This window comes from Trachurus japonicus, chromosome 22 (assembly GCF_045865225.1).
Source record: "Trachurus japonicus isolate A0001 chromosome 22, Traja_1.0".
In the NCBI taxonomy this organism is placed as follows: Eukaryota; Metazoa; Chordata; class Actinopteri; order Carangiformes; family Carangidae; genus Trachurus; species Trachurus japonicus.
The window spans coordinates 22,794,951-22,927,813 of NC_140928.1; the positions used below are offsets into that span (position 1 = coordinate 22,794,951).

The window sequence follows — 132,863 nt, forward strand, 5'->3', positions numbered from 1 at the left end:
CTGTGCCCCTGGCTGCCTGGACTTATTCCTAGGGATAAGTTGGAATAATAGTGTTATGTCTGCATGCCTCCAAGACACCAGCTTCAGCCCTGCTCAGGCCCAGGACTGGCTGTCAATCACAGTCCTGACCGGTTAGACAGGACGTCATGCAGCTAACATACTGTAGCTGCTAAGTCCAGCACACCACTGATATACTAACAAAACATATTTTCTTCCACACACAGAAATGGAGGCCATTTGGGCATTCCTCAGCTCCAAAATGAAACCTCTTCTCACTTCGTCAAAATGATCTTCTCTGGTCTGCAACAGCTAGTGTCCATGATCTTAGATACAGACATCGCTTCTCTGTAAAGCGTATGACAGAGAGAGCGACTGCCTCTCCTTATTCATACATTTGACTGCCAGAGCAGCATTGTGCAATGGGCTAAAATAAATGAGAGCACTATGAAAAAAGGTAGCCTTGATACCACGCGACTGGGTGAAAAAGGGAGGCACATTGAAACGGAAGAATTCATCTTTTCTATCAGCCCCTCCGCTCACGAGTTGAACCAGGTATTCAAATGGGTTCAATCTCCGCCGCTCAGATTTGCATAACACAGACAGATGAACTCAAGTGATTGAATTGGGCTAGGTGGAGTGAAAAAAAAGAAAGAAAAGAAAATGAATTTCCAAGTGAATTAGGAAATGATGGAAACGGCAAAGGGTATATTATTTATTTTTCACACTGAAATAATTACAGAATTAACCTTTCTTTTCCGCCGTGACAGCCCTCTAAACCCTCTTTATCACAATGAATTTGATGTACTGGACTCTCTTGGAAAAAACTTGACTTTTTGACGAATAAAGCAGCGTTACATATTATCTTCCACCACGGCTATTTCCTTTCACCGCCATACCTGTGTCTGTTTCACCACTGGCCCGCTGCTCGTCAGCTGATCTGCATTGGCTCGGCTCAGCTCCTGTGTGTTTTGTTGTCTATCAGTGATGTAACACTAATGCCCGTGCACCCTCCACGTGACTGGCAGTGACCACTATAGAGTCACAACACTGCAGGAGGGGAAAAAGCAATTTCATGGTTCACTCTGTGGTTAATGTGCTGCTGTAATCTTTAGAGAGGCCTGTCTTTTTTGTTTAAGTTTCACAGAATAAAGGGTTGGACTATCGTGAGCTCAGGCCAATTAATCACTGGGCTAAAAGGTGGCAGGAAGCCATCCACTGGGAATGGGCCACGGCCAAAGTGTGTGTCTATTTCTGAGTGCATGTGTGTGTGTGTGTGTGTTTGAGTTCCTTCAAAAGGAGTCAGTCTTTCATTTTGTGGGTGCATGTGCTGACATCAGCTGGTGTGTATGCATTTACCTGAGTGTGCGGTATGTGCTTTTTTAAAGGGGGTGGGTTGGGGTGCGGGGGCCCTCTTTGTGTGTGTGTGTTTGCGTGCTGTGCTCACACAGTCAGGTAAGCCTCTCTAATTGCTGCAAGGTGCATTAGCACTCAGCCACCTCTCTCTCTCTCTCTCCCACTCCCACTCTCTCTCTCTCTGTTTCTTTCTCCCTCCGCGTGTCTTTGTTTTTCCTCTCAGTGCCAGACCGCAGGCCAGAAGACAATCAGACCAGAAGGGTCATTTTCTGCAAGAGCTCACCTCCCTCCTCCAAGCCTCGCCGCTGACAGGCTCACGCTCGGCAGGAGCCCTAAATTAACACTTGACGTCTACGAGGCTCAGCCCTGATGAGGCCGCAGAGAGACAAAATGTCAGAAAACAAACACTCCATCATTTTTGCTTCATTTCCTCCACCGTTGGAGAAACACACTCACCTGGAGGGCTAGAGAGGGCTGCGGTGACATTCAGCTCCCACCCCCCCCCCCTCTATCTGCTGCTGTGGATCAGCCCTGTTGCCTATTGGTCAAGGTGAGAGGTTGAGACCAAATAAGAATGGAGGGATGCTGAGCAGGAAGTGGTAATTAGGTAATCGTTATCAAGAAGCAACTGGAGGTAGAACTGATTCGTTTGACACCTGTTTGTATCAATTAGCTGAACTCTTTCTGTATTTCAACACAGAAGCTGATTTATGGCTTATAAATATGCTATGTTCAAAAATGTAAAAGAAATACTTGCATAAGAAATACAGAGGAATAAATTATTTATTTTCCAGCATTGTGTTTGCATTCATCTCTCCGCCATTACAAAGTAAATGATTTGTTTTCCTGAGCACATCAACAACAACCCTCGCTGGGTACGCGCACAACACTAGGACTCAACAGTGTAGAGTAGTATGATACTATTTGAAGCCTACTTCAAATACAGTGCCCCCAGCGAGTTCCGATAGCGCCAGTGTCTATTTTATTATTTGCTTTATCTCTTTGTTGCGTGAGAGTTTATTTGTTTACATGAGAGGGATTGGAGGTTTGGTGATCTGAGCAAATTGCAGCAGAAAGTACTTCAGATGGGAATGACTGTAATTAGCATGCTCTTAAATGTGGAACGCTCTCCTAATGTTTTTGTTTACGTGGGGCAGCTGATCTGTGACTCGGTGCGGGGGCGGCCCACAGGCAGGTTAAAATCACTTGTCATGCCAGAGATCATCATTATGAGCTTACAATTGGTCAGTGTTGAGGAACAATCAATGCGGCGCCAGGTAGACACTCTACAACCAGCCTGTGCTGCGAGATTTGGTGTGTAATTTTGTATTTATAGTTGTGCTTTTCAGAGTGGATAATTTGGAAATACGAGTGTGTTTATGTGCGTTTGTTTGTATGTGGTCAGGCTCATACGGTTACTACCATGTTTTTGTCAGTGCTTACTGAGCTGCCTTTCCTTAATCTCTGCATCTACACCGAAGCATATGCTCTGTGACACTCATTAAGAGTCAATTAAGAATTTGCTGGTGTGCCCAGTTATTCAGTCAGTGATTATATTTCACTGGAGGATAATATCCAGGTAAATTAAGATTTCGATTTAATTCAGCCCCGGTTGTCGCTGCATCTCCATTTCACATCATGGAACAATTGAGATCTTATCATGGATTAAAGTGGGGGATATTACACCTAATTTAAAATATGCACATCTACAACTGCACGCACAAGCTTAAGCAGCCAACATGATATCGTGATTCAAAAAAAAAAAAAAAGAGTGAAACAAGCGCCTTACCCACAAAAACTCAAAAGGCTGTGAGATACAATTCATCAAATTGGCAGAGGAATTCAGGGCGGAAACACTGCCTTAAAGAGTTCTTGAGAAAGATGAAGAGAGGCAGCTGAAGAGAAGGAGACACGAAAGGAGCAAAGAGACAGGAAGTTGGGAAACACTGAAAAAGGGGGTGCCATGGTAGTCAGGTGACAGTGTGACAAAGTTGTGCTTGTTTAAAATGGAAATCTTCCCAGACTTCCTCCCTCTTGCCCTCTCTCCCTCCCTCAACCCCCGTAGAGCCCATTGCGAACGCTAAGCTCCGGCATCTGAAGTGGCAACACTTGAGATGGTTAAAGTGACAACATCTTAACATAAGCTGAGAGGCTAAAGTGAAAGTCAGTGCAAACCCCCCAACCAACCTCTCTTGCACCCACATCCTTCACTCCCGCTCTGTCATCCCCCTCATCACCCTACCACCCCCTCACCCCCCTCATGCCTGGGCCAGTCAGTGACCATGCTGTGGCTGCTTGGACATGAAAAAGTTGCAGGTGTAAAGCAGGGAGCGGGGGAAAACTCCTGATTTAAAAAGTGGAACCAAAAGGTGAAAGGTTGAGAAGAGAGGAGGTATCTCTCTCTCTGTCTCCCCGCTTTCTACGTTTCACTGTCATCGTCCGTCCTCCCATCCACTTCCAGTCACAGGTGCCTCCAAACAGAACTGGAAGCATGTAATCCGCCCAAATCCAGCCTCTTCCGAGGAGTGTAAAACCAGGAATGTTCTGTGGGGGTCACTGGATTAGACAGAATTCATGGTGGTAGCTTGGCTTGAGAGGCGGAATTAGAGGAGTAGGGAAAAAAGGGAGAGGAGACTGAACTGGTTTTGTATTAAAATGAGCTTACCAGGTGGTCTCCCTCCCAAAAGTGGACACAGTGTGTCAAGTAATCTGAAAAGCCCCCGGGTGTTTGTTGCTCATTGGCCAGAGGCCTGGTAAAAAGAGAGAGCGAGGGACTGAGAGAAAGCGAGAGAAAGAAGGGTGGTGGTGGTGGTGGTGGTGGTGTTGGTGGGGGGGGGCTGGCTAGGGAGGTGGCACTGATGTGGCCATTGAGGCCTCAGTGAAATGTCTGTCAGGCTTGGTTTACCACAATCACAGCAGTGATTAGGCCCCTTTTGATGACAGGTTTAGTTTTCTGTCCATTGGCAAGAAAGTGAAAATGGACAAGGGGAGGGGTGGGGGTGTCGGGGTGGGGAGCAGGGTTGGGTTGCAATGGGAGACTTTAGGGGTGGGCGTTTACACACTGTTGCAGGAAAACGGGAGGGGTGGAGAAGGGGTGGGGTGGGGTGGGGGGGCTTGTATATTAATGTCTTGCACCAGGGAGCTCCTACGTAATTTCCCAGCGGGTCGCGGGGTCAGGTTTGTATTTAGTTAGTGGTAATGATCTTGTTAGGGATCTGAATGGACCACCGTCTAAGCCCATTGAGGACAGCGAGTGTGCCTCCCCATCCCCCACCTCTGCCTGCCTTGTGTGGGCTTACACACCCTGTGAACTGTGATTAATGGACTTCCAGGGCTTAATAACTTGCAAAACAGTATTAAACAAGGGAGGCCCCGGGACAATCGGAGAGGCTACCCAGGCGGAGTAGGAGGTGGCTGTAAACAGTGCCCAGCAACAATTGCAATGCATGGAATTAACTGAGATGGGCCACTCACAATGCTACAGCTGGCTAGTGGCAGGGAGCCAGGCCTGGGAGAAAGCTTCACTGGTGCTTCCAGGTGGCCCGGACCAGGCCAGGCCTTTTCAGTTTTGTAAGTGTTAAAAAATAGAAGGGGAGAAAGGCTACATTTGTGATGGGGAGACAGTGAGAGGAAGCCATTGAGCAGAGACAAGAAAGAGATTAAAGAGCACAGAGAGTGATAAGCAGATAATGGAAGGGGGGGACACATTCAATGGAACAAGTAATCCTTGACATGCAAGCGCAAATATGAAGCCTTTTGTCTCTTGTGTCTAATTCAAGACAGAATGCGTAAAGTGGCAAAGCAAGAATAGCGATCCGCACAAACAAGCACACAGAGACAGATAAAACATACTCATCTGTCTTAAGTGTGCACACATACACAAACACACACATTTCATCAGCAACTTCCAGCCTGCACCACCCTCCCCACGTCTCCTGCGCGCCTTCTACTCTTCGTTCCCACCCTTGTGCCCTCTTATCTGGAAACAAATGATCCCAGCATGGAGTCATGAGTACTGATGTGTTCAGACCACCCTCCACTCTGCCATAGATCTTGTCTTTTCTCCCAAGCACTGGTGTGCATTTTATGCCAGTATAATGTATCTCAAATGTGTAAATATAAGCAATGGGGACCACTTGTGCCGAGGGAAAAGCACTTTTTAATGCACACGAGGTCTATTCGGCTCTGTGAGGATGCGTCTGTTGAACGGATGATCACGGGATTAAATTAAAACTTTAAAACTGAAACGTCTCCTTTGTGACCAGCGAGCGTGATACTTTTAACACATCTTTGTAAATACAATTCAGATGTTTAGCTGTGTTCCTGATCTTACCACCCAAAAAAAAAATGATGTGCGAAAGTATGTTTGAAAATGAATACCAGTTAACGGTGATTGCCATTGTTGAGACAACACAATGCCAGCGTGATTTTAGCAACTGCAGAAAACAGATATTGGCATGAAACAGACAAACTGCACAGTGTGTGTTCAATTATAGGTAATTATGAAACAATTTGGAAAGCATTTGATTAAAACACAAACAGGTAGTTTCTCCCATCATGAGGCATGCGAGATAAATATTTTTGTTGAACACAATGTTACTATTGTTTTTTTTTTTCTATCTCTTAATTGCTTAAAGATTTAGTGGCTATATTAAAGTGTAACAACAGCATCATGTTGAAATATTTATATATTTATATGTAATTCAGACATATTTGCTTTCCTCTAATTTGTCTTGCTGCAATAAGAAAAATCAAAATCAATGATCAACCTGGAAAAAAAAAACACAGTTGTGACGTGTTTGTTTTGGGTTATATAAGAGGAAAAAATAAGATGATTGCATGTAAGAAAAAGCAGCACATGGACAGGGCTTATCTGTTGCTGCTGATGTTTGACATTCTCTCCAGTGTGTTTGGTTTTTCTCAACACTGACTCATCTCCAAATGAGTGACACCAGGGTCATCCTAATCTGCTTTTCTTGCAGATCAGAGATGAGTTGGACAAAAGCTCACTTTTCTATTCACTCTGCTATAGAAGTCCAATATGTGCCCAAAATATTTGCCCAAACCCTTTAGTTAATCAGCGCCTGAGAGGTTATTCAGCAACACAGTCTGGTGCTTGTCAAAAACACTTCAGCAGTCCTCTCACTTCGAAGACATGAATTCTGGATGTTATATAAATATAGAACAAATCTGTATTATAAACAGTTTTTATTATGTATCTATAATTAGACAGAATTACGACCTTTAAATGTGTGTGCGTGGGAATAGATACTGTTGCATTATCTCTCTATCTCCCTTTCTCACCTCACAGCTGTCGCCCCGTACTCCCCCACCCCACTCACCCTCTCTTGCATCAGGGTGTGGGTGCAGCGGGTGCAGTGGGGGCACTGGCCCTGACGAGGCCGAGGAGGGATCCACTGCTGTGCTAAGCCTCTGGCTCCCTGCTCCCTCCCCACCTCCTCACATCATGAATAATGGAACAGAGAAATACATTTATCTTTTAATAGCCCCGGCCCCCCTGGCTGCGACCGTTCAGTCTGGCCCAAACCGCCACGGCACAGGGCTGAGGTTTCTGAACACCCCCCCCTCTCCCTCCTTTCCCCTGTGCCACCCCACCCGTGATTGTCTCTCCTCCTTTTGAAGTTGGGCGCTTCTTAGTGTCCTAGAGATGGGTAATCAGGCTTGATTTTGGAAGGGTCAGGCCATCTTTTGAAGGGGCGGTCATCCCCCAAGTTCGACCGAGGGTGGCTGTGCTCATGATCTGTGCAAAAATATTACTGTAATTTCATCAGACATATTCGCTGCTCACCGTTTTTTAATTTAACACACACGAGAAAGCAGATGAAGAGAGAACTTAAGTAAGTATCGCACAAGGATTGTGTAAGCAGAGTGTTAAATGCAAAGCACCAGCTGCGCAGTAATTGTTAGGTATTCAACTTTGATGCTGGAAGAATCCTTCTGTCACTGATTTAACTGTGAAGCCTGAAGAATAAAATAAAATCCAAAACAAAACAAAATAAAAAATATCCAAAATTTAGACAACACAGTGTACTGTGTACCAGATTTAAAATTCCCTATACAAACTCTTGCCTTGCTGATGTCCTTGTATACATTTTCTATAAACTTAGATATTTTAAATTATAACGGGTATATTTTTTTTAACAAAAAAACCCACACAAAAGAGATTGATGTACTTCATATTAACCTAACGCTGTTTACATAGCTGTTACTGATACTAAAACTAGATATTTGCATCAAATAGAGACACACTGTCTCTGTTGTCTCACTGTTTCTAATAAGACACAGTGATTTCAAATCAGCCAGGCCCTTAATGCGCTTCGTATCGGTGCACCATAATGTGGGAATAACACAGTCTCTCTCTGTTTAACTAGGATCAGGAGGATTTCGGTTCAGCCTCCTCGTTCTCATTGCTTACACATCTGTATGTGTGGGCTCTGGGGAAGGAAGGAGTAGCTGGATACCTTAACCCTCTGTTTGTCTACGCTGATTTAAGGCTCAACAGCCCTCGCTGTGACACCTGCAGTAACAAGAAACAGGAGAGGGACTGAATCAGTCTGCACTGGCTTTTCACTGTCACTCACTGCTGAATTTGTTACTTTCACTAGTTAGTTTATAAAACAGTTATTCGCACCAAGTTAATGAGTGTTATTTGTCTCTGCAGAATTGCTTTACAACTTGAAAAAAAATTAATTTTTTTATCCCAGGGAGGCATCTGATCAACAACATTCAACATGTTTTTTTTTTTTCTTTTTGGACATTTCCATAATTAAACATACAACTACATACAACACTTTGTGCAAAGGGTCTAAAAATGTAATTTTTCTGTATTCGTTTTAAACCAAAACAGGATTGTCAGATTTTATTGTGCCAGTTTATTGAATAATTCCTATAATAACCCATACATATTAGTGGAATCTGTTAATAAATAAAAACATTCAGAAACAGTTACAATTTTAAAAGTTTATCCGTATTTCCCCATTGTTTATCAGGTAATGATAACCGTCACATACTTAAAAAAAAGAAAAAAAGTACTTTCAGTGTTTTTTGGTGTAATATATATAAATAGTACTGAAGAATACCAAAGTACAGGTCTGAGAGATTTTTAAAGTCACTAATTTGTGATCTGATTATCACATAAATGAAAAATACAGAGAACAAAACACACTTGAGAAACACTGAAGCTGACATCACTTTTTCAGCCAACAATAACAAGTTCAAGCACACACTTCTTCCCAACATGCCCCCTCCTCCCCCTCTCCCAAACACACACACACAAACACACACACACTCACACAGCCGAACCTAAATCTCTTTTCTCCATATCCACACACACACAACCCATACGCCACCAAAACCCTCTTACCCACCACTCCCCTGCACCCAAAGCCTTCAAGCAGCCCCGGGCTTGTGTAGTCATGCGTCAGTTGCCCGGTGTTGGGGATGAGGCCTTGCTAGCCGTGGCTGTAGCTGGGTCCTAGCCAGCAACTCCTGCTGGCTAGCAGCTCCCTGCTCTGCTCTATGGAAGGCAAAGAAGCTGAAAGCACCATTTATCATCACTTGTGTGGGCAGCATCACCACGGCAACGCTCAGGCTGGCAAATGCCACTGCTGTGAATACTAATGAGGCTCTTGGCAGGCCTGTGTTGGCGTCAAGGGGGCCAGGGTTGTACTCTACGTGTGTGTGTTTGGGTGTGCATGCGCATGAGCGAGTGCTGGGCTCTCGGAGGACTACAGTAGAGGTAAACAGTCCAAAGGAAATCAATTAAGTGTTTCCACAGTGTTTGGCAAGCGCTCTAATCTTCAGCACCACATTTTAAAATAAGGGCGAAATCTGCCTTTAATACCTCCTCTGCCTTCTGCATGACAATAAACAAGCAGGCAACAAGAAACAGCCGAGCTTGACTAAGTCCTCCCAGGCTCTACTTTGACAAAACACAAGTGAAGTCATTATTCCAGAGTTCCTTAGCTTTCTTCCCCGGTGTAGTATGCCTGAACTTTATATCACCATGGTAAATAACAAATATTTCTTCAGCGTTTCTTATCTTATGAACACGATATTTATTAGATATCACAATGACAGCGGTGAAGTGAATCCCTGAGGCTGCAGGGCGTTGGAGCTAATGTGATCAAGTATCAGCAGTGGACTGACATGAACCGGGGAACACCTGCCTTTCTGCTATTGACACTGGCTTTTAGTTTCAGCAGGACCTTCACACCGTCACCTGCCAGCCATGCTCTCTCTTTCCCGCTCGCTGTTTCCCTGTGACTCTTATGTTAGAGTGATGCTGGGAATAAATTGGGTTGGAGCTTGCCTGCTCCGCTCTTTATTGATTCAGACACTTTGATTGAGCAGGGATATAATCAATTCTTCAGTGGTAGTGAGACGCCAGAGTAAAATTATTCTTGGGCAAAACCCTTCAAACGACTTGTCATTAATTTGCCTCTTTACTGGCACTTGTTTGCCGGGAACGAGATGTGTTTTGGGCTTTCTCTGTCTATTAGCGGGGTTGTGCTCCTGGGATTTTCATGGGCTGCTAAGCTTTGGGGGGAAGAGAGAATGTGTGTGTTTGCAGTTTGTGTACAAATCTGTTTATGCCTATGTGAACTGGGGGTGATTGGGCACACTATGCTTGCTCATCCTTACAGAGTGACTTATTAGTGCTAATTGGGAAGGACAGTTCAAACAAGCACAGAGGAGTGGTTGTCACACAAGCGTGACATGAGTGTAGAGAGGCAGGCAGTGCCGGGTGCTCTTCCCAGCTTTAGCCCTCCCTTTTCCCCCCAAACCCTGCCCTCCCCTTTATCTCCTCCTCCTCGGACCCCCACCACCACCACCACCACCCCCCCGTCTCGGTTGTCCCTGGCCCCCGGCCTGGCCCCGCAGAGTGGCCACAGAGTGGGCTCTTTGTCTGGACACGGCCATTAGCAGTCAGCGGACTTCAGAAATGTGAGCGGGACAAGGCAGTGGACAGAGGCGCAGACAGAAACACGGCTGTCTGAGACACTTAGGAAGTCAACAGCTGACGGAAGGGCCAACACAAAGGAGGAGCTGCTGAAGCATGGGGAGCGTGATCTGCATGGAATATAGACCTCCCTCCCTTGGCTTGTGCACCTTTGTGGCAAGCCAGCGCACACACACACACAAACATCTACATAAATACACCCACATAAACACACCTGATATGCCACACACACACACACACAGTGAATGTGCTGCTACATCAGTGCCTCCATTAGCTGGTGCAGAAGATGCACTGACACCCACAATATGATAGGAAAGGTATTCCCTCTGCCCTGAACCCTCTAGTTAATGATGAATCAATCGGTGGTGCATCGACACCGAGACCTCTTCCTGGAAAATGCTCCATACTTCTATTTAGCATGGTTTTTGGCTAAAAGATGCTAATTCCAATGATTATTTAGCACCATAATAGCTGCAATTATATTCTGCACAAACTGATATAAGGTATAAGCACCAATTAGTAAGTGGTCATTATCTTAAGCATTTGGTGCAGGGAGAGTGAAGTAATAGGCAACCATTCAGTAACCCTTGCTCTGAAAAATGACTGCATAGTGCTTCAGTAATTAGTAGAGCTTGTTTGCCTTTAGTCTTGAAAGTGGGTTGTATATTCACTGACCTGCATTACTGCTTATTGCTTGCAGTCACATTTCCCTATTATAGAGAAAGGCCTGCTATTAATGGGCAGCATGAGGACAGTGCCATATTTTAATTATTTTTTATTTGGTTATGACAAGAGGGAGCTCTCACTGAAGTAGTCCTTTATACTTTAATAGTTTGCATTTTCATGTACCTGCGTAGGTAGGTGCTATGTGATGGTTTTTTATTGTTATACCTGACTTCAGGGACGAAATCAAATATTGGCACGAAGACAGCGACAAAGTGTGCCAAAAAAAACACCAGATTTCCATACAAACAGGCGTTTAATACCCAGCTGAAAGTGGTGATATCGTGACAATAATAATGGAAAATTCTGGAATATATAAAAACCACTGTGTTCAAATGGTATATAATGGTGATGGCCTGGGCTCTGTGCTGTGTGTGTGTGTGTGTTCGTGTGTGTGTTTTCTCAAAGCCACACCAGCAAGGATCACAAGAGCTGTATCAAAGCACTCGGCCACCATGCGAAATGTCTTCTCTCAGCAGGGGGTTGTGGGATTGTTGTCAGCATTGCAACTCTCTTTGAATGTCAGCCTCACTAACAGGGCAGTTGGCCTACATGGCACTGCTGACAACACAGCTACACTTTCAACTTTTATTCTTTAATTCACCCCCCCCCCTCTTTTTTTTTTTTTTATACTCAGTACAGCGCCTCTCAGTGGCAGAGGACATGACGAGCACATGGACTATTCCGAGACGGGTTCCTTGTGGACGACAGATCGCTTGCGTAGGTGGACATGTGTTGAGGTGAACGTCGGGTCAGTGTGTATTATTTAAGGCGATGGATGCTATGGGATGTTTTTGTCCACTTTGACACATACAGGACTTGTGGAACATGGAGCCCAATACGCTGCCGAGTACCGGGACAGCTGAGCACAACAGCTTTGCACATAAATCAAGCGCACCCCAACACACTGGGCCTGCCTAATAGATGTTTAACTAAACCCCCTCATTTCAAACAGTTTGACCCCAGTTCGCTAAAACACAATGTGAGAACTCCCCGAGGATTAGGCCCTGACCTCGCAGGGGAACGGAGGGAATGGCCCACACTGGCTATAAAGGAGGCTGCCATTGTGCTGTCCAGGCATGGGGGAGGACAGTGTGAGGGAGATACATGCCAGTGGGTGGAGATAGTGTTGTTGTAACGACATCTTGATGGAGCATCTTTCCCACCCACCGGAGCAGCACCGGCTCAGTATGTATTTTAATGAGGCTTTGTGTCTGCCCACATATAGCCCCTCTACTGACAGGGAACGTGTTAGCAACATGCTCACCCTTTGTCACCGCACCCAATCACATAATCGACTGGTCGCCTAGATTTATTCTCTTGACTCTGTGTGTGTGTGTGTGTGTGTGTGTCCATATGTGCAGGGATGTAAATAGTAAGAGTGACCTTTAACAGACACTGCACTGCATAGTTGGCATGGGTTATAAAGCTGCTGGGGTGAACTACAGAACTCATGGAGCTTTTGTGAGTGCCTTTACAGATCCTCTGTGTGTGTGTGTGTGTGTGTGCGTGCACAGGCCTGGTGGAATCTAAACATAAAACTTCAAACTTTAACAAATCCAGAATTTACAAGGGTCACTGTGATTATAGAAGTACTTTGAAAAATGCTTGTAGTGAAGATGAATTTGCCTTTCATATTGTCAGATCAAAATAATAATTTTTACTTTTGAAGCACAGTCTTTTCATTCCAAAGTGCCCCTATTGAGAACACAGTGAATACGTTCATCATGTTGGGGGGAGGGCGAGAGGGGGGTAATTTTATTTTTCTTAAGCGGGGATATGGTAGGGCTGGAGGATCCAATTGTGTGCCAGGATGCAATTCAGATTTTATTTTCTTAGTTACTGACCTTGATCAGGGGAACTGCAGGGTCAGAGCCTCTCTAGTCTCTATTGTGGGCTCGAATAGAATTTTAATGAAGTGGTACACTGAATATTAAAATGCAGAACTGCTTTCAGCACCTAGTCTGACTAGTGTGGCATGTTGAGTGTTCTGGCGGCCAGACATGCAGAGTTCTCCTTGTTGACTGGAGAAAGGATGGGTAGAGATACCAAAGGCATTCCATCCATTTGTAGCAGGGTGAGTCCTTTCTTCCTCAGAGGAGACTACATCCAAGTCTCATCGACCACGAGAGGGAGGGAATGAATGCACCAAGAAACCGGGCTGGGGGGTGGGTGGGGGGGGGGTGAAGGTAAATGTGTGATTTATGGATAGTGGGTGGGCATGGAGGGGTGTCACTTGGCCCACAATTGGGTGCTGTGTGATCCTGAAGGTTTTTCTGGGAGAGCACAATGGTCCATTTAGGGTGCACCCAATGCACTGGCCCCGGAAGTGCTTCATTTTGTTCAGAAGACAGCTGCACGGCTCTGTTCGTCTTCCCCTGCCTTTTGATTGGCCTGGCATGCTTGAGAGGGGCACGAGTACTGATTGTTTCAAACAGAACCTGGCATGCTATCAGCTGGGAGGATTTTTTATTGGTGGGGGGAGAGGCAGGACAAAGTCAACAAAGAGAGCCCGGAGCCAACAGTGGTTTTTTGGAAACGTCCAGTGACAGTCTTCTAAAGGAACAAGCGCCTATACAACTCTTCCAAACCACTGTAAAATATCACAAATAGCGACAGAAGCTGTAGTCAAGCATTGGTGCCATTGAGCTATAATGGGCTCCATAACATCAGCAACCACTGAAGGATAGGTCACGGATGTAGCTCGTAGCTATTAATTATTACAAAGTTAATCAGTCAGTGATAACTGAGGGCTGCGCGACTGCAGTCACTAGAGGTCATCATGTTGTCAACGCTCTTGAGGCATGTATGTTTACCGTCTTTATTCACGTTTAGATTAGAGAGTCGAATTGAATAGGGGATGAATAGTTGTAAGCTGCAATAAAAGAAAAATTGATGTTTTCTAGTGCTTTATTTATCAAGGACATTTAGCAGTAGTTTTACCCACAAAAGGTAAAGAAGTGAAAAATTCAACATAAGCAAACACAGATAAAAAGAAAGTAGGTTAAGATTGGTGAGCTGGCACATTTCAAAACTAGAAGCACACAAGGAAATGCAACACGGGCCATGATTTGAATAAATGTAATTACTAGTTAACAGCTAGCTGCGACTATATTTATCCACCCATATTTAATGTCACATAGCTTACAAGTTGAACCGAGTTTCACCTTGCATTTGGTATCTAAATGAAAAAAAAGGGGTTATCCTTTCTGAGTTAGGCTGAATAGAACAGATCCCAGAATTCATTTAGCCATGCCTATTTTTCTTTCACGGCCCTGCACTGAGTCCGTCTATACAAGGATGAGTGAGTTGTGGCCTCGTGCTAGCCTCCATCTCCCTGAAAGAGGAAAGGGAGAAAAGGCAGCAAATAAACAAAAACATGTCTTGGAGTTGCTTTTCCTTTCCTCTCCATCCTACTCATTTTGAAGCAGCTGCGCAAAGAATGTCAAAAATTCAGAGTGTCCTCTTTTTATATACCTTTCTGTTAAGTATTTCTTTTTTGCTTCAGGTTCAGATATAGACCAATGTCTGATGACACATCTGAGGTACTCTGAAACGACCTGGAGAAAAAGGGAGAGCAAGAGAAGTAAAAAAAAAAAGGAAAAAAAAGAAAAAGAGGAAGCAAATGGGCGTGTATGTGTTTCCCTCTGTTGCATGTGTGCCTCGTCGTGTGTTTCATGCGTGTGCGCGACTGGTTTTTTTTCTGTGCGCCGGTGTGTGTTTGTTTGCTAACACATACCATCTGAAGATGGTGCAGATGTCCATGCTGTGGCTGTGGTCTCGCACACTGTTCAACATGCCTCAAAAAGAAGGGATTTTCCCTCTTTGTTTCAAATTTCACAGGCCGTCCAAACGGGCACAGACATGCTTCCAAAATAAATAAATAAATGGATGTATCAGTGGCCAACATCTGCAGATTATGATTAGCATTTGGAAATTGCGTCCTTGAATGAGATTTGGATGTCGACTGTCAGTCTTCTTTTATGAGTGCGACTCCTATTCTGGGGAACTAGAGGGTACCGCTTTGTCCCTAAATTGGCTACAATTTGGAGAGAGAAAGAAATCCTCTTCTCTCTCTTCCCCTCTGCCCGTTATGATGTGCCGTCTGAACAAGAAAGAGACACTATTAATTGTGCTGAATATGAATAGCTGTATTTGGTTAACCAGTTTCAAAGGAAATTGGCCCAAAGGAACTTCTTTTCCTCTTCTTCCCCCTACTGCCTGTCCCTGCTTTTTCTTCTCCCTTTATCAAGATTTTTTCTTCCCTCTCTAATTTTACACTGAGAGAGCTGGCTGCTTTAGTGAGGCTGCATTATCTTATGTATTCAGCTTTCAGCTCCTCTCCCTCTCCCGATGAGGCGAAGCTTAATTGGGCTCTGGCTTTAAAGTCTGTAGAGCTCTCCACTTGCTCATAGAAACACATTCAGGGGCTGCTCATTCACTTCGAGTATGTGTTAGATGTACAAATATTATTTACTTTTATACTCCAAATCAAAAGGCACACACTTCCTGCCTCTCTACACACAGTCCGTGCAGGAGAATTCACAGTTCAATTCACTTCAGGGTGTTTTCCTTTTTTCCTCCTTCGTCAACTGCATTACAAGAATGTGCAGCTGCTTCACAACAAAAGTATTATTTAAAAGGGCTGTTTTATTACAATGTAGTGGTATTGTTGATAAGAAAATATTAAAAACCCTTTTAAAGGATAGTAATTATTACACTGCCTTGCTGGAGGCGCAGAAACTAGAGAAGGGAAATAAACTATTTTTACTTCTACTCAGCTGATTTATTGCAATTGCTAGTACAGTAATAGTGAATATTTTAATGACACCTTTGTAAACCATAATTCAGTGCGTGTATTTTTTTTTTCATTTAAATTTCAAATAACATACTATTTTACTGTAAAAGCAAAAGAATCCTTAAAACAACTGACAAATATTAGAGTGAAATCCAATCAATAGCAGAGCATGGTCTTTTATTCTCTATTTTCACACACACACATGCGCACACAATAATAAAAATAGACACAGATGGCAGAAGTGGAAAATTAAGGTTTCACCTCTTGGAGATCAGGCAAAGGGAACAGCTTTCTACACACACTCCTCTGCAACATTCCTCACAACTAAACAATCTGAGCAATTAGCTGCACCATTAGAGCCTGGAGAAGGGAAAAGGAGCTGTTAAGAGAAAGACGCTGGAGAGACGAGGAGAGAGAGAGAGAGAGAGAGAGAGAGAGGGCGAGAGACACAGAGAGGAACTTGGTGGCTCTTGTTCTCCGGCTCAGCCACTGTGCTGTTATGTGGAGTGTCTCGGCGCTGCGCGGTGACAATGCCGAGGCCATTTCAGGCGGGAGCTGATGAACTGCAGATGAACAATTTTGCACTTCCCTTAGACCTGAGCTTACTAACAAACTCCTCCTCATTAGTTTTTGTCACTTGCTTGGGTGCCAGGCACAGGAATAAATGAGACCACTATCAGCTGCTGCCTTGATAAGCTGCCTTATCTCATTAGGTTCCACATCAAAGTTAATCAGAGATGGGAATAGTAATTGGCCGACTAGACAATGCCACAGATCATGGGGCTTTTGTAGTGTATGTCATCTCCAAAACATCAGCAGGCTGGGGCTGCAAGATAGGGTGCATCTGTTGGAGAGAGAAGGAAAGAGGAGAGTGTGCAGGGGAGGGGGGTGGATGGGTGGGTGGGAGTGAGAGCTGGGAGTGAGTGTGCATGATGAAGAGCAGGGGGTGAGAGAGACCCAGAGAGAGAGAGAGAGAGAGGGAGAAAGAGAGGGGATGAGAGGGGAAAGGAGTAATGGCAGAGGCATAACAAGCAAGCTGCTCAGAATTAATGAGCTTACTCAATAAGAAAAGAATAACCAATCAGTGTGTGTTGGGCAAATATAATTTGGGAATAATTGCTTGATTGCTTTTCCATAGTAGGCTGATTTGACCACACACAAGAACTGAGAATTAAGATGTCAAGACAAGAATTAATTTGGCAAGCGAGGGCACACAAATGTTCCTCTCGCTCCCCACTCAGGCGGCTTGGGAGGCACCAGAGCCGTGAGTTGGAGCGCACTAATGATGAAAACACAGTGGTAGATTGCGTATTCATTTCCCTGTCTCTATTTTACATAAAGAGAGCCATGGCTAATGCCACAGATGTTGGGATATCATACAAAAAAAAAAACCTGTGCGTATGCTAACACATTTAATTGGCATTTTTGCATATTCCACTTCATTGTTGATAGCTAGTTGCAGCTGATTGTTCAGTTTGTGTCCTCATTGATTTCAGTGTGTGTGGTTTTTTTTTTTGGAGGGGTAACTGTCTGGGGATAGTAATTGGTGCGTTTTGACGCTTCCCATCCCCAAACAGTGCTCATTTCTGAAGTCTTCTCTCCTCTCTCGATTGCCAATTCGTGAAGGCTTAGAGTGTGCCTTTCATTACTTGCTACCTGCTTTGAGAAATCAGTCTCGACCTCACTCACACACACTTGTGTGAGAAGCAATGAGGAAATGTTTTTGTCCTCTAACAAAGTGCCGGTGGTCAGAGTAACACATTAGAGAATCACCGGCAGGAACACAGTGAGGAGAAGAGCAAAACAACACCCACCCTAGGACTCTAATGGCCAGCTGCACCCTGCTAATGATACACATACATACACATACACATATGTGCACACATACACATACACACACACACAACCCTGATGCTCCATTTCCATTACAGGGCACTGTATATGGTCACCGATGTACACATGGCAGGAGCTTATTAATAGTAATCATGGGGCAAGATGCAGGATAGAATCCAACATTAGTGCTACATTTGGAATGGATTCAGCCAACCCCCATTCAATTTAGATTTGAATAAGAAATATATCCCAACCTGACCACATGCATATGAATCACCACATATATTTGCTCCCACATGTGTCTGGTACTTAGTTCCAATTAGGCTGAAAACACTGCTGCTGTGACGGAGGCTGCTCACACCGTCTCAGTTATCACTTCTCTGCAGGTTCCACGGCTAAGGCTATTCATTTTCAAATGTGTGTGTGTGTGTGTCAGCGTGTCAGGGGTGTGTGTATGTCCGTGCGCATGTGTGCATTGACATTATTTGAGCAGTGAGGTAAGTAAAGGGAATAAATAAGCAGGCGGAGGTCCTGTCATGATGATGTTATTGCCGCCCTGGGTTTGCCTGCAGCATTATGAGGACAGGCACACTGCCATATCCCTCACTGTCACATGCGCGCACACACACACACACAAACACACACACACACACCCTTGCTGCGTGCTAGGGATCTAGGGCACATCCTCTAGGTAAATTTGCTTTGATCCGCATTGCACCTAATTGAGTCACAGGCAATGTCTCTATTCCCACATCAAGGAATTTGAAAATGTTAGATTATTTCGCTTGGGGATTAAACCTAATTTTCGTGTGTTACGCATTAACCTATTAGGCTGGTTCATCTGCATTGCTAATGCCCTGGTGCAGACAGCTGTCACTGCCCTGGAAAAAAAAAAAAAAACATGATCATGCAATCCTTGAATGAGTGATCCCTGCACCGATTAGTGGCAGTGAACTTCGCTGAGCCCAAGTGATAAGGCTGCAAAATTCCCAAGTTGCCAATAGCTCCGAAAATTATCAGACTGTAGGCAAAGGAGAAATTGTGCCTTCCGGCTCAGGGGCTTCAATCCAGGGTTTGCCCAGATTGACATTATTTAAAGCTATGGAAATGGGCTCTGGCTATCTGGAGGATTGCTAAAATAAGAAATTTTCCAACAACATTTATGAATACGCTGACAGGAGAGGATAGGGGCAGTATATATATAAATAAATACGCGCACACACACACATATATATATATAAATACTATGTGCATTCTCGAAAAAGCAATTTTAGGGTAATTTCATGATTTTATGATCTAATCTAGGTAAATAAATAAACAGATATGTGTGGAGGGAAAACCCATACGGCTGTAATATTCTTAAAGGACCTCAGCAATCTTTACTGAGAAGCTACTTTAACAGGAATCACTGTGTACTCTATGTGCAGACCAAGTGCATTGTTTTCTAACCTGATGCAGCAGAAATGGAAACAAAATCCCTTCAATCGCCTCCTGTTGTTTAGCCAGGAACATATTGGCAATGCAACATTTGTGAAATGTCCTCACTGTGGGCCCACATGGAGATTGTATTATATTTGTCGGTCACTAAAAAATGAATCCATGTTCTCACTAGATTCAGCTTTTGTTCGTGTTTTGTAACGTCAACCGCAGCGATGCCTCCACAGTGGACACACGAACACACACTGGTGGCACATGAGCTCTCTTTAGCATGCACAAGCACAAGGGAAAGTGTGTGCACACTGATCGACAAAAGCATTTGCATGTGATATAAGACGGTGTGTGCGTGTGTCCGTGTGCGGGGAGAGACGACGCAACTATTTATCTGCCGTCGAGTGTGTATGTGTCTGTGAATGGATGAGTGCGTTATCGTCACCTATGAAAATGTGGCGTGGTGAACGTGGGGTGTAGCTCGGCCCCTGAGTGCCTATTCAGATGAACACAAACATCAATTGCTGGCCGGCCCCTCTTGTTTTCCAGCCTTGGAGGGTGACGCTGTAGTAGTCACGCACATGCTCCACCCAGGATGCATCTGTGCTGCTTTAATGACAAGCAGAATATTAATCCTATTTATTGTGTTTTATTTTTTTAATTATCTGTTTTCACTTTGGTTTAAACACTATGCAAATGAGGTATATGCATGTGTGTGTACGCGTGAGTCTCAGGGCTGTGTGAATGCGGTACTGGACACTTCAGCCTGCCTAATGGATACAACTTCATTCGATATGGTCATTATCATGGATGTTCAAGAGCGAAGTGACCTCACATTATCACAATAGATCCCCTGCTATTCTCATCCACTGTCTAATTATGTATGGGTGCTGGGCACAGTGCAGTATACCCACAATATCCACCTTGCCAAGGCTGAATTGATTTTTATCATAGGTGGCCGAGATGGTTTTTGTCTGCTTAGTTAAAATCTGTGACTTTGGATAAAACATCACATATTTCAGGGCACGATAAAAGCTAAAATGCATTTAGTGATTCCGAGCTGAAAAGTAGGGGGTGAGCTTAAAATGGAGATTCTTGCCAGTATAAAAGCTAGCGCTAACTTTAGACATTGCCTATTGGTAACCCAGCGGCTGCAGCCTGAATGTAGGGAGTTGCGGAGCACAAAGGCTAATCACTGTCAGGGTGGAAGCGGAGAATCCCTTGGCCCACCCTATTTGACTTAACTGCTCCGTTTGTGCTCCTACTGATCCTGTGGTCTTTGTGTACATTGTAATGAGTGCTGACATAATCCTGCGGATTTTCCTGGAGGCCAAACCTTTGCCACCCCCATCAGGCCCGGGGTCTCTCCTGCGATCAGGAGGGCTGCCAGAGGGGGGAAAGACAGAACCACAATGCCCCCCGACCCCCATGAGATACTTACATTTAGGGATGGTTTGAAGCTCTCTGTGATTGAGCTAGTAACCCATTTTAATCCTATTAACACTCGCCAACAAAAGCTAAATCTGCTGCAGGACAGGCAGGGCTGGGGTAGGGAGGCTGGGCTGAGGATAGAAACTGGGGGGCTGGGACCAGAGGGAGATATATTGTGGAAGTGTAAAAAAAAAAAAATTGTGTGGCAAAGGGAATAAAAAAAAAGATGCTGAATTGAAAAGCTTGCCCTTAAGGGTACTTCTACTTTAGAAAAAGAGATGAGGAAGCAGGAAACAAAGGACAACAAGAAGAACACAGGGAAAAGACAGAGAAATCATGAACAAAAAGCTCCTTTGTGCCAAGTCATCCTCAAAGAGGTGGACCACCAATGGCTACTGTCAAATATACACAAGGTTAACTCATTCAGCAAACATCCATCTTGCAGCTTGAAGGACGTGTTATTGGCAGAACGGGGTAATAAATGTACAGCAAAGTGCGGCACAGGAAGTGAGTCCGGTGCCTTGTGGGTGCTGGTACCTCGAGGTCGAGGAACAAAAACCGGGGAGACTCTCAATGCACTTTTGTTTTGGGCGCATCATGGGCCAGAGGGGCCAAGTATGCTGGTGGTCCTTGCCCTAGCCCCATCAGAGAGGGAAGGGTTTTACACATCTAGTGTGGCAGCTTAAAACCCCCCATTGTAGGAAACAAGAGGGGAGTGACAGGGCCCATACAGACAGAAAGTGTTCTTTAGCCAAACAGGGCAGGATATGACTCTTAAAGGGGCAAGGGAGTGAATGAACAATAACGTGCGTGAAGAATGAAACCTTGTGTAAGGAACACTGATACTGCAATTCCTCACTAGGTGTCTTCAGTCATCCCTCAGCGCTGCTGTGCGCTCCGTGCCTGCACATATTCCCCTGCTCTTGCCCTCCTTCTCCGCTCCACTCCCCGGCTCCTTCTCCCACTTCCGAGTCTCTCTCATCACCGCATCAATTTGTCATAATAGCGGGCCTGGTCTTGGCAGCAAAAGCTACATATATGATTATAATTGTCAGTGTGGGATCTAAGTGATGAGCTTGGATATGTCATTACAGCTGTGCAGGGGTAGTCTTTGACATGGGTCATTAGACACAGGAGCCTTTATACCGGAGATGCGACAGGCCATGAACCAAAAGTCCGAGGGGAATAGCAGCCACCCCTGTCCATGGCTCCAACATCATTATTTAGACACAACAACGTCTAAAAACCCTGCATCTTCGGCCCCTTTCCCCGTGGAGTATCTCCAGTGAGGTCTGGGAAGTGTGCATAATCAGTGAAGTGAGACCCGGGATTGGCTGACTGCGAGAGACACAACAGTCAGCTCCTGTGAACCTCCTGTGAGGTCTGCCCTTCTCTCTTCCCAGGGTGAGGTCCTTTAAGTATCCTGAGATCCTTCTCTGAGACGGGCCACGCTCGCCGTAGCCTTGTATACATTTATGTATGGGTCTGACCTTTCCTATAATGAGTTCACATCATAACCATTGACCTAAAACAAATTCACAAATGTTCTCCACTGCTGTGGTGTGGTCAAAAAAAAAAAAAAAAGAAAGTGTGAGAAATAAATCAGGAGAGAGAGCATGAAAAATCACATCAGTGAGTGTAACAAACATTATTCTGATGTAAAGTCTCATTTTACAGGCGTGTTAGCTGAGGGCCAATTAGATAACAGCCCATCTCTGCTCCGTGATGACGACATGTCAGAGTGATAAAGACCCTGCTTCTCACTTGTAATGTTTACTGTGGAGAAAATAAACAGAGGAATAAAGGCAAGTGGTTTTTGGAAATGTCTTAACTTTTTCTATTTCTGAAGTTTTGTATTATTTTAATATTTGTATTAGTTTTGAAAATCAGAAATATCAAAAATAAAACATTTAAATAAAAAAAAAAAACACTCTTCAATAGAAAAGGTAAAATTATGAATTAGGTCAAAAGGTCATGTTTTGAACAGTAATACACTAAACACTATAAATGTATTGTTTTAATTTTCTATGTATGTGTTTTCAAATATATATCTTTTCCATAACTGGAAAAGACAAAATGTCATTTACAATTTCAGGTGGCAACTTTTTTCTCTTTTTTTTTTTCAATTATTCAAGTCAAATTATCACCTTGTGAGTAGACAGGTTAGATATCAATTTAAATCAACCTTTATAAATGTATATTGAAACAAATCTTGTCTGTGAGGAGAACAATGTGGAACATTTGAATCACTTTTAGGAAAAAAAAACACAAATACTAAACATTACACTATTTATATACATTCAGAATTGTCTATTCTTATCTCCAATATCCAATCTTAAAAGTTTGAGATTTCTAATATAAAGATACCCACATGGCCCACTGTGTTACATCTTGTGTGACATACGAGCAGTGTGATATCAGATTCTAATATCTGAAAATGATTCCAGTATGTGTGTGTGTGTTTGAGAAAGAGGGAGAGGGTGAGGAAGAGAAAGAGAGAGAGAGAGAGAGAGAGAGGGAGGGAGGGAGAGTGAGAAAGAGAGAGAATAAATAGCTTCTGTGGGACAGAGTGAATGTGGGCCTCAGAGAGAATACCTTGACAACCCAGTGTGTGCCCTGTTCACAATAGAAGGGACCACCCCACCAGTTAAGATTGCAAATTCAACCAGGGGAAGTGGGCTTGGAGGAATTGCTTGGCTATATTGGATATGACCTCCTGGCTACAGGTATATGATAAGCACTTATCTGTTTGCACTAACCGGAGCAACATGCATTCAGAGGCTTCCTTCCCTCCTGCTGGAGTATTTCTTTCCATGTACTGTATGTATCAACCGATGGCTCGCACACACACACACACACACACATACGCACACATATGTATACGCACTGGCAAACACAAACAAATGCAGCACAAATGTTTACATCCCAGAAATAATATCTCCATACAATGGAAAGAAAGGCAGCAGAATAAGTAGCTGCCCACCCTGCTCCTCACCCCGGCTCATCCTTCTCATAATTAGCTCTCTTGTGCCGTTGTGCGCCGCACACAGCCGCCACAAAACAAGTGCTTCATGGGAGGAGGTATTTATCAACATTTCCATTTACTGTGTACAAAAAGGACATAAGCAGCACATTCTCCTCAGTTCATGGACAAACTCTTTTAATTCAGCGAGGAAGCGAGCGGGTTTTCAGCACACGCGGCTAGACAAGCGTATCACAAATAGTGCCAGGCAGGCAGATAGGGGCTCATAACAAGAGATCATCAGTAATTTTCAAAAGTACTGAGTTCCGCCACGAACGGCGTTCAGCGGGTCAGAAAGTGTACTTGACAGGAAATATGCATACTGAGTGGATCCTACTCCCCTGCTTTTCATTTGCATTGTGTATTGATTTTTTTGGTCCCATTTAATACAATATTATGTGTGGGTCTACGGCAGCTTTTAGGTGTCTCTGGAGTGGACCGGTTCCATTGGAGGCTTAATGATAATTGCAGCTGGTAGAGGCAAGCTCAGGCAGATTTCATTGCAGGGCCATCAGGGCCCTCTCGCCCACCTCTACTTCCATTCCCATACCCCCTCCTTATGTTCCACACACACACACACGCACGCACACACACTAGAAACGCTGGAGAAAGAAGGAATGCATCAAGAGAGCAAAAGCAATCACCAGCCCCCTTTGACTATTTCTCATCATACATGTCTATGATGACATTTTACCCTTTAGGTTGCTTCTTCTTTTTCCTGCCAGTAACCTTTCCTACAGGATACACAGGGTGTCTACAATGCATACAAATATATTAGCAGAAAACGGTCATCTGCTGCAATGCAAATCACCCTCCTCCTCCTCCTCCTCCTCCTCCTCCCAGGAGACTCTGATTAATGCCATTATTGTAATACAATTGCTCACAACGTGGCTTCCTTTGAGAAAAATAAAGTCAAATATGTAACTCCCTAATAACATGATACTTATCACGGGGGCTGGCTTATAAAACTGTTAAACCGTGACACCAAAATACACAAATCATATTAAGGTCCCGGTCACGCTCCCCCGGCTCCCTCTTACACACACCCACACTGAGGTTAGAGATTATTAAGCTGTCACAGACAGTGGGAGTGATAAGCGGCTATTTGGTCTACAAATTAGGCATAATTAAGGAGACATGTTGCCAAACAGAGCCGCAGATATCTTCATCTGGCCCAAATATGACAGCAGCCCCAATCCCATGCCTGGATTTACAGAGACAAATGGAACAGGGGGTTGAACTCAGGTGTTGGGGAGCAGATAGTAATGCCTGTGTGCTTTAAGTCTTTCAGTCGCTATGTGTCTCGCTGGCTTAAAGGCAGCCGACCAGAGCTGTATATCCAGGGGAGGAGGCCGGTGGCGTCCATGACGGCCGTCTTTTTTTAAGGGCTTAATGCTCATCCCTTGTTTATATCTACAGCCACCCACAGACATGCACAAACATTCATGAGATAAAGAGGAAGCGCTGTGCAATATTTATTAGGCTCGACAAACACTTCTGGGCTTTAGTGTGCTGGGAACGGGGGCTCTCTCCGGGGGCCGGCGTTGGCACAGGCTGCCCAGGCAGGAGAGGCAGATGTCGAGAATTGCCAAGAGGATCTGCCTGCCTGCCTGCCTGCCTGCCACCCTCAAGACTGCTGCTCCACTTCTCCACACAACTTTAAAATACACTTGATGTGTTCCGTGTGCATGTGTGCGCTCGCATCTCCACGCGCGCCCAATAAATCCCCTCCCTCCTCCTCCTCCTCGCTCCTCTTCATTTCCACAAGTTACCGCCTCTCTAATTTTTATTTTCTCTGTGACCGCTCTTATAACTTAAAAATGCAAATGTGTGGATTGTTGTGATCAGTGATGAGGACCTCTTTGTATTGTGTGTTAACCTCCATTAGGCAGGATTACAGGGACAGAGGCACATTGGCATTTGGTCAGTGTCACAGTGACAGCACTTGCTGCTGGAATGCCCGGCTGTCACAGTCGGCTTTATCATTGGGCTTTCTCTCCTCCGAGTGTGGACTAATAAGCCTAGAAATTACAATTGCCTCCCTGCTGAATCCCTGATAGGCGGAAATAATGATATCAGTGCCCTGCTAATCTTCTTGGCTTGCCGCTTGGCATCAGCCTATTGAGGCACCTGTCATACTTACGTCTGATGAGATGAATTTAATCTCTCTGTCCGTAATGACAATAGGGGCCATTTTAATGTTATGGATGATATTTGACAAGGTTCTGTCTTGGTCTTCTTTTTCTCTTCCCCCCCCTCAACCCTTCTGTTTTTCTGGTACGTAGCTTATTTGAGACATTCTGTCAAGGTATCAGGACACTTGGACATTAGCTAAAGCAGACACAGATAGTAAGTCTTTCTTAATTTCCTCATTTCATAAAGAAAAGAAACAAGTTGCAACAGCCGTGCAGTTTCTGAATTTAAATGGATACAACCTCAAATGTTGCTCAGAGTAATAGGATGTTAAAAATACTAACAGAGCTAAGCAGATGCGACCAGACTTCTGTTGAGGAAATACTTTAATATCTCGGCTGTTGGCTATTACCCACTGCTATGGGGTTTTCTTGGTGCTCCACAACGTCCTTCAACTCATTATAATCCAAAAATACATTTGAAAATGTTCAGCATTCTTGCAATAGCAATGCATTTCATTACGAGGGATGTATATCATCATAAAAGCAATGTGTGCTTCCTCTAGCTGTCATTAATTTTCTCTGGGGAAAAGAAATAAGTCATAGGGATGGGGGGTGGAGGGGTGTGTGTGTGTGTTTTTTTTTTTTGGGGGGGGGGCTTTAAGGAACAGATTAATTTACATCAAAATGCTATTCTTTGATACCAGAGGCAACCAAGAGCACCTTTCCAAGAGCACTCCAGTCTATTCTCTGCCTGCTCTCCACAACCCAAACCAGGTAGCCATTGTTATAACGCATCAAGGTCACGAGACAGCCTCAGTGACCTGTTTGGTCCAACTAAACCGTAACAATGAGAATTTAGCTGAATGTTTTAGAGAGTGGAGATATGTCGAACTCCATGAGAAGTGAAGATGCTGTGCAACACATTCTCTCTCCAGCAGAATACACTACTTAACAGAAGGGAATTTTTGCATTGACCTCAGCCATGACTCAAGTGAAAGAAGAAGGGCTAAAATAATAAGCATTGCCCCAAAGGAAAGCTTGAAGACAAGCAAGAAGGAGGATAGTTATAGCGTTACTGAATAAATTCCTTATTTTTTACACTTGAATAGAATGTTACTTTCCCTCAGCGAGACAGTGCTGGATAATCAGCGTTCCCACTCTTTTCTTGAAATCGATTTCCAGGATTTTTCCAGGACATTTTCAGCTGCTACAGACAGACATTATTTTTTAGTAGGTACGCCATACACTAATTCATCCCCCGTCCCATTCATGCTTTGGAAAAGGGTTCTTTTCAACAATGGTACCTTATTTTGTAAATTTAATCAGTCTGTTTCAATGTTTATTCCTCTCCCAGTCTGATTTAAAGGTGTGCAGTCCAGTGCTCTAACTTATGAAATAACCTCTATGACAAATGTATCACAGAACAACGCAAACATGTTGTTTTTGTTTTTAAACCACGCCCACAGCTCTCTACTGCTCCTCTATCTGTCACTCAGAAGAGGAGACTGCAACTGTGGGAGAGAAAACCTTCATGCTCGGGGTCAAATATTGGCAACATTATCAACTCAAAGTCTCTAGTTTTCTCACTAGACACTTCTTTGGAAAAAAAATCCTTAGCGGGGTCTGAAAAAGTCAAATAGAGCTCTGGTAGCTGATAAATAAATAATTTTCCAGGACAATTCAAGCAGGACATTTGACTTTTTTTCTCATTTTCCACGTGTTCTCCATGGCTGGAAAATTAATCAACCATTTTCCAGGTTTTCCAGGTTTTCCAGGACTCGTGGGAACCCTGATAATGGAGTATGTCACAGGATATCAGGTCAAATCCATGACATGCTGCTGTGGTACTGCGGGAAAATAAAAGTGGTTCTGCTGATTTGAGTTTCAGACTGAAGAACGCTGCCATGACAAAGCTGAACATCCCCACAGTTCATCTGTGTTCAACAAACACAGCTAATGGCAAATGTTTGGCACAGCCCCCCCTCCGACCCCCTCCACCACCACCACAACCACAACCATCACTGACTCACACAAAAACACACACACACTCCAGGCTGCGGGAGGATCGATTGTTGTCATAGAAACTCTGTCATTAGATAAATGACTGCTTCCCCGAGCTGTCAGATTAACTTTGACAGAACAATCAACACTATGTTATTTATGCCTGGCTGACAAAGAATCGTTTTGGCTTGGCGAGAACTGAACAATCCCACTGTGTCCCTAGTTGTCCTATTCAGGAAAGTACGCCATGACAAGGGTTGAGTTATGGAACATTGGACTTCCTTTTACTGTCTGTTTATAGGCCAACATTTGAATCGCTCTCCTATGTAATGGAAATTAGGCCTTAGTTATTCATTGGCAACTTGTTGAAATGGACTTCCTGTCAAGCTGTGAGCCCTAACTGTAGTTTTAGACTGGTTAAATTAAAATAAAGTAAAAAAAAAAAAAAAAAAAGCTCTTACATGCCATCGTGTATACAAAAGAGAGACAACACCCACTATGCTGTTCTTGTGTTTCGGGGGCCAATTACTCCAGCAGGAATAAAGCAACAGATGTACAGTTATGTTAATATACAAGACATATACAGAAGATGTTTGATGTGAAGAACAGTGGAGGAACAATAACCATCGTTATGATTTGATGTCCTTGGCATCAACTGCAAGTACATCGTGCAGAAAGTACACGGTTGACATTTGTTGCAGCTAGTTACTGTATATGATAATACCTTCAGGCTGAGTCTTTCATGTGTTAACTGTGATTAAAAATTACAAACGATGCAGAGTTTACACCAATAACCATGGCCAAATGTTTAGTAACTTTAAACCACCGCCGGTGTGCATAAATCCTAGTGTGCGTGGGAACAGAATATCACCACACCGTCTGCTTTGTTTCCATCCTCAGTGTATTTCCAAACTGATTGCCTCTCCGCTTTATGCTCTAATTTGAAATCTGTTTGGCTTTCCTGGAGGAGAGTATTGTTCTTTCCTGCACTGTGCTGTTAATGAGTATGGTTAAGAACATCATTATTTTTTAAGTATCATTTGGGTGTTCACAGTGGGTGATCTCGACAATAATCTGTTTTCTTGTTTCATATCCAGAGTGACAGCAGTGGGTGCCTCTTTAATACCCAGAAAATCATTAGCACGGAGAATCTTTGGTACGCTGGAGAGAGAGAGGGGGAGAGGGAGAGAGAGAGAGAGAGAGAGAGAGAGAGAGAGAGAGAGAGAGAGAGAGAAATTGTAATGAAGACGTATTAACTACGGGTAATTTGGTTGTTCTTCAGCTCGAGTTTCCCTTCGCTCTGCTAGTTGGTTTTATTTGCATTGATGTCTCCTCAGAAGTAGTTTGCTTCTTGAACAAAGGGGCTGGCGTATGTTAAGTGCTTTTGAAATCACAAGCGTTCCAGCCATGAGGGCTGGGCCTGATGAAAGGGTGTGAAATACAATGTGGAAATCGATTTCACTATCTTTTCATTTGGCCTTGCCAAAGCACAGTTTTATGTCAAAGCAGCAGACATGGGGGCTGCTGTGTGCATGTGCGTACATTTAACACACTTCACGCAATGAAGGACTAAGAACAGGGAGCCCCGGCTTTAAGCCTCATAAATTCATGCAAATTCCAGCTATGCTATGGACAGAATACATTAAAGCTGTTTAGTCTAGATATGAGGGCTTAACAATTATGAAAAACTAAAGAGAGAATGGAGGCATGAAAGGATGCTACTGCACCATCAGCCTAAAGGGCCCATGGCTAACACTAAGCCACTTGTAAGATACAAAGGTCAAATACTTGATTTTCATTTCCTCAACAACAGACACAATCGTGTTACAGTTGCACTAATGTGAATGCTGTCATTCAAAAAGAACGATGAATGGAAAAAGGGGCAAGTTCCAGGAAGTCAGGGGGTCCTCGGATCGTGTATGCACATCATTATGCTCATTGCAATTTGTCAGCGCTGAGCCGAGCTCGCATCATCAATTTCTTTCCATCTCCAGAAAAACTGCTTTTTGTTTTTCCAAATAGCTATGTTGTTGCCATGACTCGGGTCATCCATCCATCTGACTATCCATCTATCCCTAGCGTATGTGTCTACTGAATGTAAATGACAGCTCAGTGTCTATACTGTCACAAAAGGGCCACAGAACGTGGGGGCGATGGAACAACAGTGTGAGAGCTGCTCTGTGGAGCGCTGGCAGTACCATCTGTGGGGATGGGTAAACAGGAAACGCACACAATGAAATTATAAGGCTTTCTCTCTCCTCGCTTTTGTGATTAATGGCAGTGATATCCGTCAAGCCGTTTCACCATATTTAACACTGCTACAGCAGTTTGCAGCTGTTGTATTTTTTTTTTTCCCCAAGCACACACACACACACACACACACACAAAGAGCACAAGACAGAGAGAGCATCTCAATCAAAATAGAGAATAATCGCTCCTGACCGTTCTTTCAGCACATTAACTCAGAGCATAATGCATAAAAACAAGCAAGTGCACCCAATCAAGGCCATTTGACACAAAACCAACCAAGTCCGGGCAGATACTAACATTGCATTGCTCGACGCTTCGCCCTGTGAGACAAGGCCTCTTATTGGTTGGGTGGGATCAGTGAAACTCCAGGTCAGGCATTGAGCTAGGGGAGTCAATTAAAGGAGCTCCATCTTAATAGGGCTGTGATGTGGAGCCATAACAGCGTTATCTTGGCTCTCGCTCGAGGTGGCCAGATCTCTTTTGTGACATGAGCCAAGTAAATAAATAGCCAAATGAGGGCACACAAAAGCGCCGGCAATATCCCAGGGCACCTATTATGCAAGGGGCAGGGGAAAATTATGCCCACAACAAATTACTAATGATGAGCCAGTGATGTCTTGTTAAGCGACATTGTTTTCCCTCAGATCCCTTTGTGTCTGTGCCTTGTTCTACATTTAACGAGACACACACACACAAAAAAAAAACGCAGCGAAGCGGCTCTGCGATATTTTCCCTTTCTTCTCTCTCCCTCTTCTCTCTTTCCTCCATTCGCCTTTCCTTTTTCCTCCTCCTCTCCGTCTCTCCTTTGCAGTTAACTTGTGTCTGTGCCTCTGTTTTTCCATCCCCTCACATCCGCTGCCACTCAGAGGGCCTGATTTGGCGCATGAGAACATGCTAGAGTGGGGCTGCTCAGCAGGGAAGGGCCTTTTGATGCAGACCCCCCTGGGATCCATCCACTGAACCAGCAGTACGTATCACAGATGTGACAGCTTTCATCTAACAGTTAACTTTTCCTAATTAAAGTCCCAAGTCTAATTACACACCAGCCTATCTGATATTTCTGAGATGGTCGTAGCAGTTCTGGGGGCAGAGCCCATCAAAGATCCAAGCATTGGTGATTGGGAGGGTGGGTGTGTTTTTTGGAAGGAAATGGAGCCTTGCCTGTGCCCTGTGTGGGCTGTGGGCTCACCTGGGTGTGGGGTGGGGGGGCTGTGAATGCCAAATGGCAAGGCCTCATCTCATTTGCAAAGACGCTGCCCCTGAATGTAGATGTGCAATTATGAATCAGGGAGAGAAAAAAATGGTTAAAAGAAAAAAACATTCCATAATTAGCAAGGCAACTCCAAGCACAAGCAATGGAAATTAGTCCTGGTGTAATAAATTAGCCTGTGCATATATTACATGAGATGAACACCCTTGGGGCCCTGTATTAGCAGTTTTGGCTGTACACTCCTGTGTATTTAAATAAAGCAGTCAGTCCTTCATCGCAGGCCCAGTAACAGACATTTCTCCTCAAAACATCAGATTTTTACAACTCATCCTCACAGTGTCAGCTGGGTGTGGTCTCTTTGTCTCTATGATACCACATGGGCTAATGCATCCTGCAGCCTCAATTCTCTGCACAGACTGCCAGCCTTCATGGGTTCGTAATCATTGGATATTTTGTGTTCTATTTTACATTGATTAGAGTTACCCATTTCTCCCCAGCTATTTTCTCTAGCTCTGATAAACAAATGTGAAATTAGAACCAGTTGAGATGAGCTGGGAGGAAATTTGCATCAAAATAATACAGTGTGCAGCTAACAAACCAAAATCAGATAGCAGCAACAAAAGCTGGCAAATTGCAAATTAAAAGGCATGATGTAAATGGTATTTTGTCATTAAGCTTCAGCAGCCATTTTGAGGGGTGGGGGGAGGTTGGAGGTGGTGATTTTGGGGAGGGAGGGTGGGTGGTGGTGGTGGTGGTGGGGACTCATGCCGCCGGTTGTGATGAGTCTTATCCAGAGCGATTATTCATACTTGTCCTTCTGCTTGAATTAAAGCAAGAGTGCTGGAGCCAGTTAAAGCCAAATACTTGAATGGCTAGTGAACTCTCACCTTCACGCGCATCCATTTAGCTCACAAATGAAAGCCAAGTACAGTCAGTGGAAAGCCATAATGGGTCTTTCTTCTTGCAGAGTGTGGCCATTACATACTAATTTCTTCTGGAGGCTCTTCAGGAATTTAAACACTTGGCTGGAGCCGCTGAGTCTTGTGCTGAGACGAGCGGGCCCAACAATGCCAACACACAAGGTGTTTGTGCTGGTCACACTCGTGTCGACTGACCACAATGGTGCTAAATTGGAGGGCTACAGCATGTTGTTGGATTTGGATAAGGGCCTGTATCTTTTATGCTGTGGAATCTTTTTCTTTTATAATTTTGATTACTTTTTTAAAATATATTTTGTTTTGAATCTGTGCACATGTAGATTTTGGACTCTCATACACTTGTTATACAATATATTGAGAAAAAGTAATTTCAAAGTAATCACACAATTGCACTCAGCCTTTAGTATAAACATAAGTATGTGTCCTATTTCCTTACACACATTTTGGTGTGGAGATTATCTAAGATGAAGCACACTGTACTTTCATGAACTTATGTGAATATATTTTTCAGTGTGAATGACTTCATTCAAATAGCAGCACAAATGCTGGATGGCATTGATAAAACAACATCATATTCTCTATTCAGAAACTCAGCTCCCCAACATTTGCTCCAATGTCACACAGCTCCAATGTAAAAAAAGTGACCACACAGCCTATATTGTTTATTTCATAAAGCAAGTTGTCCTTGGTGAGTTGCTGTGGACCTACCCATCCATTACCATTATCAACCAGCCCACATTGTTGATGAATGGTATTTTTGCGCCAGATTACCCACCGCACATCAGTAGCACCCAGGAGGCAGTGATTTAATTATGCAATTAGTGTGGTGGATGATTAAATGGCTTAATTAATAGAGGCAGATTGGGAATTTGGCTAGAGTTGACAATATTTAGCTAGCTTACTAGTTTTTGTGGATCTTTCAATAATTGGTCTTTAGCTCTTTTGTTCAGTATAATGCATTGTTATGATGAGTGTGATGATGGCAAGACAGCCACTGAAAAGACTTCAACACACAACAGTTGCATTCATTTGGCTATTATGAATTTCAAGTGACGTTCTTTTCAACATGGCTTTCCACTATAATGGCTAATATTTCTGGTAGCGACTTGTTAACTAGCTAATGACTCCACTTAGTTAATCAATAAATATGAATATCTATCATTGCGGCAAATGTCACCAGCATCGCCTCACATGCAGGCTCAGCTGTTCCTCGGGAAGAGTAGGATTTCACACTTCATGCCTGCTTTGGAGTCATTAGATTTCTGTGTTCATAGCTATCCTCCTGTGGTTTGAGACTGGATCTTCAGACTGGATTTTCCTCAGGTCTGGGCTTTTGTTGTATTTACTGGATTAGTTCAGCTCTGAGCTCTCTAACACAGCGTAGTGTACACTTGTCCATTTGATTGACGTCCTGCGGGGACCGAGCGAGCAAGTTATTTACCGCTCGTTTGTTTGCTCTTGCACGGAGAAGATGCGCCCAGATACCAGATTGTGAGGTGAAGTCAATGGTGAGTTACATGGACGTTTGTCAATCACAAATAGTTTTGGCAAAGGCACGGCCATCAGAGCATGTCGTCTCCGGAGTTGCGCGGTGCTTGCTGTGAGTGCATATTGTTTGCAGCACTTGACACCAGAGCATGAGTCTGAGAGAAGCAGCTCACTGGCCCTCAGAAGCATGACGTTTGTCTTGCGCGTGGAGTAAGACGACCTGTCGACTAGGATGCTACTCAACATAATTGCCACCAGTGCATAGCAATTTCTGTTATTTCTTCTTTGACATTGTGGCAAGAATTTCACTAGAGACACAATTTCTTCTTACCCCTGTCTTGAGTGGTGCTTTATGTATTCAAACAATCTCAACAGAAACATTGTGTTGGACAAGAAGAGTTGCCTTTTTAATAGTTTAACCCGTGTTGCACTGTAAAAGCTGTGTGCAGTTTGAACTTTTAGCTTTGCTGGGTACTTCCTTTTCATCGGTCAATTTAGCAAATGGGACTTTCTATTAATTTTACCACAGTATATGGTGTTGTGCCCTGTCACTCAAATTGTCAATACAGTGGCACGTTTGTCAGATATTTCTGTCTTGTTCAGAGCATGAATACAATACAGTAGATATAATTACACTATTTTAATCACACATACTCAGCAGTCATAATCAAATGGACAAATTACTAAGTGTGCAATTTTCCATTTGTCTGTACAGAATTGCACTAATAGAGGCTTTAAAGCTGGATATAATTATTTGCTTTTCATTTTGCATGGTTACATTATCCCTCTCTATTTTGAGCCTTCTCTCAGTTGAATGGGGTTCTACCCATCCACATTCAATTAAATACAGCAGCTCACGTAATAAATATCTAGTTCTTTACTGATGCTCACTCAGGTCATATTGTGGTCACTGCTGTAAATTTAAAAGTCACTGTCTGTTAATTAAAGCCATGGGTGGCAGTATTTGTTGTATAAAGATTTTGATTGAGAATTGAAATAGAATTGCCCCCAATCCATTTTTTAAAATAGTGTTTCTGTCTTTCAGACATATTATTATCATTTAATTCAAACGTGCAATCTTGTGAAACCTGTATTTATGTGTCCATATATAGACCTATACTGTATATACAGACCTGAGGAAAATCCGGTCTGAAGATCCAGTCTCATATAGCTCAAGATCGATGTCAATAAAAAGATAAATTGATTATTATTATTAAATACAATTAAATAGGATTATTTCGAATGGTTCTTGTTTCTTCTGGTATACAAGGTGATGTTGTGTTTGGATCAGAGACGGTATGGAAACTGAGAGCTGAACTGGCAGCAGACTCCTCATGTCGCCACCACTGTCAGCAGCCTGTCTGTCAGTCTGCCATTCTGTGATTGAGACATCAACCTAATCCATGTTTACACTGTCCTGCACGTGTCACGCCTAGCCGTTAACCACACAGAATTAGGCCGTGTTTGACACCTCCTGCAACCCGCCACTTGAACCCACCATCGACTTCAGGCTCAAAAAGCAGCTCCAGTGCTTGGTAAGCAGCTCCTGCATTGTCAAGGGCCGAGAAAACCAAAATAAAGCAGGAGCAAGGGGGGGGTTGTGGATGATGGGGGGGGGGCTGGGGTACGATGGATGGCTATGGGTAAGTGCCACTCCTTGAATATCCTCTCCGGCTCCCTTCCCACTCTGCCTCTCTCTTCCTCTGTCCTTCATTCTCCTCATGTCTCTCCTCCTTCCATCTCTCTCCCTCATTCTCTCTATCGTCCTCTGCTTCCCTCTCTCTGTTGCTTACTCAGAGAAGCTGCCAGTGTTTGCTTCTCCTTATCCAGGTTTCTAATCCGCCGCCAGTGAAAGAGCCCACTAAATAGGTGCCGTCGAAAAGGGGGGAGAGGGACAGGCAGAACCATTAGAGGAGAGTTTATCAGAGTCGCTCAATCTGTTATCACTCCTGTCCCTCTGTCCCTCCCGCCAGCCACCACCTCCCTCCCTTGTCACAGAGCTACTGATTATAGCCCCTTACCAATCCACACACACACCACACCACACACATACACACACAGACCACCTCTGAGTATTTTTGCGCATGTCTGTTCCACAGCTTTGTTGGTGTGCCTTGCCATAAGTGAGCATGTATGTCATTGTGGACTAACTGCCCACCAATTTCTTCACCACCTGAAAATGGCTGTGGCCAAGAATAAATAAAAGCCCCCCTCTTTTCATCAAGGGCGTACTCTCGGTTAACTTCCTGTACCTGTTCACAAAGGGCCCGAGAAATAACATCAAATGTGGAGTATTTCACTAGGAACCGGAGAGGAGACACTGAGTGTCCCTGAGGGCACTTTGAGGTGTGAAGCGGGTGCTCTAAAATATGCCAGCGCCGTTTTGTTGGCACGGGTGCCACTGGGACCGAGAGGGGAGAGCTAGAGTTTACCTAAAGGATAAATGTTAGAGGATCAGCTAAATTAGATCCTGCCTGTATTAAGACATCAACTGCTGCTGAAGTGTGTATAGCGTATGTGTGTGCTCCGTATGTGTGTGTGTGTGTGTGGACCCCTGCTCTCAGCTAGACTGCAGTCCAGGCTAAAATGGAGCTCAACATTGAAGTGGGAGAATAAGCTGTTTCCTAGAGTTCTGTCTAGTGCAGAACAAACCGGTGAAGAGGGATGCTCCTCCTCTCTTATGTCACACTGCGCTGCTCGTTGTCTGTGGCCAAATGAACTGCTGCTTCTAAGAAGAGATAATAACCGTTTTAATGACAGATTTTTTTTTCTACATGAAATCTTCAGTCCATTGACAGTGTAGAAAGAGCCTGCTCGTCATAAATACATTTACACGAGAATTCCGGTCATTTTCTAAGTAATGCTCTACAGCTCTATAGGTCCCCGAGTGCGACCATAAAATGACCATCCAAAATGATTTTGGATGGGAAAAAAGCATCAATATGAATATAACTGCTTTTTCCCATCCAAAATCTTTTTTTCCTCCTAAATCCATGTTTTCCTCGCATTTTTGTCTCTGCTGATGGAAACAGTCCCAAGCTCGACAGTCAAACAGTAAGGTCTACCCCGGAAGCTAAAGTAAACAGAGGTACGTGATAAAAACACACAGTTAGCACTGCTCTCTCATATTAAAGCAGAAGTAAGCGGAATGTTTGTGTTAATATAAGTCTTAAATAGTTATATCTTCCGACAGCAATCACTTATATAGTGTTGGTCTGGAACACGGGTCTGTCAGTCACTCTGCTCTGCTGTAAGCCGAGGAGAAAACTTTCCTTGTATCCTACAACCTTTATCCAATGAGGAGAGAGAACGGCATAAAGGGGCAGTCCTCTCTGTGTGTGCAGCCAAGGGATGCGCGTGAATGTGGTAACGTAGGGATGAGGACCAATAGATCCATGACGAGGGCGGGGACTGCTAACTCCGTCGGCTGACAAGAAGTTAGCCAAAACGACCGGATCGCTTACTTCTGCTTTAACGGAGTTATGCATGCTCAGTGTTGTGTGGTAAGGAACTGGTGGATGTTGCAAAGCATTCATAGTGATATTTTGATCATTATATAGAGGCCAAAGTCACGGTTAGAAGAACTGCCCCATTACTTCGCTGTTTAACTGCAGTGTAGCGCAGCTAGCAGGAGGAGAGCTAGGTCCGGTCTGCACATATTTTTCTCAGATTTATTCCTATGGTCGCACTCGGGGACCTAGAGCTGTAGAGCGTTACTTAGAAAATGACCGGAATTCTCCTTTAATCTACTGATACATAAAAGCAGTTAGCTATAAGACTCTTCACTCCCGTCACAGAAAGTGCATCAGAGCTCCTTGACCACCGTAGCTGCAGGCATCCCAGCCCTATCTTTATTTGTCATTAGGGTTACATAGGAGGACACAGTGTAAGTAGTGCTGTGGCCCGAGTGTGCGAGACGGGGAATATATACCCCGGGCCCTGAGTGCAGTATGTCGGCTATGGTGTGTTAGAGTACTGCTGGTTACACTGCTGCAGGGCTGTGGACGCCTCAACCCTCATCATCACACTTACTGTTCTTACACCCGAGGCTCCCGGGAACATGCTGGCTATCAATTTTATATGAAAATACAGACGGGGAAATGACTGCATTTGGATACAGTTTTTGTGGGTAATTTGCTGTGGAAACATTACCACTGGTTTTTTATTAGAAGCTTTGTTTTTCAAATTTTGATGTCTCCATCTTGGTTTATGGGGGGAGCACAGCTACGGCGTAAAGCAACAACAGGAAAATGGCTGGTTTAGAGTGACATTTCTGCCACTTTGTCCATGTTCCGTCATTTAGAGGTAATGGACGTGACCACTACCTCCATGTTTACATAGCAGTGGGCTCCCAGCACCCAGCCTGTGACAAATTATAAAAGCCGGGCCTCTGTAGCTGGGCTGCATTTCATTAAACTTTAACTTCCCTTATCTGCGGCGACAGAGGACAGAATAATAAAGGCTGACAGGTATCTAAAGATGTATGTTTGGACTAGGGGACAGGAACAGCATGAGAGCCTTAGCCAGCTTTGTCACCAAAGAAGGGACATATGTTGTGGGCTATAAAAACTGAAGGCAGATGTTGCTGTTTTACTGAAGCTGGGAAAGGTTGTAGACGCTTATGGCGCTTCGCACATATGTCCACCATGAATGGCTGTCTGTTTCACAAACAATGCTTCCTGCTGCACGTGACAAGACAGAAGAGAAAAAAAATACAGGTGTTATTTATCATCTGATCCATTTCAGTGAACACATAATATTTACCGTTCACTCTTTCTGCCAAACCCAAATATATCATGATGGGTGAAATGCGTAAATTTTATAGTCATGCACTCATGCAGCACTCATATTTTTGTTGAAAAGTTGAATATACATTAAAGATGAATGATTTAAAGATGTTTCTTTCACTGTGCTGAATGAATGTGTCACAAAAAAATACTTGAGGTATGCTCATTCATTATTAGCAAGAACAATTATGCCTCAGCCTTGCTTGTCTCTCTCTGGTTGTGTTTTCTCCCCGCACCGAGGCCTCTCTGAAATCCACTCTACACAAAAAGACCCCTCAGAAAAGAAACTTGGATCTCAGGCGTAAGTTGGATGAGGTTTATATCTCAAAAGGACAATGTGGCAAGGCCAACATTAAACCATGTTAAGATCTTCTGAGAGAAGCAGTTGATTGATTCCATAGAACCTTGTTCATCAAGGCCACCAGGTCTGAACCAAAGATATTTGGAATGTGAGGAAGAAAGAGGTAGTTACGGCAACAAAAAGCAGCTGAAGCAGCCTTTGTAAGTATCTGAAAGGACCTATCTACAGCTTGCTAGGCTCTCCCGTTGAGCAGACGAAAGACTACCATGTAAATAAAAGCCAAGGGTGAGCTCACAACTTTGCCAGCATGAATAAAAATGGCCACAATAACATTACAGATGCGTACACAAATAAAGCCAGCCTTTCATTTCCTTGTAATACTCAGCAGGCGCTTTCTCTTTATTCAGCGCTGCTAAAGTATATGAATTTCTTGTGCAGTTTAATTCAAAGTACAGAAATAAATTCATGTCCTATGTCGAAATTTTGCTCACTGTGCTCGTCATGCCATTAGAGCTGATTTTGTGAGACCGATGACCGTTTTTCTAACCTTGTAATATCCAGTTTGTGAAGTCTCGGTTGGCTCTGTCTGCGCACTTTTTTATGTGCTGCTGATTTTGTGATTTTTTCCTACACTCTCCACGAAAGGTTGTTTTCTAGCAGTGTGTGTTGATAGACAGCCGCGCACATGCTGAGATAAGGTCAGATATGGCCTTCCCCGTGGGTGGTGGCGGTTGTGGTGGAGGGTATCGGCCAGCCTGAGGAGTGGACTAGGTGGCTGAGATAGCCTCCTCCTGCAGGCGAGTAGGTCTGGAGTGCTGCTGCTGCTCTCTCCCCCCCAGCAGCCATGTCCTGTTGGAGTGAGCCCCTTCACCAAAGCTTTGTCTGAGAAGAGAGTAGCCGAAAGGGCCCTCTGACACACTGGACAAGACCCTTCAATATACAAACGCCACCTCCATGGCCTCATAACCAGCCTCGGCTGCGCACACGCACAAGTGCGCGCGTTCTGCATACGCTCATGTATGGCACCATGCGAGTGCCAATGTTGTTTTGTCGACTGTTTTCTGTGTGATTTCAGAGTTTGAACAGGGTGCTAAGCTCAAATACAAACACTGGGAGCTGGAGGCAAGAGCTGAGCGCCATCTGCCCCGTTCACGGCCTATCAGGCTTTCACCGTCCATTTCCAACGAGAAAAACCTCTGCATTCACCGCAAACCAGGGGAGAGAAAAGAAGCGAGATAGAGTTGTATGCTGCCCGAGTTTTAAATAGTTCTTTATCTACAGTGTTTTTTGACTGCATCTCTGGAAGGAGAAATAGAGATGTAATCAATAATGAACAACCTTGAAAATGGCTGTAAACAGATGGCCTATTGAAAAGAGGAATACTTTCACCTTTTGTACTTTCCCTCAATATTTGTGTTCTCTAATTTCCAATCAAAAAAGTAGTTTCCGCCAATGCTGAGCCTCCGACTGCATCTGTTCCTGAAAAGAGATTGCGAATCTTCCAGTCAATATCAGCGCGCAATTGTCTTTCGTGTTATCATAAATAATAACCCATCTTCGCTTGTCTCTCAGCAGACATTTCCTAAGTCGCAGCAGATAACTCACACCATGTGTCACAAGGTGTGACAAAGCCCACAGTGTGACATATCTAGACCAATGGAGAGAACGCTGAGGCGTCCGGGGGAGGGGGGGTGGGCGCAGAAGAGAAGAGAGTGGGGGTGGTAAAGGAGCGCTAAAGAGGAATGGAGTATAATGTATAGTGGTTTTGTCCAGGTAACTGCTCAAATGCGGCTGTGACACATTTGAAATTGGCCCTGGCCTGCCCACAAAGACGGACAGAGGCGCTGCAAGCACTAGCCAATCCATACTCTCCAGACACCTGGAGAATCCTCAGATATTGACCTTCAATTCAGCTGGCATTCAGAGCTGATGAAAAGAGATAAGCACTCTAATCTGTCCGTCGTCTTCGCGCTCCCATTTATTGACTAACTGACACGGACTTATTTTAGCTCTGGCTGCACGCTGTCGCCACACGCCAATGTGATACATAAACCTAATAGATGCTTATTTGAAAGAGGCTAATATGAAAATTGCCGCTAAAGACACATGAATCAATTTTCAAAAGCAAACATAATTGGATATTCCGGGACACTTATTAAATGTGAATTGGCCCGGGTCTTCTTGTCTGTCAGAGAAGTCTGCCCCCCCCCCCTTTGCTATGTTTCCTTGCGTGACATGTTATTATGCTCCGTTTCCCTCTGTCAGTCGCAGCCATTTAACAGATTGGCTGCCATGGAGAAACTGCTTTAAAATCTCAATGGAGGAGCATGTGTGTAAAATGAATGTGTCTTTACCTAACAATATGCTTTTATGTGCACGTGTCTGCCTGCCGAGATGCATTTACACGTTATGCTCGTGTAGGTCCTTCCCTCAACCCCCTCCCACTGCGGTCCTACATTTTCACATGACAGTTGTAGGCTGGATGTTAGAGGCACTTGACAACGAGTAGGGGAGTAGGAGGAAGTGCTTACTGAGAGCCTCTGTAGAGGACAGCAATGCCTACATGCTGTCTGTGCCACAAGCCGGCCATGAGAGTGACCATGTGGACGCCGGAAACCGCGCGCGTTGGATTCAAACACGTGCCAAACAGGCAGATTATTGAAAAGATTCTCACACACCCAGCCACGCATGGTCACACACCCTGTATCACAGAGCCATCCGGTCATTTTCATATTCATATTTACATGTATATGAGAGCCGGCGCGTCCCAGGAATACAAATCTATTTAAATTCAGACAGAATCCGCGAATACCCACCTCCAGAGAGCCAGAAGAGGAGGAGGAGGAGAGAGAAAGAGGCCAGTATATTTATTTGAGTGACATTGTCTAAATTGAAGTTTGACACTCTTCACCACTCTAACCTTTATGCAAATGTGAAAACATCTATATGTGATGGACAGAATTCAATTAACTGAGATGACAGAAAATAATCTAGTGAACTGAATACATCATGCAGTTGAAAGGTAACATAATCATCCTGGTAGGAAAGGGTTGGGTGGTGGTGAGGGGGTTCGGTGGCAGAGAGACAGAGAGAGAAAAAGAGAAAGAAAAGGAGAGAGAGGAGGAGGAGGAGGGGAATGGGAGGGAGGGCACAGAGGAAGTAGAAGATAGAGCCCATTTCTCCGACGTCTTATCGAATGGCACAAGCTCTATTTCTCCAAAGCGGAGTCTTCAGTCCACTAAACTCTTGATCTCAAATGAGAGACCCTGGAACACTGTTGCTAAGCAATTAGGGGGGCTTATTGAGCAGCTGATTCCTGCTGCTCAGTGTCCATCATTACAATTTTTTCCTCACCTCATAGACTTCCATACTGATGAACAGCAGCCAGCGCCCACTGACCACACACAAGAAAATGGGCTCCTTCCTCCGGCAAGGCTGCAAATAACACACACACACACACACCTCCACCCTTATTTCACCCAGTGCACCATCACTGCCCTAAAACAACTGTTGCTGCGTGGATGCTGAAAGTGTGTGCAGGTGAGAGAGAAAAGGAAAGTGGAAGTCATAAAATTCACGTGCAAAAAAAAAAAAATCTTCTACAACTATTGAGTATTTTATACTTCCACACTATCACATGTCTAAGCTGATTAAAATCACCTCGCAAAATTAACAAACAACGGTATACATAAACGATCTTTATTATCTGACCAGCGGGCTTCCTTACAGGGATCAGTGTAAAGAACGAGTGGTGCAGCCGGAGGAAGCAAAGGAGCAACCCACCAGACCGCCTCACACAATCTGTGAACACATCAGCAAGCTGTTGGCCAGATGGGGGCACCCTTAACCAAGATATGAGAGAGCATGCTACACTAGTGAAGCAGCTTGTCACAATGAAACAAGGACGGATGTGTGTAGGACTGGGGGATGATTGTTGTTATGCTTGAAACTATGTTAAAGTTAACATACTACACTTTGCAGTGCTCACCAACAACACTATAGGCTAGCACTATTAGTTTTTTTTTCTAATCAAAAAAATATTTTCTGAACATTGTCCAAGTTTTGCAGAGATCAACCCAGACTGGATTTTCTTGACAACTGTCATTCAGAAGCCGGTACATTCTCCAACACATTTGTCAGGGTGTCCTCTGCCCATTCACTGACAGCAGTGTAGGATGTGAAGCCACCGGAGGAGTCCATTGTGTGGTATTGTGCGTTGAGTGCTAACACTAGGTGGCTCTGTGCTCTGTTAGTGGTCCTGAAGAGCCACTCAGTCTTGCTGGATTGTTCCAGTGTTTACATACTGTAGATTTTACAAGTCTGTCCTCATTTAACATTGAATCTGAAATGAAATATTTTAAATCATTATTACAGATCATTTCCAGGAATATAATGTGCTATAGGTTGTTGACCTGCACTGTAGTCAAGGAAAGGAAACAGTGTTGATCTATGAAATCTACATTGTTGCTCTGGAAAAAAAACCTCCAAATTTATAGATGTGGTTAAATTGTGTTGGAATGCCGATTTAATCCCAATCATCTACGTGTGACTACAAAACGGTGCCACAGAACTGAAACAGCAGTCGTAATGGACGGTTAAGTGACTCCTCACCAGATCTCTTACATATAATATAAGTTCCATTAGCCCTGAAATGGCTACTGTATGGCATTTAATTAAATATAGCCTTTCAAAGAAACCCACGGCAAGCAATTTAGAGTGTGGTTATATTTGAGGCTTGTGTGAGGTTACTAGTGCTTTTAACTACTGCGCCCACTGCATAGACTGTTAATTAACATATTTAGAATGAAGTAGATTTGCCATGCACTAATCATTCTCTAATTCGCTAAGAACTGCAGCCTTTCTGGACAGTAATCAACATGCCGGGCCTAAACATTACGTAATCTGTAATTATGTTTCGCTGAAGGAAAGGGAGAAATATATAAATAAATATACATAAATTAACAAAAGGCTATTGATGTGATTGGTTAAAGGATGCCTTTTACGCGTTGTGAAGGCTAGGTCTACTTGTCATGTATACGCTGAAACACACTTCATGACCTGCAAATTGACAAGAATGTTGGAGAGGGAGAGTCAGAAGATGAGTGTGTGTCCTCAAGTGCTCTTAATAAGTTTAAATACTGAAAACCAATTTCAAACATTATGTTTCCTGCTCTTTGGAGTTATTTCTCAGCAGCAATCAAAACTCTATCTCAATATGTGCTGACGGTAATTACACACACACACACACACAAAAAAAAGAAAACTACATTCTCCTTCAATGCAGTGGAAGTGAATCCACATGGCCCTGCATGGTGCAAGGGATGGGCCTGTCCCAGAGGCCCCAGTGCACCATGGGTAATGTTTTGACTCCTCAGGTATAATGAGGGAGCTGTGGCTCAGCTGCTGAGAGGGAGAGTGGCAGCACTCCAGCCCTGACCCCCTCCTAATCCTGGGAAACCCATCCTGGGCTGACACCCGCCTCACTCACAGCTTTAGGGTTGAGGAGGGAAAGGAGCGAATGCTGCTGCTGCTCAGTCTCAGATAGGACCAGGAGACTCACTCTACCTGTGCCCATCAGCAGCCTAAACATTGGGCTTGCTCTTAACTCCACTCCTGCTCTCATTCTTCTGGCTCTTCACAGCTCTTATAGGATCACCTTTACACACACTGGGTAAAACGGACTATACTGCGATTTAAGTACTGGAGAATGAGTGAGATCTTTGCTAATACAGTCCATTTTATGGCAGAAATTATACAAGGCATCCTTGTTTCATTGCTTATATGAAAGGCTCATCTTCAATTATAGGAGACAAGAATATACAGCTGGATAAAAATGCAAGGGAATGAAAAAAAGAAAGAATCCTTTCTAATTTTCTGAGCCAATTTTCTCTCTGAAGTCAATGGGAAAATTAACCATGTAAATTAACACTGTTGAATCAGAAAATGTGAAAGTCAAGCTTCATGGAAGGGAGGTAATCACTGGGTGTCTTGCTCGTGACCAGGGGAAAAACTAAAGGTGAGGCGACGAGCAAAAACCTGCTGGGGTTCAACTGTTTTGTACTATGAATTACATCAAAAAAATACTACTTCTTTATCTTTTAGTTTGGTTGCATGACTCTTAGGTGCTGTGGGGTTCAAACACACACATCCTCTGATTGAAAGAGGATGAATAAACAGAGATGGCGCTGGGGGTTTAGATATATATTTCTTAAACATCACATGACTTCCATCCCAGAGGCCTGTGGTTCCGCCACATAAACATTAGCAGAAGATCACACAGCGGGTAGGCGGGCCGCCGCTGTACTGGCTGTTGTCAGGTGACTCTCTGTATGGTTTCAACGGAGGCAGATCCCAGCAGGGGATGTTGCTGATTGCTGACCACAATGTCACAATGACGCCTGTGAACCTACCACTTTAAGGCTGTCGTGGCTTTGATGCAACATCTAATTGGCCGAGATGAACTGTTGCAGTAGCGGCTTGGGGCCTATAGCTCCACTGTACGCCAGTCCACACAGTCGCTGTCTGCATTTAATTAGGTCCCCTTTGCCTTGTTTGTGTGTGTGTGTGTGTGTGTGGGTACTGTATGTGCACAGACACACACAGGATATCAATATGTACATCTGCCTCTGTATTTGCAACCTCTTCTCTGCATCAGTGTGCACTTGTCCTCACGAGTTCATTATGTGTCTAATTAACAATCACATTTTATTTTTGTTATAACAATCACGACTTTGGCTCACGATTGAGCAAAGACAAGGGTGGTTGCGCTTTCTAACCTGTGATCTGATGAGCTGCGCGGTAGAATTAAGATGGAGACGTGTGGGGTTTTATTGCCTGGAGGTTTGTTTTCTCAGTTCTTAACGTAGCTTGAGGCACTAGTGATTGGCTCGGATGATGACAGGGTGCGGTCGAGTAGAAGAAAGAGTGAAGGGTGTCGTAGTGGTTTGTTTTCGCAGGCCCTTCACTTCTCAGCGTTTGGCGATGGGTCTGGAGCCTGTTGTCGTCACGGAGGGGCTGCGTGTGAGTGGCGCTTTGTTTAACTTCCTCTCAGTGCTAGAGAAACCAGCAGGGCCTGGTAATGAGTCTGCAAACAGGACTCACGAGGAGGAGAACCGCGTTCCTCATTACTAATTGCAGTGAGTGATGGCAATGTGTTGCCTAGTATTTTAGCAAGAGGTTCGGTTTAAAGGCATATTGCCATGTAATCTGTTGTTTGCTATTAAAAAATAAACTTCTTCAAATTCTAAATACATAGCTCATATAAAAAAAACAAAACTATAAAGCTTAGCCAATAAATAAATCTTAACAGCTACATGAAACTTGTGCTGGCAGTGCTGACATTTTTATGTTTGAAATAAGGGGCAATTTTAGAAGCTGTACTGCTTTGTTTATTTGCATAAAATTGAAGAAACACCACTAAGTATCATGTGTCTCAGCTTGTGCTGAACTCACCAGTGCACAATGACTGATTATGGCAAATTACTATCCCTGTACGAGCTCCCGAGAATCCGCTCTCCGTGCTGTATGCAGCCCTGAAGCAGGGGAAGAGAAATTGTTCCGCCCAAGTACCATAAAAACAGATTGGAAGCTCTGCACTGTGAATTAGCTGCACAGGAAGCCCCCTAAACCCCCTGTTTTATTCATGAGCATGAAGGCTATCGGAGTCTCAGAAACCCCTGTGGTCTCACCCGCTACATCAAGGTTGCATGCCGCGTCCATGGAAGGTTGCTTTTTTTTTTTTTTTCCAGGCCACACTGATGCCACATTAAAAAGCATCGGAGATTAACTGCTGCTGTCATTTGAAAGTACATAAACAAATTCTTTACCCTAATGCAGAGAGAGAGAGAGAGAGTGAGATCAATCCATCAGCCACGTTGAATGATTTTAATGAGCAAACTGTCATTCAACTCATGGAGTTCTGCTTTAAAATGTCCACAAGTTGCATTTTGGGGTCCAGGGCTTTGTTTGGGAAACCATGGGAAGGGCTGGTATAGGAGGGGAGTGTGTGTGTCGGTGGGGGGGGCTTTGCACAACTGTTGAGGAAATGCATTGTTGTTGATCATGCTTTGGAAATTAAGATAGGGAGAGGTAGTGGCTCCTAAGGGAGAGAGATGCAGTGGACACACACATCGCAGCGCTACACTAGAGTATTGAGAAGTTGGTGTTGGCCACAGGGGGTACAGTGGATTGGGGGCCACGGGAGAGGAAGGTGAAGAGGCCACATCTGCCAAAAATCGCAAAGGAGCGTACTAGAGAAAATGAGCTTGCAATCTGTTTACTGCAGTTTCTACAACAGCTTCTTCACAGTTAAGCATCAGCTGTTATGTCACTACATGAAAACTGCAGCAAATTAATATAATGTTATGCAACACATAAAATATTAAAATGAAACATTCACATGCACAGATGTGCACAAATGTCCTAATTCCTTAAAAAAAAAATTCACCATGGGCTCACTACCCATTTAATAATAAAAAATGTACGGCAATATCCAGAGACCAAAAAATTTCAAATTGTAAGTTGTGACTGAATATGGGGACGGAGGCATAGACATTTTTAGCTGATATTGTAAATTCAGTGTTTATTCTATTGTATATCCCAACTGCTTTCTTCTATAGTAGCACAGCCCAGCTCTGAATACAAACTGTGGGGCACAGAAAGCATGCTTTTAATCTGTGGCATTTCCCTTTAATAAGCATGGAATCAAACATGAACAACTTACTTTACCAATGAGAAGGGAATTAATTGGTCTATTTCCCATTATGCTAATAAAATCGCAATAATAACGAAGTTGCTATTGTGACAAGAATTACCCAGTAGGAGGCCATTTATTGCTTTTCCCTTTTTAACCACCCTTGAAAGCTATCAGATGCATCTCACAATGTCAAGGCACATTATATGTACAATTGTGAGCCATGTGTCCTTGTTTACTTGGTTTGTCTGGGTGCCAGCATTTCCTAATTGTCCTCTCTGAATTTAGCAACTTGGTCTCTCGTCATTACGATGGCACTGAAGTCCTAATGAGTGGAATTGTTATCTGAAAGATGGCCCCCTTTTTTCCCTGCTGCGAAAGCACATTAGATCCAGACAGCTCATTTCCATTCCCCCTGTCATCTCTATAGAAATGACGTGCAGTGCTTGAAACTGTTTATTTCCAAATTCAGACCTCCTCCGCGGCAGCCATCGGCTTCAATTACCAGTTTTTCCTGAGCGGAGCCATCAGGCAGCCTGACACTGAGGTCCAACCTAATTCCCACCTTCTCCAAAGTCAAGAGCATAATGTGCAGATAAAAAAGGTGGAAAATAGCCTGCCGCTCATTAGCATGCAGCGCCTGCCTGTTCATTTGCTTGCTGCGAATGAAAGTTCTGACACTCAGCGCCTTGTGCAATACGAGAATAGTCCTCTTCAGACTGCCTCATGTCCTTACTGCCATGGAAAGGTCATCGGCAGAGGTGTGTACCAACCTGGCTTGCTGCTCTTCAGTGGCCCACCTGGGAGAGGGGTTAGCTGGGGGTATGGATTCAGGGAGAACCTCATTACCTGCTGAATCAACATATTATTGCCATGTTTCACCCAGCCGAATTGTTTACAAGTGTCTTTAGCGCGGGCAAAAGCCTGCTCTGGCGGGCCACGACCGCATTCATTAGTCCCTGACCCTGGTGATTATGTGTTATCTGATACGCTGCTATCTGGCTTGGCTGCATGAGCAGGGCCACTGGCCTGCATTGGCCTGGGCCCATTACAACCCCTCTCTTTCCCTCTCAGTTTTTTCTCCCTCTCTCCCCCTCAATCCCTCTCTCCCTCTGCCCGTGCTCCCTATGAATGTATCCATTAGCCTGCCGATGTGTAAATTGTTTTCACCTGCACTGCGGGCAGATGGGGAGCAGTGTCTCTGTCGTGATTTCCTATGCATGAGCTTTCTAATCAGTCAGAGAGTAACACGATTCCCTTGCTCCTTGCTAGAAAAAGGTGAGCTCGCGCGAGCATGCACACATACATTACATACACACATGCATGCACACATGTTCTCGCACTCACAATCTGCAATCAATATGCACGCGGTGTTGTGGGGATATTGGTGCAGTGGTGGCGGTGACAGGGTTCATTATATGAGCTTGCCTTGCAACGCTGTGATGGCTTAATACATAGGAGAGGGCCAGGGCCCGGGCTGATCCTTGCCTCTGCTGTTCCCAATTTCGGTTCAAATTGAAGGATAATTTGACCTGGAAGACGAAACCCACATAAGAGCAATGACATCCAGTAAAAGTGTCAACCCGAGTGTGACCCGTGGAAGAGACAGGAGAGGATGCCCCTCACGCAAACAAATAAAGCATTCCCTAATGACTTAATGTGGATGTGACATGTGCCCTGTGGGGCTATCCTGGAGGACCGGGTCAAATGGGCCATCCACGACTGGATTGGCTCCTAGGTTGTAGAAAGAGGTGCTGTCTATTCTTAGCCATATGTCAGACAAGTTACAATTACTGGTGGCATACTTTTCTAAAATTAAGACAACATACTATATTGCACTATATATGCAAATGTTTTTTTTTTTACAATCATACTGCAAGGTGCACAGTAAATAAGGCCCATGGCTACTACATTATACATATTGCTGTAACACAATGAAAACTCTGCTACACTAGTTCAACACACAGGATACTTATTTTTTTCTGCTGGTATTTTTATATTTGTCTTATTTGTCCTTTTATGATATAATTTGTTTTTTATTGATTGTATGTGCCAACAAAATGTCATTGTACAATTGTACAATGACAATTAAGTCTTAAGTCTAACAGTGCGACATGGTCAACAGTCACCCAGGCTAACCACTGGTTCAGCTTTAATAGGTTCACCTCAGTGCAAAGACACCTGCTGTGCAATAGGCAATTCACTACCACTGAGCCGGAGCTGGTAAAAGGTGGAGATGAATGAACACCTTCTTAACAAGACCAGGGATCAGTGTAACCGACCAGACCCACCACAGGAGCAAACATCAAGCCCTCGGCTGTCAGACATCTGACCCAGAACAGCCCCGACCCACATGAATCTCATCATCTGACAACCACACATGCTGCCCCTTATTCGCTGCCGTCTGCCAAACCACCCCTGCTATCAGCTGTCAGTCAAACTCCAGACTCCACATACTCTTGTCACACCGAGAGATGATCCTCTCCTTTCTGTCTCTCTCTCACAACACTGACAGGATACGCCAGTGGACCATGAGTCTGTGAAAATGATTGGAAAGAGTCTGGATGACACCGGCTGCAGATGCTCCAAAGAAAAAGAGGAAAAAAAAGCAAGTAAATGGAGAATGCAAAGTACGACATCACAAGGCATGCATGCACTAACAACAGGCCACTGTCATTAGACCTGAGACTCTTTGTTAAAACCACACTGGAGCATTGTGCTCTCAGACAGCACTCGAGACTGCCCTGATGTTTATTCAAATAACCAACAAGTGCAGCATCATGGTGAATCTGATCTCCTCGCTTATCTTTACTGATACGAGAGAAAACATGAGCAGAAAAATAATTCAAGTTTCCAGAAACAACTTTACATCTGATTTTTTTTTTTTTTTTTAACTCAGTGTGTTTTCACACAGCTTAGCACAGCCTCTTGGCGTTCAATTTCTTCTTAAGTCACGACTGAAAAGGCAAGCATTGGAAACCAGCTCCCCTCCATCCCATTCTATTTTGTCAGCTTTCTTTTCCATGAAATTATAAAGGGGATTTGTTGCAGCTTTTCATTCACTTGATAGCACTTAACTAATTGCTGTCCTCTCATAGACAAAAATGTACTCGCAAAACATGGGCATACAAATAAATGGTATGCTGGCATGCGGGCACGTGTGTGCGCACACGCAGACGTATAAGGATTTAACTGTGATATTTTGTATCCTGTTTAAATTTTAATCAGTCCTGGTTTCGCACAGATACTACTAATATCATCATCTGGACACATCTAATCTTTTTAATATAACTTTGTGAAAATCAAACTATACCTGTGCCAACTACAAGTGCCTCCCTTTTGAAACGATTATAAAAGCCCGGTCAAATCTCTTTCGCTAGTGGTATCAGCCAATTATAGAAACAAGTGACCATTGAATTAACACATGGAACTTGAAAGCTTTTGCACTCTGATGTAGAATGCACTCTGGAAAAAATATGTCAGACCTTAATTTGCAATTTCACAGGGAGTCACCTGAGTTCTGGGCAAACAATGGGCTTTGACTGAATGGAGGCACAATGGCATTGTAAATGTTAAAATGTGTTGATAAATGTCACAGTTCTTCTTCAACATTTTCGCAAATGCTATTCAGACAGAACTATGAATGAATAACAAATGTTCAGACCAAGTTCATTTAAAACTTGCCTGACAATAGGCAACTCCTATACCTTTTTTCTTCATAGATGAGAATTGAGGATTTGCATTAACCCCAAACACTGCTTCAGTATCTAAGTGATAGTGAAAGGAGTGAAGGGAGAGCCATGAAAACCAGAGTTGTGGAAGAACAGCCACAAAAGACAGATAAACCCAACACCACAGAGAGGTGCGCCAACTGTTCCAAGTCTCACACAAGGGGAGAAAGAAAAAGGGAGGGGGTGGAGAAGATAATTTAGCATTTGTGTAAGCTGTTTATCAAATTATTAACTGCACAGATGTTTCTGACTAGCTAGGGGCTGAACATGGGCTCTGCCAGGCAGGGGAACAAAGGTCTGAAGGATTCAACGGAGATGTGCACTGAATATCAATTTAATTTACTAGCTGTTAATTCTCATGCAAATTGTGACCTCTGTTAGGGCATATCAATGGCCATACACATTGTGTGACTTCAGAGAAGCAGCGGGAAGAAACAGTGCAGAAACACTGTATAAAACTACAAATAGGAAAAAAAATATATTTTCAGTGCGGCCATTCATGTGGTAAGATTTGAAAAATGTGTGCGGGACACTTTTTTGTTTTTACTGATAAACTCTTGGGAAGACTATACCTACTCTATCATCAAAACAGTTTTTATTTTGCAACATTTGGCCTCTATATGTTTTATTTTCGGAATAGTAAGAAACTGTATTATAGATAAGTCACTGTTATGAATGTCGTTTAAGAGATATATAGATTAAAAAAGGCTAACTATGTGAGGCCCTGTAGTGTTGTTATGCATTTGTCTATGCAAAGTGACTGACATTATGCTCACCAGCTTGTGTTAAGTCACAAGTTCAGTCCAGGCGTTTGACCTCAGCTTGAAGTACGGTATCTCTGCGTTTGATGCAGTCTCACATGGTGCCAGTACATCTTGAGTGATGAGTTTTCTGCCTGAGACACCAAGCAAGAGAGAGCAACACAGGTATATTAAGCAGTGGTTGTGAATATTTTCTGCACTGTGAACAATAATCTGCTGAAAATAATCATGAATGCATGGCATGACACACAACAAAGGTTGATCACTGGCATCAACCTCTGCTGAACTCAGCTGTAACAGCAATGTTGCAAATCTCATTTTCTTCTTCACCTCCGAAGTACTGCCTTTCAGCTCTCCACAGCACAAACAAAAAGCCTGGCAACAATATCAATTATACATGCAGGAGACAAACAAGGGGATTTATTTCACAACAAATAGCCTCATAGGGAGATACTGAATAGGGTAGATTAGCATTAGAAAAGGACAACAAAACTCCCCAGTTCAACAGCTAAAGAGCAATTTGATGGGACTGGAATTGGGGAAATTGCTTGATTAGGGTGTGCTTTTGGAGGGTGATTTATCAGGATCACACCAAGGATAGGTACTGTTGTGCTTTGACAAAATGACGTGGTGCCGCTGTCAAAACATGACATTATAAGAACTGTCAGTGGTGAACTTTGATAATGCAAGACAAGATCAGTTGCCATCGGAGCAAAATGAGACATCAATCTGAATCTGATAGAGAGGGGGAGCTTATCAAATAAAGGGTAGGGAAGCCTTTTGATGACTGGTATTTAGCCCAGTCAGGGTTACAGGCTTAGTTGAGGCTTTTTGTCAGGAAAGGCGGAGGGCTTTTCTCTCCAATGGTGTTCACTATCCTATTTCATTTTGTCTAAAAATGATAATAAAAAACAAAACAAAAAAAAAACAATCACGTAATGAAATTTAAACACCAATTTTTCGGACCTTAAACCTTGCATTTACAACAATTTAAAAGGGTGCGGCTCTGTTTAATGTAAATATTATTAAATATTGGTGTAAATATTTGAAGAAGTTGATGAAAAATAACACTATTTTCCTTACCCCATACTTTTTAGGCATTTAGTAACAGCCAGACCGTTTCTTTTTGTTGTACAGCACCACAGTCTGTGTACCATCATCACAGTCCATGCTGTGCACTGTGGAAAGCATGCTCGCGCGCATACTCGCACCACGTGTCCTCTGTGTTTATGCGCAAGGGCTTCTGGGAAGCGGTGCTCATGGTAACCAACGTAAACAACGACCACCCTTCTCCTCCTCCGCCGCCGCCGCCTCCTCCTTCCAGGCGCTGCAGTAGCGCCAAAGCCGGTGAAAAATGTCTACCATGGCTCACGGCGAGGACCAGTACTATGAAAAGATAACGTCGATTCAGCAAACCATGCACAAAAGGTGAGGCCTCCGTGATTTTCGAAAGCGCGAACACGGCCCGGTAGAAACCGCGGGCTCGAGTTGGGATCTCTGCCGCCATTCAGCCTCCTGTTGCGGCTTGTCACAGTCACAGCGAGTTAGCTTCTTAGCAACACAGGGATGCGATGCAGCTAGCTCGTCCATTAGCCTGTTTACCCGGAGGGCTATCCGCAACCAACAACGGTTATGTTGTGGTTGATTTTACGTGTAAATGAATGGAAAGTTAACGTCACACGACTGTGAAACGACAGCGTACGCGCACACAAGCCATATTTCCTATGGAGCTGTTTTCTTTTCTGTAACGTTATGTGCTCAATCTGCAGAGCGGATTCAACACCAGCACACGCATTACAATTTGCTAATGAGTAAATAGATAATTACCGTACCGCTGATAATTAGCCCAGCAGACCACGGAGATGCTGCAGCAGTGTGTGTGTGTTTGTGTGTTTGTGGGTGATGATAGTTTCCTTCGCTTGTGTTTACAGGGAGAAACGGAGGCTGGAGCTGGAGAGGGAACTGTTTGCTTACTCCAGATCTGATAAAAGAATGTAAGTTGTACAAATTATTGTGTATCAGGGGAGCTTCATCTAAATGTATGCAATTGTAAATAGTGCCCTTACTGTATAATAAGTATTTCATTTTAAATTAGTTTTAGAAATGTATATTATATGTAATCAGCCTGTGTACTTATCCACTGTATACAGCTGTGCTTAGATGCAGCATACTGTAGATTCCAGTGTTTGCATTTGGGGAAAAAAGGTCCAGTTATTTATGTGAATAGGAAATATTTTATTCAACAAAATATCACTGTTTTGATCAAGTGTGTTTTACAGACACAGAGCATCTTTGGATAAGCGGAACAGTCTTGTTTTCTTTGTAAATTGAGTCTTGTAGATATTAACATGCCAGGTCAAAACAGCAAAGTGTAGGATGATATGAGAGCTGAGAATTATTTTAAAATTTAAAACATATTGTGCTTAACCTTTTCTTATGAGAAGTCAAGCTCTTATTTTTTGACAATGCTCTTAGATAATATTTCTGTTGAATAATAGTTCTCCTCTGCCTTCAGCTCACAGATAAAGTATTCCAAACTGCGCAGCTATCTCAAAGAAATCTCTGACAGGGAAGCACGAGCGAAAATGAGAAACCTTGAGCTTCTAAGAGATGTGGAGTGCATAGAAATCAGCATGAAGGAATATCTTCCTGACCATGGACCCCTGCAACAACAAAAGGTATATACACAATTTCATTTGTTCAGTGGAGTAGTTTTTCTCATTATGGATTTATATCGAAAGCAAGCTGAACAAACACTCTACCCACTGAGGCTGATCAATGTTTAGATTTGTATTTGTACATTGTACATTGTATACATTTTAATGATCACTAATTCATGTTTGAATGTGTGTGTTTAGGAAAACAACAACAGGTTACTGCCTACTGACCAGTGATGAGTAACATATCTATTGTATAATATATATAATATGATCGATTTTTCAGAATGAATGTGCGTTTACTGCTGGAGCATGTTCACACACATTTGCCTTAATGCTATGTTGTAATTTTAAAAGAGTAAAAATATTTGCTTGCAGTTGCTTGATGTGACAACAGCAAATACTCAAACTGTGCAATTTATCACGACAAGCAAATGAACGAGGGGGAAAACAATGAGCCAGTCAGATTATCACTTAAAACTCAACGACAGTGCTTGACAGCTTAATATCAAATTAACAAAATTGGCTAATTATGACTCGCTGAGTTAATTGCCCAATATAGAGACTCTGAAGTGCTCCAGAGGTTTAGTCATTCTCTCCCCTCAAGCAGTTGGTTTGTTTCCTCTTGATGCTGTATGAGCTCTACATGTTTGTTGTTATTGTGGTGGTCCTGCTGCCCTTTGTTTGTGGTTTATAGTATTTTATTTTTATTTTACGTATTTATTCTGGGGTTTTACCATGATGTTCTTGATATGATGAAAAGCACAAGTTCTCTGATAGACTGTGAGTAAAGTGAAGTTACACACACACACGCTGCTGATTTTAGTCTATTCTTTTTCAGTATTGGTTGTGCAAGACATTCAGAGCTTTTAGAATTTCTAAAAGCTTTTTCAAAAGGGCTGCTTCCGCAAACTGATATTGTTTTGAAGAAGGGGCGCGGCGTATTTGAGCTAATCCAAGTACCCTTAACAAGATCATTACGTTTTTTTAATTGGAGCAGGGATTAAGGCGGTTAGTCGGGCCGGTCAGATAAAATGTGATGGGAGGTCAGCAGCGACACACAGGACACCCACTTGGGAAAACGTTTTGTGATTGACTGATGCTTGACATTGTCACGTTTGCTGTCATACCCTCTGCTTTTATACCACATACAGATAATATTCAACAGCACTATCACAGCATTATAACAACCAGTGCCTACGGTTGGCATGCAGTGTCAGTTCAACTGTCAAAAATATTATGAATTTCATTTTTCTGCATTTTTACATTATTAATTCAGGATGCACCGCAAGTGATCTGTCTGTCTGTCTACCCTCATATTTCTGTATCATTCTTTCTTTATGTTTCTTGCAGGCTGAGGTTTTGAAAAAGATTTCCAAATGTATGGAAGAAAGGAGGAAAATGGAGAAACATCTTGAAGCAACAGAGGTAATGCGAATGTATGCAACGCAAATTGTATAGTAATATAAAGTATGTATGTATGTATGTATACTATAGTATGTTTGGATTTAGTATAATTGCAAAAAATATATATAAACACTGTATATTACATGCTACATCTTTATGCTTTGTGTGTGGGTGTATTTTAACACATTTTGTTGTATGGTGGAAAAATGGTACTTGTTTTTTTTTCTTTTTCTTGGATTCTTCTTTTTTGAAATGTTTACAAGGTTTATGCAAATCTCAGTTCTATCAAGCTGTGTTTTCAGGTTTAGAATAACAAAGGAAAGTAGACATTATGCCTGGTAAGTCTGTAGAGGAGTCTACATTTAAACTGTGTATCTATAATAGCACAGGTGTCTAATCCTAGCTGGTGCATCTGTACAAGCGATGTAGTTCAAGCCCATAGCTGCTTTCTCCCTTCACTTAAAGCAGTTAAAGCTCTTTTAGATGAAATGTCTAAGACATCTCATAATAACTTGGAGCATGCTGTCTAGAGCAGTCACTTGTAACTGTGTGCAAAACCCCCCTCAGCCTGTCGATATTGTAATGAGCAAAATGGTACCGTCACTCCATTATGCATACAAGCCATTGGCTTGCAGTGTGCATGTCCCTCAGGCTGCAGCATTCATTAAGGGAAGCTTACCGGGCTGAAAGCTGGAGACAGATGATAACGGGATATGATTTTCATATTTAATACATTCCTTGGAAGAGCACACGCGTGCCGCAGATTGATAGAAGAATCAATTGCTACTTTAGTGAAACACTTTCTACTTTGCCCTGCAGCTACCGATGGAATCACTCAGCCAAGAAATTAACTTTTCCTCTTTTTTTACCTACTTTGTGGATCTGCTGGGCAGGCTGCATGGTTTACAGTGAATGTTATTAAGCAGCTAACTGTTTGGTATTTAAGACGCTTATCAGAAAAGAAACAGAAGCCATGCTTTTTGTTATTATGTTTGGAGGGAGGCTTTTTTGCTTCTCTCCCCTCCCCCCCCTGGTGACATTGCAGACATGAATCAAAACTTGTCTAAAGGATTTCTAATAAGATTAAAAGTTAAAACATTGATCCTGAGACATTCTCCTGAAAGATGTTGTGAAAAGAATTCTGACCTTGGCCCAAATACGCCACACTTATCCAAAACTGTGGAGTGGGTAGTTAATGTACTTGAGTTGAATTTCTTTAAAACATAGACTTATTTAAACTGAACATGGAATGAAAGAAGAAAAAAATGAGAGGAAATGTCTGAAAAAAGAATCATTTTTATGAGGTAATGGAAAGTTCAATTGCCAGAAATGAATGATTTTTTTTTTCTTTTTCTTTTTTTTCTCATTTACAGATGAAAGCTGTGCATAGAAAGCAGTGGGGCAGCTCTCTCTCTCATACAGCAAAGAATTTTACACAATCACCAGCAGTCATTTTTATGGACTGCCAGACCTCCAGAGGCTCTGACGTTGAGGCTGGCACCACAAGTGTACACTCACACCAAGCATTACATCGTTCACCCAATCGCAGCATGCAATCCCACGAACGTCTACCAAGTGGCCTTTTGAAGGACTTCAGAGTTGGCGGAGAGGATGCCACCAGCAACCGAGCACATTTATCAGATGACATTTCAGGCTCAAACGATTCCCCTGACGGCAGTAATTTGAGTGACAAACATGAAAGAATGATGGCGGTGCTCCCATCTGTTTGTGCCTTAACAGCCACAGCTGGCAGTGTGCCTTTTGGAAGTGATGATGAACAAGAACCTTCACCTCTGGTGACCTTGACGGCGCCTGAGAAGAATCCGTCTCCCAGCAGCCGAGGCCCCACGAGGGCTGAGAATTCCCCTGCAGAGCACAGTAACTCCCAAGAGGTGGCTCATCAGCCACTTCTAATGGAAGCTGGACAGAGAGGTCTCAGTCATTTGATGCCTGAAGCCACTTCTGGGAAAGAAGCTCAAGATACATCAGGTTTGAAACGTTATTCCTCACTTTCTTATTGTCTTGTACCTATTTATTGTCTCTTCTAAGGTCCACAGTTGAAAGCACTCCCTTTTGACGATTTGAAATAAGCCAAGTGATGCTTTGTTCTGTGTTTACATTCAGATAAATGTGACAGTGTCAGCACGCCAAGTTCTGATGTGCAGTTATCAGAGAGCAGCGCTAGTGACCTGTCCATTTCTCTGACACAATCTGAGTTGGAAGAGGATGATCTACCAGAGGGTGTGCAGCCTGAGAGGGATGCCTCTTCTGGAGGGAGTGAAGATCCCAAACAGCACAGTCAAGATTCATCTCTCCACTCTGGTGGGTCCAAGAACACGTCATCAGCAGTGACCTTGGAAAGGTATAGTATGTATGACTGTACTTTGTTGTCTCAAATTTGCAAGATGACTCAGTAGAGAGAGAAACACTAACATTTTGATCTTGTTCAAATGAGCACAATACACTCTGTCTTTTTTGGGGGTGGGTTTTTTTCCCCACGATTTAAAGCTAAGCAGCCTAAGAAAGGAAAACGTTCCGCTTGGCCACACCGTACCACAGAGGGTTGTTGATGATAGGAGCAGGAGAAAACACCGCACAGCCCCCCCCCCCCCTCGCCACCATCACATCTCAGGCTGACAGAGAGGATTGTGGGAGTCACAGTCTACGCCACCGTGCTCTCTGTAGCTCAGCAGCAGCTGCGGTGGTGGCAGTGATGCATCTTATAGGAAGAGCTCAGGACCTGTCACCAACAATATTGCCATAATCCAAGATAATGCTGTAACAGAGCAATTTTCTGCTTGAGAGACCTCAGGCAGTCCCCAGTGGAGGAGGAAATTTGTGGCACCATAGAGTGTTCTGGAGGGTGGGCATGTGGACAGCACTTACAGCCACAAATCCTTAGCGTGATGATGGCCTCTGAGTTGAAGGATCATTTTGGATGGGGTTAGAGCGACAGAAAATCCCATGTGAATGTTTGCTTCCAGAGCCTCTCCCTACAATATACAGCATTTTATGACCAGGACCTCTTATGCTCTTGAAAAAGAAGAGGAAAACTTTATTTTCTGTAATTTCCGTGCAATTCTTTTGCTATTTTCTTCATTACAACAATGTGGAGTTTAAATTTAGTATTATTTCTGTCCTTGGGTTTGGTACATTGTGGTTGTTACCATTAGATACTTTTTTTTTAATGAAGAGAACTAAGTTGAGCATTTGGTCACAAGACTGTGATTCACACATTATGTTTTATAAGGAATATTATTATATTAGTATTAATAACAAGTTTAAGATGCTTAATATAAAAAAATGTATGAATTTGTATGAACGTATCAGTCGTAGAAATGTATTTCCTCTCACAGAGTGTAGCGTGTTTGTTTGTGCACATCTGTGTGGTCTACTATAACTGTTAATATTATGACCTGAGGAAGAGCTGCAGTTAGCCTGTGCCGGGGAGCCATGGCAGGGGCTCGAGCGCTCATTGTTAACACAGAGGGCTTCTGTGTATGAGCAGAAAACCAGAGGCTTTGATGTAAAGTTCCTCCATCCTCTCCCTCTCGTTCTCTCCCTTTCTCTCTCTCTCCCAAGGTTAGAGTTTATATCACTCCCTCCATTCAGCTCACAGTCAGGAAAAACAAGCCTGGCCAATTCATTAGATTATCCTATTATATTTCTCCTCCAGTGAGGCTGGGTTGAGCTTGCAACTGAAATATCCTTCAGGTCTCTTCTCCGAGACTCATCATAATGCCCTCGCTGTGTCCTGCTCTTTAAATATGTCGTCCCTGAACTGCAGGATGGTTCTGCTCGATTAGGGACGGCATGTCATACAATTAAAGTTGGGATCTTAAAAATCCAATGCAAGTCTTGAAATAGCGGCGCCCAGTGTGTTGGTATTACTTGTGGTCTATTTTTCCCATTCCTTTGTGTGTTATATTTGCTGTCTTTGCCAGCACGGTGAGATTCCCCTGACACCAATCACTCAACGGTGAGGCCATTCCATGTGGTAAATCACCCCGGAGTCGGTACTGTACACTGTAGAGCAATATCGCTGCAGAGAGGCTGACCTCTTCCTCCTAGCTAACAATACTCTCCTGATGATGTCGACACGCGGACAACAGCAGCATCTAAAGTGAGGTTGGAGACCTTGACATGAAAGCTGGCAACAATACAATGAGAGAGAGAGAGAGGTTTGCAGAAAAACACAACTAATTCACTTTCTCCCTCTCTAAAGGTCTCTTTTTGAAGAGCATTGACAAATAAAGTGGAAAGAGAAAGATGACTATTTCAAGGCCCACACTGACGATAAGGGAGAGGGAAAAAAAAGACAGCTTTTGCCTATGCTACTTCAGCCACACTGAAGAGGACTTAGCACAGACGGATTGCACACTACAGAATGTCATGGATATAATTCAAGCTGCTAGCTTAATCAGGATGTTACCAGGAAACAACCTGCAAAAAAGAAGGAGCAATTGTTTGCTGACCCCTAACCCAGGAGCCCATTACAGATTGTCATAAATTCTTTTTGGCCCCTTTTATGTAGGGGGGCTCAGGATCTCTCGGCTTGGGGTTTCTGGGAGAATTCAATGAGGGCCACCCAGAGCTTAATGCTCGAGAAAGAGATGGATTCCCAATATCCACATGCATTAGACGTCCATTTCTCATTTTGCAGCCTCACACAGGACCAGATTAAAGTGTAAATCGCTCACCAAAAAGAAATCATATAAAGGCCCCTCTCATTTCTTACACTTTTGAGTGTGAGACAGTGGCTGTGCTAATGATACGGAGAAATGTGGTTCATAGTAATAACTATAGTTATAATGGCTTTATTTTGTCATTTAACTGTATGTAGCTGATTTGAAAGCCATTGGCAGCTGATTCTACAATCTCTACTAGCATCAACTGCCAGGTTTCTCAGGCTGTCATACAACATGTCATTACATGTGTCACCATTAACAGAGAAGCTTTGAATTGTTCAAGTCCTGTGTAGTGGTGCTAGCATTTTAATGATCAGATTCCTCCAGCAGTCCTTGAATGCGTCAAGGAAATTGCCTGGAAAAATGTATCACTGGGTTTTTTTTATTTTTTTTATACAACTAACAGTCATATTGATCACACAGCCTCCTCCATTTTATTTTCTTTCACCACATTAATGGGCAATGTTTATTCTAGTCTCTCCCAGGAAGGACTCTTTAATCTGCTCGACAGCATCGAAGGACGACTCCATGATGAGCGGACCAATGTGTATGGGGATTCTTCAATTGATGAAAGACAACTCAATAGACTTATCAGGTATACCCTTGCTGTCTTACTCCAGACTTATCTCCCTTATCTTATCTCTCTCTGTTGAAATTAAATGCCATGTATATTTATGTAATGGCCATGGAGCAGTTTGTGCAGATGAGGAAAACATATTATCCTTCTGCTAAGGGCTCTCACTTTAGATGAAGTGTCATCACCGGCATGCACACGTCTTTATTTCTGAGGGGTTTTCAAACACAGGGGATTGTTATAGTAACCACCCTTGTTGAATTGTTATTGGGAGTCAGGGAGATTGTGGATGGCGAATTTGTTTCATTAGACTGGGCTTATTTTTCATAAGCCTTTCATATTTCATAGCATGATTAATTTACCATAATTGGAGTTCTTGTTGTAAAGTGTGGATAAATGTCTCGCAAAAGGAAAGCTTTTTCACTCTTTTTAAACCCAGTATATACTTATCCCCATCTATGCAAACATCCTAGTGCTCCATGGCAATAGATGACTGCTCTCTATATATTGGGCAGCCTTTGTAACGCTGGAGCGGGCTTGAATGACGAGGACCTTGAAGCATGCGGAGCAGTCGTCCTTCATGAGCTTCAGAGGTTGTCATGGAGCACAGCACAGGGCTGTCTGCTACCACAGGACCTAGTGAGCTCTCACCAGTCGAGCCCTGAGCCTAATGAAATAAGGTAAGGCTCCTGGTTTCTCTGGCAATCCAAAGGCTGATTTGATTTTTGTAAATGTGGGTTTGTAAAATGTATCACCATTGCATTGTCAAGTTTCATCATTTATATATGGCGACAGTACTTACGTAACATTGTACATTTGTTTTCATAATGTTTAAGTTTTTAGCACAGTGACTTTTCTGAAATCTTAGGGGGGATAAAAAGGAAAAGAGAATCTATATAATAAAACACTGTTTATGGTATAGAGTTGTGTATAGTAAGTGTTTTATGTGTCACAACGACATTTACGACTCCATAATAACCGGTGCTATAGTCGCACAATTCAGAGCAGAAATATCAATGCACCGACATCTATGGAGTTCAATGGACCTTTCTCTTCTTTTCAGAGTACAGTAAGGTGGATCCCACTTTTCAGACAAAGAGTGGAAGGCTGCCTGTGCATTTTTTTTTTTTTTTTTACTTTTTAAAAATTTTTTATATGACCAGACAGTGGGGGGGGGGCACGCAGTTCAACAGTCGCTGAGATATTGCACGCTACCATTCGATACAGTCTCCCTTGTCCACAAATGTAAAGGTCATCTCTGGTGTCACCTCGTGCGGTAACACTGCATTGGTGAATGTCATGAGTAAATTAAAATGCCCTATCTGTGACTTCCAGTCCTTTGGATAATGAGTAGTTGTACTCTGAGCCAAATCCATGCTCTGCTTCACTACTCTATTGATTTCAATGAGACCTTTCCTGCTATATACTCAGTCCAAAGAAACACATCTAGCAGTGTCACTCTCTTTGCTGTGTGAAATGCCTATTGGTTCTTCAACCTTTTATCCAGTTTTCACCCAGGAGATTCCTCAATATTGCCGTCTGTGCCTATTCATTATTAACTGGAATTCATTAATGATCTGTATCTTCACAAGTGTTTCAAGATGGTGTAGAAAGCAGCCTTTTAGATTGGGTAAAAATTATGCTGAAATGTTTTAATTCTTTCACATAATTGAAGTTGGTAAAACTTATCTTTTTTCCTCGGTTTTCTTGATAATCAAAGAGCATTTGCTGTAAGGAGGTATAATTATGGCTTGTTTTCAGATGTACTACTGTGTATTCAATAAGAAAGCCTCCTCTTTCTCTCCCACCACTCCCACCCCCCCACCCCACCCCTTCGCCACAGCACCAGCCTCCCTCCTGATGCCGCTCGGCTGTGGGATCGCTGGTTCAAGCACGCCCTTCTGCTCAAGGAGCGCCGTGTCCTCAACACTGAGCGCTTGGTCCAGCTGTTCGCGCCGCTGCTGCTGGAGCGCCATGCCACCTACAGCCACCAGGTAGCGTCGGAGGCACATACACTGCCTGCGCCTACACAACGCACGCACGCACGCACACACACAAACGAGAGATCACACACTTGCAATTGAAAGACACGCAGCCCCCAAAAGCAAGCAGGCTTTATCACACACACAGATGACTACAGGAGAAAAATGGCTTCTTTTTTTTCTCCTCCTTTGCAAAAAGCCTATTTTTTTTCTGTTGCTGTTTCTTTGCATGTTTTAAAGGGAGCTGTAGTTGGTACTGAGTGCCCTCTTTGTGTCTGCTGTTTGAAACCAAGCCCTGGCTGCCTACTCATCAGATTGCTCCACACATTGACCTAGACAGAAGGGAAATCCTGACCCATGTGCTAATCGCAAATTACAGCCTCTGCTTGGCTTCTTTCATCTCATGTGGTGTATTCATCGGAGAAACACTTGCTTTTAATTTGGCATTAGCCAAAAGTATAGCCATCAGCTGGGTCCGATTGAATGAGGGAGCCATTTGGACCTTCTCCACAACGGACAGGATTATTTTAAATTTCCCACTCATTGACCTTGTGCAGATCATGCTCAATTAAACAAAGAAAGAAAACTACTCTGAATATTCACACTAAGAGCCCAAAGATGATGTCAAGAGATTTGTCAGGAATCCCACTTTTTTTCAACAGAAAGCACCATTGTGTGTGCAGGAAGGATGATCTATATGCATTTTTTTGCTTTATTAATTTTTTGCCAACTCATCTTGTGGGGGTTTTTGTGGCGTGGAGGTTTTGCTCCAGTGTCCCCGATGCAATGAGAGAGGCAAAGAGGGAGACTGTAGAGGCTCTTGAAAATATGAACTGACAAAAGGAGGAGAGGTACTGCCATCTCCATCATTGTGTCCAAGTGCATCAGGAAAAGCCTGAGTGAAAATCTTTCTCTCCCTTTATCTTCCTCATTCTCACTCCATCTACTCCATCTATTTCTTTCTCCCTCCCTCTATTTCTCCATCTCCCCCTTTCTCTCTCTTTCTCTCTCTCTCACACACACTCTCTCTCCTCTCCGTCCTCTCATACAACAGCTTACTCTCCACACAAGAGAAAACAGAAATTTCCATTCACGTCTTGCCACACAGCCTGGCTACTCTGACAAATGGGAGCATGCAGCTCGCATGCACACACTCAAAGAGGCCCTTTGAATATTCAAGTGCTAACAGTTGCATTCATTGATATTTAAAATGCAGTGGGTCTGCGAGAGCCCTCAACTCCCGGTACATTTGACTAAATCTAAAAAAAGAACAAAGACGAATATCGGGGACAAGGATCAAGACAGTTTTTATTGTGCAGCAGCATCAAATACCAAGTGGCAAGCTCAGATTGGCATGTGTTTGCGTCTCTTCCCCTCTCGGAAAATGAAAGCGTGTGCATTGTCAATCTTCAGTGCGACCCTACTGATAACAACTTACAATGTACTTAAAGTTTGTCACTGTCAAAATCCTCCTGATCATCCCCTCCATATTAGTGCTCATTAAAAGTTGCAAATGGCCATCTGAGGCTGAGAGGCAGTCTTTGATCACCAAAAAGAGATGATGATGGCAGGATTTGATATGGGGGAGGGAAAAAGGGAGAGAAAGGAAATCGGTGTGTGGCATCTCCCTGCTCCTCATCTCCCGGAACAGCTCCTCTTAATTGTGTATCCTCATCTCCCCAGAGATAAAAAATGAGCTGGAGAGGGAGGAAGAGAGCAGTTTGTCTCAATCCTCTCAGCCAAGAGAGGAGATATCTGGAACGTGTTGCACATTAACGCCAGGGTGATTGCATTCTTTAGGCGCCTCTCTAATCTCATGGATGAGAAGAGAGGGAGAGCAAAAAAAAAGGGAAAAAAGTGTGATTGAGAGGGAGAGCAGGAGCGAAAGTGTGCGAAATAATCATTTTTTGGTTAAACGAGTGAGAGAATTTGAAGTTATTTTCTCTTGGCGTTTGAACACACACTACAACTGCACCTCTGTGCGAGCAGCCATGGCCGAGTAAATGACTTGCCTAATCGGCGAGAGTTCAATTTGACACTTCCTTCAGAAAATGGGAACAATTAAGAATGTGGTTTTAATTTGTGCTGCTTGCAGGCCAAAGTGCTGCTGAGGACACTTCTGTCCCGGTCCAGTGAGGAGTGCCCCTCAGCAGAGGACAAGAGTGACTTGTCTTCCTCGTGTGGTCCTTCTTCTCTCCTAGCTGACGGTGATGTGAAGCCTGCCAGGCCTGTACAGAAGCAATGGATTCAAGGTAACCCGAAGATTATCAGTGTGAGGACACTAGGAAAAATGCAATTAGACTACAGTATTTGAATCCTGGGATTTGGTTAAATTAGTTACGGAGGAACGGCTGCATTTTCCAACAATCAAAAACTCTCCTTTCGGCAAGTGGTGTAGTTTCATTACAGTTGCAAGTAGTTTCCTGCAAACCTCCAAAACATTCCACACTGAGTTAAGTCTGTCTTTGCACAGTCATATGCAACAAGGCCATTAATAGGAACAAATGTAGACTACTGCTATTTTTTGTGAACCACCTCTGCAGAGAACTAAAACTTCCCTTTTATGAAAGAAATCAATTTCACCCTAGAGCTTTTTTATGAATCCCTCACAGCCCAGTTTTCATACAGCCGGCTATTCAGAGCTAAAGAAAGACCCCCCATTCCCATTTCTATCCCTAGACTCCCTTCCTCCCTGCTACTGCTTCTCACTATGCGCTTCCCTTTCTTACAGAACTACAAAGTACTGAAGAGGACAGCCAGGACGAAAGCCCTGTGGAAAGTGTTCCTATTAGAGGTAAAAAGGCATCGCTGGTGCCCCAGCATTCACACTGTCCTTATGTTGTGGTTTGTTTTCTTCCCACTGCAGTGAATAATGGGCTCTTTTACGCAATGGCTGAGGCAGGATGATCAAGGTGAATCCAGGGTCAAAGTCCCACCTGAAGAGCTGCGCTAGTTCTCTCTAATTATCTCCGAGAAAACACTAGCCGCGTTTTCAGCCTGGTCTGAGGCATTCTGGCAAAATTGATAATTCGCTGGCCCGGCATAATGCGGCTACTTTAATTGTCAGGACGCCAGGGTGGGAAGCGTGAGAGATCTGTCATCGCTTCTCATTATCTTCTAAACAATGCTCCAGCAAGGCTGGACTTAAAAAATACTAGATGTGAAGGCATTCTGGAAGCAGTTGGTGTGCCCATCCCTCAGCTGCATCTCTGAAATGTAAAGCAATCCTATATTACCCTTGGCTATCAGATTTCCTACTGAGTGTTTCATGTGTCTGCATCCCTAAGGTGCACAGCCAGCAAAATGAGTACAGTTTCCAATCGGTACACTTAATCAAAAGACCCGTAACCGGCAAAAAAAAGAAAAAAGAAAAAGAAAGACATGACTAAAGATTTTGCAAGGGAAGGGTTTTGCTGTGCTGAGCGACATCAATGTCACAATCAAATACCATGACCTTGGAACTGGTAGTAATTGCCAGGACATGTGTGTCTGTGGACCTAGTGGGTTTTTTTTAGACTACATGTAAAAGCAGTGGCTGTGTAAAGTGCTGTGGGTGGAATATCACTGGAGACTGTCATGCACTGTAAACATCATGTTTTTTAGAAAATGATTAAAAGTTGTATTTTGTTCCGAAACCAAGTCAAAAATGTTGGAACTTGGTCACAAGCGATCACAGTTTATCCTCATCCTTTGATTTGCTCTCTATTTTAGCCACATCATTGAGACAACAGCCCATTTATTATGTACTTCTGCTCTGCTGATTTTTGCCAGAACAGTCTCGGTGCTCCTCTCAAATATGATACCTACTTTAGTGTGCTGGAAAGTAATTATGAGTGTTTTTAAAACAGAAAATCAATCATTGCCTTCCTGTTAGGGGATGCCGAGATAATGTGAGATGCTGATTGCTGTCTCATGGAAACTGTTGCTACATACTGTAGGCTTGAATCAACAGCTTAGCTGATTGAGTGCAGTGTTTTCACACACTCTGTACAGCAGTGAGACCAAAAGACTCAGCTACTGAAGCGTGTTGTCTCAACAAACAGAGAAACCTCTGAAAGTTGGAAACCTGGGTTTTAAGCAAATATTTGACAATGACTTTGTGTGTGTGTCCCTGAACAGAGACAAAAGCATATCAGTTACTTAAACAATCAGCCATGCAGGAAAGGCTGCAGAGTTCTGAAGAGGAGGAGGAGGACGCGGAGGAGGAGGAGGAGGAGGAGGATGGCCTCTCAGGTAAGTAGCAAGCAACAGGAACCTAACCATTGGTCAACACTGGCATATGGTCTCACCACACATAAGGCCACCTTAGAAAGACCACATTGGTTGCTTACATAGATGTAAGCCAAATGACAGTTAAAGCCCAAAGCTGTTATCTCTTTTTATTATCTAATTTTATGTAATTAGCTCAAGTTGGTCGCAATCATTTAGGTCTCACAGTCTAATTTTCAGTTTCCCAAATTTCCATTATCCCAGTATAAAAAGTTTTTTGGGCACATCAAGATTGTACGTATGTTCTTGTGCACTGAATAAACTGTGTCTATATATGTCTTATATTTAAATATTATACATAAAGAAGGTATATCTTCCTCCATTGCCACTGAAAAGTCTCCAAGATCAGTCTCCCATTAGCCGTACCATAAGTTACCATACAAATATGTATTGTTGATTGGCTTGTGATGAGATGTCCAAACCAATTGGTTTTATCAGGCCCTGTTTGCTCTTTTAAGGAATAAATCATGGCAATGAAGAGGACCTGGGGAGGGCCAAACGCTCCTCACATCAAGACCCTTACCCCCGGTAAGAACATTGTTATTATTCAACGGGCCACAGGAAATGGGCCACCAGACACCAAAGTGGTTGATGTACATTTGCATGGCTGCTCTCATAATTCCCTGTTCATTTCCATAAGATCAAGGGGGCGCCACCCATTAACTCGCTTACAAAGACAAAAGGCCCCTAAAGCCCCTCTCACTCACTGTTTGCCAGATTGAGCCAGGTTTTAGAAATCAAAAGCAAAACAGCTACCACAAAAAAAATAAATTGGAGTCATAATCTTACTGTCTTCAGCCTTGTTGTCAGAATGCAAACAGATCATGTCAAGAAGAGAATCGGGGACAACTGTTTTGGAAGGAGGGGACTCGAGTGTTGATAAGAACAAATGTCCTTTGATTTTTCACCCTTGAAACACATTTAGGCTGCTCGAATCAGACTCCTGAGTGGGTTGGAAAAGAACATTTAATGATAAATAGCGTGGTGGAAGGTAACACCATCACAGTTACATTTGAATATCAACACGACTTCATCAAATCTGCAATTGCATGTCGGGTCCTCAGAGCACCTCTTCACTGCGAACCCATTTGGGCTGTAGTAATGGCTGGGTAAACGTTATGAGGAATAATCTTCTCTGATTTCATGTGATTACTGGGAACCACGCTGACACAAGGGCTGAAGTCTGTATCTCCCTGGCCTGGCAAGCAGGCACTCCCAGTCTGCCTATTAGCCCAGGGAAGGGCCTAATGGGCTGGCTTTATTGTGGTCCTCATAGCTGCTGATGTCTGCTACTGCCAGCCCCAGTGACCACCCTCTTTAATAAACATGAGCCAATTTCAGGCCCAGACCCTCTCAGATGGTGCCCGTCTCCCCGTCATTAATGTGCATGGGAAGAACATATATGTGATTAAAGGACATTTGGTCCGAGCGGCGATGAGACACAAGTTGTGTACCTAAGTCAAATTGAACAAATGGGTAGTTATGCATGGCTGACACTTTAATCTCAGTCAAGTTCGGACGGAAGTAGCATCTAGTCATCATGACCACCATCTCCACTTTGGCCATACAACAATTTCCCCTGTTCTTTCTCTGCTTCTCTTGGGCGCTTAGATTTAAGCATTCCACTTACCACCATCACTTCTTGCGCTTTATTGCTGCCACAAGTGGTCTGGAAGCCCTGCACTTCAACTCTGCAGCATGCTCTTGCCCTGCTCCTCTCCTTTCTCCCCATGTCTCACTCTCTCGCTTTCTTGCCCTTTCTCCATGTTTTGCCCCCCCCCCCCACCCTCTACCCAACCACCCACCCACCCCCCTTCCTCCTCAGTGCCACATGTTAATTATTTGCTTTATTTTGTCAGTGAGCTGATGAGTGACATCAAAAGGAGGATGGAGCTGGACTCAATACAAAAATGGCTTCTTCTCTGTTGTCTTAGACAATAATTATGATTTGCCAGTTAAGCCTAGACTACAGCAGAGGGATTGTAGTTTAAAGCAGAGGCTTTGGTGCAAAAAATGCATTTATAGCCCTTTGTGAGGCTCCTCATTATGTGTGGGCCCGATTCATTAAGTAATTGGTTTGCAGTTGTTTACATGAGTATTAAGGCCTTCTATTCAGGGCCTTTGAGAGATACATTGTGCAAATGTTGCATGTTATGAATGCAGAATGAGAGGCGGGGGGCCAGTCCTATTGGCCAAACACTGCACTCGGCTGAAAAGCGAGAGAAAAGCACTGGGTGCTGCTTTGCATAGCAATGACTAGGGCCTTAATAAGCTTTACAGATTAAATACATGCAGTCTATACAAGATGCAAAGAGATACTCTTAACACATTTATATGTGCTCATTTCACTATTATGGCGTTGGAGAGAATTGAGGTCTTTCATATTCTTTTTTTTCCCCTCCCTCCCTCTCTTCCTTGCTCTCTCTCACACAGTGTTTTTCAGTCCGATACTTTTATAGAATGTGCTGTTTATTGTATTATAACTCGTGGGGAAGCGACTGATCTGCAACATTTATTAAGGATTTGTCCATTAGAAATCTTTTGCTGTCTTTGTGAGTGGCAAAGTAAAATCACTTTGTGGTTGAGTGGGGATGAAAGGAATAATGCACGAAGGAGTGAGTCTTAATAAGCAGCTGCACTCCATGTAAAGACCACTTGTTCCCCTTTGTATGCGAGTGCATGCCACTGCTTCCTCTCGTGCAAAGCATCATTGTTCTCCTTTCTACTGTAGGCATTTCAGATGCCACTCCTTTCTTATTTTTATTTGGTTTTTTTTATTTGGGGTTTTTTAATACCTTAACCCGCTCGATCCACCATCCCCCATTTTTGATCCTTAAAAAATGCTTGAACACATGTGCGGACGTGAACACATGCACACACACACGTGTACACACAACAAAATCCTCCAGCCATCAGCCGGTGTGATGATTGTTGTGCCTAGTGCCTGCTTGACAAAAACCTTGACTCAACAATTAGTGGTTTACAGCTTTGCCTTGGACAACAGGATGTGCTCAAGCATTCGACCCCAAATCACTCAGAGTGTCAAAATCAGAAGCTCTCTCTCTCTCTCTCTCTGTCTCTCTCCCTCCCTCTCTCCCTCGTGGGGAGGTGATTTGTGTGGATCTCTGACAGCTCACTGGAAGGAGGGATGGAGGGTGAGAGGGACATGAGCTGAGAGAAAGGAGCGGAGTGGAGGGGAGGGGACGTAAAAAGAGAGAGTGGGAGATAGAGAGACAGTAATGGACAAAGGGAGTGAAAGACGGAGCTTTCCTCTTCTTAAATCCAACAGTGAGTCAAGGACAACATAGCTCAACTGACAATATAATACTTAGTGGTGTGATACTTATGATTATGATGGTATAGTTGCACCATCAGGCATGTGACAACACTGAATCTGTACCTCTGTGATTATCTGGTTTAGACAATCTATCATCTCAACAACTTTTTCACTTGACAGTAAATTAGTCCATCTTTTCCTTGAAGACCAGAGAATTAAATGAAATCAGGCCAAAGCAGGTCAAACAAGGCAGTGACTGTAGTGGCAGGCAGCATTTAGAGACTCCAACCAGAGGAGGTCACTGTGCTACACTGGCTGCCTGTATGAACATCTGATCGCTCTATAAAAAAAATGACAATTGCCTTTTGACACTTTCTATGCTTTATTTCTGCTAATTTTAATACAGTCTTAGGATTTATTTATAGGTTGATGTAAAGTCTACACAGCAAATATCACACTTAAAAAATATGTTTTGTATTTGCTGTTTGACAAAGGCAAAAAAAATAAAAAATAGACAAAATATAGGTCAAATATTTAGGTTTTGAATCTATTAGGTTGTAATTTGTAGTGACGTTTTCTTGGCTTACTTTTTTTTTGCCATCTTATTTTCTCCTAATTTTTTCATGTGTTTTGGAGAAGGTAGCAAATGCTTGCTAACATAGGTGAGGATGTTAAAAAAAAAAAAAAATTGGGGGTAACATGAGATGAATGATTTGTCCTTCAGCCATCCCTTGCACTGGCTGTCTCCACTAGACTGCCACCAGTCAGGAGGAGAGCAGGCTGTGTTGAAATCATTGGCCCAGTACCTCTTCCTCTGAGCTGCAGTACTTACTCATTGCCAGCAGAGAGCACTCACATGTTAGCGAGTGCCCACTCACAGTGCACTCACAGTTGCCTCTCACTGTTTGCCCCCACTGAGGGCTATATCCTGCTACCATTCAGGCCTGGTAGAGTACATCTAAACGGAGCCTAAACAATGTTTCTGTGGGGTCATAGCTGGGATGGGAGTAGGAGTTGATGGGAATGATGAGGTGATGGGTCTCCCTTTACCTTTAGACAAGCACCGCTGCGCAAAAGTGCTATTGTGCTATTAGCATTTGTGCGTGGGTGGCAGGAGCTTAAAAAAAGCCAGGGTAAATAAAAGCAGTTTTCTAGCTATCGGTGTGTGCAAGCCAGTATTAAATGCTTGGTAAGCATTATTTCCTTTGATAGTCCTCACATTCCCAAATGTGATTACAGGATTATAAGTGAAAACTGTATTCATTGACTCAAAGAAACGGATCCCAGTCTTACAGTGGCAATTACTGCACTTTGAAGATGTTTATGTGTATGGGCTATTGGATATTTTTGTCATAATAACTACAACACTGGAAACCGTCTTCTAATATAAACAGCACAGTTCAGATGTGTGATTGCAGCCTTTCTTTTCCTGTGCTGTTTTCATTGTGGTACATGGACATATTTAATGCAGCTTGTTGTTTTAGCTGCACAGTTAATACAATAATCTCACCCTCACGGTTGCATCTCTCAGAAATGTGCAGCAGTAGTGGTAGTGGTTGAATGGTGCAGTAGAAATACCTAAAGATACAACTATCAGTTAAACAGAACCAGAGTCTTGGGGGCAATCAAAGGTAAATGTTGCAAATAGCAAAAATGAAACATTGTTGACTGTAGAGAATAGTCTCAAAGGGACCTTCACTGTATATCAGAGTGGATTTCAGCAAGCCCAGTAATGGTTATGTTGTTTCTTTTCTAGTCCTCACTATTGGTAGCGATATCACCCTCATAGTCTGCCTCAGATATTTAGTCACATGATTGTCCCACATTTGATCATTTGAATTTGTTTTGTGCCCATTGTGTATCCTGGTGTTAGCTGCCAGCACATCTTGTATTGATTGAAAACATGTAACAACAAACCTGATTTGAAAATGATTTCAAAATATGTAAATTTAGCAGCTTTACCAGAAATACATTATTTTCCTCAAAGGCCCAGTTGTGTAACATGCATGAAACTCATCCTACAATTTTAAAGGTCATTGTGGATTGCAGCAGACACAAAAACTGTTAAAACATGGGATAAACAACAATATGAAACAATTGCAAAGGCCAGAGAATGAGAATGAGCGAGGCATTGGAAAAAGGAGGACATTACAATAGCTGTAATTTGCATCATTTTACACATTACATTCACCTCTGTCTACCAGAGCTTGTAAAACACTGGCCAGCCCAGTCTTACATATTCAGATCATTGCCTCAATTAAGGGAAACTCAGCAGAAGATGAACTGGCATAATGTTTATGGAAACTGAATATTAGATTGGTGGGGTCAGATCCACACTGGGCTCTCTATGGTAATAGCCCTGTCTTGAAATCAGCCCTGTCCCTCGCTGAAGTGGAACAGCTGATAGACCATTCCCATTCTGGGATGAAGTTCGAGAAAAGAAAAGCCCAATTTACTCTCCGTAACAGCTATTATTGTGGCAAAGGAGAGGAAGTAATCGTATAGATTATTGCTGTATTTTTGGCGCTGCAGGGTCTGGTCAAGATCTGTTGCCTAACAGTTGTAAATGGATGCACTAGTTCCTGCGTTTTTTTGTGCTTCAGCGTTCGTTTATACTTTATCTCTCAGTCAGTTTAAAAAGCTGAATGTGGATAGCACTGTTAACATGTCATGATTTTTGAACTATACAAAAACTCTTACTGCCATCTCTGAATAACAACTAAACATTAAAACTGATATTTATTTTCTGTCATTTGAAATATTTTGCACATGACCATATGTCATGTCTTGTATGGCCAGTAGCAAGCTAAAAAGATCACATTTGCTGTTTGTAAGCATAATGTAGTCCAGGTGAAAGCCAAAAACACAATCTACAGTAATGTTTGACTCCAAATTAGCCAGAAAAATGTTGGACAGAAATACATTTACTGCCCGTGTAATGTGTGTTTATCACACAATGTGATTGATTATACATAAACTAAAATACACATTTCAACCTTAGTTTCAACAAAACACAATACCATTATATGACAGACAGAAAGGTGTCTTGAATATCTTTTCTTTATAAGTCAGCATCAGATTTGTTTGCTAGCACTTTAAGAATCAGTGTGAATCAGTGTGGTGTCTGAATAGATGCAAGAATCATCCAGACATCCTAAGACATCCTATATCAGCATATTAATATAAACATTGTAAAGGTTAGAGTCTAATGATTGTACCGCCTCTGTTATATATTGCTCATAGCACAAAGCAATCTGCTTGCAGTTTGGAATGGGAGGTGCATCTCTTTTTCCTTCATTCTGCCTTGAGTGGTACAAAGAAGCAATATATAGTTTAGAAAATGGCAATTGGAACACAGCCAGAGTAATTTGGTCCTTATCCTCAATGTACAGTCACATGTGCCAAGACTTAGCTGAGGGAGAGATGAGGAGATGAGGGTGATTGAGAGGATGACAATCAGAGAGGTCATGGGTTTGAATTGATGCAGATGGAGGAACACACCACATGGCTGCTTTTTTTTTTTTTTTTTGCTTGAGCTCATCTGTTAAAAACTGTATGTGCATCTTTCCTCCCTTCCAAGAAGAGCGTCAGTGCAGCCTCCGATATAGAAGGTCCAAACAAATAAGCCATATGGATATGTATGCTAACCTGGGAGATGATGAGGATATATTGTGGCGTTTTCAATAGGCTCTGTGATGATGTAAATTAAAGAGGAGGCCTTTAAAAGTGGAACGGGGGGCCTTATTGCATATGCATTGAGGTAGATCAAAGCCTTTTCGGAGGGCACACATTTACATAGCGATATCACCAGAGCTATGGGAACCTGGCAACCCTGTCTCTGGACTATTTTTTGAATAAAGAGGGCCTTGTGGAAGTCCTCTGGCACAATTAGAACAGGAGTCAAGGAAGTTCCCTCTGCTGTACTGTCTGGGTCTTAGCCAGCTTAGAACCCCCCCCCCCCCCCCCCCCAAACCAACACCACCACCCTCCATTTTTGTCACAGCATTGTTGTATGTGTGCACAGTAGATTGGTCATGTTAGATTCTCTTTTGTATCGTTTCTATTGTTACTTTTGTGTATTGCATTTACTGATTTTCAGTGAATGATTTGTAAAGTAGTTAATTACATATGTAGTATATGGTGTTAGATCTACGCACAACGATAAGCTGCCTTTTTCCTTTTTTAAAGCTTTTTTTTTTTTTTTTGCTGTAAAGTAGTGGGTTATTTTCAAAGAAAGCAGAGGGTAGTAACTTTACAAGGCTATTAACTGTCTCTGTGTTTCCAGGAGAGAGAAGACTCACTCAAAGACTCATTCTGCTATACGGTCAGAGGGTGAGTATAGACAAAGTCATTTTGAATTGCGTGTTAAGGCACTGTCAAAAAAAGGTTAATTACATCAAACAAATCACAGTAAAGAGGGTTCAACCGTTAACAAGTGCGAAATTATTGTAAATTTAGAGTTTCACAAGTACGTCAACTGTTAAATGAAACTTCCCCTGTAAATGCAGCAGTGCCTTTTGAACGTGTGTAAATGAAAAAACTGACCTTGAAGCCAAATGCTGAAAGCTTAGATTTATGTTGTCAGCAAGCACTACCTAATCCACTGATGAATATCTAAAATAATGTGTGCTCTGCCATCACCAATCAACCCTGAAACAAAAGCCCAAGGATCGTTTGGGAAAAGTATGAACTGCTTTAGATATTTCTCTAAAACAGCCTCGCTCGTTAAAATGAAAAGTCTTGCAGCTGAAAATTGGTATCTGAAGTAAGTAACAACTTGTGCTGCAGTGCCCTCGGTGTGAGAGTGGACATATTTGTCACTTCTATGTCTTTCTGAGCTGCTGCACTTAAAAAATAAATAATTCTGAATTTGGGTTGCTCAATTGGAAACCTTTAGGGGCGTTAGACTTGCACATGCATTTACATTTATACACCTGTGATCAGATGACCCAAGATGTAATTCATCATTATGAGTGAAGAAGACCTAGATTAAGTACATCTCAGACTGTATGAATGGTAGACTGATTTTCTTTGTGAAACCAAACTCAAGGTAAGATTTCACTTTAGTGCATTCACGTCCTTCCTGGAATAGTCATAAAGACAGTGTAGAACTGGCCAGATAATGAAATTATGTAGAAGATGTAAAAGGTTACACTTCATTTAAAGCAGAGTGGTATAGTGCTTAAATAATGTGATCTTTTATGTTTTTCTCTCTTTATCTTTTTGCATAGCTTACTGGGACGAATCAGATGACAGCAACGCCGAGATCGAAGCGGCCTTACGTCCTCAACCTTTCAACGCAAACAACGATGACACTGATGGCTTCTATGACTGATGTTTCCCCCAGGGATACTTTTTAAATGCACTACATTATATCGCTGCAAAATTCCAGGCAGTTTGGATCACGGTAATTCACCCCCTGACCATTATTTTAGTGGTCTGCATTGTAAATCATATGCACACTGTATCGTAAAAACAAATAATAAAGTTGACAGCTCTCACGCTGGGTAAAGTATGTGAAGAGTTGTCCAACACTCTGATGTTAACCCTGCTTCAGTCTCTTTATCTGAACAACTCTCCCAGCTCATAATAACAGCTCGAAATAGATTAAACTGATCTTTTAAAGCGATTTGTTTGCACTAGGCTGAAAATCATGCATTTTGAATGCTGCAAGCATCTCCGAGTGCTCTACCTCCAGCATGCTCGAGTGTAGTGATGTGAGTCACCTGTGAAATGACAAAGCACAATGGCCACTCCGCACGCTGCTGCGCGACCTGTGAACCTGCTGAAGAGGCCCATCTCCCAGGGCACAAAGTGTTACAGCGCTAACAAACTCAGAATATTTAGTCCCTTCAGCAAAACGCGCTACACGTATTTTCACAGCTGCTTCTTAAATAATTGCACTGATGTTAAAGAAATACAAAGATATACGCCTTGACTCCTCTAAGCTATTGTGCAAATTAGTCAGGAGTGGCAGGATTGTGCCTGAAAACCACATGAAAGACTCTACCGCAATTTATCATTTTTGCAGCACTGAACGTTCTGTGTCTATTAATAACTCGCAGCTACTGTGTGGGCGGCTACATTCCCAAGTTTACATTTATAGTTCATTATGTCTGTGGTGTAAATTTCCAAAACTGCCATTCTGGGATGTGGTAAAAGCCCCTGGCATTCAGTGTCAGCAGGATTCCATTAGTTAGCTTTAGGTGACTTTACATGCCTGAACCTTTTAAAGTAGGACTCCACATTCATTACCAATAATGGCTTCAGACAGCCCTGACCCACCACAGAAAAGGGACTGTGGCAGAATAATTTGGAGTTTGCTAAAAGGCTCCCCTAACATAATATCCATGTTAAGGAGCATGTCAACAGATACTTGTGTGCGACAGATAGCTCACGGTGGAAGTGGAGTTATATTGTACTAATGTGTACTAACACAATAACATTTTTTAAAAGAACTTTTCTGATTCCATGCCAGACAGACGACGTCAATGATTATATTCAGCTCATTCTTTTTTAGAGCGCGTGTAGTCAAACTGTCACAGGAGGATGTGTAAGGTTTTATTTTGCAGTTAAGGGGTATTATCTACGCGGTGACTGACTCAATTACACTGTCAGCTCTGCCACATTACTTGATCTATCATGTTCAGGTTGACATTAGCTCCACTCTTAAAAGCACTAGTGTAGTAAAGATGATACATGTTTATGTTGATTGAACAGATGGATGTGGCCTCAAGAGTGAAGGATGCTGACAAATATGTTTTGATGACAGTCCTGCAGACCTCTTGCATTTTCTCTTTTCATTTTGCTCTAGAGCTGTGGTTGTACTGAAAATAATTAATAGGTCCAAATTAGAAGTGATTTTCTTAATAGTGGCAAATGTTGATACTGCTGACTCTGATGAAAATTGCTCCCGAAAATTAGCAGGAAAATGTTTTTGGGGTTCATTTGATGCTTGTTTTCACATACAAAAAATAAATAGCACGCAATCATATTCCACAAAGTCAATGTCTCGTTTTTGCGGTCGTCTGTGTGCTTTCATATTCATACTGAAGAGAGGTTATATGGCTTTTTTATGTCTGCATTGCAAACATGTCTACTATAAAAGCTGTACAGAAACGGCCGTTTGTCCTGTTTGTCGCGCCGAGTTGTCACGAGCTGCAACACGAGTTTTCCCGAGTAAGGAAAACGAATTTGATTGGTCGTTATCGAGCGGGCGGGATATTCAAAGCTTGGGGCGAGACTGAGCTCCGTGTGTGTGTGCGTGTGTCAGACGTTTGAATGACGGATTAGGATCCAATATCAGTGGCTGGTGAATCGTGTACAGGCTGACGTATAATCCGTGCGCCTGCATTATCCAATGCGAAAAAAAAACTACACTAAAATACACACTTTCATCCCGGATTTACTCAAAAATAGAATTTTGCACAAAGTTTGGCCTACATCGTCTGATAGATGAGTTATTACACTAATTATATGACCCAGAGTGGGCTTAAATTCAATTTTCTTTTCTGTACACCTTTAATGTTTTAATAGTATGATTGTATCACAGATTGTCGACCTGACTGACATTGGAATTGGTGGAGAAATATACGGGTGGGTGTGGATGCGGTTCCTTGTGTGTTTCTATAAAATGAGAAACTCAAGGCTTGTCTATCAAATGTGAAGGTATCACAAATCCAGACCCAACTGTCCTTGATCACTATAATGTGTCAGCTAAAGTGTAATATTCAAATTATTCCCAGTGGTTCAATGTGAAACCAAAGGGCAAAGAGATTGCTTGACTGCAAAGAAATTTCTTTTCAGATGAAAATAAAAAGTACAATTGTTACAACAAGGAAACCTAAACGGAACATCAGCGAGGAGCAATGTCAGACTTTACACAATGTTTCAATTCAAATTCTCTTTCCTTGGGGGATGGTGTGAAATTTACAGCCTATTAGCGACCACACTGGCTCAGGAAAACGACCTCCTCCTCATCATTGGCTTAAAATTGAGTCAGCAACTAATTAGACTGAATTTGGATCCATAATAACTCGCTGCTGAGGCAGTATGTCTAGCTGTTAATATTCTATTTAGCACGATTGTCTGTAAATCTTTCACAAGCAGTTGGAAAATCTATTCAAAGTAGTCAGCATAGCAACGACAACCATAACTTACAAGACAACCGTCTCTGTTTGTAACATTGAGTGATAGAGCTCATATTTGCACTAAATACTATGACTCATTTGTTATGTGCCCATAGAGCTCTGCATCTGTAACAATGACCAAGGTCTGACACCGCCAGATTTGCTTTGATGCAGAAATACAATGTAAGAGTCACCTCCCGTTGTGTGTGACAACATGGCAGACAGCATTTCATTGCTGATATAACAGGAAAACACAAACGCATACTAGCCAACAACCAGACAGCAATGCAATGGATACAATAATATGGTATTTATGTAACCTAAACTAGTCATCTGAGAGAAATCTGAACTAGATTTTTTTATGTCTTTTATTTTCCCTTGTCTAAGACTGCACAAATGGCCCAACATGTCAGTTCATACTCCATTTACATCAGATTGGTGATCTCAGTTTTAGACTGTTTTACACTACAGTACCTCCATAGCCCCTTTAATTATATATTTTCTCAATTTCATAAATCTTTTTGATTTTCACACTTTAACAGTTTGTGTTGGCCTGTTTCTAGTGTTCAACACAACACATCTTGTGGTTGCATCCTAATGATTTATGATAACAATCTACTGAATTTGAACTGGTCTTGCGAGAAAACAAGACATCTGAAGCCACATCTTGGCAACCATTCAATTTATTGATAAATGAAAAACATTGGTTGTTATTGGTTACAGTGATATCTCAAATCTCCTCAGCATTTCTGTACAATCAGAGTACACTGCAGCTGAGCAGCACATACCAACATAACGTATCATCCAAGGTCTGTTTTACTAAAGTTTGGCTGCCAGGGTCGTTTTTGTGTCAAAGTTGTGAACAGATCCTGGATCAAAGATGTAAAATCAGATGAGGTGATTTAACACACAAAATAAAAACTATATTATATGGAAGCTTGTCCCTTTCAGTCAGGCATGCCATCAAGTGCTGAGTTTAAACTCATTCATCTTCAGTCCACATCAGTCCAGCCTTTTCTTTTTCTTGATCCATGAGTGTCTGGAAAGTTGAGAGGAGGGTCTTGCCCCCTCACAAGCCAGACTGACCTGCTTTTTGTCCACACAACCTCTGGTAAGAAGGGTCGCTGTTCTCTCATTGCTATCTGAGATTTTAGTCTCACGCATGTGTGTGAATTGTTCATTCAAGACACTCGTTGTACTAGTTTGAGAAATCGCGGATTTGTCCTCCCATTCCAGTGGATTTTACACGTACCATTTGCAAACATCATCAGTTTGGAACAATAGTTTCCCCTTGAGAAGTCTCTCCCTTTATGTGCTTTTGAAGTGACAACCATGAATTTTGGATTTCTGTTCAAAGAAGAATATACTGTAATGTACAGTAAGTGCTGGAGTATATGAAAGCAAGTGGTTAAAAGTTAAATACATTCATCAACAATGCTATGGCTTTGCTCTCTCATATGTTTGTGTAATATATTCCTGCTTGCTGGACAGCCCAGGGCTCTCGAGTGTGCGCCTTCCATTCTCCCCTTCTCTACTTTTATTTTTGTCAGTGAATAATCATTTAAAGCAAGGTCATTTTGATCTTCTGCCTCAATAGGCCTCAATTAAATATTCATTGATTCTGATGTGGCCTCTTCAGCAGCTTCTTTGGTATGTGTGTTAAACAGACAAAAGGCTGTGCTTTTGATTACACAAGCTTGGGCTTTTTCAAAGAGATCAGGCACCATTATATAGAGTTAAACACTCTTTTCCACCAATCAAGGGAGTTGTTGGTAAAATGTTTACTTTGTCTAGGATTAGTGGTTTTGTCCTTGAATATTGAAACAAAAACAATTTATTCAGTTTGCAAAGCTTAATCAAGCTGTGTCTCCAAGGCTTCCATGTTATGTTTCATGCTATAGCCTACCGCTACATCTTCAACTCCAGTAATTTATCTAAGCTCCATTTGTTTGGCTGTTGCCAAGAATTTCACTGTGTTTATTCAATCTAATGTTTTAACATAAAAGTAAGGTGCCGCAAGATAAGGCACAATATTATAATATAGTTAGCATTAGCCACATTAGCATGGTGATTGTAAGTGTAGCCTATGTCAATCTGGCCCTCTGCGTTGTGTTTTTCTCGGTAGGCCCTACGGGGGTCATCCCTATGTTCCCACAGCCCTATGTTCCCTCAGCCCTATGTTCCCTCATTTCTAACTTTTGTCGTCACTGAAAATTAGGCCCTATGTTCCCTCAGCCCTATGTTCCCTCATTTCTAACTTTTGTTGTCACTGAAAATTAGGCCCTATTCCCACAGCCCTTTGGTCCCACCATTGGTTGGGTTTAGGCAATGAAGAAAGGAGTTGGTTAAGTTTAGTAAAAAGACCAGTTAGAGGCTAGACAGGCCAGATAGACAGAGTCCAGATAGGTAGAGAGAGTCCAGAGGGAACATAGGGCTGTGGGAACATAGGGCTGAGGGAACATAGGGCTGAGGGAACATAGGTACGCTCCCGGCCTACGGACGGCCCTAGATGGGGTTCGAACCCTGGTGTACAGCAGGCAGCGATGCAAACCGTTTTGCCAAGAGCTCAATGAGCGCTTGGTAGTCTGGTTAGCATGTCCTTTCTTTATGGGTGAGTGAGTGCACCTCCGTTACATACAGTAAGGGTGACAATCACTATTAGTCGATCGTGATCAAACATGTGACCTCTGGTGTACACATATTGTTTGCATGCAGAGTATAAAGCGTAAAGTTCTTTAGTTCATGAAAACATCTACTGCTAATTTACTGGATTCAATCAACCACAGCCTCAGCCCGACAGACTGAGATTTTCTAAAATGGCCCCTGTATGGTGGATAGACCTTTTTACATAGGCTACACCATCCCAATGTTAAGATAACATCACTAAAGAGTCACAGCTGACATTTTAACTTCACTGTAGGAAGACCACATGTGTTAACAATGGCTACTCAAGCACAATACCAAGGCTACATCCTAGAAACCTCCCAATTTACTAAATATCACACAACCTGTGACCTCTGCCATTTTACTTGTCTCCTGAGGATGAAATTTTTGCTGGATAAAGAGCCCTCAACAATTGCAACAGTAGAACAAAAAATAGCATCCATGTAGCCTCCACTTTCAGTCTCGCGATCAGTTCCTCAATACACTGCACCACATTTAATAGATGAAAAACCTGAGCTGCATACTACTGCACTACACACTACACTGAACGATGACACTGTCAGTGATTCAGAACTCAGCGTAGTGCTCACAGTAGTGTTTTAGTGAATGGGCCCTGGACCCTGAAACCAAATGCATTAAAGCAGATATCAGTGGAATGTTTTTGTTAATATAAGTCCTAAATAGTCCTATTTTCCGTCAGCAATCACTTACATGAAGTATTTCAGCCTAAACACGAGTCTCTCCGTCACTCTGCTCTGCTGTAACCCGAGGAGAAAATTTTCCTTGTGGGATACAAGTGTTATCCAATGAGGGGAGAGAACGGCATGAAGGGCTGTGTGTGCAGCCAAGGGATGCGCGTGAATGTGGTGACGTAGCACGAGGACCAATTGATGCCTGACAAGGGCGGGGGCTGCTAACTCGTGGTGCGTTCAAGGAAACTCGTACTTTGTGTTTTTCCTTCCTGTGAAGTCATACCAGTTCGATCTGGTACGAGTTCACGGGTCGGAAGTTACGAGTGGCCGTTATAGGGAACTTTCACAGACAACAGGACGGTAAAAACACGAGCTACGGGTTACCTGGAACGCTACCAAGTCGTAGTTGTGACTTGAAGCTGTAACTTACGGTTTCAAAAGCCTGCCTTGAACACAGCATTAGCCGAAACGGCCGTGCCCCTGATATCTGCTTTAAATAGAATTATTATTGACTGATGTGCTTTTCTTACAGTTACATGTCAAAGTGATTTCACAGAGAAAGTCCTTTCTGCTGTGCTATAATTGGTATTACAGCATCTCTATAGACCTTTAGCTGTGTATTGAAATAGTAGGCTACTATTACAAAAAATGCTTTTACAGGCATTTCCCTAACACCACATTTAATTTGATGAACTAATTCCAACAACTTGTGTAGGCCTACCCATCAGATTGGTTGCAATCACTGATCTAGGTTGTCGAAGAACACAGATGTGTTAGCAGAAGGTGAACAGTAACTTTTTAAATCTATATTAAATCAATAATTTCTACCATATAAGTATTTTCCTATGATTCTAATCAGGTAGTCATTATATGCTGCTAGAAGAATCAATGGATGTTAGCATCTGTCAATTTAATCATACTTAAGATCCTTAGATTCTTAATGTATTTAATGTAAAATGTTTGATTCTGAAGTGAAAACTATTATTCATTCATTTCGTCAGAAAGAATGGCATGCTCTTATCTGTGAAACATTTAATTATAGCTTTTTCCCCACAAACACAATAAATCTTGCTCAGAATGGAAGTGCTCAGCCACCCACTGTGACAGCACATGGCTCAGAACCATTTTAATTAATCGTTATTGGCTCTAAGCACAGAAATAATCATTTTTTATCCTGTCAGCAAATATGTTACAATTATAGGCGGGAAACTGAACATGTTGGTTATAACAGACGAAGTCAAGATTTTTTTTTTTTTTTAAGTATTACTTAAGAATTTAAGATGGCTGTTGCTCTACCTATAGTTGTACAAAATGTGTTTTTGCCCCTTTGAACAAATGTGAGTGCTCTGATAAGTCTTATTATTCCTTTTCACTATATGGAACATATCTCCAGCCCTGCCATTACATTTATCACTTGATTCAGCAAGTATCTGAAAGCGCAGCGGGTGAACAATAGGTCCAAGGATGATTTGCACATGAATGATGTCTGTGAATGAGAGTGGGTTACAGAGGGAGGCTGTCTCTCCATAGACGGGGCAGGAAGGTTTGCTCCCCTCTGCCCCCACTCCAAAGACCAGGTGAGATTCTCCGACACAAAGGGCCAAGTGAAAATCTGTTCAGCACGGACACCTAAAACCCTTATTGTGGTGATGCGTTTGGGAGGATTTCAGTGGACGTATATAAAAGCACAGAGTTGCTCCTATCTGCAGCTGGATACCATGTCCATAGGGCTTTGATCTTTAGATTATGAGACTATATTTTTGTTATATAGCATGTATCATGTTTCCATTTCTGTGGGGAACAAGATAAAGCTTACAGAGTCTCTGTACTAAGGCTGTATGTGCATGTGCACACACAATATTTCCTGCTCTGCACAAAAGGATTTAACTGTCCTCACTTCCTCAAAAATCTATATTGCATTTCATCAATATTTCAGCTTCATTTAAAGCAGTAAAAATATGAAAAGATGAATATAGTTTGACTTGTAATTGAATGTAATTAGTATTATTTTACTGCTGAAATGGATCCCCTAGAATTCAAAATATGACAATATTATTATATGTTATTCTCATATTGATATGTGTTCCGGTTCTCTTGTTACTCCTGTTACTCTTTGTTTATTTCATTTATTTAAGTCGACACTGTTGAATGCAAAACCCAATCTCCACAAACACACACCTAACTGAGAAAAAGCTTCGTAATTATAAACAGCGATAAAGGCAAAAGGTATTCCAACTCAATCTGTTGATCAAGTTAAAATAGCAATACTTACTACAAGTCAAAGCCATGCATTCAAAATTTTACAATAATATTTATAAACCAGCACAATATAATATACAATACAATAAAAATATAACTAAAAGTTAAAGATACCCATCATCTACAATAGGAAATGTCAGAATAAATATATCTTAAACACTTACTACCAGAAATAACCAGAAATAAATATGTAATATACATTTACTTTGGGTTAATAATCTGATCCTGTAAACGAGTAACTGAAGTAGTGAAAATAGAGAATAAATATTGTACTATTATGATGAGAAAACATAAAAGTATGTTATATTATTCCAGAGTCACAGTAAATCTATTCCAGCCATTTCTGCTTCCATCAAATTCATGTCAACTGTGAGCAGTTTATTAAATTATTAAATATGCATTGTAGCATATTTTTAAGTGCAGACCAACCACATGACTCTGCATAAGGTTGTGTACATAAGTCAAAATTAAATTAACCTCATGCAAATACACCATCACACAGGGCAACCACAGTGTTACAGTGCTCTGTGCAAGAATCACACCATCCATCCATCCATCCATCCATCTATCCATCCATCAGGTTTCAGAGCCACTTCAGTGGTCTCACCTTTAGTTGCTTGACTCTCTGAAGGACCAGTGGTAGTTTTTTTTGTCTGTTTCAGTGTGAAGACCTGTATCATGTATGGCACTCTCTCTAATACAAACATCTGGATCACTCTCACTGTTACTCACTTATCTGTGGCTTCTGAGTGGCGAGTTCAGGGTTATCAAGGAGCACATGTGGTGGGTCAGGATGCTCTCTTCCTGGCACTCTTCCAGGGAAGTTGTCTCTGCTACCTAACTGGAAGTGTGCTTTTACAAAATGCTGTTGAAACTCAGATTCACACTAGGTGACTGAACTATGTTATTGGTTTCTCTGTCAAAGGATGACTCAGTTTAATGGTACACCTCCACCAGCAACACTTTGGGCTGCAAAAGAAGGATCCTATGGACAACTTTCTCTTGCCCAGGCCATGCTGTCTGATGTAGTACAGTAAGTGGCACCTTGAGTCCTTGGATACCACTGACTAGAAGACAGATTCCTATATATGACTTAATTTTCTGTGGCCATATAGACTCCTGTTTGCAAATAGAACTTCTCCATCTTCAGAGGTCATCCCCTTTGTTCACCCTGTTTTATCTCTGCTTATCCCCGAGGGGTTAAAACCTTGATCATGTTCCCTAAGGTTATATTAAACCTCAGGGTTAGGGTTAACTACTGTTGCCATTCCCCATGGAGTGATACAGTGTAGTTCCTGACTGTTGGACATCTGCAAACTGTAACTGTTTCAAAATCCACTGGATTTCAAGATGTGCACCCATGGTCTGAATGGGTCATTTGAAAGAATCATCCCGCAAGTGATGGGCACCTTATTTTGCTGACAGGTCAGAGCTTGTCAGCATTTTTGTGACACACCAGCTCTAAGAGGCTTGTGGTCACCATACTTTCAAGCTGGGTTCACATTCTTTTAGTTTGTGTTGGCAGATTATTGTCCATTCAAAGAATGAAGGCTTGAATCTTCACCCAAAGGCTAAATTTGTCCCAAACTGACCACTTTGGTACTGAAAGCTCAAGGCAGTATGCAGGGTTGTTGCTCTGAGCAAAGGTACAGTCTGTGCAAAGGCAGTGGGGCATGCTTTACTTTCACACTCTTGGATCTGGGATAATACAGCACCTGTACCATCCACAGAGGCATCAGTAGACAGAATGAATGGTTGGCTGAAATAAGGACTCCAGAGTGTAGTCTTGAACTGCTGGTGCTCCCCTCCCCAGTCATTTGGGCGTAACTTCCTAAAGTTACGCAGTCACCCCAGGACCAGCAGTTAGCACAAACAATATTTTGACGATGGGTTTCAACTGTGTGGCCACAGTTAGGCTCTGATGCTGATCCAACATCCTTAAATTCCTGATCGTCCTCTTTACTAATGGTGCAGTCCATTGTCATCCACCTGTGCATTGATGTACAATAAAACAGACCATCGTCATTATCACACCATGTGGGACAAACATTAACCTTTCTGAACACACAGATTGCATGTCTTTATGGGCAGCTGAGGGTCTCACCACTGTCACTCACTCTGTACCCTCGGGTGAGCTGGCATCTTGCTGGACAACAGTGGTTTTGTAGCAGTCTCTTCGCTGGTGTCCCACTTCTTAGCTGCTTAGACATCTCCTTTCTCTTATGCAGCGTGTTGGCGTTGAGTGAGAGCTGTTACCACCAGATCAGACTTGGCATGGGGTGAGATGAGCTGAAGGAGAAAATGGAGGCCTATAGCAGCATGAGCAGGATGGCTGTTTCGTTCCAATACTCCCCTCTAACATACTTAACACACGCTCTAGAGCACTTGGTTCTGAAGCAGCTGCCTCGCTTGACTGTTCGTGTTGGTCAGGATGTATTTGGCTATGTTAACTTGGCCAAAGTCAGCGTCATGCTCTGGAGAGTTGACACAGCCGTAGCTACCTGGAGGAGATGCTTTATTCGTGTTCGTGTCCGATTTCTTCACTTGTCACTCTCTTCGGTGTTTATCAAAGCTTCCCATGTGAGTGACCACTTACTTATAGGCTTATACTCGAAAACCCAAGAAGACTGGGATCAGGACATTTTCAGGTGAACATAATAGCTATTTTGGGTCCATTTTGTCATCAGTTGCTTCCACTCCTGCATTCAGTCCAACCCAGTAATTTAGTAGTAGTAGTAGTTTGTTCACTGAGTGGCATAGAAATTGGTGAGGTAAGGTGAATCTAGGGGTTTCCCTAACTCACCAATGAGACCACAACTGCCTTCCTTCCATTCTCTAATACAGTAAATAACTATTGATAACCATTCTAATGACTCACTGCCCCTGCTATTAAGTAGTATGACAACTGCCCTATCATACACAATGCATAGACATACAGGAGTGTAGCAAGCAAGCCAAACAGAAACACAGCCAAAGCTCACGGAAAATTCTAACATATGCCAGTGTGATTCCTTTTGTAAAATTAAATAATTGTTCTTAATTACTATGTTTTTACAGAGTATTTGCATTCATCATAAGCCAACAGATGTACAAAGGACTGCAAGCTTGACAGTCGTGTCACAAGCACACAGCTGAACAATCGTGGCAGTGGACAAGAGGATCCAGATTATGACTATTGGTTGCCCATAGGCTAAAGGACACTGGTCATGCCAGGAATCAGGTCGGGACATTTATTCTACAAGAGCACATGCAGTCAACACAGTGGGAGGCTCTCTCATGGTCTGATGCCAGCAGAAATGTAGTGTAGTGTAGTAGCACACCAAAATAATTTACAGTACACTCTCACAGTGGTTATATTACAATATCAAAAGTCCAAATAAGGAAAATCTGTATATAAATAAAAGTATATGTCTCCAACAGATCTTTCAAAGTCTAATTTGTAAAGAAATATAGGCATCAATCCTATAATGATGTACTGTACATTCATGATAATACACATTAAAAGAAGAGAACCATAAGAATAAATCTGTAGAAAATGGAGCCAGAAATAAATTGAAATTCCAAGTGTATAGGAAAGATTATAACACTTTTATCTCTAACATTCAAGACTCAACTCATCTTGAATGTCTCTTTGGGTGAGATACTGAATCCCATGTTGCCACCTGATGGCTGTTTTATCAGTGTATCTGTGTTTGTATGGGTGTGATGTATGAATGTGTGTGAATGGGTGAAAGTCCTATGTAAAGCACTTTGACTGGTCTTTAAGTGCAGTCCATTCACCATTTAACTTGCTACAACTAAAGAGGGCAGCCACAGCACTACATTGTCCTTACACTGAGGTTTGGCATATACCCATATCAAGGTTTGACCTTCCTGCTCTTTCTGCGATCACTCCACTCAGGATGATACCAGCATGTCCTCCACCCACAGTATGAAAAGATAACCCAGAGCAACTGATCAGTTGGCCGCCCAGGGCCTCAGCTTGTGCATGAGCTCATATGTGACAAATGCCATGATTTGCAATTAGAATATCTAGTCTAATTTTCTTTTTCTATTGATTTTTTTCATTTAATCTAATAAAAGAAAAAATTCAAAATTAACAAACATCCTTTAAAACATATGATTTACTAATTACAGCACCAGATTCTGATAAAAAGACATGGTCTACACTGGCCAAAATGAAAAGAACAAAAAGCATAAGAGCTCAAAACTCAGAATAATCTGCCCCAAATATGCTTGGGTGGCCTGGCCATAACTATGGATGGTGTCCCAGTATTATTCTGCCGCTGGTCCGTTTTGGTCCTTAGGCTGAGGATGACAACCAGGGATGACTATGCTGAGCCATAATGAAGAGACCTAAACTGGAGCTGTGGTCATGGAGCTCCAAATCTAGATTGCCAGATTCCTGCTCGAGATGCTTCAAATCACATTATAATTAACCGCGTTTAGGATGGAGAGCAGAGTCCCTGCTTAGAGCTATTCCCACGATTCTCTCTCTCCTCCTCTCCCTCAGACACTTTCCCTCTCTCACTCTCTTCATCTGTCTCTTGCTGTCCCTATTTTCAGTTGGGGTAATTAATATGGAAAGATGGAAAGGCATCATATTCTGCAAATTCCTATGAGATTGGCTTGCAAAAGCTGTTAAAGCCAAGTAGGCAAATTAGTATTCATGCAGGTTTTCCTGTTGCAAGTCATTTTTCCCAGTGGGACCAAGTAGTAGATTGGGTAGACAGGCTACGCTCATCCTTGATTATGTGAGCAGAATGCCACCACAGAGCCAAAGCCCGGCAGGGGAAAAAAACACATTCCTTAGACAGTAAATCAATTTCTGTGACCTGCTAAATGTAATTGACTACACTCTAATTCTTTAACCCTGTATATGAGGGAGAAAACACATCCTGAGGTGGAATGATTACCGGCTATTATACAAATCCATGGTTTCTGTATCAGTTAATAACCATTTACAGCAAAATTATACATACACCATGATTCAGTGGCAATAAACAATTGCTTTAATGCACTAGTCATGTCTTTGTTTAGTCAATCAACTGGATCTCAGAAAACCACCCATTATTCAAAATGGGAAAATGGCTTGGTAAAGAGTTTTTGTGCTTTTAGATGCATGGAAATTTGTATGTAAATTGAGATGTTAATATTTCAGCTTGTGCTGAATACTGGATATGGCCTTTAATGTTATGGTTCATACACCATAGGATTCGCTGAGAACATTTCATGCTGTTACACTACATGAAATGCTTTGGTGATTATGGATCCACATCACTGCAGCCTCGGAGTTTTTGCACAGCATAACAAAGGTTAGGAATATTTGACAATGTGAAATAATCACACAATACGCAGCTGTGAAGACACATAATGTGGCTTTTTGTTTTTGTTTATTGTCGAAAAACTACCAGCTCACACTCAATGATACAGTATTATTGCTGTATCATTAACTGTATCAAATAAACACATACATACATGATATTGTTCATAATTTCTTGCATGCATCTGTAATTTTTTTGGTTTTCCTAATCTTTGATCATATGATAGTATGCCTGTAGCACACCTGGCCTCATCTTGACCAGCTGTCAGAAGGCCCAGGACATGATCTCTGACTTTGGCCAGATTAATTAGCAGTCCGTCCTCTTCAGTCTGTTCCCCTGTTCCTATTAGACCCAGCTCAGCAATCTGGTGGAAGGTAATTTGGTGCTCCATGCACACAGGGCGCAGCATTGACACCTTATGCTTCGTGATTGAAGGCAATCTCCTGGGGACAGCGCTAAATTTATTCATGGTTCGCTCTCCCACAGCCACTAGAGACGTGTCTATGCCCGCCTGCCACACATCCACAGATTTCCTGCTCTGCATCTTTCCCCGAATGCACAAATAATACTAAATGATCTGAGGGAGTTGTTGCAGTGTCTTATATTCCTATCCATGCGAGGACCCCGTGATCTCTGGGTGCCTGCGTTGCTTCTGCTATGGTGTGTCAGTCTCTGAAATGAAGACAATGCATAATGTCAGACCAGTGAATGTTATTGCATTTACAAATCTTCACCCTCACAACCCCTTCCATTCCCTCCTTCTCCCATGGGAATACACATGTTAACAAACTAGTGTGCACACACGTCCGTGCTCGGTGCAGCTGGGTCACAGGAAGTGGCATTAATGTAATTCCTTGTTGATGGCTGAAATCTGTGGGTAATAGAGATGTTAGCAAAGGTGATCAAAGCAGATTAGCCCAAGACACAGCGGGGGGATTGTTTGGACTCCCTGTCATTAACACAGGCTGTTATCTGGGAGTCGGCACGCTCACTAGTCCTCACTGGGGGAATACAGGGTCAGCCATTAGCATGGAGTAGAAATGCTAATGCTCAGCTTGAATCAACAGACCTCTGACTGCCTACCACCGTTTATTTACCGCTGAGGTTTCAAAGCTGTTATTAGGCAGTGACACAAACAAGTGAACTGTGGCTTTGATAAGCTTCACAGATAGTTTCTTCAAGACACACAAGGTCACTTACAACATAACCATGGAATGGCCTCGTGCCATGAGGCAATGGCATACTCTTTCTAAAATAGGTAGGAGAGACAGGAGCATAACATCGCATGTACGATTTGGCTTTTCATCTGACACATTTTAACCCAAAGCATCGCAAACATTACAAGCTGTGAGAAATACACGCGGGTAAAAACGCAGATCGCAGCATCGCAGTAGTACTGCTGAGAGCTTTATACATCCCCTCAGCTCTCACGGTGATAAAAGAGATGTATGAGCCTAGCAACACACATATGAGAGCCATCACTCCTGAGGCTGCAAACTTGTTTGGAGTTATTGTATCATCAGAACAGGAGAGGCAAACAAGTGCCCTCAAGTCTTACACTGCTTGAGTGCGAAGAGGTATTTTGACAATTAGCCCTACGAATTTGGTTCCCTCGGCATCAAAACACGAGTGCTATCAATATTTGTTACACAATACATACACACACATGCTCCTTCCTGACTGAGACTAGCATATTTCCATTCATAAGTGACAATATTGTGCTGTTAGAGCAGAAAGGTAACAGATCTGAGCACTGGCTATGAGGAGAGGAGTATGGCAGCATTCAACTGGAAGTGTTTGTGCTGATTTACCAGCAGTTGTTGTTACGTTGTGTGTGTAACTGGTAAAGGCTCAGACACAGAGTGTAGACTGGATTATAAAATAGCAGAAAGAAAATTATAAAGTTAAATTCCATGCACAACAGAGCACTCATGCGCCTGCGCATTTGTTGCCACCGTAACTCAATGATCAGTACAAGATGTGTAAATAATACTCTATTCCCTGGAAAATACAGTATGCACAGTTCCTTGAAAAGCCCCCTTTTGTCAGAAAACCAATTTTTCCAGCCAAATGTATGCACACACTTTTTTTTTTGTCTCCCTGTCATTCATTCATTCAAACATACAGTACGGAGACTTAGTTGAACCGAAGAATGAGGAGAATAGTAACCAAAATAGCAGACTTCAGTAACCTTGACCAAGTAGCTCAGAAATCTAAATTGAGTCATTGTAAGAGCAGCAAAAAGTATGAACAATATAATATGACTAAGAAAAGAATAGAAATGTACATAACTGTTATATGAATATGCCTCTCCCAATTTTGATATGGATGTTATGTAGCGAATTCATGTCAATGAATGGAAATCTGGAGGAAACAATAATAACAATATCAAAAATACAGAAGATAAACAAGCATGCAAAAGCCAGATAAATGTTTTACATTTTTACTCCAACTGGACAACTAATATCAAGTTCAAAGAGCTTTTCAGCTGATATTTAGAGGGATAGGATTGATTTTGAAACATCTTTTGTGCCAACATCTAAATGCAGTCTCGGGCAAATTTTGTTTGGTCTGCCACATAGTCAGGCACAGGAGAATCAGTGTAGCTCTTTGTATGCAAACACTTATAGGAACACAGCAATGTATGTCATTGAGGTAGTTCTCTTTTCAAAAACCTCCGTACTCCGCCACAGAAGGCCAAGCGGTAGGCCTATTCATTAGTCCCTTGCTTTGTTATGTGTTTGCTCAGTACTGTATGGGGATAATGTCCTTCAAAAAATTATTTTCCATGTGCAACCGTGTTTTTCTTCTATTTAGTTCATCAGTCATTGGGAGAGGAAGTAGCCCAGATTCCTGCGATCAGCAAACTATTCACAGTTTTTTGAGTAAACACCACAGAAACAAACTTTAAGCTGCTGGCTTAAAGTGATGTTACATTATATAGGCTATTAGATGTTTGAATCTTGATGTTCTCCATTTATGTTATACAATATAAAGTATGAAGCTAGCCATTCATCATCACTTCATTAATGACATAGCTTGGTTTCTTTTTGTGGCCTCAATTCAATAGTAAATTATCTCCCTGTTCAACACCATAGCACATTACCACCAGCCATTTGATGCTGTGCAGCTTATGAGAGGACTGTGCCTCTCTATGCATTAACCTATCTCTAGATAGATAGATAGATAGATAGATAGATAGATAGATAGAAGTTTGGATCATCTACAAAATTCATTATATGGTGTTAGGAAGGACGATGTGGGTTTTTCCTCTTTGCAGAGTCTTCACAATCACAATAGCGTTAGTATTGAAGGAAGTCAGCATTGAGCAGGGCAGCATGTGAATCTGCTGGCTTTAACAAGGTACCTCATTGTAAAAGAGAAATTCATGAGGGTCTATATGTGTCACTGTATGGAAAATAATGTAGCCATATAGTAAGTCACAGTTCACATAACTTGGTATATGTTTTACAGCACAGTTTTGTGAAAGATGGATAAAAACAAGAAAAATGGAATGAACCTCTGTGTTGTATCTATTCATAAAGGTGTTTGAAAAGTGGCTTTGAAGCTAAGAGTGGTCTGCTCCACCATCACCATGTGGTTAGCTCCTGACTGTGCCTCACTCATGGCTAAACCAAAAATGGAGAAAGAGGCGTGTGTGGAGCTGAGACTTTGGTGAATATTGGTATATGTTAAGCACAAGCTCACACACCTGTCACTCATATTAGGAAAATAGCATGTTTATTTCTGCTGTGAAGCTAGGCATTTTAAAACAGGAGATGATGGAGATTGACTCAAGGTACTGCAGTTTTTCTCAGCTTCTGCAGCCTCAGTGATGAACACAGCTCTACGCAGAAAGGTCTCACAGTCCTGTAGGATGTAGAATGGATGTTTATTTGTGGAATAAAATAGCACAGCAGCTAAATATCTCTCTATTGGCACTCTTTAGGTGGAGGGAAACACTAACCACCTCTCCAGTGTTTCAGCCCCTGTGCCCAGCAAACATACCTGACAGTGTGTCCAACCTACCACCTGCTCAGACTGCAAACAAGCGGACTCCCAACCTGTTGAGCAATTGGCTGGAGGTATGCATATAAGACAACAAGACATATTGCAAAAAAGGGAACATGGAACACATAACACATAATAAAATCATTTTCTACCACTGGTGTACCCCAAGCCTGATTATGATTACATTTTGATGCTGTTTATGTTTCAGATGATACCTGATCATAACCCAATGAATTAGATGTAGGCCTCTATAAAAAAAAACTGATATTCATGGTAGATGAGAAGTTAAAGGAACAACTAGTGGACATAGGGATTGTGCTTCACATTGTCAAGACATAATATACACAAACAATCACTAATGGCAACCTCATGGTGGAAAAGTCTGGGTCACCTCAGTGTTCATACATAGGTATCAGGGAATCATGAATATCTAGACCACATTTTGTGGAATTCCATGCAACAGTTGTTGAGATATTTCCAGCTTGACTGCAGTTTTGGACCAGCCCATTGGAAAGCCTCACAACAATGCTGTAGAATAAGCTAAACAAGGCAGTCAGAGAAGGCAAAGTTACTTTGCATGGAAAATGTTCACCTTGAACTTTCAAAAAAAAGAAGGAAAGAAAAGGTAAACCTACATCTGATTTGTGTACTGCTTCAACAGTATCTTCTGTTCCTTTCTACATCTGCTCCATGCAGCAGATATGAGCCCTCAGACACCATTTAATTTCTAACATGAAATTTTAGGGTTAAAATATAAAAGAATGTGGGCTTAATGAAATTAATGATTCCATCTCTGAAAAGATAAATCATTTAAATGGATAAATTAATGTTTAATTTCCCTCAATGCTTTTTTTTCAAAGCAGGTCATTAGATTTGTCCTCTGTTTCCTATAAAAGATGCCTTGTTAACCTTGTCAGATGTATCCAGCGGTTTAAGTGAGCAATGCAGCAAATGTAAGTTATTTTTAGGGTAACAGATGGAAAAATGTTGTTTCATTCCAAATTGAGTTATCCACCTTTTGAAGACAAAATTATTACAGGATTATCTTTGTTGAATGTGAATGAAGTTTTTACGAATGTCTGACCTGTTGCCTACATTTTCGAGGATGTGTGTGTGTGTGTGTGTGTGTGTGTTTTAATACTGAACAAACAAATTAAGCTGTCTTGTTTCATGTTTGCCAAAATTGATATATAAGTTGCATATGAAGCGGAACCATTTCAAGGCAGTGTGCTGCTGGTGAAATTAGGGTAAAAGCAAACTAATATCAAATCGGCTTTGAAATCAATTACTGGATGATGTTTTGGGTTACATGAAAAATGCTTAATCTGACACATCTCCAAAGTGAAACACTTCTATGACTATAAATTAAATATGGTAACAGGAAATCAAGTATACTAGAATATAATGTGTATACACTTCAAAGTGTATATGACACTTTAATTTGGATGTTATGTTAGTTATTTTGTTGGTTGGAAGATGCTGCAAAATATTTAAAAAAACAACTAATCTACAATGGCTCTAAGCCTCTTATGGCAGGTGTATGCTGGCATTTACCACTGCATCAATTTAGGACAGATGTTTTCCCCAGCAGCACAGAAACGTAAGTAAAAGTATGATATTTTAGTGCAACTTAAACAGAACTTTATTGTTAACAAGACAAAGTGAACTAAATGTGCATGCATGCTTCAGAAAAGATTTCTATAAATATGCTAATAAACTGAAATGCTAAATCAAAACAGTGTTGGTTGCCAGAGCTGTCACCTTCCTTACTCAGCCCCCACTCTCCTACTGTAACTGTCTCCCAGGCAACTAACCTCCTCTGCATCATACACCATACATATTCATATAGACTTCATCATCACAGTTTATTTTGTTGCCAGCAGCACTGCTGGGCTGCTGTTAGCCTCATGCTGGCTGTCACAACTGTATGAAATACTCATTCTATTTCATAATACAGCTGTGTATTGATGTGCATTATTGTCAAGGACAGCACTGACTGACTGCACTTACGTACTATTGCTTTCTTGTCTTTTTCTAATATACTCCTCCTCCTAAACTGTTTAGTGCAATATTTAACTTACTATGCAACAATAAAGCACATGTCTTCTCTCACACTACAAAATCTTGTAGTCTACCTTTATCATTCTATTATATTATCATTGTTAAATTTAATAAGTCACTACTAGCACTACACACTTAGTTGGGTTGCATTGTAGATGATTTAAACAGATTTTGACAAACAAGAAAAATGCATGGGATAAAAAAATATTATATCAGTTTTTTCTGCTGAATCAGTTTTGATCTGTTTATTTCCAGCAAAGCAAGCAAATTCACACGCGAGGGAGTGTTGTACTTAACATCAGCATGTCTGTGTTATGTAGGAGGCCAAAACATAAATAAAATTAATAAATTAATCTTGATAAGTACCAACTGATTCTTGTTTGTTTTTCATAATAAATTTAACATTTATCAGCTCTGGCACTGGATTGCAACACAATGACATTTGCGTGACCTGCGCACAGTAGCCGTCTACTTTGACTACATGTTATCTCAGTCTAGTTACTTTATACTTGCTTTTCTTTTTTAATGTGACCAGTGAAGCAGGATTCAGATTACGCTTTATATTTGTATTGGAGTTTAGAGCCCATGTTATTTGCCTCTAGTGTTCACTTCATTTTTGCTTCTTCTCTTCATCCTCTGCTATTTCTGGGAATAAATTTGTACAGTACAAACTTTGTTACAATCTAAAATAGATAAAGACTGTTAACATAACGCCACTTAACACCTGTAAACCTTTGAATCAGGATTCATGGAGTGCCTCTCGTCCAATCAAATTACTCGGAATTAATTGTTGTATGATCGGTTTTTAGTTTTAGAAGTACAAATAAGCTAATGCCAAATGTATCTGTAACCTGACCAAAATTACTTTTAATTATTGTAATTACTATTACTATCATTATTGTTATTATTATTATTTGTGTTATTATTATACAGTATTATTAAATGTTTTTAAATGTTCAGCCTTTGTCTTGTGTCAGCTTTCTGTTACCATCTATGGTGTTTGGGTCAGTTTTGACCCGTGTTTTAAATCAGCTGTAAAATACACTAAAAACATTTTTTTTCATCCAATTTGTTTTTCTTCTCTTGGTTACATTGTGAGGCTTCCTTATCCATAAAAATCTTGGTTTTAATAGTTTTTGGTGTGGGCCCCTGCACCTTTTTTGTCAGTATACCCCTTGGCTTCAATTGAACCTTCCTATTGTCAGCTTTCTGCTACCATCTATGGTGTTAGGGTCAGTTTTGACCCGAGTCTTAAAGGGACATAGTGTAACTTCTCCTGTTATCTATTCACGAAAATCAATTATTTTGTTCAAAAGTATGTTTTCATTTTCATTAATCAGTAATCACCTCCATCAACAAACTGAAGTGTTCCTTTCAGCTCTGAATTAGCCGTTCATATCATTCATATCTCCATGGAGCGGGTAAGCTCGGTGCTGGCTGCCATGTGGTGTCGCCATGTTTTTACGTTGAGTGGCAGCGTGACGGTAGGAAACCACGGAAACTCACCGGAGACACCGGAGCTGTCGGCTCAAGTCGAGGTGGCGTCTGTGAAAAGTCACCGTGGTAACGCAGTGAAGAGGAATGGAGCGTTACACTGATGCTGCCTTCACCTGCAGTCGGACAGACGGCCGTCGGTAACAAACCAGATTTTTATTTTAGTCACAGAAGTCGAGAGAAAGCCGGTAAAACGTGGGTCAGGTAAACAATACGACATCATCACCATGACAACATATTGTCACGTGTATTGTTTTGCTTCGTGCTGACAGACCACTTGTTGAGGCTTGTTTATGCCTTTACATGCAGCGGCTGTTGTCCGTCTGCCGTCTGCCCAATTTCATGTGAATGCAGCATGAAAAATATGATTGAGTTGCTTACGATATACAACCGCAACGCTAGATGGGAGTAATTCCTACACATTGTACCTTTAAATCAGCTGTAAAACACACAAAAACAATTATTTATCATCGCATTTGTACTCATCTCTTGGTTACATTGTTAGGCTACCTTATCTATGAAAAGGTTGGTTTTGCTCTTATGATATAACTGTCATTATTGTTCTTATTGTTCAAAATTGACCACAAATGTCATAATTTTGCAGAGCATTTTAGAATTTTGAAAAAAAAAATGTTTTTGTTTGTTTCATTTTGTTTAGGTAGAGGTTCCTGACAAAGTCCAAAAGCCTTGATGCTATAAACAAATTTATGTGGTACTTATGCATTTAAAACCTGAAAACGGGACACTGGTGACCCGAACACAAGCGAAGGGTTAGGCCAGTGTTTTTCAACCTTGGGGTCGGGACCCCACGTGGGGTCGCCTGGAATTCAAATGGGGTCGCCTGAAATGTCTAGTAATTGATTAAAAAAAATTACTGATAAAAATATTCTTTTAGCTAATTATTATTCTTTTTTAAATTATGATTAAAAACACCACACACAATCTTAAACAATGGTATTCTATACTTCCACTTTCTCGAATATAAATCGAGTTCAAACAAAAGCAGCATATAAAAATATCTGAGCTGACGCATGATTGACGGCCACGATCACGACTGCACATGATCGGGGTCGCCAGAAATTTGTGATGTCAAAATGGGGTCACAAGCCAAAAAAGGTTGGGAACCACTGGGTTAGGCTCTCCAAGCACAAGGTTTCGGGGAGATTGTATCTGGTTTGATACAAATAAAAAAATATAAATTGAATTCTAACACAATGTTGCTTTAGTGCTTTTTTTTTGCCTTAACATAACCACAGATGAGTCTGTAGATGTAAGTCCTTTTTACTGGTATCTCAGTCTGGGCTTTGTACACCCACTATCCACCTCTGTCATGTCCTTGCTAACACAAAATGAATGAAACCAGTTTCCAACAGAATGCCTTTGCTGTTACACTTCAGTTGTATATAAACATCATTTCAAGGAGAAATAGCTGGCTGAAAGATGTTGTGAACATATTCTTGGCTCATGATGAACCTAAACATGAGAGCATGAGTTTGTCAGATGAAAATATGTTTGATGAAGACTAGGGTTATTACAGTTAACTAAAACTAAGGCTAAGAATAAAACTAGCAGTGGAAAAATAATTTAGTAAACTGAAATAAAAATAAAAATGACAATGACAAGAACTAAATAAAAACTACAATGAACAATGCAAAACTAACTAAAACTGAATTGCAGATAACATTAGCTTAGTTTTAGTTTTCTTAGAGATGGCTGAAGTTGCAGGAAGAAAACGCTACAACTCAATATGGGACAACTTGGAGACAGATAAAAGTGAATGTAACGTGATGAGGACTGATGGTAACATTTATTGGATGCAACTAAAAAGGAAAAATCCTACAGATTTGGAAGTTCATCTTCAGAGGTCTCACAGAGGCTTTCTCCTGAAAAAATAAAATGAAGACGAATTAAATAAAAACCAGTCAGTTCCTCAAAACTAAAAACTAAACTAAACTTGCTTAATCACTTGAACTAACTAAAACTAAACTGAAATGAAAAAGCAAACTGAAAAACTAAATAAAAATAAAAACTAATGAAAAATTTAAAACTATAATAACCTTGATGAAGACACACATGAGTATGAAAGGAGTAGAGTGATGCTCTCCTGTGCCTCGAACGTCTTTTCCCATCCGTCCAGTGGAAACTCATTGGCCTGGAGTTGAAGTATATTTAATGTACAGAACCAGGACATTTTACAGTAAAACATGCAATGCGCATGGGCTCTTTTGTTCTGATTTCGTATTTGTTATTATTGTTAAACACTACAGGCTACAGAAGTGGTTCCCAAAGGTCACATTTCACTTTTATAACAAATAGTTAAGTCATTGTTATGACAGCAAGAGAGAAGAAAGGAATGCCTTGATGTCTTTGCCACTGTTTCCCTCCTGTTCTTGCTTCAAATGCAGTGTGTGGTTTTAGTTGTGAGGCAGTTTGAAGCTTTCTGGAAGTTATCAAACCTGACAGTATGGCTGGCAGACTGAGCGAAGGGCAACACGGTCAATCAAAAGCCACCTTTCCTCTCTCAGCCCTTGCTTTGGGGTCTTCCTGACGGTAATTCTCTGATTTGACTTTGATGTGCCAATTTGTGCCTGATGAATAATTGTCTGGTTTGCTGATAACTTGTGGGAGTCAAGTGTATTCTGGTGGCACTCAATGCAAATGGGAGATATTTGGGTCCTTCAAATCACGACAGTAGCCCCTCTACATTTGCCTCCCCGTTCCGTGAGTAAACTGACCAATTAGCTGTGTTTGAAGAAGCCATTTTTGATTAGAGCAATCAGTAAACAGCAAGGCCTCTCCATGATTGTCCCCCTGATTAGATGAGTTGTCACTTGAGAAGTTGTTGGAGAGTTTAATTTATGGCCTTATATCGCTGAAAAGTATGGTAATTACCTAATCCATTCTCCACAGTTCAGCAGTTGGATTCAAATTCATCTATACTGTTAACGCTGATGACCTCATTTTTCCCCCTAAAGTCTCTAAGCCAGCTCTAAATCAGCTGAATCAAGCATACAAGAGCATTGAGTTGGCAGGTGGACAGCACTGATGTGAGTAATAATGACACTGAGATGAGGGGAGAAAAGACTCTACAAACAGCATATTGATTAAAAATTCAAAAATATGTTTTCTAACAGATGGGTTGGTTTATTTCACTTACAACACTTGCATAGTACTACAACAGTTGTGTATGTGTGTGTATGTTCGTCCTGTCAGCCTTGCCTCTTGCAACCGGCTCATTGCTCATGAATAATCTGCATATAGAAACACATCTTATTATTCACACCCATCGTGGAGTGCCTGCATTAGATTCTAATTCACATTATAGACCGGTTAATGGCTAAAAGACTGCAATAAGTGATAAATGACTGTACTGCTTCTATGACAAAACTGCCACATCATGTCAGAGATTAACACTTACTTTAAATGGAATTGGCATGCAACTTTTCAGTGATCCAGTAAGCATAGAAATAAGCACTATATAGTAGAGAAACAGCCAGGACAAGAACCGCAGCAGACTTCAAACTTATAAGTATGAGATCTGATGTATGAGCTCGTTTGAAAAGAAAAAAAATCATTCACACATGAAATTCCTCATTTATTGAGCTTATAGTTCAGAGTATGGTCTACACTGTTGGCCAGAGCTTGAATCTACACTGAGTGAGTATGAAAAGGGACATTCATCATTGTACAACAGACTTCTCTTGCAAAGAAACATCTTCACAATATAAATACATACATGTAAGGCAACATGATGTGTAAGAGTGGGAACATTTGTATATACTGGGGGAGCATAATTATGTAGAGAGTTGGCTCAGATCATTTCTTGAGAGAGTTGAGATCTTTGAGTCAAGGCTATAAAGGCAGAAGATTAGGCAGAAGACATTATTACTAACAGAACCACCCAGAACTTATAGACTTTAATATAAATGTAAAGAAGCAGCACTTGAGAATTCATCTCCCGACATTTTATTCATAGTCTGCAATTTAAACTTGTTTTCCTTCATCTTCCTTTCGCCAATGACTTTGATATGACCAGTGATGAGAGAGAGTTAACACACTGTCACTGACATTTACACGGTAATTTAAATCACTTGCTGCAGAGGTTAGAAAGTCGCCCATGCTACTGATTGAAGCTTTAAGCTTTAAGTTTCATTCAGTGACATCATACAGTGTTGTCCAGGGCGCACCTATAGCCCACCACAGATTGCAGCGTATTGACCACCAAATCCCCAAATGATGCCTTAATCAATACAGCAGACGGGGTAAGTAGACAGGGGAAGGGTGTGTGTGTGACACAAAGCCAGGATTAGGCCTGATTAGGGCAGTTTTAACATGTCCTGCTGATTAGGGGCCAGTGAATCTGACCGCTAATTAGCTGTGAAGTGTGGCTGGCCGCACAGACAGGACAGCGGTGGGAGGAGGGGTTGGCAGCCCAAACTCATCCCCTCCCTCTCACATGCCTCCCCTCCCTCCTTCGCTTGTCCACTCACCGCCCCTACAAAAGAGTCTGGGGGGCTCTTTGATTGGGTGTGCTGCATTGTGGAGAGCGGAGCTGAAAAAGAGTCCCATTTCCCTTTTGCTGCGCCACTACCCCCTGCAGGGGGGAGTCAATGTACCCTTTCTGTGCCTTCGTATGACCAGCTGGCTACAGCGGGGCAAATAAACACTCCAGATCCACTGGCCACTATGACTCCCATCCCAAACAGAGCCTTTGTCCCATGTGGATTGTGCTCTAATTTGTGTCCCTGAGACAAAATCTCAGTGTGATTGTCATTGGCACTGATGAGGTTTTAACAGACAGATAATACACAGAAGATACAAGTAAATAATAGACTAACGTTAGCCTGCTGGAAGAATGGGAGGGAGCTTTTTCAGCATGACAAACAGTGTAGATGCAGTTGGAAAATCACAAAGATCTGAACTTTCATTCCCCCTGACACTAAAAAGTTAATAGATAAACACATCTTTTTATTTTTAATTACTCCTTTTCTGTTGAATATTGTTGAGCTAACACAGTACCTCACTTTGTACACATACTTCAGATATTACATACCCAGATCTTATCAGTAATGTTAAATTATTGGTGTGAAAATGCCACATTTTAACCTGTATTATGCAAACATTATGAACCCTGTGGACTCAACCTGGGCAGATGGGTGGGCTCCCAATATTTAGCCTCATATCCACTTACAATGACAATATTAAAATCAACATACATGTGACCCCCTGTCACAGGGTTATAGGAGAGCAAAATGAAATCTTGTTTTTCTCACAAAGGGGAAAAAAAGGAAATCATCAGAGTTTTTTACTGAACTAATGAACTGTATTAGTCATTGTATCCTAGAAATTGAATCAAAACCCCCTTTGTGACCCCTCTTAATGAACCATTGCTTTTGACCAAAGTAAAAACATCATCAGAAACTTAATAATTATTGTTACCATGCGTCCTCAAACTCCTGCCCCCACAGCCACATGAAAAAGACAAAACAATATAAAACAAATAAATAAAACCACAGTAACCCCACAGTAACCTTCCAGAAACTGTATCATCCATTTTTGCAGCACACACATTTATCATGAACAAACTGTAGTAAATGACAAGTCACTTATATTATAGAACCTACATCCATTTGAAGGGAATTCAGCAGTGCCCTCACATTTCCCCACCCTGCCTCCACCCTGGGTACCCTGACCACAGCAGCTCAAGTGGTATAGAGGGGAACGTAAAGGAACATGGGATTTGGGACGTAATCCTGTTTGTGCTCAGGGTCACATGCTCTACAGAGTTGAGATCGTCAGCTACAGTCTGGAAGTTTATTCGAGGGACAAACAGCAGTCTAATTCTAATTCCCTCTGGAGAGCAGTCAGTGTCTCCTGCTGAATGCCGGAGAGGAGACAGGTTGCTGCAAGATGATAATTGAAAAGAAAGTGGGTGGTCCTATTTGGCCCCTGTGGCCCTCTGGGACAGTTATATTGAGACTCCTGCATGTTTTGGAGGGGGCAGATTACCGAGTGTTATATTTGAAGAAACGATTATGTCCTTCTGAGCTTAATGTGACAGACGTAGCTATTGAGTGGTGGCTGTGTCTGTTGTCTTTTGCTATTCATGTCGATTTGTGTATTTGTGCGTTTTTATGAGTGTGTTTGACTGTTTGCTGTTGGATCATTGCCCCCCATTAACTTGTTCTGAGAGCATTTTCAGCTTTTTTTTATAAACATGTTTAAAACGTCCTTGAATTTACCAGAATTTTTTTCTTGTACAATTTCTAACTCCCTCATGTGTGTTATTTCTTTGCAGCATGCATACCTATTTATCTCAAATTAAATAGGCATGACTTCATATCCAAATAAAATTGCTATACACTCAGATTCAATTGTGATTGCAAAAATAAATGAGAAAATAAGAGTAAATAAAAGAAAGTAACACACACACATATAACTAAGTCCTATAGTCAACACACACTGATCTTATCCACTGCGTACCTTCATTGAACTGCTCTCCAGCCCTGGCCCTATTAACCAGTAATCCACAGACTGGCAGCTGGCCATTACCGTGGCAACAGTGAGTTGGGAGAAAACTGCTTGCATGGTTCAAAAGTAAAGAGGAGTGTTGTGAAGGACAGAGATGAACTCTTTTGTCCTGTAAATGTGTCTTTTTCATATTTCTGAATATAGAAATTCAATTTCTTACTTATTTTCACTTCACCTCTTTACATATTTGGAGGTGACGATTAAATGTCTTTTATGTGCCTTTGATTTTCTTTTTTGTTGTTTTGGCCAGATTGAAACCCATTCCAAGGATGGAGAATGATTATATCATGTGTAGCCTTGCTGATATAACAGACAGACAGACAGACAGACAGAGCTATTCTACATGGCTCACAGATCTCTAGAAGCCCGTCCTTCATGAAAAATGTTGGTCACTTATGCTGTTGCCATTTCAGTGAGTGACTTAAATCTCTGTCCCATTTTCCCTACACACCTTTTAATAGCAGACGTCTGAGGAAAGGTTCACAAACTCAGGAGAATAACATTCATTTTATAATATATTTTCTATGGCAGTAAGAAACATGTCATATATTTTCGATAAGAAGCTTTTTTTTATCCATGTAATGACACTAAAACACATTCAACTAAAATGTTGATCCTGTATAATTTAGTTTCACAGAGTGCTCTCACTTCTCTATATTGAAACTGTGGCTCACTGCATTTAACAGACTTGCAGCTTGATGCACTTTCAACTTTTTGACAATAATACCTAATTCAAGAAAAAAACAAAAAAAATTGATGAAGAATTTGAGACAGGAAATTTCAAAATAAGATAATTTTAATTTAAAATTTGACTTCAATTTAAGGAAGGAAATAGCATACAAATGGATTGAGTATAATCTAAATGTCAAAAGCTTACACTTTTAATAAAGTTGTCACTGTACAGCAGATCCTTCTCTAGCCTCCTCTCTCCTGGGGTCTAAACACAGTGGCACCTCGGTGGGGGCTTCTGGGCTGTAATAGATTTCAGAATTGGCTAAACTAATTTTCTTAAAAGAAGAGTTTGTGGGACTTAATGAGGCATAACTAATGGAGGTCCCACAATCATCAGTGCCATGCTGGAAGCACTGTGGCAGGACAGAGCAGCCATTGATTCTTGCTTCAAACCTCTTGAGTTCCTAATCAGCTTCTTTGGTTGTGCGTTTCAGGCCTGACAAACCTATTGTTGGCCTGTGTCACTGGAGGTCAGTAGTTATTAGTGGCAACTGAAAACAGTTTCTCTAACTACTTATGAGCGAATTGAATAACATGCATAGGGGGACTTGGAGGGGGGATTACTGGCAGCGCAGCGAGTCCGGCTGGCGCAAGAGAGAATGTGACATGGTTTTCTAATAAGGGATGCTGCCCCCCACCCCCACTCCCCCTTCCAACCATACACGTACACACACAATCCTAACCTGGTCCTTCATCCTTCATCCTTACCCCCCCCCCACCCCCACCCCACACACACACACTCCCCTCCCCTCAACACCGTCTACTACAGACAGTTGTGAATAGTATTCAAATAGGTTACTTTGGCCCTGCAGTGCCTCATATTGCTAAAGTGGCTGTAGTAAGAAATGGAGTTAGCTTGTAAAAAGACCTGGAAAAGCATATAATTGTGTGTGTGTGTGTGTGTGTGTGTGTGTGGGTATGCCTGCTTGTGCATTTGAGTTCATGTTATCATCAAACCAACGGTAAAATTATGGCTTCATGTATTTAATTTCATGGAAATCTATTAGAGAGAGAATTGCTTTCAGAGTCCTATGACCTTCTTGAAATGTTTTTTTTCCCACTCTGTAGGAAGATGATTATTTGAAGGCTGTTTTTTCCATTTGAAAACGAGAGGAATTAGGGAACTTTTTGCTTCCTAGGGGCAAAGACTCGCAGACTTGTAGTGACTCATTCTGTAGAAGCCAAACAAAATGCAGCGAGCACAGGTTCGTCATAGAAAAGAGGAAGATTGTCTCTCCTTGGCAGAGCACAAGGGCAATACACTAATTAAAATCTCACTCTGTGTCTCTCAGAACTTGCCAGTTGAATGCATTCATCCGCAGTGAAATGAAAAGCGGACCCCTCCTCTAATCATTTCACGTGGGGCAAGATTTGGGGACTACTTCTCAGAGAAGAGGGAGGGAGATGTTGGTGGAACTTGTGGGAGTAAACTTTGGATATTACTACTGACTGGAAATCTAGTAATGACTTCTGTCTATGGTATGATGCGCATGCTGTTTCCATTCAAAATGACACAAGTAAAAATGAAATGTTCTCAGTGAAGTGTAGCCACACTGCCTGCATGTCTTACAGATAAATCTTACTCATCCACTACAATCCACTCAGACCCTAACCCAGACTCTGCTTTTAGCTCTGTGCTTTAATAGCTTTTTTCCCCTTTTAGTTAAGACCAACAACATGAAACAGCTTCCCTTACTATTGTACCAGCAAAACACTGAACTGTGCATGATGAGGGTTATATGTTTGGCCTGTGTTTCTGTGTAAACTATGCAGCCAATAATGTTAAGCCCTTGCCAATTAGCGCTCTCTAGGTTGCTAGGTCGCCATGGTCAATTGAGGAACACATCAATAGGACTTGAAAAGGTTTCTCTGCGATCAGACCTTCTGACATATTAAGTAGAATAATGGGGAGGAAGGGAGTTGTGGGGGAAGGAGGTCTGCAGAGTCTGAGGCAAGGCTTCCTTCTATATTCACATTATGCAGTGCAACCTGCAATTACCTGGGAAGAAAGGTCTAAAACATTCTTTACATCACTGAAATAGAATATCCTTCGCTTCATGCTATACGCTATCAGTATATGACATTGAGGTCGTCGCTCTACACTCATCTGCGTGTAATAAAAACAACTTCATGTGATGTATAACTTATTCAGTTGCTTTTATCTGTTGATGTGAGTTATGTGCATGTGTTTGTCTGTGTGCATGTGCACATGTGGGTGTGGGTGTGGATGTTGTTAACACAGGCCACCTTTAAGCTGCTTCTACAACTACACACACACATGGAAATAACACCACACAGTAACGGCTGCAGCCCCCAAAACTTTCCAGACAGAAATGATGATGCCAGCACCAATTACAGTACCCAGTCTGCCTCATATGTCCTTACAAAGAGAGGTAGCCCCCAATAAACTGAGGGAAGCAACAGGCACAATAGCCAGTGATTACCAAGCATAGCCTATTAGTGCACCATAACTATGGCTATTGAAAAGAGAAAAGAATGGCTTCACCTCCACTTTCATTTCACGTGGTCCACCTTCAAAAGCTTTGTTGACAGCTCATTCATGCCCTCAATTCAGAGACAAAAATCTATCAGAAACATCTTGCAGCATCAAAGTGCATATCGTGGAATGCATTTCTCTTTTTAATGCTCTTATCAAACTCTCTTCTGATAGAGTCGTCGTGCTCAATTCCAAATGTCAGGTGCATATTGGCTCTGATGCTTCCTTCGAGTGTAGGGATGATAGCACATATACATACAGCTGCCAGGTATGTGAAGGGGTTGGAAATGGAGGCTCTCCAAGGTCTCCATTGAGACACACTGATAGCCATCATCATCATCACAGGGTGTCATCAGCAAGGGGATTGAGAAGTAATTTCCAAACATGTTTAAATGACCACAGGAAATGAAACGTTAGATCCTATTATCAGCCGCTGCTGGTGTAAAAAAGGTTTTGGAGGACAGAAGCAAAGGGGAAGCGTCACCGATGCTAAGTGATGACCTTAAACACTTTGGAGTTTGTTTGCACAAATCATTCATCTTCTAAAGAGATTGATCAGAATGAGGCTTGTGTGTGTGTGTGTGTGTGTGTGTGTGTGAGAGAGAGAGCGAGAGAGAGAGAGAGAAGAAAAAAGAATTGTGACAATGTGCTGCTGGGTATTTGGAACAGGGACTTTCAACACATTAGAAAAAATAGTGAATATTGCTACTAAACTGAAATAACTGTGCATACATTTTTTTTTAAACCCAAAGGCATATTTTGAAAATATTTAAATTCTATGTCATTATGTTTGTGATACAATTTAGCAAAAGTCATTATTATACATAACAATATTATACATCAAGACATATTCAAAATATTGCAAGAAATAAGTTTAAAATAAAAGAGATCTATAGAGAGTGTCGTTAGTTTAGATAATAATACCCTCATTTTAATTTCACCATGTGTGCTTGTCCTAAATATGAATGCCCTTATTCTCCTCACTGACTGCCATGGAGCTTCTTTTACGCTCAGATTCATTTTCAGTAAAATGCGACTAATTTGAATTGAAAGGTTATACAGTATAGGCCTATCATTTAAAATTGAAATGTAGAATTAAAATGCATATTTTTTATTATTTGTATTTTATTTTGAAGCGATTTTATAAACCTTTGATTTGATAAACGGGCCGCGGCCTGTGTATAACAACAACAACAACAACAACAACAACAACAATAAAATAATAATACCAATACCAATAATAATAATAATAATAATTATATTAATAATAATAATAATAATAATAATTACATGCCCTGTAATCAGAGAGAATTTTACTTTAATGCAGCACAATAATGCTACTGATAATAATAATTATGCGAGGCACGTAGTCGATTCCTTTAGATAATATAGCCCTTCTTATTATACTAATTGGTTGTAATTGTGTATTTTATGGAAAATCGCATTCACAATAAAATTGACCAATTACACTACGGCAAACCGAAGGTCTGGGTCTGTTTAAAAGAGTATCAATGGTTTTAAAGGGTGGCTTAAAAAGGGAAATATATTCATGTATAAATTAATGTAAATATTGAACTGGCTGGGAAAGTGTCAGAGATTTTAAAAAGAGTGATTTCCAGGTCTTAGAGTCTTGCAGACTTCCTCCATGAAAGGCAGCCCTCCAAAATGTCACCTGAACAATGCTGGCTCTCTCATCGACCTCAATTTGGTCTCAATCACAACATAATGAAAATGCACTCCAGAACAGATCCCTTTTAAAAAATTACTTCTTCAGGAATAGCTCTCACACTTCAAGTTATTTATTGTTAACGTTCACTTGGTTTTGAAACATATACAGCAGCCATCACGCATTTGTTCCTTTTTAACTTACAAAAGAATAGAGAAAACATAAAAGTGGACGCAATAACGATTATTATACAGTTAAACGCATTCTTGTGTGTTAGCCAAATATACAAGTCCCTACTTTATTCAATAAGTCTAAATGAATACATTAGTTTACAATATTAATATGATACCAGGTTATCACCGCAAAGGAGTGGTGGCTTAGTGTACTTCAAACCTGATCCCACCTTTCCCCCCAGTCCAAACTCAAGTGAAGCAGCATTCCTTTTTGTTTCAACAACATAGACTACGTTTAAAACATCATGAGGAAGGTCCAAAACACGGATTACAAAAGGTCCAGAAACGACATAATTGCTTTCAAGGGCAGCCATTTCTGTAATGTTCAAAAATAGACTCTCCTCTCAGAGATGTCAAGAAAATGTGCCCTGATCAGCTGGTGCGCCTTGTCCCCTCCAACACCAAAGGGCCCCCATTTTCAGCCTTATATATATAGGCTCGCTATATATATATATATATATATATATATATATATATATATATATATATATATATATATATATATATATATATATATTGCTGTTGCATGGGCTCATCCGCAGGTTCATATAGAAAAAGTGGAAAGTGACAGTACTGTATTAGGTCCTACCACGTTCTGCCGTAGAGGAGGTTTGAGCTGACCATGTTACTGGTGTAATCTACAGCTGATGTGTCTATCTGGGCCATGTTGAGCTGGCTGTGCAGTGAGGGGGGGCTGGGCGACATCTCCTCCAGCTCCAAAGCGTTCACCTGCTGCTGGCTTTGATGCTGGGTGAGGCTGCTGGTCGAGGATGCGAGCACGACTCCTGCTCCGTTCTGTTGTTGGCTCTGTTGTTGGCTCTGTTGTACCTGTTGCTGGTTCGGTGTCGGCGTGTTGGAGCCGTTCTGGCACGGTTTACCGTCCTTCACCAGAACTGGCACGGCTACGCGCCTCGGGGACTGCGCCTGCTGTTGGCACAGGTTACCGTCCTGTTGCTGCTGCTGCATCTGCTGCGCTGCCTTGTCCTTGGCCTGGCGCTTCATCTTGTACCGGTGATTCTGAAACCAGATCTTCACCTGAGTCGGCGTCAGGTGGATCATACTGGCCAGGTGTTCCCTCTCAGGCGCCGACAGGTATTTCTGCTGCTTAAACCTCCTCTCCAACTCGTAGACTTGTGCCTGCGAGAACAGGACGCGCCGTTTCCTCCTGGGCGCAGCGTGGAGAACTGGCATTGATTTGCTGGCGTCCCCCATTCCTGTGAGACTGCCCATGCCGGTCATGTTCATACCTGTGGAAGGTCCCATGAATCTAGAAACTTAAAAATATACATACATATACATGCGTTCAATAAACAGAAGAGGAGAACACTATTTCGCCTGAAGTAGTCTTTATAGAATATTGGCTCTATATCCGTTAATTATAGAAGTTGAAAAGCATCAGCTTTAAACAGACATGGATAATAATAATAATAATAATAATAATAATAATAATAATAATAATAATAATAATAATAATAATAATCTAGATATTGCTTTTAAATATTCACTCGTGCCAAAGGTAAAACAAAAAGAAAAGTCTAGCCAGACTTGAAAGAATGATCTCCTTTTCAGTTTAACCGTCAGAAACAGTCAATTTGAATAAAATGATCTCTAAAAAATAATGATCAAAATGTACATGAACTTTTTTATCAGTAAGTCTCCGAATAAAGATGAAATGTTATTTAAAAAAAGCGACTCATATTAAGTCATGTGCGTCTCCCTCTGTCAGTCCTCAAATGTCAACTTATTTTTTGTTATTTACCAAAAGGGAAAAAACGATGAAAGTGTGTATAAAAAGAGAAGAAAACTTACTTGTGGAGTATCTGGGATCAGGATTGGCGCTGTACCATCCTGTTGCTGCTGCACTATTCCGCATGCTTTCCTGGTACGACGGGAGGTCTCCCATGTTGCCAATGCTTCCATTGCAGTATCCCCCCATTGCGCTGTGGGAGAACTGGGAGACGGTGTGCGGCATGTGGTAAGTGGTGGCCACGGTGGCGTTATGGCCCATGGAGTGCTGTTGCATGCCGGTCTGAGACACCTGAGGCTGTCGGTAGGCTCCCAGTGGAGAGGTTAGGTTTCCTGCGCCGTCCATGCCACTAAACTTCTTGTAGGTCTCCTCGATTGGACTCAAAATATCTGTCACTGAAAAAGGCGTTGTGTGCTTTGGGCTCAACGACATGATTCAGAAAGCAGGTAGATTTTTGAGTTTGAGCAGATCAACCGTGTTGTTGTATCGGCTCTCTCCTTGGTGGATGTCTACGTAAGAGAGTGCTTGTAGTGCGCCTGAGATCCTATTGATCGCCTTGGAGAAGGAGGCGAGCCCAGGGCGCTCTTAGCCCGGGTTTATTGGAGCCAGGAGCCAGGTTTACGACAAACACAGGGGGCGGAGCAAAACTCCTAAACCAGCAAACAATAGTCATTGACATTTTAGGCAAATAGTTCATAAAAATACACTTTGCTTTATACGAAGTCATAAACATGAATAAAACGACGCCACATACGCGTGATTCTGTCTTTTCTGACAACTATATACAGGTGAGAAATACCCACTATGTTCTACACATCAGCTGATCTGACCACATATGACTATTTTGCGTCAGTAGGGAATTCCACTCTTTCTAGAAACTTTGAGAGCACTTTGAACAGGCATAAGGGCCACCGAGTATCATCAAAGAGCCACAATGAAGTTGTATGACCAGCTTATTTATGCTTCTTAAGCATCATTTTGCCCCAGCAGAGAGGGACAAGACCAAATAAGATCAAAATACTGAAAGGGAGCTACAGTAAGGCTCCAACCTGAGTATTTCACTACCTATAACATTCATGATCAGCAAGAGAGGCCATGCACATTCTCTGTCTCTTTTTTGTTTTCAGGCAGCTGCACTTTTCCTGACGCCAAATTATTTAATATACAAAGAGCAGAAAACAATTTAATACTTATATTTCATAGAAATCACATTTTATTTATCTAATTATGCTTTGTTTCGACTTAATACAATTTGTAGACGACATCATAATCCTCAGACCCTTAAAGTCTGGTCAACATGCATTAATGACACTTTTGCAGTTTTGACCTGACATTGTAATCTCTGAGCAAACTGACTGGCGCCAGGGGAAGAATAAGAGGAAGAGGGACACAACAAGGGGGGGAGGGGGTCAAAAGAGAAAAGAGGTCCTACAAATTGCAATAATGAATACCAGTTAATACAGCTTCCCATTATAGACTGGCGTGTGTCAGTTATGGATCTATAACGCACGATTGAGTCTGTGGCTCATAACTACCGTCAGATAAAGACAACCTGGCTGTTATGCTGCTCATAATCAAGATGATGATGATGATGTTTGTTCTGCTTTCTGTTTTCAGCTCCTCTCAGCAGACAGCAGCAGGAGCAGGTGTGCTGCTCCGAGGTTATTTTCCAGACGTGAAATGTGTTCCCATCTTCCTTCACTGGAGGAAGGAAGCACTCGTCTACATGGAGCCACTAATGTAATTTAGCATGGCACGGCAGCAAGTAGCTACCTCCCTTAATTGAACAAATGAAGATGTGACATGGTCAGCCATCAATTACAGCGACATATCAAGAACACCAATCTCCGGTTAAGTTGATAGCCTGATTGTAATAAATCATTGTTCTTATGCATATTTCAGGAGCCGAATTTCTTCCTCCCTACCACCCCCCCCCACACTCAACACCCCCCTCCTCAGATGCCTGGACTCCGCAGCGGATTTAAAGTGAAGTGGCTGGACTTTATTGTTGTTGTGGAAAACAAAACAGTACGTGTGTATTCCAAAGTCAGCTGGAGTTGTCTGAAAGACAATGAAGTAGAAAAAACACACAGGAATCCTACAAATAAAAAGGCTGCTTGGTAAGAGGAGGCTAACAGGTGTAAACCTGCTCTCAGTAAAAGTTATTCTAATTAAAGTATCAATGTAAAGAAAATACATTCTTGTTTAGAAGAAAAATAAAGTTATGTATTCCTACCTGAAAATATGACTATTCTTTCCCAGACTTCTATGGGCCTTCTTCAGTCTTTTGACAGCGGCAGCCTGGTGTCTTTTCAGGGCGAAGAGAAAGGTAGGCCTCGGCCCAGACCTCTAACATTATGTAAATGAGGCAAACCTCTCAACCTTGTGGATTACTGAGTCAGAGAGCAGGACCCTGGTCCACAGACCCTCCACATTAGGATCCCATAAAAATCTGGAGCTGGTTGGCTGCATGCATCGCTTATGAGAGCTTGGATTGTCCACAATAATATGATCAATCTAAATTAACTTTTACATCCAGAGAATATGATGTGGCCATATCAGCAGGAGCGACAGAAACGGACGCGCCAAGGAGCTAGGAGGAAGAAGAAATGGAAGAAGAAGGAAGAGAAGAAGGCCCTTCCAAGGTGGGTTAATGAATCAAAAATGTTTAAGGAAAGATGTATTAAAATATATTTATAGAAAAGCAGCTTATGTTCATTATTAATTAGTGGCGTTTTCCTGCGTTTTTTGCAGGATAACACAAGCGTGCGATGCATAGTGGTAAATATTAAATCAAGCCACAATAACCACCGCCGCAGGCAGGATTTATTGTTCCTTGGTCGCAACGTGGCGAAGAAAGTGTATTTTATTCTCAAAACTACGCACAGGAGCAGTGCTGGTTCTGCGTTGTAACGATTTAGACTGGTTTTAAAATTTCTGCTCTATAAGTTTCTGCAGGCAGCTGAACACAACTATTCAACTTTCTCCACTGACCTTGGACAATATTTGCAAAATGACTCAATTACTAACATACAAACTGAAGTCTATTATAAAATTATGAGGTGTCCCATCATTGAGTAGAATATGAAATCTCACTGTAGAATTGTGTTCATGAAATATAACTCAGAACTGATGTATTCAAATAAGCAGTACCGACTTTGTTTCCATAATGACATTTTTTTTATTAGACACGTAAACATTTTAGTGTTGTTAAGCAGCACATAATAACAGTTCCTGTTGGTAGTTTATAACCAACAAATAACCTTTTCCCGGTATCATCACCCCCCTCAGCTCAGCACAGCACAGCAGATGGAGCAGAGCGCCTGGTTACTGAAGTGCGTTTCTCCATCTCGTCGTTGCTAGTTCAATACCCTGAGAGACATGGAGAGACGACTGAAGGGCCAGGGTCCTGACCTGCAACCCCGGACACATACCGGCTGAGCACAAATGCAAAAACTCCGCATTTTATTTAGTCACTGAAACTTTTAACTAATTTTCTCTTTAGTGAAAAATTCTATTAAAATCATAGCCACCGTTTCTCTTAGTTTTCATCTTCATATTCTGGATTATTTTCAGGGGAAAGCGGAAAAGAATCTTTGTGCTATGGTGAAGATAAAATGATAAATAACAGGTCGTTGGTATTATAACACTTTTTTGTGTACACGATGTGGCGCCTTCATCCAGGTTGAATTTTGCGTGCGTAAATTACGCACGACCAGTGGACACGCTTTTTCTTTTGTCTCGGGCCTCTCAGCGCACTTGTTAGGTTTCTGTGATTTGTTATCTGAACTCCAGCCCCACATGTGAAGAAAAAGAAGCGTCTTGGTGCTGGTTCTTAGGAGACAGCTAGATTTATAAAATCGCTTCAACTCTTGGTCTCATATGATTACGCATTAAACAGCTTCCATCACGGGTGATTTTTTTGTCCCTAAATTTTAGGAGAAGCATCATCTGTTCTTCTAGTTTAAGGTCCAGAAAAAGCAAAAATTTAATATCTGATTTTTTCCCCCTAAAACATATAATATGCGATTTATCAGCGTTGCAAATGACAGTTGATGGTGGACATGGATGTGGCCGTATTCGTCTTTCCTTTCACTTTATCGAAGTAAATATGAAGTATTGGCGTTATTGCGCCCAGAACAATAATATAAATAATAATAATAACATGCCTATTATTTAGTGGAGCAGAGGGGAAACCTTGTCACCTTTTAATGACAATGAAATCTTACAGCGCCATAAATGAATTGTTTTGAGAAATGCAGCCCCATCAGCACCGCGGCTGGCCCTGAGGCTGACTCGGTCAGGACATTTGTGGAGGAAATCCCACACCTGCAGCCAGTGTAGTGCCATTTAGATCAAATACTTTCTCTCCTCTTAAATCGCCGAGCAGTGTGAGAGTAAAAAGCGGGCAGGTGCATATCTTTCAGCTGCACTACTTGAAACGGTGCGGTTCCTCAGCTAAGTAGGTTAAAGGTCCTCCCAAGTGGAGAAAGTATGTGACAGGCCTCTTGAAGACCGTATTCTTCTGCAGGAGTTTGCATTCATTCACAATTAATGTCGCTTGATGGACGAAATGATGCTAATAGGGCGCCAAAAAACAGAATATGGGCTTTTATGGAATGTTGACCATAATCTGACAGCTGGGGAAAATGGAGATCAGGAGAATTCAAAATGCTGTAATAGGATTAGACCGAGGAAGTTAATCTTAAAGTTTCACAGTCTAGCCTGCATTTAGTTTATTTCCTTAACAGTTAAGGCTCTGAGCAGACTGGAAGCAGTGGGAGCTTCACTGCCCATGTTGCATGTAGACAGCAAATTCAATTTCTTTCCTCTTAGTGTTATACAAACACACACAAACACACTATTCACACACACAGAGAGATTTTAATTACCCTCAGCAGCCAAAGTCACATTGTTAGACTCTGTGAAATTCCTGTCTCTGTCATCTGAAAGAAACAATGTTCTTCGAGTGTTCAAGCCACCAAACCAAGGCCATGAAACACCAAAGAGTAAGAGGGGCTCTGTGACAGTGACTAAATATAACAGAGCATGATCCAAAACTGTTTATAACAATATAAAAACCAACCGTTTGCTCTTTTCTAGAGCAGTTATATCATAAAGATATATTCTATAAAACTTAACTTTGCTTATATTACTTTGAAAACACCGCTCTCCATTTAGCTCATTATCCATAACTCCATTAGACAACTTGGAACAAAACTGTGCAGTCATGATGAGTTTATAATAAATGATGAGCTCTCCATTGCTTTTTATCCTTTCACCAGTCGAGGATACAGGAGTCATTTCTTTTTCTTTCACAGATCAATAGAGCATATACACACTGACTGACAGGCATTAGACGTATGAAACCTTTTTGTGTTAATGATGATTTCCATTTCCAATCAGAGGCTGATGATTTGCCTTAGATATAAAAATCACATTAACCCCCATCCTCTATTTTGTTCTCCAAACAATAACTCAGACTCATGTCTATATAGTAGCCTAAATATTGATATTACCAGTTTGGATTATGGGTTATTATTATGGGTCATCTTATAACCATGCATTGAATAAAAACTAGATATGTAAACAAATCAGCTCTGTATTTCTGTGGCCGGCCACTTTGATAGCATTTAGAGAAAAACAAACCGACCAAATGCCACCTTTGTGGGCTTGGTTTCCTGAATTTTGGGTGCACAGGGTTCTGTGAGTCCTCTGCATTGCCATGAGTGGAAACATTTTAGCATAGCTGCTCTCTTTTGTAACAACAATTCAAAAACACAGCAGCAGAGCGGTGCAGATTACCAAATGCATGGCAGAACAAAGCAGATAGCGTACTTGGACGGGGCGCTTGGTTCCAAGGGTACCTGGTTCGTCCACTTCTCTGCTGCATTAATTGTGGCAGCAGTAAGGGCAGGTAAACAAAGCTGTTAGAGACTGTGGTTGTGACTCAACCACGGCTCACTCTAGCCTTATCACCCAGTTACTCATATGGCAAAAATTTCTCTGCCAATCTTTCTCTGACTAGTTGGCCCTGGCAGCCAGTTGTTGTGATAAGGTGAAGGTCTGTTTAATGACATGTTCCGAAATGATCGTTTTGTGTGTTTTATGTAACAACATGTCATTCACTTCACTGCAGAATGACATGTTCAAGTAGTGGCAGGTATCTTGGACTTATAAAGGAGAAGCTGACATGAGGACTGTTTAATGGCAGCAATAGTGTCGGCATATTCATTTTGATTCTTTTTTTTTTTTTTTTTTCTTGTTTTGCATCACAGAAGTAGATTGTGTATGTGTGTGTGTGATTGTTTCATAAAACAGAGTCACAGCCTGGAAATACTGTAATTAGAACTTTAACTTTTAACTCGAAGATAGTTTACTTATTTGGGGGATTTTTAGGCCAGATACGAGGCAAGCTGCCTTTTTTTACTTTTACAAATTCGCATTGACTGTATTTTTTTTTATTATTCAATAAGATTTCATTATTATATTTTAGTTCCATTATTTTGGAGAAAACTTTATCCAAAGTACACTTTTCTAGCCGTAGATGCCTCACATAATCATCATTATGTGCTAAAAATAATAATAATAATAATCAGATGTGGTTTTACACCTGAAATGCATGCAAAGAGCTGCAATCTGCATCAAGTGTTTCTTGATGTCCATTTACGCAGGGGCTCATTTATTTGACTTGTTTTTATGTGAACAGTCAAGAGATGCATCTTGGAGCGATAAGTTTGGAGGCAGTTGGAGTGCTGTATGTGGAGACGGAAACTTTAAAAGGCTTCACAGCTCAACAATGGAAATGTGAACACAAGCTGCATATCAATGCAGCATTTTTACCTGTGTGTTTGTCCCCACTTTTCAAAGCTTTTACCCAGTAGGCCACCTGAAAGCCTACCATTATTTAGATGAATCCACATAAAGACATCACTTCAGATTTTGAATGTATTGATCCTGACAGATACCACATGCTACAATTTAGAACATAAAATCAAAGCCACAGTGTTGAGAGATTAACTTTTTCATTTCTGCTTATTTTCTTTCCAGACACTGAACGCTGCTTAAATCAACTGCTTCATGCCGAAGGGGAGTGCCTCTTAAACTGAATCCTCTGTATTATCCCCCAGAATTAGAAAAACAGAATGGCACCAGGGATGAGGTACAAATGCAAATATGTGCACATCGTTCCCATTATTCTGTTTATTATAGGATTGTATTAATATGTGTATGTAGCAAAATATTTTCAAGATATTCTTTACAAATTTATGGTTGTGTCGTTTAAGTTTCCTTCTAATTTCAATTGATCACACCTCGTGGTGTGGATTCATGGCAATGTCATATTTCCAACACAACATTACAAACATACATCATTTTAGAAAATATGTTTTGTAAATTAGTTACCAAAATTATTGTTGTGTTTTTTGTAGTGCATTTTTTGCCCTCAAAAGTCAAGTTTTTATTATTTAAAAAAAAAAAATCTTTTCATGGTTATCAGCCTTCTTCGTTCTTGCTCATCATTTTTCAAAAAAAAAAACAAAAACAAAGAAAAATGACAAACACAAAACCAAACAATGACCAAAAACAAAACACTGTTTAGAACTGGATCATTTCTGTTTAGAAAACCAATCTCCTGCATGCCCAAGATAGAAATAAGTGTCTTGTTTTAAGTGTCTCAAGGGCACATTTGATTCTCATTTGATTTGTTTACTAGTCGAGAATCAAAGAAGCGACCACTTAGTCAAATGATCATAACCATCAAACAGTTATTTTCTATTCATGTATTTATTTTTTAAGAACAGGAAGTTGGTCAAAAATCTACTTACCAGCCTGAATTTATTCCCAAGGAGACGTATCATAATGAAAAGTAAGTGCACTCAGCTCCAGTGCATGTTTAGGAAGTATAGGCCTTATATCCCTGCTGTTAATGTGATACATGATTTAACTGATAGTCACAGCAGAAGCAGCAACTTTCAGCAAAGATAAAATGTATTTTAAGCAGATATGTTGTCTGTTCAATGTGTATCTTTGTTTATACCATGTCTTTTTCTCTGTTTCTTTCGCGGCAGTCTGAGGAAAAACAGCAGGAAGAAAAACAGTCAAAGTCACTAATGTCACTAGTTTTAAAATAAGTGGAGCACATTCACACACTGTAGGTGCATTCTGTTGCCCTGGATGACTTTCTCTGTATTTTATATGTATTATGAAATAACAGACTCTCCCAACATACAGAACTGTTTCAAACAGAAAAACCTATGGCAGATAAAGTTTAACTTTATTTAGCAAAAAAGGATAGTTTTAAACAAAAATATTATTGGTGTGTGAAATAATATGAAGCTTAGAAATGACATCAAGCCCTGAACAAAGTATTATGAGGAGAAAAAAAAATCATATCTGCAAAAAAGGCAAAATGGTTTTAAATTCAAAACCTTTATCTAATCTATTATCTATATAATCCTTAAAAAACCTATTTTCTTTTTAATTTTATAATCTTCTTTTCAGTCCCACAATATGCAGACCATCTTTCTCAGTTCTTGGCGAGGATTTAAGGTGACAGGCCGTCTATAACCAACATGTTCCAGGTCAGATATCACATCTGACACTGATATTGTATTAGAATAAACTCTGAATTAAGATGAGTAGTAGCTTTGAATTGTAACTATCATCACATATAAGTTATTGATTTACAGTTTAAATCTGTTGTTTTCTGTCTATTCAAGATCGTAAAAAAATATAATTATCATACAATTTGAAACATGCACATTTCTGCAGCATTGAATTGTGTGATTAACCTATTCATATAAACATAAATGTGATAAATATAAAGTAAAATAAATCATTTGAAACTTCTGTAACGTTCAAGTCTTTAACACAGATATTTTAAACATTTACACATTAGATTCATGTGTTCACCATCAGATATTTTATGATATGTTTGCAATTGAAGGTGATACACATAAATCCACTTCTCCAAACCACAGAGGAAGTGCAACTAAAATGTAAATGAAACGGGCGATGCAGATGATGTAGTATTCTTAATCCCTTTTGTTCCTGTTTTTGGTCCAGTGATAGCAGAGAGATGCAAACATTAACAAGCGTTACTCACAGATCGACATGTTTCGCTACTTATCTGTTTAAATCTGGTTGTCTCGGGCCCTGCACTGAGTGTCTGACTTTCTGCTGCTGTACAGTAATAACAAGTCTTCCTGAGGCTAATGGCTCTTTTGTTTTGTTGGTTTTGTCTCGTCCTGTGTCAGTGGTTCTTTTTCTCTGGAAGGGTGTCAGCTCTCTGTGCCTGGCCATCCCTGAGGACGCTTGATGTCATCTTGTCTACCTGATCATTACACTACCTGCTCTCCTCTACAATGCTGCCCTCTCGCTGCTCCGCCACTTGAAATGCTTGGCTGGCCTCTTCTCTGAAACCATCATGAAATTGTGTGCTAAAATGCTGCAGACTGTTCCTCCTCTCTCGTCCCTCCAGCCATGTGTGCAGGAGCCAGGAAAAGATTCCTCCACTCGGACGACTGCTGCTCAGTCAACGGGAAAAACACACAAAACCTCCTCCAGCCTTCTCCCTCTGCAGCTTTTCTTTGATTTTCTGGAGCTTATAAGAGCGTTGTATACAATGCAGCATTTACCACATAACATACTCAGTTATTTCAAATTAACTGTTTGAGTTTTTTCATATATCAACATACACTGTCTAAAACAACAATAATTTCTCCTTGCAGTTACTTTGAAGCTTAACTTGACTAAAGAAATCCAGTTCTATACTCATACAGCTCATGTAGTATGATGATATAAAAGATATTTACCACATGTTTTTTAATACACACTCTTAATATACTGATGCAGCTTTATTTGGGAGTATAACCATATTTGCTATTTCATAATTTGCAAAAGAAAAAAGATCCAGATACTGGCCAGTGTACAAGTGGATCAAGTCCTTTTACCTTTGTGCACTGACAGGCCTTTCTCATAGAGGACGCTTTGATGTGTAACAGTAGGGAATGGTATTGTGCAGTGCATGCTGGGTCACCGTCATGGCCAGTGTTAATGTTGTTCGTAACAGCTGTGCTTTTGCTGCGATGACAGAGTCAAAAAGTCTGCTGTGAAATGTGCAACATGGAGCGCGGTGTACTTGAAAGCAGATGTCACTGCTCAACCGATGCCTCAAGAACACCGGTAATGTGACCCGGTGCGTAACACAGATCGTCTGTCTATGCACTCATTCCAAACAAAAATATTACACATATCATCATCGTCAGTAAAAGCATTGAACTCTAACAAAACAGCATGCAAGTGACGTGTTCAAGGTCTCTCATAACATGCAGCTCCGACCACTATGTAGCTCTGCGGTGCCTTATACAGCTAAAGCCCCTGAAATTTTTTTTTTTTTTTTTGTAGCAAAACAGGACTGTGGATTGGATCAGGGTGATTGGGAGGAACGGTTACAGTGGGTAAAAACTGTTCCGGCCTTCATGCGGGCACCTGACTGTAGTTGAATAAAGATAAATAATTGAAAAATAAATAGTGAACTTACCCTTTAATGTGTACACTATTCACAAGATGTTTTACACTACTGCAGTGATTGCTACAGTGTGGTCAGTGAAATGGCACATGATTGCTGGCCTGTTTTGAGGACTTACACATCCAACAAAATATATAATTGTACTTATTTTATTACTGACATAGCAATAATTTATTTAAGTTATGTGTTATTAATGGACAAGTATCTCATTTGCAATCTATTTCACATCCAAACTACAGTATAGAGAGGTGAGACTCGTTGCTCTGAGCTGTGCACCGTGTGCTACCACAGTCGTCTGCTGCTGGACCTTAAGTGAGTGATCTGCTCAGTAGAGAATGCTCGGGGGGGGGGCTCCACTCAGTCTCCTCTCAGGTGTTCCCAGCTCACCCTGGGATTTGAACCACTCATATGTGCTTCTCTGAACAGCAGCTGCCCCGGCCTCACTGCATGCTCCAGAATTAAACTCCTAAGATAAATGCTTTATGCACAATAATATCCCTTTTGTGTTAACTACACCCATTCACCCTGCTCTCTTATGGACAACATGAATTCAATGTAAAAATAAAAATCTAGTTCCATTGATGTTTACTACGCTCACCTCTGCTCTTCATTTTCTGAACATACACTAAACAGGTCTCCTCTTTGATAATCTCTTGAACTCCTCAGTATAAGATTGTTCATTGATGTCAGATGTTTCCTGATTTGAAGTATGGAACTTGAGCATGAGTTGTTTCTTTGTGACATGTGTGTGTGCCTCATTATTCAGATGAATGTGGTGTCTGCGGAGTCATGATGAATAGCTGCTGCTGCTTCTGCTGCTTCTGCTAGGCACTAGACCCAACACTATGAAACCACCATTCACTCAGGATTCAGTGTTTACTGGTGAGTTTTTTCAAACTATAGCAATATATTACATTATATATTGTAGGTTAAACCTGGTTGCACTGTAACAGTATATGGTAGGAATATAGCATAGCATATAAAGATAGCTGAATAAAATGTGCAGTATTTATATACAGAGCCAAGGTGTAGCAAAATCATCAGGTACAACATTGTGTATTGTAAATATATTATATACAATATGTTTATGTTATTTGATAATTATGTTTGTAAAGTCTGGCCATGATGTTCTATAATAGAAATGAATATGTCATGATGTAGAAAATCTATTTAATGTCCTCTTTTGTAACCCCCAACCCCCACTACCACCCACCTCCTCCACAAATAATAAATAAATAAATAATAATAATACCATGTTTATTGAACAATTCCAGACCTTTTTATTTGTAGACTACACTGCAAAAACAACAAACGGTGACCTTGGTACTGTACAAATACATACAAAAGATGTGGCACACAAACACACATATACACATATCCTACACAGATAAAAAATAGAATTTATCCATTGTGCATTCATATTTACATCTGTGTGTGTGTAAATATTAGGATTAAGTAGAAATGTTTGATATCTGAATATAAAAAATACTGAAAGCAGGGGAAGACATGGTAGCTAAGACTCAACTGTCCCACTATGTCCCTGGGATTTTAACTGGGGCCACAGAGAGAGAGGCAACTGGACAGCGGAGTCGAGGGGCCCAGAGGTTGAATGGGGACTGGGGATGTTATGAACATAAACTGGTGTCAAACAAATACAAGAATTAAAAACCCACTGGACAGAAATATCTTTAGTGTTAGATTTATGGCTCTGATTTAGAGATACGGCCCCTCTCTGCTCCAACCGTGGCTTATTCAAAGAGACTCCCACATAAACTGAGCTATTAAGAAAAGAAGAAATAAAAGCAGATTTTTGGTCAGTACATGTCCTACATCTTTTACTGGAAAGGCAAAAAAAGTGTGTGGGTTTTTGCTCAGGTGTACTTTGGAAATAATAGCCAAAAATGTCAATAATGGTCTCAACTTTGGTATACCTCTGTTTTGTTCAGCCAATCACACAGCAAAATAAATCACTATTATAACATCAGTGTGTGTTTCCTTAGCTTCCTATGAGTTGATTTCATCTTTTGGGATAGCAATGCCAAACAAACACGAAGGACAGTGGGCTGATAGGACGCCGTTTGTTCGACAGCCCTGCCTTTGTGAGGATGAAAACACAGTCAGCAAACAGTATCTGACTGTGACTGTAGAGGATAAATAGGTTGAAGGTTATTGCTTCAGTCTCATGCATCACAAGGACCGTAAAGACTAAAGGGATCATAAAGACAGTGATACAGGATACAATAAAGGCAGACATCGCATTGATTGGTTATATTGAAATACAGTGTCTATTCATGTGTCTATTCGGCAAAGCAAGTCCACAATAAAAAGAAACATCATTGAGAAGCTTTTTTATTCATTTTTTACATCCAGTACAATTAGCTCCGAAACACATTATAAATTCACTACAGGGCACAAGTGCACAAACACATGATAGGCACAACTTGCTACACATATTTTACATCCTCTTTAAACAGGAAGTTAATTAGGCAACTTGAATTGGTAAAACACAAATGTGGCCATATTGTTGCTCTTTGATCATCACGCGTGCTGATTGAAGCATGTCTGTAACAGATGACGGCCGGTTTGCCGTCAAGGCTCAAAGCCCCAGGATCCATTTGCAGTGCTGGCATCTCAAGCACCTCATGTTCATCCTCTGAAGAAGGTGAGACAATCCATTTAGTGAAAGGCATAAACACTCAACTCTGGGAACCTGATTGTTGGCGCTGTCCCCCATCCAGCCCACCTGACTGCAGCGGACTGTGGGTTTTATACAAGACAATTCAAGTCCTAAGGTAGAACATTGAGAAAGAGAAGACAAAGGGAAATAAGACCATATGGCAATTTGCATAATAACACAGAAGCACAACTTTTAATAGGAGAACTCACAGATGAAAGATATTTAAATATTAATCATCATGCATTGTGGGCTCAAATTTACCTGCAATAGATAGAAAAAGTTCACAAGTCCATCAATTTAAATTAACAATGTTATCAACTGTATATCTTTAAATGAAATACACAAGCATAGTGTTCAGACACATGCCTTTTGTCATGTGGATATTTAACTTTTTTTTTTTTGGAGCGGCACAAATTCAATAAATAAAAAACAGGGGGGAATCAATTTGACATTAATTACATTAACATGAAATGACATTAATATCTCTGATCGCTTGTTCATAAATTGATGGGGATGAAAACACATGTTTGTGTATTGGTGCTGTTTGTTCTTTCAAGTTTAGTTTAAATTAGTTGAACCGCTGGGCGTCATTAAAATGTAGAGTGTCAGCTCTAAATGAGGACTAAAATGGCACAAATCTCATATTGAACAGAAACAGTTGAATGTTGAATTAACATGTCTCACAAGCAGCAGGCAATAGGCACTTGGTTACTGTGGTCTATCATTGTTTAGTTCATTGCTGCAAACACTGTGGTGAACAACTCAGATGTTTAAAATAAACAGGATTTTACAGTAAAAAGTCAGCAGGTGTGGAAGTCTGTCTTTGGTTTGATTCACTCACTCTCAGCCTTTTGATACTCATTATGAGCCGGTGCGTTTACTGACCACAAGACTGTGGGAGAAACCCACATACACTGTGGACACTTCAGTGTAAAGCTAAATCAGTCCAAACCAACCAATGCACGTTTATCTTGAGATGGTTTAAACATCCCTTTTACATTTAAACTGATATGAAAACAAACATATTACTGCTGCCTAACCTTACTGGTGTAATGTAAAGAGGCTAACTTTTTGGAATCCAAAAGAGAAATTTGTGAATCTCAGATGACCTCACACATTATGACACACAATTGATTACTGTCACTAAATCTGTCATTTTCTTCCTTTAGATCTCACCCATTAAACCAGCCTCAGACACAGTGGATGAATGGCTGCATGAATATTTGTGCTCCAGTAATGTACAGACATCATACACCAGTGAAAGCAGGATGAAGCTGATGTAAACACTTCTGCTTGAGACACATTCAGTTATTAATAGCTCTCAACAACCTTTTTCCCCACCACAGTGATTGTTGCTGACTCTCAGAGAAACCGATGATTCAACCATTGTTGAAATATAAGTTAATGATGTAAACTAAAAATATGACTGTTTGGCTTGTAGTTATGAATCCACTGCCTCTGTGAAAGTATATTTTAAACGTGTGGCCTTCGATACATCCAGCGTAAACCTGCTCCTTAGAAATAATGGAATACCAAGCCGATGTGATTTTTTGTAAGTGTTTATTTGATTCATCTTACGTTCATTTTTACACCTTGAAGTATTTGTAGACAGAAAAAAAGCCCTCTCTGTCTGAGCTGTCTACCAGATCTTCCTGACACAGTGTGTCTCCGCAGACTCTGCTATTTTCCTAATCTCAACATTTAGCAAAGTCAAGGACCTTGACTCACTCTCTTCTTTTTTCACAAAGATGACTCCAAACTGGCTGCTGGTAAGCTGCAGTACTTCAGACTCTGGCCTACCACCGCCACTGCCACAATCTAAGAATTGCACCATCAGCGTCTCCCATAGAAAAACACCACTGCCTGTCTCGTCTGAGGAAGCCAGAATGAAATACACCTCCGTGTATCTTGAGTGTGAGGCACTCACAATATCTAGCTCACTGACTCTGTTGGATTTAACATTTGAGAATTTAAAAAAATGAATTGTGACCTACATGGAAGAAAAAAAGAGCCAAAAGTGCCTGACAAATACTTACTCTCCTAACAAATGAAAGTTTGTGAGAATGACCTTACTCGGAGACAAGGACACTTAAGCAAATGGGTTTTATGTTTCCTCTCAGTGATGTTTTCAAGCACGTGAAAGAACAACATTGCACACAGCTGATAAGGAAAAGGAGCTAAAAGCAGGAGTCGTGCACCTCAGACTAAGTAGCTGCAGAGCAAATTGTGAAACAAATAATGCAATATCATCAAGGTGTTTATTTGTTAGATGCATGAAAGTGATTCAAATGATACATGTCATACAGATGTATAATATGAGGTATATCTGATACTTTTATGGTCCCAATTTTACCAGGCTGCTGAACTAATTCTTCTCTTTCTGATTCAATAATTATCATTTACCAATATATATTTTCCCAATCTATTCAGTTCAAACTAAACTGCGGGGTATTTTCCATATAGGATCCTGACAGACAACGTCATAACAGATAAAGGGGTTTATTAGTAAGCAATTATTCCACCAATTAAACATGTGAAATAAGCAATCTACAAATTGTGAATGGATTTGGAAGATACATTGAAATGCTTTTGATGAAGTTCTTCCCTCTTTGTCCCTGAAATAATAATAAAAACTTCTGCCTTAATCCCAACATGAAATATTAGTCTTTACTTTTGATTTACATTTTAAAGTTCTGTAATTCATGGATGAAGACAGCACGGCAGAGTTTGGAGATGCTCAACGATGCAGCAGGGATGTTTTTTTTCTGTTTGCTTTTTTTGACTTCAGCTTCACAGGAAAGTGTCGATGAGCCGCAGTTCTTCGGTTTCTTCCTTCTTCAACCCACAGACACCGGTGTGTTTGTGTCAGTCATCTCTCAGCTCACCAGGTTCTTCTCACGCAGGCGGGATCTGAACGGTAGCTAGTGTGCAGAGTGCAGACGTTCTGTGCCACTGAGTTCAACTGTGTGGATTTGCACACATGGACACATCACACTCACAACACACACACACACACACACACACACACACACACACACACACACACACACACACACACACACACACACACACACACACGTACACACACTGCTGATCCCAGCAGCACTTAGAAAGCAGGGTGGAAGTTAATTTGAGATGATGCTTTCCCGTGTCTTTCTTTGTCTTTCCACAAGAAAGTGAACACCTGATTCAAACTGTGTCATGTGGATATACTTGTGCTGCTGTATCCACAGTGATGCTCTTACTAACTGTTTGTTCTCTCTCTGTATTTTCTTTCCCACACCAGCCTCATGACAGTGGCCAGGACTCATGCAACACTCCTCCTCCTCCTCCTCCTCCTCCTCCTCCTCCCTCAACCCTCTCCCATCATGTTCAGCATCCCTCCACCCCCTGCTGGTGCATCTTTCCAACCCAATGAGGCCCCCTACAGGTACAAGCTCACTGATGCTGCACTGAGCAGGTGCATAAAAATGGTAGCCTAGCGTTTCATTTTGACGTCATTTGACCCATTTTGCAAGTGCTTTGCATACTTCTTCTCTGCATGATCGATGATGGTGCTCAGGCACTTTACAGCCTGGGAAGTAAGTCCACATAACTGCAGGACGTGACAGACATTTAAATGACACAAGTCAGTAGAATCTAGGGAGCAAATCTGATGCTTAGTTTCACAGCAGACCCGCTGTTCGTCTTAATAGGTGTTTATTTGTTGTCAGAGTTTGTCAGATGGGCCGCATTTTACAAGAGAAACTGGTTATTTTCCTCTGATCAGAAATATCAGTGTTTTTTATTTCACTGAGGACGTTTAACTCGCAGTGTTCTTTGTTGTGAAGGACACTGGCTGAGTTAAGGCTTTCCTTGGAAAACCTCACTTCAGCTCCATTGTTCACTTTCACTGGAGTGAATTAATCTGCACCATATTTATCCCTCTGTCCTATTGCGCCACACCGTGGAAATACCCAGCCTCTCTCTCTCTCTCTCTCTCTCTCTCTCTCTCTCTCTCTCTCTCTCTCTCTCTCTCTAACTTTGAAATGGAACCGGTGCTAATTGGCTGTGGACTGTTTACGCCGAGTCTAGTTTGTCTTTCAAGAGCGACACGATTAGGTATGCTCTCAAGATCCATAACAATGTCATAAACCGCAATCATGCACTTAAAGAGACAGTCAAGTTTGCCGGGGTGTGTGTTCATTAAAGAGGAAAGCACAGGTTGGCTGCAGCAGCCGGGAGATGAGTCTGTAGCAGTGATTTGTGATGGAGGAATCAGACGATGCTGGGACTGTTAGTCGCAGGTAGAAGCTGCGTGAGGCCAACTGAAGACCTCTGCTTCCATCTTGTGGCAGCTGAGCGCAACTATCACTCCTCTGCCTCTCCCTCCCTCCATCACTGCCTCTCCCTCTCTCCATCTCTCTCTCTCTCTCTTTCTAATATCGGCACTGTGGCGAATCTAATCTGGATCTCCTTTAAGGCAATAAAACCCAGATAGCTTCCTTTAAATGAAAAGCACCGCCTATTATAGCTTTGAAATCCTCGTTTATTTGGCGATGTGCACGATAGAAAAATGATTCATGTCGAGGTTCAAATGGGCAGGATGACGAAGATCCATGGTGCCCCGAGTGCATATTTCCTCAAGTATTGTATTCCAAGGTATATAATATTGTTATCCACGCAGGTTGAACTACGCTGCGCGCCAAGACGCTTGTTTTAATGTCGCACTGCTTTATCCCTTCAAGCAGCCATAAGCAATTTCCGATAAATCTGACCCTGTTGCTGAGCTGCTGGAGAGGCGGTGTAATTTTCTGCTACGTTAATGACAATACAGCGGTGCAGCCGTAAAAGTTTACCACACAGGCTCTCACACAGCTGACGCTTTTATTTTTGGCTTCAGTTTTTGGGGCTGGAATAGTAACACTGATGCACAAGTGTTTAAATCTACACTCAGTCTGCAGGTGAACAGGCTCAACCACATCTTTTCTTTTTCTTTTTGAGGAGAGGGATGTTGAAAAAAATATGAAATATAATCAAAAAATTATGCCAATTAAAATATAGAAGAATAAAAGTGGACTGTGATAAACTGTAATAATTGTAAATGCAGGCCATGCTCGTGCGGTACTTCCAGCGGCAGTGCATCTTGGCGCATTAGTCCAATATAAACATCTGCCAATATCCTCAGTTTTGGTTCCCATGGAAAATAATAAAAAAAACAAAAACAAATTTGCATCCTCCAGCATCTCCTCCAGTAAATTAGGATGCAAACAGCAGCTTCAACATGTACTACCTCTTAGATTAATCAGTGGTGCTATTTGCATATTTCTGTAATTGCTACCAGCGTGATAAAGCGCCAGAACTGAACAACACTGCATGTTGGCGTCAAATCTTGGGGAAAAAGTGTTTGTGAAATCCAGATTTCCGTGGAAGCAGTAAGTCAATGCGTGTGTATGTGTGTGTGTGTAGCCTAGTTTTACACCTGACACGGAAGTCCTTAAAAAACGGGCTCTAAACGGGGGCGAATGGTGTCAAATATTTTTCCATGCGTCTATTTCAGAAACAGGCCCACGCCATTTCCAGTGGGACTCAAAGCAAACAAGGAAGAACACTGTCTGGAATTAAAAATAGTTTTTGCGCTGTGACGAGCCACTTTTTGGGACAGACAATAATCAGCCTTTCACTTTGGAGAATGGTGGGATAGAGGGAAAAGAGAAATGAGAGGGCTGTTGTTGGCATAGCTCTATCAAGGAAGAAGGACTCCCTGTTATCTGTGAATGGGGCTTCTTTTTTTGACCAGAATAGATATAGCACGAATTTTTAATTCGTTTTTCTTTGAGAGACAACAATGCTTTATTTGAAAGCGTGATACAAATTGGGGTTTGTGAGAGATCCTTTTCTCCTTGTCCGAGCCCAGCTGCCCATATGGGATACAACGTGTGCAGCAAAGATCACAATGGCACCAAGTGACAGGCAGGACAAAAAGCCCAAGGATACATCTCCCTGACTCTGAACAGCACCAAGAAACTCTGTCAGTCTCTCTATCTCCACTGTCTGCACCCTCACTCCTGCTGCTCGTTAACATGCACGCCTCTAACATCCTGCAAAAGCCAGGCCTGGGCTTTTGTCTGTGTTGTATTCGTGTACTGTATTATGCAATGATGGAGTCAGAAAACCGCCCCATCTGAGAGGACACACACACACACACACACACACACACACACACACACACACACACACACACACACACACACACACACACACACACACACACACACACACACAGAAGACTACAATTTTCTTTTTAGGAGTTTTCTTTAAATTATTATTGTTCCAAGCCAAGTAGAGTTTGAGATTGATTTGAGAGAAATCAGCCAGAGTTCAGTTTAAAAAAAACCCAGCCACACAGAGAGCCAGCTCTTTATCACAGCCATTTATCAGTTCGCTTTATAATTTCCATAACGCGCACTGCGGATCATATCATATTTCTCCCCCACATCACGCTCCCATAATAACAGTGCTATAAGCGATCATTGTCAGGCTGGAAACAACGCTACTTATTTCTCATTTCCTCTCTCTTTGTCTTCTAAAAAAAAGATAAAGAAAAAAAGAAAGCTAGGAGCAAGTTGCTGATTTATTTGACCTACAAGCTCAACCAGTGGTGAAACACAAAACCTTTGTGTCAGGGACAAATTGAGTCTGTGTCGCCCCACAAAAGCAGTAGCCCCCTTGAGACTCAATTCTGTAAATAGTTAGCAAATCTGGCCAATTTAGCTGTTTGTTCAGTGATGATAGGGGCGACTCGAACATCTGTTGTCAGATTTTTGTCCCGGGACAAACAGAAATGCATAGATTTTTCTACTGGGTTATCATATTTACCCAAGATATTGACTGGAGTCTGATAATCCGCAGTGCGCTCTGCGGTTCACTGGGGAGCCAATTGTGCTTGTTTTGGTTCCATCTTTAGGAACATGGTGTCTAATGGAGCAAAGTGCCTTTTAATGCGGGCCATCATTGCTAACACGTTACATGATGATATGAAATATATAGGCTAACTTTATTAGGCGGTTAAAGCCCCATGTGAGCCGTGCGCATTTTAGCTGATAGTTGTCCGTGGTTAAACAAAGAGGACTGCTGGTGAGTCATTGATTATTCCTGCTCTATTTGCAGTTTAGCGGTGTAACAAGATAACAAAACATTTATTGCATTAAACGATTTTTTTCTCCTTCCCCATCACAGTCTTCCACTCTACACCCAAGGCCGGGAGTGGTTGGGGATGCTGACAAAACGGAGAGCTTTTGACTCAAAAGCTTCTTATGTGGAGAAGCCCTCTTATATTAAGTAAGTGGATTTTAGTCCCATTTCACAAGTGACTTTAGACTCTTTATTAGTGAGGTGTTCCGATTCAGAGAAAAATATTCCTGGGATTAAATTTGCCTAAACAGAAAGGGGTGAAGTGCGCTGGAGATTTATTCCCATAGTCAGACTCCATTCTTTGCCACAATCTAGTGTTTGTCTCCTCGCCTTTTCAGCCTGGTGTTAAGCGATGTCTTTTCAGAGATGAGCAGATCGAATAGGACACTTGGATAAATCAAACCTTCTTTCAGAAACACAGCATTTTATTTAAAAATCCTTATAAAAAAATTTAGGATATGTAGCCATCACCGCGAGGCTGCACTGTTATTTACATATGTGATCTGACACGGCAGTAATAATGTTTAGCCAAAAAAAGAAAAAGAAAAAGAAAAAAAAGAAAAAAGAAAAAAAATCACTCCCTCATTTTTCTTTCTTTTCAATTTGGAAATATATATATATATATATTTATGTATGTGTGTATAGGCCGATCTTCTGCTGAACGCTCCCGGAAGTTCTCTATGTTTTTTTTTTTCTTTTTCCTTTTTTTTTCTCCAAACATTTGCCACAAAATATTTACAGGAAATAAAAACAAAAGGGAAAATAGCTGAAAAGTTGCCAGTGTTTATTCATGGCCATAAATATTTTTTCGGTCCATAAAAGAAGCAAGAAATTAAAATTTCTATAATTATAAAGTGGTTCGTACGTGCTGATAATAACACGAAGGGACAAAAGAAAAGAGAGGAAAACATCTCTACAACCAACACACAACATACTTTACAAAAAAATTCACAAGAAGAGCATTGACATTCTTAATAAAATCTATAAGGGAGAGGTTTGGACCCAGTTCTCTTAACGAAAACATGTAAACACGGCGCACACATGAGCCCCGAATAAAAATGGTAGTATATATATGAGTCAAGCTGCAAAAATGAAAAGTCTTTTGTTTTTTGTGTTTTATTTTTTTTTTTCTTTGCTTTGTGGTGAAACTCCCTATCGTGCCTCCAAGACAAGTCTCTATAATTTCTCTCACCAAGTCCACTGTTGCGTTTGCACCAAATGATGTGCTGTGGGGAACTGTGGCGTGGCCGCGGCGCTGTACTGCGCGTTATACTGCATGTGTTGGAGTGACTGGGCACTGTAAGCCGAGAAGGGGATCCCGGCCTGAAAAGTGGCCGCCAAGTCCTGAGCTTTAAGAGTGTGACAAGGCTTTCCATCCCTGACTAAGACGGGCACGGCCACCCGCCTGGGAGAAGGGAGATGGGTCACTTCCATACCTTTCTCGGCCCGGGCTCTCTTCATCTTATACCGATGGTTCTGGAACCAGATCTTCACTTGGGTCGGGGTGAGGCGGATCAGGCTGGCCAGGTGCTCCCTCTCCGGGGCGGACAGGTACCTCTGCTGCCTGAAGCGGCGCTCCAGCTCGTAGGTCTGCGCCTTGGAGAACAGCACCCTCCTTTTCCGCTTCTTACCGGAGTCGCTGCCGCCGCTGCTGGAAGTTTCCTTGTCGTTGTCCGGCGATTCGTCGTCCGCGGACGGCTCCGGGGACTTGGCCGAGTCCTGA

General features: G+C 41.7%; 3 protein-coding genes and 1 long non-coding RNA gene across 9 annotated transcripts in view; 1 reads left to right on the plus strand and 3 right to left on the minus strand.

Moving 5' to 3' along the window:
* Window positions 1-14,122: 14,122 nt before the first annotated feature.
* Window positions 14,123-53,007, minus strand: LOC146964062 (uncharacterized). The gene is made up of 4 exons (XR_015034692.1): window positions 52,949-53,007; window positions 51,881-51,999; window positions 14,537-14,619; window positions 14,123-14,396 (listed from the first exon to the last, which is right to left on the minus strand). It is a non-coding gene; the product is annotated as an uncharacterized LOC146964062 (long non-coding RNA).
* An 89-nt stretch (window positions 53,008-53,096) lies between these two features.
* kiz (kizuna centrosomal protein) lies at window positions 53,097-76,265 on the plus strand. Its single transcript, XM_085768553.1, has 15 exons — window positions 53,097-53,293; window positions 53,797-53,859; window positions 54,381-54,543; window positions 55,876-55,950; window positions 57,303-57,918; window positions 58,054-58,291; window positions 61,093-61,212; window positions 61,707-61,871; window positions 63,035-63,185; window positions 65,269-65,425; window positions 65,905-65,967; window positions 67,293-67,406; window positions 67,901-67,970; window positions 75,005-75,051; window positions 75,951-76,265. Exons 1-15 carry the CDS (start codon window positions 53,220-53,222, stop codon window positions 76,052-76,054), a joined length of 2,220 nt encoding a protein of 739 aa, XP_085624679.1. The 5' UTR covers window positions 53,097-53,219; the 3' UTR covers window positions 76,055-76,265.
* Window positions 76,266-108,891: 32,626 nt separating this feature from the next.
* Window positions 108,892-111,801, minus strand: nkx2.4a (NK2 homeobox 4a). Of its 2 annotated transcripts, none has more exons than XM_085766749.1 (2): window positions 110,822-111,801; window positions 108,892-110,286 (listed from the first exon to the last, which is right to left on the minus strand). In XM_085766749.1, the coding sequence occupies exons 1-2, from the start codon at window positions 111,189-111,191 to the stop codon at window positions 109,598-109,600; spliced, it is 1,059 nt and encodes a 352-aa protein (XP_085622875.1). In that variant the 5' UTR covers window positions 111,192-111,801; the 3' UTR covers window positions 108,892-109,597. The 2 variants fall into 2 exon arrangements, with proteins under 2 accessions (XP_085622875.1, XP_085622876.1); XM_085766750.1 differs by having other exon boundaries at window positions 108,892-110,259; window positions 110,822-111,798.
* Window positions 111,802-123,634: 11,833 nt separating this feature from the next.
* The window catches only part of nkx2.2a (NK2 homeobox 2a), a 15,878-nt gene continuing 6,649 nt past the window's right edge, over window positions 123,635-132,863 (minus strand). For 4 of the 5 annotated variants that reach the window (XM_085767731.1, XM_085767733.1, XM_085767732.1 and 1 more), the window contains one exon: window positions 131,910-132,863. This exon is cut by the window's right edge. In XM_085767731.1, the coding sequence (XP_085623857.1) occupies window positions 132,329-132,863 (535 nt within the window). In that variant the 3' untranslated portion in view covers window positions 131,910-132,328. Of the gene's footprint in view, window positions 124,078-131,909 lie in introns of those variants that run through there. The other variant, XM_085767735.1, reaches the window with a different exon arrangement.

Bases quoted from the DNA above. Each gene is read 5' to 3' on its own strand.
- kiz (XM_085768553.1), top strand. From the start codon at position 53,220: ATGTCTACCATGGCTCACGGCGAGGACCAGTACTATGAAAAGATAACG. The intron at 61,872-63,034 runs GTAAGGCTCCTG...CCTTCGCCACAG, and splicing joins CCTGAGCCTAATGAAATAAG to CACCAGCCTCCCTCCTGATG. The intron at 65,426-65,904 runs GTAACCCGAAGA...CCTTTCTTACAG, and splicing joins ACAGAAGCAATGGATTCAAG to AACTACAAAGTACTGAAGAG.
- nkx2.4a (XM_085766749.1), bottom strand. From the start codon at position 111,191: ATGTCGTTGAGCCCAAAGCACACAACGCCTTTTTCAGTGACAGATATT. The intron at 110,287-110,821 runs GTAAGTTTTCTT...TATATTTTTAAG, and splicing joins TGATCCCAGATACTCCACAA to TTTCTAGATTCATGGGACCT.